The sequence below is a fragment of the Podarcis cretensis genome (genome assembly GCF_951804945.1).
Source record: "Podarcis cretensis genome assembly, chromosome: 5".
Classification (NCBI taxonomy): Eukaryota; Metazoa; Chordata; class Lepidosauria; order Squamata; family Lacertidae; genus Podarcis; species Podarcis cretensis.
Window position 1 is genome coordinate 24,051,805 of NC_137174.1, and position 117,820 is coordinate 24,169,624.

A 117,820-nucleotide genomic window follows, 5' to 3' on the forward strand; every position below is an offset into this window, starting at 1 on the left:
CTGTGTTGAAAAACAGGCAGTTGAGCACCATACCATGTGGCAAAGATGTCCTGGGCAAAGATGGTGGGACAGTACAGAGACCCTGAAATCTGTGAATTGAGGCAAGGAAATGCTTGATGAACCCCAATTTATGTTGCCACACCCAAAGGCTTTTCTTTTGCAAAAAAACTCCACTAGGCACACACATCTGGCTCAAGGATTATTTAGAAGTGTGCTTGTTTTTAAGTTGCGAGTGAGGGGAAATATATGACTCACGCTGCTTGTTCTGGATCGTCTGTTTTGTTTTAATCCTTGGCTCCACCCAAGAGCTACTGAGCAAATCACATCAAATCAACTGTGAGTGGTCCCTGTTAAGAGATGAACACTGCCCTGGCTCTGCTCTTGCTGATTTGCAAAGGGAAGAAACATTTTGCAGAAGCCTCTTCCAGGAACATGGCGACTTGTGTTTATCTTAGGGATGCAACTAAAAGACGATGGATCCAAACGACAGCTTTGCATCCTCTTTGAAGTTTAGCTTCTATATTCTACCTGCACAGATAGCTTCCTGGATGCCACTGGAAATCCCTTCCCTGCCAGTCGGAGGATTGCAAAATATATGAAAGAGACCCTCCCCACTTCCTCAGCTGTATCACAAGCAAGGCCAGCCAGTGTTTGTGTGTGCAGGAGGGCCCTTTGGCCTGGACCTCAAGTTCAAAGGGGGCTTAAACTCAGACAGTTGTTAGTTGTTTGGCAAGCTCAGCATAATTATTATATTTGTATGCACCAGACCACAATCTGATACACTTGTCTTACAGCTGCAAATTTAAGCAAATCTGAGATGCGATTTGGAGGAAGGCACACTGATATAGATTTTGTCATATTCAAGAGTTTAAAGTGTTTGTAGATATTAATGAAAAGGGATCAGCTCTGATGGCACAAGATTAGACTGTGATGAGTGTGTCCTCTGATCAGCTGATAATATAAACCAACCACTCACTCATCCCCCCCCCTCTAATTTTTTAATGCTGGTGTGGTATGCCTTTTACAAAGGCAAAACTACTATAACCAACAAGACTCACAGTCAAAATGATGAATAAACTGAGAAGGTGCAAACAAAGACTTAGTTGAAACAAGTTGTTTTATTTTGTCTCTCTTTTTTTCTTAAAAAAAAAAAGTCCACCGTTTTTAGGGATCTCAAGTGCTGATGCTAATGGGCAGAAGACATTAACCAGCAATTCCAACCACGACTGTGCTATATCACGGCTACCAAACCACACGCTCAGAAGGCTTTGAAGATGGGGAAGGAAGGAAGCCACAAAGGAGATGGGGGGGACGGGGACAGACAGAGCTCTGCTGCACACAGTTTCCCTAAAACAGATGGTCAAGAGTCTGCTAGACATCTATGATATGTCGGTATGAGGCAAGTGAAAGACTGTAGTGCTGAATGAAGTTAGCCTAGGGGATGAGTGATTTCCCTGCTCTGGTGGCAGCTAACATTTCTGCATTTACTCCTGGGATTCCCACTTTTCACACTAGGAGGGTTAATTTCCTTCATTTTCGCCCTGGGAAGAAGAAAAACAAGAAAACAGGTTAATTTGCCCCCCACCAAAATCCAAGTCGACTCCGAAGCCAGAGGGGAAAGCAAGATCTCTAGACACATGCAGAAAGTTTTGAAAAGGAGCAGTAAACATGCCTCTGAATGAGCTGTCATCAAATGTAATGAGTAAGTAGACTGTAGGAGGGGTTCCCCACTCTGCCAGGCAACATACATGTTGATATTCATGATCAGGCATGTAAGTGGTTATTTTAGTGGCACCATAGGAATAAACAAATAATAAAGTGTAAATGGAATGGGTGGGGTCAGGGGAAGGGCATGTTGTCCTTTGCCTCAGGCAGCGGAATGTCTTAGGTCTGCCCTGATGTTGACTCACGGGATGCGTCAGTCGGGAGTCGGGGCCAACAGTGGGTGGGACAGAGTAAGCCTATTACACAGCATTGTATAACTTTCTTTCTCTGGAAATCTGGCGTTGAATTTGGAGGCTCCTGCTTAGGCAGAATGTGTTTCTAAATGAATGATCAGTGAAGAATCACAGACCCATTCAGCAACCATTCAGAGGATGCAATTCCCTTGTAAACAATTCAAGTTGCAAATTAACTCTGTTTGAGGGTTCTGTACATGTAGACTGGCTTTGCATCGCTACCAGCAGCTAGTCCCTGGTCTGCAGCAGCTGGTTGTCTCATGCTCTGCTACTCACTTGCTCAGAACTATAGCAGTGAGTGGAGGACAGCTGCTGGAATCTCCTCTGATGATTGGCTGGCAGACAAGGCACCTACCCACATTCCTGGTTTATTTCTCTTCTTTTCTTTTTGTATTTATGGGATTCTCCACTGTCTTTCTTCCTATTGGGTTGGGGTGTCAAATGGAAATCAACTTCATCTGTCTCTCCAACCTGGAAGGACACCATGGCACCATCGGTGGGGTCCCCATCTAAGGACTAACATGCGGACTTGGTGTGCTATCACTAAGCAAGCTCTTGGGAAGGTCACACACCCAAAAAAGCCACCTTAATTGGTGGCACAGGAGAAGAAGAAGGAGAGAGTTTGGATTTGATATCCCGCTTTATCACTACCCTAAGGAGTCTCAAAGTGGCTAACAACCTCCTTTTCCCTTCCTCCCCGCAACAAACACTCTGTGAGGTGAGTGGGACTGAGAGACTTCAGAGAAGTGTGACTAGCCCAAGGTCACCCAGCAGCTGCATGTAGAGGAGCAGGGAAGCGAACCCGGTTCACCAGATTACGTGTCTACCACTCGTAACCACTACACCACATTGGCGGCACTACCTGATCAAGAAATGGTGTGGCAAAACAATGGGGACAAGGTGCAGTAAGCACCCCAGATACCCGAGTTCATTTGCTTTATTCATTCATGGAAGGGGAAAAGCTGGCAGTTAAGATATTGTTGGACTCCAACTCCCATCGTTTCTGACCATCAGCCATGATGACTGGGACGGATGGGAACTGGAGTCCAACAAATCCAAAGAACACCACACTAACTTCTCCTGAGATATACCATTCCCCAAAATGCGCTGAATGTACCTTCTGAGCTTTGTATCAGCTGAAGTTCTTGGCTTGTACTAGGGATCCTATGAGCTAGCCATTTTCCCTCCGGCTAATCCTCTAGGTTGTGTTGTCCTGGAACTTAGGTCCACCAGAATGTGGCACAGTTAATTTTTTAGGCTATAATGAACCTGAATTATAAATTTTCCTTCCGTGCAAAGTATTTCTTCTAACACCCTTTTTGGTTAAAGTGATAGCTTTGGTATATTCATATAGTGATAGTATATTTGGTATATTCATAAAGTGATAGCTTTGGCATATCCATATAGGATTGGAATGGAGTTAGGAATTATAGCTGGATGAATGACTGATATTGTGTGTGATTGTTGTTCAAAAAAAAGTTGCACTTGAAACTTAATTTTTAAAAATGGTTTTAAAAAATGAAATACAGTAGTAAAAAAATTGATATATACTAAGATTTAATATATGCACAAACAAATACGCCCAGTGCATTATCAAGGGGTCACTTGGTACAGAAAAATGCTCCATCAAAGTCGGCTCTTAAGCTACAAACTACTTATTCTAGAATCATCTCAGTAAGTAGTTTGAGGTTAGTAAGCAAAGACTGGAAACAGATAGTCGTTCTTTTTTGAACCCACCCCAAGCTGCAGGCAGTTTGCGCTACGTACACTGTTCTACTCTGAAATTTGATAGAAAAGTTATCTAGGGTTTTGCATCATTTGAGAAATCTGTAAAACCCATTTGCCGAGATGCAGCACTGGGGCTGCATACACACCATACATTTAAAGCATGTGAGTTTCCCACAAAGGATCCTGGGAACTGTAGTTTGATAAGAATGATGGGAATGGTTGCAGTGTGAGGAATATACTACAGTTCCCACGAATTATTTTTTTTTGGGGGGGTATGTTTTCAAAGTATGGTGTGTACACAGCCTGGGACAAAGTAAATGTGCATGTATGCAATGGGGAGAAAATCTGACCCACTTCCAACTACTGGGCAGGGTATTATTTTTATTTTATTTTATTTTGACGACGACTGTCTGCTTCCAGCCAGACAGGCCAGGAATGGGCTTGTAGCTGGAAAGACAAACAAAAGGGGAGTATTTTTGGCATTATGATCAGCAGAGAAAAGATCTGAAATCACCTGTATGCAGAAAAGAAATGGAAACCAGCTCAGCACAGAGAAAGTAAGGAAAGAGCAATAGATGGCGAGAAAAAACCCAGACCAGCCAAGGATTCTGGGGTTAGCTGGGCTGTGGCTGTGCTTTACCTCTGCACTGATTTCTGTGGCTTCCACTGGGGCGTCATCTTCAGCAGTGGCAGCAGGTGGCTCTTCAAATTCCACTGGGTGCTCTAAGTCCTCCTGTGGGATGTAAACCACAAGGCAGAGCATTAGGAGGACAAAAGCAGCCCCTCCAACATTTCTCCGGTGAAAATAGGGACATAATAATCCATAATAATGATAATTTATACCCCATCCATCTGACTGGGTTGCCCCAGCCACTCTGGGCAGCTTCCAACATATATAAAAACACAATAAAACATTAAACATTTAAAAAAACCTTCCCTATACAGGGCTGCCTTCAGATGTCTTCTAAAGGTTGTATAGTTACTTATTTCATTGGCTTGGTGGGTCACATAACTCTATACCCTCCAACATTTATCCAGTGAAAATAAGGATGTCCTAAGGAAAAGCAGAACCTTCCGGGATCAAATCAGAAACCGGGACGGCTTCTGTAAACCCAAGACTATCCCTGGAAAATAGGAACATACTGCAGAAGCATATTGAGGAACTATTGCAGAGTTGTTTGTTTTTTTATCATCAGGGGAAAAAAGGCTGAAGTGAGACTTCTCTGGATCCAGATCTGAAAAGATCTCTGCCCACTTGGCCTCACTGCCTCTCCTTAGCAGGGTTATTGCTGAAACCCTTTCAAGGTTATGCAACGTTCTTGCGACAAAAATGAAACCTGGCAGCCGGTGGCGTAGCGTGGGGGTGCAGGGGGGGCCGGCCGCACCGGGCGCAACATCTGGGGGGCGCACGCTCGCACTCGCAGCTCTCTGCCCCCTGCTAAAATCCACGGGTTAGGGGGCGCAAATTACTTGCCTTGCCCTGGGTGCTGACAACCCACGCTACGCCACTGCTGGCAGCTTTCCAAGCAGCTTCCGCCAGCTTGCTGTGCAGACATCAGCCAGGCAAACTATGTTTACCTCCCCACAGTGTCACCTGCTGATTTCTGAATGCCAAGCTGTTCAGTGTTCAAGAGCAAGCCAGTTTATTATGGCGGCGGGGGGGGGGGAGCAGGGGGGAGTTGGCAACCTCAAAGGAAAATCAGGCTGGCAACAGAAGGCATTGAACCAGCTCCCCATGACCAGACCCCCGGGCAGCAGCAGACCTGGCTGGCTGGGCTCACATACCCATTTCCTCTTCCTGGTTGGATGCATATTCATTGTTTTACCTCAGGCGAAGGGGCACTTTAGTGTCCGGCAAGAACAGATGCTCTGTTCAGCTTGGTCAGAGAGATGACATAATAACTACAGGGGTCTGGACTGTTGTAGAAGGTTTCTGATGGCACTCAAGTGGGGTGTTAGGGGCAGGGGAACGGATACAGTGGTACCTCAGGTTACATACACTTCAGGGTACATACTCCGCTAACCCAGAAATAGTGCTTCAGGTTAAGAACTTTGCTTCAGGATGAGAACAGAAATCGGGCTCCGGCAGCGCAGCGGCAGCAGGAGGCCCCATTAGCTAAAGTGGTGCTTCAGGTTAAGAGCAGTTTCAGGTTAAGAACGGACCTCTGGAACGGATTAAGTACTTAACCCAAGGTACCACTGTATTTGCTAAACAGAAACCTTACCATCACGGCTGCTAGATCCTATGTTACAATGCTAGATTAGTTCCATCTAGTTCTCACAGCCCCTATAAATAATGGTCACTGTCCCCATGGTGTTTTCCCCTTCCTCAAGCCAGTAGGTCAGTATATTTAATGTTTTGAGAGTAGGTCATCGCCAGTCGCTGAGCCACGAGGGGGAAGCTTGGCTATTGTGCCTGCTTCCTCCTTCCTCCCCTGCTGCTCCTTCCTAGCACTTCCTCCTCATCCTGTTCCTCGTCCTGTTCTGTTACAGCTCCTATATCTCTATATATACATAGGTAGATCTGAGACACAGGCAGACTAACACACCACAGGGAGGGTCAATGGAACCACTCACAATTGCACTGACATTCCTCTTTGGCTCCTGAGACATGTGTGTGGGGTGTGTGGGGTTTATTATTATTATTATTATTATTATTATTATTATTATTATAGTGGTACCTCAGGTTACATACGCTTCAGGTTACATGCTCTGCTAACCCAGAAATAGTGCTTCAGGTTAAGAACTTTGCTTCAGGTTGAGAACAGAAATCGTGCTCCAGCAGCGTGGCGGCAGCAGGAGGCCCCATTAGCTAAAGTGGTGCTTCAGGTTAAGAACAGTTTCAGGTTAAGAACGGACCTCCGGAACGAATTAAGTACTTAACCTGAGGTACCACTGTATATGCATTTTGTTCCTTTATGTTGTAACCACACACACCCCGGTGATGTTTGGGTGAAGGGCAGTATATTTATTGATTGCTCAAATACTATAAAGCCTATGTATCAGGGATGGGGAAATTGTGGCCCTCCAAATGTCGCTGGGCTACAATTCCCATCAACCTTGTCCACTGGTCATGCTGGCTGGGGCTCATGGCAACTGGAGTTCCGCTGGAGGGCCACAGCTTTCCCATTCCTGCAATGGAACTTTAGTTTTCAAAACTGGGGTTTATCGAGAAGCCAAGTCCCAGTATCCCATTCTGTGCTTTTTCTGGCGGTTGCCTACAATTGTGTAATGCATACATAATTTCCCTCTAACTGGACCTTGTATTCTTGAAATTGCTGAATTCTTGAAATGTATGGTTTGTGGTGGGTTTGTGGTGGTGATAATATGTATTCAAGTAAAGAACTAGATGATAGATATAGATAGATAGATAGATTAGATAGATAGATACCGAAATATTCAGGTTCAGAAATGAAACATGCACACTGATAAATTGCCTCATTTGGATTTCAAATTTGAATCTGAACACAAATTTGAAGGCTGGTGAGGACTAGACTGAGGACACTGTGGCTGAGGATCAGTAAGAAATGACACTCACTGTCAGGGCTAAGCTGGGTACGTTGGACAACTGTGCGTATTTTAAGCATTCATTCCTCTGTAAAGCCAAGGGGGTTTGAAACACATTCGAAAAGAAGGAGCAAGTACGGGTGGAAGAAGAGGAGCAAAACCCATCCTATGTCTCCTTAATGTGCTTTTAAGCTGTTTCCCCCAGCCCAGATAGTACAAGAGAGGGAATTGCTTAAATCTATGGAGCACGGCAGGGACGCGGGTGGCACTGTGGGTAAAACCTCAGTGCCTAGGACTTGCTGATCGTAAGGTCGGCGGTTCGAATCCCCGCGGCGGGGTGAGCTCCCGTCGTTCGGTCCCAGCTCCTGCCCACCTAGCAGTTCGAAAGCACCCCTAAGTGCAAGTAGATAAATAGGTACCGCTTTATAGCGGGAAGGTAAACGGCATTTCCGTGTGCAGCACTGGTGCTGGCTCACCAGCTGCAGCTTCGTCACGCTGGCCACGTGACCCGGAAGTGTCTTCGGTCGGCGCCAGCTCACGGCCTCTAGAGCGAGATGAGTCGGACACGACTGGCCCGTACGGGCAGGGGTACCTTTACCTTTACCTTTATGGAGCATGGCAAGGTAAGGAAAGGTTTTACACTCTTCTCTTACATGCTGCTTTTGGGGAAATCTCTCTCTCTCTCTCTCTCTCTCTCTCTCTCTCACACACACACACACACACACACAACCCCTGCTTCATACAGGAACAGGGCAAGTGTGTGTTTAAGATGTCCCGTTGCTGGGTGAAACCCATAATGCAATGACACAAGTTAGAGCCTCCTCTGTAGTGGCCCCTCTTTTATGGAACCCCCTTCCTTTGGATGTGCGGCTGACACGATTTCCATCAGGCTTTTGATTCAATAAGGCCAGTGAAATTAGCCGATGTCCATCTACGGTTCTTGATTTTTTCAAATGCGTTTTACACAAGTTGGGGCATTTTGTTGTTTCAGTTCATCAACCTTTGGTATGGTAAACCACCCTTGAGAACAGGGTTCATAGAGAACGGCTTAAAAATCAAATTAACATATAACTAATTAATCAGATGCCTGCAATTGCCCAGCATGCTCGGCTCGTATCTAATGATGAGTGACGTGCTTGAGAATCTTCTTCTGTTTGCTTCTCAGGCTTCATTCCGAACACCATGATTTTACTTCTCTGACTCACCAATCTATTTTTAACCAGGCAGGGACAAGCCTCTTGAGATTTTTTCTTTCTCTGAACTGGAACAGTAGCATCCAACACATTTCCAGGATGAAGGAGTGTCAGCTTGCATAATATATATTTAATTTAATTCCTCTCTCTTCTCTTATAACTTCACAAGTTTTGCCTGGTTAGAAACACAAACTCCGGACATGACGGGGCAGCGCTTATGGTTGTATCAAACAGGAGCCTTTCCATCATTCCTTTATCTTCACATGCCCTCCCAATATTTTGCACTGGCTGTCTGCAGACTGTCACTATTTTGCAAGAGGGATTCAGGCACATACCAAAAGCTTAGGTCTGTAGAAGTGTGGCTGCCGAAAGTGGATTTGCTGCATCCTGTGTGGACATGCTTTTCATGTTGTCCTCATCCAAGTGGCAGCCAGTTGTATCTCAGAAATAAAATACAAAATTGGCCACATCCACAGGTAAAAAGGATATCTGAATGTGCGCCCATGATGGACCTCAGTTTTCTGAGACTTGGGGAGGCCACATGTGTAATTTTAAATATTAACCCACTGTTTTGTGCAAGTCTGGTTTGGTGGAAAACTTGTGTCTCAAATATTGGCCACACACACTAATACCTGAGCTCATGCCCACAGTGGAACTTCCGGAAGTGTCAGAGGATGGGGGCAGCCACAACACACACACATTTTTAATCCACTGGGATTAATGAAGAGTGGCATTTCTGAAGATGGTGAGAATATGTTCCTTTGCCTCTGATGTTACTATCTTTACACAGGCAATAAGATAAGATAGTTGTCTTTGCTCTATGTCTGTCACTGCCTGCACCATGTGACTTTTAAATGCGATCCATAGCTTTCTATGCTCTGGAAGGAAAAACTCCAGCCAGATTTGTTTCAGGGCTATGTCACAGAGAATCTACTGAATTAATTGTTCTCACATTGTATTTTAGGATATATATGTGTTATCGCCGTGTGTGTTGTGATTTTATCCCCTTTTTTTTGACGTGTTCTGGTCTTTGGCTTGAACCTTAATAAAACTGTAATGGAACTGAAGCGATGCAGCAAAACAAGGCCAAGCATCTGCTGTCTGCCTAATTGGTCCAGCGTCCGCGGCTCACTTACAAATTGAGCAAGCATTGGCTGGTGAACGCGTGGTCGGTGCCTGGATTGCAGCAAGCAAGCTTTGTGCCGCATCATCTGAATGGAAAAGTTGGTCCCCGTTCCGAGACGAGAACGGTTAAACGGAGGTTGCTTGGCACTGAAATTCACACATGCCAGTGCAGGGGAAAAAAAGCTTTGTGTTTTCCCTGAAGCACAAGCATCTTCTCTGTTTGTCAAGAAGCTAGGCAGAAAGACTCTGTAAGAGGAGTGTGTAAGAACTCTGGAAAATGATGGTGCTATCCTGCCCCACCCCCCACCCCCCAAGAAGAAGCATGATATAGCCATCCTGGGACTGAGAACACCTGCTCTTTTTCCCCATGTCATCTAAAGCTGCTTACACACTAAACCTTCAAAGCACACCTGAAGGACTTTTTCTCCCTCAAAGAATTCTGGGTACTGTAGTTTGTTAAGGGTTGCCAGGAATTGTAACTCTGTGAAGGATAAACCACAGTGCCCAGAATTCCTTGAGAGGAAGAATGTGCTTTAAAGCTATAGTGTACATTTCCCAGAGTGCTAACCATCAATACCGACCTTCCTCAATCTGGTTTTTGACTACAACTCCCATCAGCTCCACCCAGACTGACCAGTGGTCAGGGACAATGGTAGATGTTGTGTGAAGTATCTGGAGTTCACCAGGTTTATTTGTCAGATGACTGGAGGATGAGAGAGGAGGTTGTCAGGGGTGAAGAGTTATTAATCCATCCGGCCTGCTTACTTTCCGCTACCCCACCATGGGCTTTACCTGCCAAGTCCAGTTTGGGGAACATGTGTTTGTGATGGTTAAGTTCTGGCCTACCTTTTGTACAACCCCAGTGGTGGTGACAATGGTCTCTGCTCCTTCTACGGTCTGCTTTGCCACAGTGTTGACACTGGCCACTACAGATTCCCCCACCAGGTTGGCTTGTTCTTTGGTCTTCTCAGCAACTAAACATAAAATAGAAATAGGCAGGTCTGATGAGCTACAGTGCAAACCATTCTCTCTTTTTTTGGGGGGGGGGGGGGAAACCTAATTATAAACTTTTGGTAAAAGTCTTGCCACTTCTACTGAAGCAAAAGTAAGTGGCTTGTTGATATGGTTGTTGGTGCTGCCTTTTTTCAAAATTGCGGCTTGCTCCAAAAGTGGCAATGTTTTCTGTCAGCTCTCACAGAATCTCATAGAATCATAGAGTTGGAAGGGACCCTGAGAATCATCTAGTCCAGCCCCCTGCAATGCAGGAATATGCAGCTGTCCCTTATGAGGATCGAACCTGCAACCTTGCCGTTGCCAGCACCATGCTCTAACCAATTGAGCCATTCTGTTGGGAACAAGTGTAGTCAAAGACTGTAAGTGTAGTCACAGGTATAAGAAAAAAACACCACTCATGGAAGTGAACCGAAGGCATAAAATGGAACCTGCTAATTCAATACATAACGTGGGAATTTGCAATGATCTTACCTGAAGTGACACTCTGCACTACGCCCTCTTTGGTTTTGGTCCCTGTAAAATGGAGGAAAAGGTATTTTCAGGCTTGTTTTCATTGATCCTTGTGCTTTTCTTTTTGTAAAAAACAACAACGGGGGTGGGGGAGCACCTTCAATTGACATTACGGTAGCATGACAGTATGTACAGCAAAGGCATACTTAGGCAAAGTGCAGATGAGTCATTCATCCCCACACAAAAGGATCAGAGATTCCTGAATCCAAGACAATAAGGCACTTCAGATAAGTGGCATGGTGAGAGTCCGTACAAATGTACAACACAAAAGCCTTTTAGAGGGCATCTTTTTTTCCCGTGTGGGGAGGTGGGAATAGAGAGGAGAAAGGTTTTTTTGGGAGGGGTTCTAGACAGTTGCTATTTTGCAGGGAGGATTCGATCACATTCCAGAAAATTGCGGTTGCACAATTAAAATGGATTTGGCCCACTTGCACAACAAACCCACCTCTACCCACCTCTTCCCCTAAGGTGGACATTTTGTTTTTTGGACTTGACTTTGGGTAGTTTTGCATAAGAGGTTGGCACCTCCTAAATCAGCTAAGGCTGCATCCACACTAGGGAAAGTGGAGAAGCTTGGTTCAGTTTGCATTTTGGGGCAAACTTACTTTGCACCTTCTGAAATAATACAAGAACTGAAACACAACCATCCATCAAAATGCACAGCTATTCTGAATTTTGCAGTGCACATAAGCCAAATAATGTTGACATACATGCACATGCTGAGGTAAAAGCATCCATAAAAATGCATCTATGTTAGTGAAGATAAGATACAAAAACACACTAATTTAGGGGAAATTGCTTTGTTAAAATGTGTGTATTAGGCAAAACAGCATATTAGGGGAAATTCACATTCAAATACTGGTGAATTTTCGTAAGGGCTTTTTAAAAAAAAATCACAGAAATGTGGAGAACTGAACTTAAGAATGGGAAAATGAGAAAAGGAGAGAAACTGAAACAGACAGATTCACCCACCTCTAGTTCACACTAGGGGATTCAATCAATCAATCTTGATTATGATTACGATCACAGATCAGTTGCTATCAAAGAATTCTGCATATCATGTTGCATATCAGTATGTATTGCAACAAACTAGGTCTGATGTAGCATGAACAAGTTGTTGTTGTTTTTAGCAAACAAACAACTACTGGGGGTGTGCCTCAAACAGCCAGCTCATTTGAAACTGATCCTCAAATCTTTGTTGTTGTTTTAAGATTTTCAAGTGACCTGTTTTGCCAGAATTCCAAATGTCACTTGATTTGATAGGTAGAGGCCAGTAAAACTTGAAAATAGGTATTTGTGAGAGAGGGTTGCTGTGTGTCTGTGTGGCGTAACTGAAAGCATTGACTTTCAAGTTTATCCACGTATTAAATAAAAGGAGTCTTTGGACTGTATGAAAGTGGTATAGTGTTAGTTTTTAAAATAATAATAATAATAATGGAGGGGAGTATGAATACTATCCACAGAGTGGTATGAAATCTTCCACCACAGATTTGCTTGGTTGTGTTAACACAAGCATAGTGTGATTTCTTCCCACCGCAACCACACATTTAAATGCAGAGGTAGCCCTTCAAACATTGGTCAGCTATAGATGAGCTCAAACTTAAGGTATACTGTTGTTGTTGTTTTTAAAAAAGAACTAATAATAATAATAATAATAATAATAATAATAATAATAAATTTATTATTTATACCCCACCCATCTGGCTGAGTTTCCCCAGCCACTCTGGGCGGCTCCCAATCGAGTGTTAAAACCAGTACAGCGTTAAATATTTAAAACTTCCCTGAACAGGGCTGCCTTAAGATGTCTTCTGAATGTAAGGTAGTTGTTTATCTCTTTGACATCTGATGGGAGGGCGTTCCACAGGTCGGGCGCCACTACCGAGAAGGCCCTCTGCCTGGTTCCCTGTAGCCTCACTTCTCGCAATGAGGGAACTGCCAGAAGGCCCTTGGCGCTGGATCTCAGTGCTGGGGATTTGAATTTGCTGCCAGTTGACTGCAAAGCCAAAAATCATCTGGCCAGGCAATTTTTTTCTCACAGCGCCCAGGGTGGGTATGTGTCTTTGCGCATGTGTGCCAGAAGTGAGGTGAGGAACGGAGGAAGCCCACAATGCCTGCCCAGCCCTTGATGCCTCTGGAGAGCTGTTGCACCCTCATGCCAGCCTCCCAGAGTGGCATTGTGAAGCTTGGATCTGAGGAGGGTGGCATGGAAAAGGGCAGAATAGCCATGTACCTCTTGATCCCAGCCTCGCCACCTTGTGTGGCCGGGGTCAAAGGGCGCATGGCTGTTGCGTCCTTCTCAGGCCGCCCTCCCTGAGGTACTTCGCCAAGCTGAGATCTAATCAGATCCCAGCTTCGCAAAGCAGCGAAAGGCTGGCTCAGGAAGGGCAGCCGGAGCAGTGGAAACGCCCCCCCCCCCCCAATGTGCCTAGGGCAATTGCTCCAGCAACCCTCCCCACACTGTGCCCCTGAGTTGACAACAAAGCTGCATCCGTGATTTCTCCTCCACGTTTCAACCTAATTCTGGGATTGTTAATTTAATGAAGGGCAGGCTAGAAATGGAAATGACAAATAAATAAAGTGGGAAGGGGTGGTGCGTGGATAAAGCTATTTCAGCCCTCAAGGAGAAGCAGATTACTCACCCCACCCCCTGTGGTTTTTTTTTTTTTTTGGTTTTTTTTTTTTGGTAAGCCTGGAAGGGAAACTAAGCCTGTAGGAATAACAAAGGAGCATAACAAGCCCTAGCCTGTCTGGTGAGGTGACTGAAAACGGCATTGTGAATCTGTGTGCATCATTTGATTCTCTTTGAAGGTTTTAAAGAGCATCTAAAGGTTAGCACAGCCACACATGGACGCCGCAGCCTCGATCCACTGCCATCCATAGGAATTTAAACCCTTGATGAATGCCACGGCCAAACGAGCGCTGTGCGTAGCCTTTTAAAGGGTCCAGCAGGGCTGGTCCGCCCATGAGGCAAGGTCAGGCAACCGCAGGGGCCGTGGATCTGGCCTCCAAGCAATGCCTTGCCCCATGCGTCGTGCATTTTGAAACAATGCACCAGAGCCAGAGTAAACGGTATTGTGTACATGTTTGATGCATTACAGTATTTTAATATTTTTTTGGAAGCCACCCAGAGTGGCTGGGGAAGCCCAGCCAGATGGGCAGGGTATAAATAATTTATTATTATTATTATTATTATTATTATTATTATTATTATTATTTATTATTATTTATTATTTATTACATGGCTTTACTGGCACCATCTTCTTCAGATTATCTGGGAGGGACTAGCAGCAGCAGTGAGTGAGGAGTCTCACACAGTTACCAAGTTGAAAGTCCCTGCAAAAGCCAGGAGAAGGCAGCTCTGGTGTTGCTAATCTGAGCTTGTCTGGTCTGCTCTGTGTTCTTTAAGGACCACACCCAGTGAGTCAGGCTTCACGCTCGCCTTATGCATGGCATGAAACCCGACCTGCCAGCGCAAAGCTTTGCCAGCCAAGTACAGCTGTTGCCAACCAAAGACAAAATGGGTGTTGTTCCAGCAGCTTAAACTTTTGCCTGCAGCTTGGGTGTATAAGGTTACAAAGTCAACCCATTCCCCGCCACAGCTGGCTGTCAGAAAGCATGTTCTCTCTTCTTTCTTTTTTTCATAAATGAACTTGTGTGTGTGTGTGTGTGTGTGTGTGCAAAACATCACACACGCAGAGTGGAGCCCTTTTTTGTGTGCTAGGCCCGGAAACCTTAGGCAGCTGACAGCCATTTTGATTTCCCATAATGCTACTGGTATAGCGCTGCTCTGGGGCATTGTGGGAAATTTTAATAGTAGGCCCAAGCCACCTGATGCCCATTGCAGCTTACATAAATGGATAAGCGCACAGGATCTCAGTGATACAGGAAGGCTCCCCCACAGAATGGTACTTGGCAGAGATCAGACTCAAACCTGGAGCCAGTCCTCAAAGAGATCCTCAGAATGGGTCGACACCAGGGCCTATTGATGAAGGAGAATGAAGGCTGTTCCCACATAACTTTACCCTGTGGTAGCATTTCTGCTCTCCTCTTCACCGTATTATTTCTCAGTGTGGAATTTCATAGTCCTTGCTAGCTCTCCTTTTCCAGAGATTCAGGCTGTATGCCCTGCCTTCTCTTCAAATTTGGCCCAGGCCAGAAATTCAGCTCCCAGCTCTCCCCATTGTGCAATCTGTCCATAAAACTTTGCTCTTCCATCTTCATATTTTTGTTATGATGAGTTTTGGTCTCTGTGAGTCCCTTGCTCTGCAATGGAGATGTCCTAAAATACAGCATGGGTGGAGAAGGGAGTCTCAAGAGCCTTAATGGTCCACAGGAGAGGCATCTCTTAATCCATGCTTTAAACTCCCCATTTCTGCTCACCAGCTAGGAACATCATTTGGCTGACTGGTCTCTGGTGGTTAAGAAACAGAGCATGACAACAGCAAGTACATGCTGCCACTGAGGGGAGATATCCTGGCTACATTATCTGAATTGCTCCTATTGGATATTAGAATCATAAAGTTGTAGAGCTGGAAGGGACCATGAGGGTCATGTAGTCCAACCCCATGCGATGCAGGAATCTTTTGCCCAATGTATGGCTTGAACCCACGACCCTGAGCCTCACATACTCTCCAACATTTCCCCGAGGAAAATAGGGGAAATATCTTCTTCTTCTTCTATTATTATTATCATCATCATCATTATCATTGTTATTATTATTTATTAACATTAAACATTAAAACACTCCCTATACAGGGCTGCCTTCAGATGGCTTGAGGGTCGGATAACTCCATACCCTCCAATATTTCTCCAATGAAAATAGAGACGTCCTACCATACCCTCCAACATTTTGAAAATAGGGATACCCTAGGAAGAAACTGGGCATTCTGGGATCAAATCGGAAACTGGAATGGCTTCTGTAAATACAGGACTGTCCCTGAAAATAGGGAGGCTCTGGTCTCAGGCTCTAACAACTTGCAGAGCCTATCAGGTGAGCCACTTACCACTTGGCAGAACGAAAAAGGCCAAGGCCTCGTAAACAGCGCCACAACTCAAGCTGCAGTGCAGTCAGATTTGTGTTAACCATGTGAAGCAAAAACAACTCAGCTTTGCGTGTGTGCCCTAGGGGCGGAGTATGCAAGTTAGGCAGAGAGATGCTGTGTCCTCCTGCAGCAGCGGCAGCAGCCTTTGCAAGACCAGCCGCTGCTCTTCTCCATCTCTGCAGTGACTCATCAGTATTGCTACTTGTGCATAGTCAATAGGGATCTTGAGAGATATGCCAGAAATCCCTTTCAGTGCAGCAAAAAACTGGCTGCTAATGAACGGCATGATTTGATGCCAAGACCAAGAATATCTCCAGGCAAGGGACTGGTTTGCTAAGATCCCGAGGGAAAGAAGGACTTTTCCCTCACATTGGATCAAAAAGCTTCTCCAGGTTAGTATGCAAACCCCACTCCCAGTTTGCAATTCTTCAGTGTCTCAATGGAAGTATGTTGTGCTAACATTTTCATATATGTGGCAACTTCCAAGGTCAGACTTAGCTAGTTAAGATTAAATCAGAAAGAAGCAGTATATTTTAAAAGCACTAGTTTTGCAGCTGTTAAAACATGCAGTTAAATGTTATCTGCACAGATTAAAGTCACCCTTTTTTTTTTAATGCAAAAGTATTTGCACCCTTTGGCTACTACATGGGCTCGTTTTTTTGGTTCACAGGAGCCACTGGTACAATTTCTCTCATTTACTTTAATGTTTGATGTTTTATTGTGTTTTTGTATTTGCAGCCACGTATTTGCCATGCTCATAACAGCAAATGAGGGGAGCCAGGCAGGAGAATTGGAGAGTTGACTTATTTCCTTCTTTAGTCGGAGATTTAAAAGTCTGTGGCCGGAATCCCTGAACCATCCACCTCCATTGTTAGAGGCAGGTTGCTCTCAAATGCTGGGAATCTCAAGTGAGGAGACGGCTCTTGCGCGCAGGTCTTGCTTGCTGGTTTCCCACAGGCCTCCGGTGGGCCACTGTGAGAACAGGATGCTGGACTAGATGGGCCCTTGGCCTGATCCAGCCAGCTCTTCTTATGTTCTTAACCCTACAGCCAGTGATATATAGCCTGAAACACAACAGGAGGCTTGTACTGCTTTCCTTAAAAGATGCTCCTGGCCTAAATGCAGGGCTTTGTCATGTTCATTTAAAAAAACCAAATCTAAGCATTGGATAGGCAGATGAATCTTTGTCATGTTGGGAAGTCAGCTAGATCCAGAAGCAGGCAGAGTTCATTCGTGCACCTTCAAAAGTTGTGCAGAAGCAGGAAATTTGTTAGGTCATGCAAGGCTGAGGAGAGCTGCCCCTGTTAAAAATACCCTTGTATAAAGTTGTGAAATATACAGGAAACTTTTTTGCCAGCATCTGAAGGCAGCCCTGCATTAGGGAGTTTTTTTTTAATGTTTGACGTTTTATTATGTTTTTATACGTGTTGGAAGCCGCCCAGAGTGGCTGGATGGGTGGGTTATAAATAATAAAAATATTATTAGAGGTTTGATAAAAGGCCATGCATTTGGGTTACCCCTCCCAGACACATAGCTAACAAGAAAGGCGATGCAGACAACAGTATGGTGACCACTGCAGTTCTGAAAGGATAGCCACTATTGCAGAATTGGAATCTTAACACATGCGTCTACGCCAGCCCTACCATTACATAGAGTGAGTCAGCTGCCTCTGGCAGCAGATTATGGGTGTCATGAAAGGGCAACGCATTGTTATTGTACTTTTCCTCCCGGGGGAGGTGCTTGTGGGGTTTTCTGCCTCAGGTGCCAAAATAACCTGGCTGGTTTTGAAGAATACTATGCATCTTGATGGGGTGTGTGAGTGTGGGTCTGTGGGTGTGGTGTGGGTTTGCTGCTCCATCTTAAGATGCAAAATGTCCTGGGCCAGCCCTTATTGAAACCAAACCACAGTAAGGATGCACCACCACTGATCAATTCTGATGCTTTTGCTTAGAAGGATGCAATTACCATGGCTGAGCAGGGAGGATACAGAGCGCCTGTAATCAGAAAAGGCAGCCTACTGTGCCCAAGAGGGCTGGAAAATGCTTGATAATCTACCGCTGACAATCTTGTTTTAAGCTTCCTGATGCAGCTTCAACATCTCTCGCAGCTCTTCGGTCTTTCTCCTCCAATAGCCCCTCTCTGGCACTTTTTAGTACTGAAAAGCTTCAGTTACAAATTACTGTTCTTTGTATTTAAAATGGACCATTTCCACCCGCAACAATGCATCACTCAGGAGCAGCTTTCAGAACTGGTGGCAGAGCTCTATCTCTAAAGGCCACGTCAGATCATTGCAGATCTGAAGGGCAGAGATGGCAAACTTCAGAAGCAAAGCTGTGAATGCAAGCCTTTTCGGTCCTCGTGAAATTTTCAGCCTGAATCTGCAGAGCTGAACGGAGAGGATTCTCCTGGGCATTGGTTTTCAGCTGTTGTTGCTTGACCTACAATGTGACCATCTCCCTCCCATTTCACATGACTGTAACAAAGCAAATGTGTTTGCCAAGGTGATGAATGGGCACTTCCACTCTAAGAGGATGAAGAGGGGAGACAAGAGGGGGGGACCCAAACAGAGAAAGGAAGATGGATGCCTGGGTGTCCAGAGAGGGGAGTTGAACCATAATATCTAGACTGTCAGCTTTCATTTAAACCAGCATTTGTACATCCTGAGATACAAAGCAAAATGCACACACACTATTCCTCTTGTTTTGTGTGTGAGAAACTAGCTTGCTCCCTCTTTTGGTGTTCAAAATTTTCCCTCCCCCGCTGGAAAAAATTCCTGTGGACACCCAAGGAAGAAGAATGGAGATGCCTCAAATATTAAAAAGTGGATCTTGGGAGCATGTGACTGAAGTGATTGAGGACTACAGTACTAGAGTAAAATCACCAGCAGCACTGAGAATTTGAGAGGAGCCTTTCATGTCATTTTTCAAAGTGTTCTGTGAAGTCTTTAAGGAGGATGTTGCAGCCGTAACATTTTGCTTTTGAGCTGGGTGAACTTATTTTCTATTTTGCTTTGAAATGGAAGGAGCCAGCTCTGATAAGTTACTGACTGCCTTTCCAACTCTGGCCATTGGAGATCCTGGCAAATCTGCTACTAACAGGATTACGAGTGGTTGCAGCTGAGTTTCAGAACACTGGTTTGTCGCAGTTTCTATGAGCTTTCAGACATGCTCATGGCTTTTGGAGGGTTAATGCTTCTATTATAGAGAATAGCAGCTTGCACCCTTCTGGGTGCAACAGTCTCCCTGTGGAATGGGAAACATCGAAGGAACTTACAGTGCAAAGTCATGCATGTCTAGTCAGAAGTCGATTCTGTTGAGGTCAACGTAGCTTACTCCCACAGTGATGAGGTTGCAGCCTTAAAAAAAAAGGCTACAAAAAAGGAAAACAAATCCCTCATCTAGTCTCAGACCGTGGCCATGTTCATAAATGCTTCTCCACTGTGTGCCTGGCTTCAAGGGCAACTTGGCTATCTTCCTTGCAGGGCAAATTGAAGCCAAATTCCATTGAGTTTCTAGAAAGAACAAGAACTTCTGCAGCCCTTAATTGATAACACAAGCTACTACTTTGTTGTCAGCCAATTAAATGCATCAGAGCAGCTCCTTTTGCTGGGAAAATGATACGCAACTAAATACAAAAACCAAGGCAAGGCTGAAAAGCACTTAAATATATATATATACAAAGCACCCACCACCCACCGTGGCAGCCACTTGACCCCCTTGCAAATCTTCCTAATTGCAAATTCAAGTGTATCCCTATCGTGTTTCATGACTTACTTGATATTGTATGTGGGCTGGAACTGGTCTGTGACCAAAATAATAAATTCATTCATTCATACCCTTTGCAAATCTTTGGGAAGACCGGTGCATCATGAAAGGGATGACCTATAATCACTTAAATGCTGAATCATAAATGATCTACCTCAGGTTTGCCACCCGTTTTCCTACCTCTGCTCCTAGAGCAGAGGAGTAGCAGGTGAAGCTTTCTCCTGGAGCGGAGCTTTGCTTGCCTTCTCCTCCATCCTTTGCAGAGGTACCCAGAAATAAGTCCTGCTCACTGAATGTATTCCAAAGGAAGTGCAAACAGAGAACCACAGCCTATACATCAGTGCATTTCAAACCGTTGCTAAAAGCACAAGTCTAGGGGAGGTTGGTATCCCTCTCACCATGCCATGTGCTTTGTATTTCCAAAACTAGTTCATCAAGGGACATGTTATGGGACACCTTCACTTTACCCCTTTGAAAATATGACTACCTGCCTCTGGGGTATGGAAAAGGTAGTATCATTCCCCAAGGTCACCCAGCAAAGGTGGATTTCTCCCCCCCTCCCCCGTTGCATTGCAGCAACAGCCACTCCTAATAGGAAGAGATCTCTTAGTAATAGGAAGAGACTCTTACCTACATACATCACCCCTTCTTTGGTCTTCTCTGCAGCTTCGGTCACTCCCTGCTTGGTCTTTTCGGCAGCCGCCACCACACCCTCTTTTGCAATGGAAAACCCTTTCTTAAAGACATCCATGCCGGGATGCTCTTGTGGTACCTGCTGAGAGGTTTCCCCGTAGAAAAGCTTTGGGAGATGGAGTGGTACTCTGCCGGCTCTCTGCAGTGCCACTCTCCTGCTCACTTTCTCTAGCTAGAGCCTCCTCCTGCTCTTATCCCTTTGCTAGACGAAAAGCAGTGCCTGGTGGACTGTATCGTCCTTGCCAGCTCTTATTGATGAGGTACGTTGCAGCGTAGCCAATGCCTGCGAAGTGGCTGGTGCTGAAATATTAATGATATGGATTTGCCTGGTAAGGTTTTAGAGTGGTGTTGGGGGTGGGGGGAAAGAAGGATGCCGAGATAAGTGAGAGACTTTTTGGAAAGCATCCAGATCATCGCCTTTAAAGATCTGCTGCAGTGCTCACTCAAGGACACTCTGTAGATGCTTTTCAGCTGGAGAGGGGGGCTTATTTATTTATTTATTTATTTCTGCAGCCATGCTCCCGGGAACTAGACTTTTTTTTTTAAAGCAAAGATCTCGAGGGGCTTAGTATGTGTAGCAAATAGGAGATGCAGAGAGTGCCTGGATTAACAGCAAGCAAGCAATCTGTCTCATCTTTCAAACAGGGTTGTCTCTGAGCCACGGATGACCAGGGCTTTTAGCTGCAGAATCTTATCATAGTGCCCAAAGCTTGGGAAGGCTCTACTGAAAGGCTCATAGCCTGCTATCAGCCCATCATACACTTCGGATTAGGGGTGAATGAGGATTTTCAGATCACAGATCAAGGCGTCCAGGCAGGGCTGGCCCACTTCTCAATTCAGAAACTGAATGCTGCTCTTATCACCTGACAGGTCCCCTTGCCTCTCTAGCCTCTTCCCTCCATGCTGGCCCCACATCCTTGGCTTTTGCGCATTGGGCAGATAAGTCTGGAGTCGTAGGAGGGGGCATTTTCATGCATTTGCTGAATGCACATAGAATCTTCTCAACAATCAGAAACTCTCGTTGCAGGGAGATTTACAAGTGCATTCAGTCCAACATGCAGAATAGTCTCCCTTTGGATCTTCGCCCCAATATGTGATGGTCTGGGGCTGCATGGATAAGGGCAAGGGAAGCAGGACACCACTCAGCTGATTGTGTTTGTGCGCCCCATTTGTGCAAAATTAGCACACTTGAATCAACATAATGGGCGTTAGGGATGAAGACAACGGGGATGGGAACAAGCAGACAAGATCTTCAGCTGGGCTCTTTTGGGGGAGGAAGGGAGGGATATTGATTGAAATAAACAACTAAACAGCAATTGCATGCATGTGTTGGCTAATGAGGTCAGCTTTAGATGGGGGAAATTTGTATTCCTTCTAGATCAGGCTTCCTCAGACTCGGCCTTCCAGATGTTTTTGGCTTACAACTCCCATGATCCCTAGCTAGCAAAACCAGTGGTCAGGGATGATGGGAATTGTAGTCTCAAAACATCTGGAGGGCTGAGTTTAAGGAAGCCTGTTCTAGATCCAAGCCCTTAGACCCGACAAAACTGTGGATAGCTCTGGTGTTTAAGTGACGTATTGATATGGGAGCCAAAATGGTCCAAGAGGAAGCTAAAATGGTTGGAGGAGAAAACTCATCCAGACTCCTCCTCTAGCCCAGAGCGCTCGCTCGCTCTCTCTCTCTCTCTCTCTCTATATATATATATATATATATATATAAAATATTTATTCCGATTTTAAAAATTACAAAAGAAAACACTAGATTAAGCAGGAAAAAACAAAACCATGAATACAGACAAGCAAAACTAAAAATAAAAAACCCAGAAAAATACAAGCAATTAAGAGGAAAAAAGAAAAAAGAAAATGAAAAAGAAAAACAAATCAAATCTTCCCATAACTTATTTTCCATTTGCTTATTTCCTTGACCTCCTCACACCTCCCTTTTTTGTATTCTAGTTCAATTAGATATTTCAGCAAATCCTTTCCCTCTTTGTTTTTATCCCAATACTTTATCTTAACATACTGTAATTTTACACTCTCTTCTTTCACCATAATTTATCTTAATATACTGTAATTTTACATTCTCTACTTTCACCAATTAACAAACCATTTTTACTTTGTTTAATCTTATTTCTCATTAAGATTAATATATTTAAGCTTAATCTCTTAAGAACATTTCCCCTAGGGTCATAAAAATTCATTCCATGATTTTTCCATCCCTCATTAAATTTTTAAAGTCTCGTTATAAACACTTTAAATTCCCAGTCTTCTTCCACCGTCTCCTCTCCCTGGTCTCGGCCCCTGCCTTCACTTCCATCAACCCCCAACAGTCCATCAACCTGGAGATCTTATGTCCGAGGCTCTTAACTCTTCTTCACGTCCCTTCTGCCAGTTTTCTTGATAATCTTTGATACTAACAAGCAGATCTCGGGGATGCTCCAACAAAACAATACTTTTATTCCTTCTTAATAAGTCAGCCAGGTCTCCATGGTTAAAACTAGAGCCCATAAAGCATTCCAAATCTTGTTTTGCAATTCCTCCAAATCCAAAGGCCCCAAAGGCTCCAATCTTCTCCTGGCCCAAATCCATATCCCAAAAGTCAATTGATCCCTGAATAAGGGAATCTCTCCAACTCTCTCTCTCTCTCTCTCTCTCTCTCTGTGTGTGTGTGTGTGTGTGTGTGTGTGTGTGAGAGAGAGAGAGAGAGAGAGAGAGAGAGAGAGAGAGACCTGGTTCATGCACAATGTTGAACCATTGTTGTTGTTTAGTCGTTTAGTCGTGTCCGACTCTTCGTGACCCCATGGACCAGAGCACGCTAGGCACTCTTGTCTTCTACTGCCTCCCACAGTTTGGTCAAACTCATGCTGGTAGCTTCGAGAACACTGTCCAACCATCTCGTCCTCTGTCGTCCCCTTCTCCTTGTGCCCTCCATCTTTCCCAACATCAGGGGCTTTTCCAGGGAGTCTTCTCTTCTCATGAGGTGGCCAAAGTATTGGAGCCTCAGCTTCAGGATCTGTCCTTCCAGTGAGCACTCAGGGCTGATTTCCTTCAGAACAGATAAGTTTGGTCTTCTTGCAGTCCATGGGACTCTCAAGAGTCTCCTCCAGCACCATAATTCAAAAGCATCAATTCTTCGGCGATCAGCCTTCTTTATGGTCCAGCTCTCACTTCCATACATCACTACTGGGAAAACCATAGCTTTAACTATACGGACCTTTGTTGGCAAGGTGCTGAACCGTAGTTTGCAATAAACTATGGTTTAATACGCACAAGTGCTTTGATGCTACCCAGCTGATGGCCACCCTTTAGCAGCGGTACTGCTGTCAATCACTCGCTGTAGTTGCTGCTGTTGGTGCACGCTCTGAGTGAGGAAGCAAGCAACAAGAGGAACAGAAACCTGAGCACATCTGGTCGTATCTCCAGAAGATGATCCAACTGGGAGAGAGAGAGCCAAGCAAGAAGGTAGCAGCAACTGTGTGAAAGAGGAGAAGGCCGCACTGTGAGTATCTTGATCAAGGGCCCACTCCCAAGGCAAATCTTAAAAAAAGGTAGTATAAGCACCGATAACTGGGAAACACTGGCCTGCGAGTGCTCCAACTGGAGAGCAGCCTTGACCAAAGGTGTCTTGGACTTTGAAGAAGCACGAACTCAGGACGAAAGGGAGAAACATGCTAAGAGGAAGGCATGCTTGGCAAACCTTCACCGTGATCAACTCCTGCCCAGAAACCTATGTCCCCACTGTGGAAGGATGTGTGGATCCAGAATTGGCCCCTATAGTCACGTATAGACTCACTGTTAAGACCAAGTTCATGGAAGACAATCTTACTCAGATACGAGTGATCGCCAATGAAGAAGAAGACAAGGACCCACTGGAACATGGAACTAGCGCTGCTTGAAAAACACTTCAAGTTTTAGTTCAGGTGAAATTCACTCTGTGTGCAGAATAACTCTGAGAAGCTTTATTTTGCGCCACCTTGAAATTCCTCAAACATTCTGCCTGAAAAGGAACACCCTCCCTCAAGCAATTGCCAGAGTCCCAGTGGTGCAGACCACAAATGCCTGCCCTCTGCCTCCCTTTTGAAAAAGTGACTGGGTACAGGAGCTGCCATTTAAATTTCCCATAATGCTCCAGAGTGGTGCTTCATAGGAATCATTGTGGGAAATTTAAAGGGTGGCTCCTGGTCCAAGTTTGGTGCTGCTACAAAGTAAGCCAGAGGAGACCCACTGTCACTGAAGCAGGGGTGCTTCTCAAGCTCTCTGTTCATTAGGGCTTCTGCGTGAAATAAAATTGAACAACAGGCAGTATAGCAATAACTACCGTACTTTTCCGTGTATAAGACTAGGTTTTTTTCTTTTAAAAATATGCTAAAAAGTGGGGGTTGTCTTATACATGGATAGTGCATAGGGTGGACGTTTGGTTGGTTGCTGCCGTGGCTGTCAGCGGCTATTGGGCGTGTTATTGGTTGCTGCGTCAGTGGCTGGTGTTGATTGGCTGACGCGGCGGCAATTGGGCGGGCAATTGGGTACAGATGAGAGGCGGATTTTTGGACGCATGTGGGTGAGCGATTTTCAGCAATCCACCCTAAAAAAAGCTCCAAAACTCTGGCAATCCTCCCCTAAAAAAGTTCGAAAACTCTGTGCCATCTCCCACCATTTTCTTGAAACGGAAAAGTACGGTAATCTCTTTTTTATTATTAGGCTTCCTTAGGTGCAGAATAAATAATTGGGTCCTTGAAAATGTGGCTTCTCAGAACTGGACAAAACTGGAAGCGTTAGCAGAGAGGCCTGCTAAGGAATAGAGAATATGCCGCAGTATCATGAAGAATAATGACCCATAAATCACTTGCGCAATAAACACATAATAGGAGTTTGACTTCCCGGATAGCTATGAATTCAATCTTTTGCTGCATCTCAACAGGAGTCTAAATGAAAAATGACACACAGAGAGAGACGACTCTCATGCCTATGCTGTATGAGCGACATTCCCCTCTCTCATATGAACAGGTTGAGCAGGGTAATATATTAATGGACAATGGCGTCTTTTACAGTGATGGAACTCTCTCCTTCTCTAGTGACCTTAAGGAATTTGAAAGCAGAAGTCCTGGAAGGAGAACTGTGGTGAGAGGCCCACTTCTAAAGGTCTGTCAGAAAGGCTGTGGCTCAGTGGAAGAGCTTCTGTTTTGCAGGTTCAATCTTCACCATCTCCAGTCAGGACTGGGAATATCCCCTGGCTGAAACCCTGGGCTAGATGGACCCATGATTTCATAGAATCATAGAATTGTAGAGTTGGAAGGGACCTTGAGGACCATCTTGTCCAACCCCTTGCAATGCAGGAAGATGAAGCTGTCCCATATTGGAATTGAACCTACAACCCTGGCATTATCAACGAAATGAGCTGGATGGAGAGCCCTACAGAAGCTTCTTTTGTTCCTTTTAAAGGAATCTTTTTGCAGAACTTAGGCCAGTTCGTTAACTCAACGGAACATAAGCTGAATTGACTTTGTCTGGATCCAAACCAAGTTTGTGGACACATTATTCCAACAGGTCAAATTCTGTGGTTTCCAACTACAAGATATAATTTGGAAGTTTGGTCCTGAATACGCATATGCATTTTTGCATTTGAAAATCCCTCCTCTTTCAAAACACTAAGGAGGAAATGAGCTGAACATTATATTCTGGACACCAGGCAAAGAGTCCTCTGTGATAAGCACAGAGAGAGATGAATAAATAAAATATTGATCCAAGTTGAGATTAGAGCTGCAGTCCACTAATCGACATATTGCTACTGACACAATTAGTTTAAAAGGGTTTTCCTTTCCTTAATAGTCTTTTCTCATTTTGACCTTCACTGGCTCAATATAAAAAGTCAGGAGCTAATAACCAAGAGCAAAATATGAGTGTATCAGCAAAGTAAAGATTTCAGAAAACATTTCTGAAAGCCACCCCTGAATTCTCATTCTCAATATTACAGCCAAAGCAGAGACTCACAGGGGAGTCTGTAGGAACCCAACTTCTGCCATGTTGGGTTTGCCCATTATGCAGTGACTTCTATAAATAGAGGCTGTGGAGGCAAGGTAGATTACCTGGTTTCTCCTTGCGTTGGTGCTGCTGGAAGAAGGGACAAAATACCAGATGGGTCACGTGAATCAGCCCAAAGATCTTACATGCAAGATCCATGTGCTTGGGGGGATCTTGGAGCACATGTTGACATCAAATGTTAGACATGTTGATTCAGAAAAACAAATGGACTTGCATGAGTTGGACATCCGAGTTGACACAGGTTAAATGACTTCTATGACATTTGCTGCCTGAGTACAATCAGCCTTGCACATGGAGGTTTAATAATAATGTTTAGCATTTGCGAGTGGGAACTGCAATGAAATGTTGCCGTGTGGAGTGCTTCTCTCCAGCGTTCTAGCAACTCCATTCCATTTTCCCCTTCACTTGTCCCAGACTGCCTCCAACAGTGGAGTTAGGACAAAACCATCGTGGCTAGTAGCCCTTGATAGACCCCATGAATCTATCTCATCCAAGTGGGTGGCCATCTCTCCCTCTTTGGGGAGTGGATTCGGTCATTTAACCATGCACTGTGTGAAGAACTTCCTTTCTCCTGTCTGAAATCTTCCATCTTCCATCTTTGTTCGGTGGCCACGATTTCTAGTATTATGAAAGGACAGAAAAAACTTCTCTCAATCCACTTACTCTAGACTAGGACTTTGCTTCTCATTTACACCTCTGTCTGCTGTTTACGTGGACCAAGCATAGGAGCCAACTCCTAGTGGATGAGGAGTCTTTGCCCCCCCCAAATAAAATATTTGTGGGGGCCGCCACCTCCCAAGTTGATGGGCATTGCCACTCAAATGGTGTGTGCGCACCACATCATGTGATCAGTTATGTGGGGTAGGGCTTACCTGCCCCCCCCATATTTTATTCAAGTTGGAAACCCTAGGACCAAACCTGAGATTATATGGCGATTCTGTAGACAGAAGTTGGGATTTTCTGCATGCAATGTATTGCTGTACCAATCAGCTATGTATCTAGTCCAGGTCATAAAAGGTAAAGGGACCCTGACTGTTAAGTCCAGTCGTGGACGACTCTGGGTTGCGGCGCTCATCTTGCTTTAGTGGCCGAGGGAGCCGGCGTTTGTCCGCAGACAGCTCATGTGGCCAGCATGACTAAGCTGCTTCTGGTGAACCAGAGCAGCACATTGAAATGTCGTTTACTTTCCCGCTGGAGTGATACCTGTTTATCTACTTGCACTTTGATGTGCTTACGAACTGCTAGGTTGGCAGGAGCAGGGACTGACAACAGGAGCTCATTCCATCGCAGGGATTCGAACCGCCGACCTTCTGATCGGCAAGCCCTAGGCTCTGTGGTTTAGACCACAGCGCCACCCGCGTCCAGGTCATACCCTTCACCAAAGGTGGAGACTTGTGGTCCTCCAGATGATTATTAGTCTTCAACTCCAGTCCTTCATTGGTCATGCTGGCTGGCGCTGACCATCTGCCCTGGACCATCCTTGGTCTGAAATGGATCCAGATCTGCAGACAACAAAATGGCATCCCTCGCAGACATCTTCCCTTCTTTGCCTGATTTCCTGGAAGCTTTGCAGAGAATTTTTATCCATGCGCTGATGGCTGCCACTGGGACTCCACACTCAGAGGCTCATGCACATGCACAATTGATTTTTGGAGATGGGTGAAGGAGGATTCTTGCTAATGCAACTTCCATTGGATTTGCGATAAAGGCTAATTACAGGTCTTCATGCTTGCATATTCCTATCATTTACTTGGTACATAAGAGAGCCAAGAGTTTTTAAAGAGAACTGACCTGCTGCACTTAGCACAGTTGTTGAGTTGAAGTCCTGGCCATCTAAATCAGTGGTAATGAAACAATGCTACTTAAGGAGGGGAAAGCAAACATGTTCTGCTCTGAAGAATATTAAAATTCTGCACCTAGGCAATCCAAATTCTGCCCCAAGAAAAGCTGGATTCTGTGAACAGTATAAAATATGCCTATTGAGCACATCTGCATAATTCTCCTTGGATAAGTTGGTTTTTTTTGCTGTTTGCTTTGTGAGGCATCATAGCTGCTGGGAAATGTTATAAGCCTCCAGCTTCTGAGATTTCTCAACACACTTTCAAGCTCATTTCCACACTAAAAGGACTAGAAACTTAAATTAATATTAAGCAATGGATGCCTAGTGGATGGTGTTTTGTGACTCCTTTCTTTGATGGATCCCTTTCTTAAAAAGTCTAGATTGCACTTTACAGGGCATACAAGCTGGAAAGTTAAAACAGCAATACCTATTGTTTATACAGGAGTTTCCCTAAGTGCTAGGGATCGTCACATAGACTTCCTGAACTATCTTTACAACAATTTTGTAAATTGTTGTAGCAGGTGTGGGGTCAGAGCTGAGAAAACGTGCTGTTTGAGGGTACCCAGACATGCCATATCCTGAGGTGAAATTTGGACCAATGACTTCAAAGCTCGTTCTTTCAACCATTAGACTACATGCAGCAAGTGGTTTGCTGTTGAGCAAGATCTCAGCCAGCAATCTTTCCCAGCCCTGCTACCTGAGACTATTTGAGTTCAAATTATCTACAGTATACATTTAAAGTACATTACCAGACCCTCCAAGTGTCCCTATTTTCCAGGGACATCCCTGATTTAGAGAAGCCATCCTGGTTTCTGATTTGATTCTGGAATGTCCCGCATTCCCTTAAGATGTCCCTGTTTTCATTGGAGAAATGTTGGGGGGTATGGAGTTATCCGACCCCCGAGCTGTCTGAAGACAATCGTGTATAGAGAAGTTTATTTAATGCTTAATGTTTTATTATGTTTTAATATATGTTGGAAGCTGCCCCAAGTGACTGGGGCAACCCAGTAAGATGTGTGGGGTATAAATAGTAAAATTATCATTATGGAATGGGATGTACCTATTTTCATCAGAGAAATATTGGAGGGTATGCCCTCCTTCAAAGAGTCCAATGAACTGTAGTTTGTTAAGGGTGCTGGGAATTGGGGGGGGGGGGCTCTGTGAGGGGAATTCCCTCAGGATTCTTTGAAGGAAGTCAGGTGATTTAAATATGCTTAGATGTGAGTGACTGAGTGAGAAGGAAGGAAGGAAGGAAGGAAGGAAGGAAGGAAGGAAGGAAGGAAGGAGAGAGAGGGGGGGGCAGGCAGGCAGGCAGGTGGAATGAGTCCACACTTTCTAAGTCGGGTGCGTAGGTGGTAAATCCACACAACATTCCTATATATTCACCGAGAACAGCCGAATCCTTGTTCCAGTTCTGTGAGCATAAAACTCCTTTAAATTAGTCAAACTATATGCAGAGAAATGGTGACCCTGAGGAATTGCCATAAAAAATACATCCTAAAAAGATTATGGCTGGTAGGGCTTTTTTTTTGTGTGTTTTTACATTTTTTTTCTCACTGACCTTATTATCAACAGCGATGTAATAACATCCTTTGTATATAAAGAACTTCCCATGCTTTAGCTTGTTATAATCCTTACATCATCAGCCCTGCATGGCAAATCGGTATCATTCCCCGCACCCATTTCACAGACAGAGGAGACTGAGGCTGAGAGAAAGACTTTCCTAAGGTTATTGAACTGATGTTCAAAATTGTATTTTTTATGTTGTTGTAACCTGCCCTGTGATCTTCTGGTGGGAAACTCTATAAACAAAAAGCAAGCAAAATTTAAATGGGGGGGGGGGGTTTACTAGCCACGATGCCGTACCTCCACTATCAAAGGCAGTACGCCTCTGCAGTGGCATAGCAAGGTCAGGTGGTACCCGGTGCAGAAAAATTATTGTCACCCCCCCCCACCAGATTGAAATTATTAAAATAAGGAAAAATAAGATACTTACAGTTGCAAGTGTTATTTTATGGTTTATTTACTTGTGAGCACAAGCACTTTAAACCTTTTTTTCACAATGGGAATTTCTTATTTTAAAAACACGTATTTTTGAAATTTTGTCACCCCTCCTCAGTGATGACACCCGGGGCGTCCCACACACCCCTTCCTACGTCACTGTCTGGTTGGCCACTGTGAAAACAGGATGCTGAACTAGATGGTTGAATCCTAGGTTGGAGAGCAATGAACCAGGGATGGTAGTGTCTGAGAGAGAGTTGTGACTGGGCTGGAAGCTGGAGACACAGACAGCCTTGACTTTGTCTGTGGACTGAATCCCAAAGCTATGGCTTTGGTGGCGGTGAGGTCTTCGCTGGAAACTTAATGCGGAAGCAAGATCTGTTGGAGTCTTAATGCTGGGAGCTCATCCATCCTGCACTCAGGTTGAATATATGTGCAAATAAAACCATGCACCCAAAAGACAACATAGGCTCCATGGACCTTCATTCCAAGGAACTGAACCCTGGAGTGGGGAGCATGCAACATGTCAGTTGGAGTTGCCCTGTTCCTGGTATCCACTCCCTCTCCCAGACAGGCCTCCAGAAATCCTGGAAGAAGGAGGATGCATTTCAGTTTCTAAGTGCGTTAAAAAATGCGGGCTCAGGGTGGCCACTAAGACATGACATAATGCACACAATGTGCCATTTCCCAAAGAACAGCTGATCAGGTTAGTGTTGAACAGTTGTCACGGAAGGAAACACTATTTAGGAAGCTAGATAAGAGCCTTAAAGTCTCTCTCTACAGACAGAAGAGCAACAGAAAACGCCTGACTCTAACCAGATACAACTAAGTCCAGCGCTGCCTAGTGGCCAAACTATGTAATGGCATCTACACTAGGATGGTGGCAATTTAAAAAAATAATTTTTATTTATTTTTATTGAACAGAAGGAACTTAGGCAGACTTATGGTGGTAAATGAGATGAAGCAAAATATCAAGCATGAGAAAGCAGCATCATCCATATAGAGAACTGTATAATAGTTGACAATGCAATGCAAATTGAGGGATGTAAAGTATAGCTTGCAATAAACAGAAGATGGTGGATTATTCCTGGAGAGATTCATTTGTCCCAAATGTCTTGTGAAACTGGGCGGGTGGCAATTTTATCCTAACAACTTCAAATCCCCAATCTTTCTAGCTTCTATATCAGTGTGAGCCAGACTACTTTAGAGTAAATGAACAGTGCAGCAGGTGAAAGAGAGTTTTGTCAATGTGATAGTATGGATGGGCAGCTCAGGGAATGATCTTTCCTGTGAGAATGGCATGTTTTAAATGTGCAAGAGTTTTCATCTTTGAAATACTGAAGGTTGTAAGATGGTCCTGCGATCAGCGCCAGATGTAGGGCAGTGTGGGTGGTTCCCCCATACAGGGCCCTTAGTTGAAGGAGCACAAATTATTAGTAAAAATAATAAAACCTACATTTATATGGGTACTTGCTCAAAGTTAGGGGGCGGATGCCAAATTTTGTCCTCTCTCAGGGCGCCAATTTGGTCTGTATTTGGCATCAAAATCTTGAAGCATTCAAGCCATAATGAGGCCACCATCTTGCTAAAGCTAAGCAGGTGTGGGTCTGGTCAGCCACCCTGGATGGGAGACAGCCTGAGAACTACATGTAGGTTGCCTTGGGTTGCATGATGAAAGAAATGTAGGATATATAAGGTAAGGAGATAAAGAAATAAATTGTGGTATTTGCTGTAACCAGCTTGTACTAGTCTTTAAACAAGGCTGTGTGTCCCCACTGGAGTTCAGAAAAGGAGCAGAGAATATGGAAATGGCCACAGAATTCAGTTTTCTGAAAATGTCAGCCTTCGCTTCTAAAAAAAAAAGCAAGTTACTAGACCTCATGACTACAAAGATATAGCAAAAAATATGTAAGCAATAGCAGCTGGATGATTTTGACTATTTGCTGTGGGATTTCAGTGCCCTGCATAGCTCCTTGCTCCTTCCCATGAATAGCAAAAACAGAAAGCATTCTGCAAAACCGTATTATGTATACAGGCTTCAGGATCTCGGACCCTGTTTTCTTGGTGCAGAATTTGGACATCCTGGGCACAGGATGTTAATATGGTTGAGTGCAAAGTAAATGTAGCCCTGCTTTTATGTCACAGCAATTTCCAGCCTGTTCTGTGGCTGCATCGGGCTGCTTAGTGTGTGGCATGCAGCTTGGGAAAACTGCTCCATCACTAAATATTTTCTTTTCCTTGCCTCCTCACGAAAGCTAACATCCTTTTCCTGCTCCCCAGCAAGAAGGCAGCTGATAAAAGACCAGTTCTTGTCTGTTGGTAATTTCAGAAGCTAGTAAGGGAAACACACCGAAGTCCCCATCCCCCCGCCCTTGAATCAACCACGACCACCCCCTGCCTCTCTCCTACACACAAACTCACACACCACCTCCCCGACTGAGGTCTTCGGGGCCCCCCACAGGAACCCACATTGTCTGATGACCTTTAACATTTCCACTGTAGCTGGGAGGGCCGATAGCGTTGCTTCCGTTCTTTGTTACGTGCCATTCCTTTTTCCAAGCTTGAGCTTAAGGAATGGTGCAAAGGGGATTGCAGGAGCAATTTGATTTGAAGTGCAGGGAAGTGTAAGAGCCCCAAGGAAGGAGCCCATGATGATAGCTAAGGTCTTCTTCCTCTGTGGCACCCTAGTGCTGGCGGAGTCAGAGCTGCATTCAAGACACCCTGGGCATCCAGATCACAAGCAGTGGCCCCAGGACCACAAGATGCTAACAGACCCACAGCCATCTTCTTGGCCAGAGGAATATTGGGGGAAGGAACACATCAGAGAAGAAGTCCTCCATCCGGCTGCCACCATTGTGACTGATGATGTGAAGGATTATGATGATGCCAGAGAACATCAACCTCGTCATGAGTAAGTATCGGCCAAAAAGACTTTCTGTGACATCTATGTTGCACCCCATTCATGAGTAGACACATAGAAGGTTGCCCTGAATATGTCAGCTTCACTCAGAATAAGTCACATTCACCAGGGTAAGTGTGTATAGGATTGTATTCATAAGGAAATGATTCTGGAATTAGAAGGATAGTTGGAGATTTTAGATATGCATTCTAGGAAGGGGTGCAGTTTATTCTAGAACGTCACTGGACCACACAGCCATAGATACGGAAGCATCCCATATTTTTAATTATTCTTTTCATCTTATAAGCCTATTAGCAACCAAAAGCAAACAAATGGGTATTAATGGTAGCAAGGGAACGAGATGGTTTGTTTCTGTTCAATGCTTAGACCTAACTTGTGCAAGCACATTAAGTTTTACAGCCATTCACCTACAGTTTAAACACACACACACACACACACACACACACACACACACACAACTGATGAAGAGCTAGCCTTGGCTATTATTTGTAATATTTAGTGAAACTGGAAATGTATTTGTTATAGTGATTTATATTTCACCTTTTACTCAAGGTGGCTCACCGTTTGAAAACAGAAGCAATCAAATTCGGAATAAAGCAAACAAGAAATTATTAAACAGTGTCAGTGTAAAACAGGGCAGAAGAGTTAAATCTTGGAACATTGTTCAGCTAGAATCAATTACTGATATGTCTTTCATGTTGACTTATTCATCAAAATCAATGGGATGTGCCGTGTAATCCTATACATGCCTACTCAGAAGTAAGCCCCTTGGAGTTCAATGGGATTTACTTCCAGACGGGGTTGGTCCACCCATAAAGTGAAATCCCATGGGGCTGCACCCCTATAAGTGCCCTGCCACTGCCACAGAAGGAGAAGCTGCTGTGGCAGCTCCTGGCAAGGTCTTGTGAAATCTCAGGGCTCCCCAGTACATTTCAGAGATGTCCAGGGCATGTAAAGAGGTCCTTAGCTGATGAGATATAAAAACCAATGTAGAAAGCTTAATGAATTTTTCATTGCAATACCTCTTAGTGCAGAGCTGTGCCTGCAGCAGCAGCAGCCGCAGCAACAACAACCCAACTCTTTATATTTACAACTCTGTGCTGCTAATGTTTGGTTCCTTTGCTTTGAAAGTCTCAGTTACCATAGGTAAGCACCCACCTTAGCTGAGAAATGTGGAAAGGGGTGTGTGTTTGTGTCTCTTACCATCTTAGCTTACTGGATCTCCAAAAAACGTGGTCTCCATATTGTGTTCATTGTGCTCCATTGTGCTCTCTTCCTTCTGAGGTATGTTCAACATGGTGCCCCTTCTGGGTTTGCTGAGGGTTTAAGGGTCCCCAGAACATGGGCTCATGGGAGAGGATAGAAAATGGGGCTCTTAATCTCAGGGTTGTGGGTTCCAGTCCCATGTTGGGTGAAAGATGCAGGAGGTGGGACTAGAGATGACTCTTGTGGTCCCGCCTGTTGAGATGTACGGCAGCCCCATATGAAGCACTTGGGAGTCAAGCTGCATTTTAAACAGGGCTTTACTCCAGTTGCAGTCTTGCATCATCATAAAGCAGTCTTCTTACATCCAGGAATCAGCATACACGGGTGGGATTACATACAGGGGAGAAGTCAACCATACCTTTTTATACTAGCTGGCTATAAACCAGTTAGGCAACACCCCGTGTCTCGTGAGGCTGACCCATCACACGATACGGAGTCAGCATTTCCACTTAGCACAGGGTGTTAACTCCTTGATATTCACAACACTCCAACTACGATTCTACCAAGAGGCACAATGCAGCCACTGGTGTGCAGAGAATAAGCGTGCCAAGTTCTGAAGGAGAAATTTAGCGCGTGTGCACACAATCCACACATAGGCTGTGTCCGCACATCATATTAAGCCATAAACTATCGCTTAGCGTGCATGAGTGAAGCGCACCTACTTCGTTCCTCCCCGCTCATTCTGAAAGGAAACAAACCAAGATTTCTGGCTTGGCAGAGATTGTGGTTTGCTTTGGGTCATCTCATGCCCTCGATGAAATGCTAGGGTGTTGGGAATAAAAGCCACAGAGTTTGTAGTTGTTTACCTGAACAGGGCTGGGTCTATAGACAGGCAACCTATTTTTCCTCCTGTTGATTCCTTCTTTGGTAGCTACTTGTTGGCATGTACAGTGGTACCTCAGGTTAAATACTTAATTCGTTCTGGAGGTCCGTTCTTAACCTGAAACTGTTCTTAACCTGAAGCACCACTTTAGCTAATGGGGCCTCCTGCTGCTGCCGCACCACCGGAACACAATTTCTGTTCTCATCCTGAAACAAAGTACTTAACCTGAAGCAACATTTCTGGGTTAACGGAGTCTGTAACCTGAAGCGTATGTAACCTGAAGCGTATGTAACCCGAGGTACCACTGTACATTACTTCTTTTCAGGCTAATACTTCCTCCTCCTTCTCTAGTCAGTCTTTCTTAGCTTGTCCTTGTGTTCCCTTAACCTCATGACTCCATAGTGGGCACCCATGAGCTTGTGCCCAGGATGACGTTTGCAGGAGTTAATAAAAGTTAACTTCCTTTTATTCGTTCAGGCAGCAGTCTTACCAGACTACTTTCTGCACACAGCTGCAGTATGTTTACCAAACTCCAACGAATGATACACACAATGTTTTTTTCAAGTTGGTTGGCCAGGGGTGCCTCAGGACTTAAAAGAAATCCAATTGGAAATCCATAACAATATAAAGCTACCTATTGGTCCATCCCACTGAGCACGGTCTACTCCAAATGGCAGAATAGATCTAAGCCTCCAAGGCACCAGGTAGATATTTCTGGTCCTACTACCTGATATATTTTTACCAGAGAAGCTGAGGGATGAAATGCAGAAGTCTGTGTGCAAAGCATGTACTCTATTGCTGACCAAAGCCCCTTCCTCAAGAACTGCAGCACCAACCTGACTTTCGTTTCCTCTGATGATGTAATGTATGTTACATGCTGCGGTTGTGTTGGTGCTGCAAACCAGAATTATTTTGATGACATTTTGCTTGTTCATGCATGTGATGAGTTGTGAATCATATTGGCTGCTGATCTTTGTTTATCTTCACGGCATGATGAACAGGGCAGTTAGCTGCATTGACATCTAAGTTACCCTGACGGAGCATTTGAGACACTCCCTTCTTAATGCGCCTGGAGTGGCTGACACCTGAGGACTGCAGGGCAGATTCCTTGTGGGGAGATCAGAATCAGTTAACCTCAACTGTAAGGACTCAGCTTCTTCCTTCAACCCATCCGCAACTACAACACAGAAGCCACTCTTTAAAGAGATGCTAGCACCCAGTGTCATGAAACTAGCGCAGACTCAACCCTGAAGGTGCAATTGTTTGTTGAGGCCAAATACTTGGTGACGTGTGACACATGGTTTGAGCTGTTTCTAATTGTTTTATGACAAGTTTCCTTGCACATGCCGGTGCACACACACTCCCTAATCAGAAATGCCCAGGGCATTCTTGGGTTGAAGACTGAAATCGAGAAGGCAGCCAAAGGGGGAAATGTCATAGTAATGAGTGATTTATGTAACCCTCACAGAAACTGGCTACATGCCTGTTCTGGTTACCTCTGGTAACATTTATATGCACTCCTAAATACTGTGCCCTGGAACAATTGGTCATGGAACCAATCAGAAGGGAGGCAGCCCTGGGCTAGATAACCCTCATTGTATCTTCCAGCTCTACAGTTCTATGAGTCTAACACTGGACTTAATCTTACCTGGTGGGACATGTAAGCATTGTTGAACTGGTTGGAAACAGTGAAAAGAGACCAAATTTCTAGACCTTACTCACAAACTAAAAATGAACAAATCACTGGGTCCAAGTGGTGTCTTACCCAAGAGTTCTTAAAAAACTCAAAAGCGAAATTCTCAACCTTCCAAGCAAACCGCACGACTTCTCCCTAAAATTGGCTTCTGCATCTGATGACTAGAAAGTGGACATCAGTTTTTGAAAAGGGATTTGAGAGGGGATCTGGAAAACTACAGACTGGATAGCTTAACGTCTGCTCTGAGAAAACTGGCTGTAAACACTGGACTCCAACTCCCATGAGCCACCATGGACCAAGGTCAAAGATGATGGGAGCTGTCCCAAACCTCTGGCCTGACCTGACGGCAAGTCCCCAGTCCAGAGTCAATCCACGTGTCCAAAGGAAGCACAGTCCCACAGAGATCCTGGAGCAGTTGAACAGACGCAGAACCTCAGCTCTGTTGCCCTTTTATACTTTGAATGCTGATTGCAGCATCTGGGCTTGACGAGGCATGTGGCCCTCACCTGCTCCAAGCCTACTCCAGCTGAGGAATCACAACCCAGAGCTAGCACGCCCCACCTGGCCAGCTAGGGAGCTGGGCTGTGGGCCCTGGCCTGCCTCAGCCCCCTAGAGTGCTGCTGCTCCCTATGCCTCAGAGTCCACTGTGTTAATGGAGACAGGCCCCTCTGGCTCTGGTGATGGGTGCTGCTGCTCTGGTTCCTGTGCACTGACCCCCATCCCCTGTAATCATCTGTCACCCTGTGAGTACTTCCTACATGAACCTCTCCTTCCCCATGAACAGCTTACCCCAGTGTGTCCCAGTCCTGACTACACAACTTGCTGGCATCCTCTTCCTCCTCTCTGTTGTGCTGCCAGTTCATGGCGGGAACTATCATCTAGCAATATCTGGAGGGCAACAGTTTCCAGTTCAGTAGGAAAGAGAGGGCTCTTGTGCCACTCTAAAAACTGGGACCACCAGACAGTGGTGTCTTTGAGGGCGATAGAGAATGGCCATCCTTCACTTCTATGGGGAGAAATTAAGTGCTGCTCTAGGAAATAGCACTGAATTGTGGGGGGAAACATGCCCTGTGTTCTGTAATGAACTTGCTTCTGTGATTACCATCTTTTCTGTTCTGGGATTGATTTTGTATTTCCCTGCCCCTCCTTGCTGTTCCAATTTAGTTCTACTAATTGGAATTCATTGCTTTGATAATTTGTCACAGAAGTGGGAGGCGGTATATAAATTCTCTAAATAAATAAAAGGTACGCACGCGTTCCCTCACGTACACATGCGGCGGTTGTGATGGTCTCTGTGTGGCTTTTGCACATTTTCTAAGTTGAAAGGGCTTTCCATGTTGGAAATGCGCCGTGTCTGAAAAGGCCTCAAGTGTAGGCGTGAGAGGAAACCATTTCAGTTGCCAGATGGAGACATCCGTCGGCTATATATAAATCTATCCCGGCCTTTGGATGTTTTCCCACACAAGGTCATATACAATGTTATACTGTCGGCTGTTGTCTCACAACAGGTGGTTGGTTCAATGTATGTCTGGAGGAGGAGAATCTGCTATTTCAATACATTTTCCGGTATTTTGCGATGGCTTTGTCTAGTTACAAAGAAGATATGGAAAGGAAGTTTGGTGATGTGACTGGATACAAGTTCTAAGATCAGGAAATTTTGGAACTCCCCCCCCCCCTTTTCCTCTAAATCAGAAGTGGCTGTGCAGGCCCCAGATGAGTGTCTAGACACAGTGGTGGGCTGGATGGGAACTAATAAACTGAGCCTGGATCCTGGTGAGGTGGCATCTCCGTGGGTGAGAGGGTCGCAGGTCTGGGAGGTCATGAAATTGCCTCTCTTGAATGGGGCCACACTCTTCCTGAAGGAACTGGTGTGGAGTCTGGGGGTGTTCCTAGATGCAGCACTATCACAGTGTGGCCAATGGTCAGGAATGATGGGAGCTGCAGTTCAACAGCATCTGAGAGGCCCCCAGTTCCCCATCTCTGGAGGTTGGCTCTTGCTCAAAAGAGCAAAATGCTAGAATTGTGTCTTACGATGGTGCATTCTGATGAATTCTGGTGTCATTCATTACTTGTATCTTGGGTCTTATCCAGATGATACATTTTTCAGTTGTGGAAGCTGCATACTTCCTGAAAGACAATGCATTTTGTCACTGGACCGTTGTGGTTTCCGGAATGAGCAATCCTGACATACTTTCACTCTGTTACCTTATTTGGCCCGACTCTTGTCATCAATAGAAACAGGGACTAGCAGGCAGAGGCTGGAACTGGGCAGTGAAAATTGGTGTATTAACCTGAGAATCACATCTAGAAGAAATTTTGCCTGTTCCTTAGAGCCACAGAAGGGGCTGTGCTGGGGGTGATAGCATTCTGAGAAACGGTGTGGTGTCAAGAGGAAACCATCTCTAAGCTTTTGTTCACAGTCTTCCCAGGTGTTTCAACAATGGGGAATAATGGGTTGTAATATGTGCGCTCGAAGGCTTTGGATAGCTGACAATGGAGCGCGCCTCTGGAGATGATTTCAAGTAACACCGAAGTGACCTCTCCGGGGTGCAAACTTGGGCAGTGTGGATGGAGATCCTGGGCTGCCCAGATGACAAGACTTCACTCTTGGCCTCTGTGGTGTGGTCCAAGGAAAAGCAGAGCAATACGTTTGGCACCAGCTTGGCTGCAGGAGTTGCCGGAAAGAGATGTACCAGGCACCATCCAACCGTTTTAGGGAATCCACTCTGAATTTGTGCGGGGTTTACTCCTCAGCCTTTTCTTCTCCCAAAGATGTCCTCCAAGCCAGAGGAGGTTTAGGATCAGTTTTCCTTCTCCTAGACAGGCTACCTTCCCAGGTTGATGAGCCCTGATGATTATGAGGTACCAGCATATCTCACCTGCTTGGGGGAGGGGAGATAAACAGCTGGGGAGTTGGCGCTGAGTCTGAATTTTTATAGCTGATGACATACTTGATGCCACTTTATAAACTAGCATTGGCAGGTTGGTAGCCTGACCCTACTGCAGCTGTGACAGGCCAGGGAGAACATGAACAAATGTGTTTTCATTTTCTCTCTTCTCTCCCCCAGTTCAGTAAAATTCCTTGGGAGGGGGGGTGGAAGATTACAATGCTATATGGGTTTTGAGGGACACAGGTGGCGCTGTGGTCTAAACCACAGAGCCTAGGGCTTGCCGATTGGAAGGTCGGTGGTTCAAATCCCCGCAACGGGGTGAGCTCCCATTATTCGGCCACAGCTCCTGCCCACCTAGCAGTTCGAAAGCACACCAAAAAGTGCAAGTAGATAAATAGGTACTGCTCCGGTGGGAAGGTAAATGGCGTTTCAATGTGCTGCTCTGGTTTGCCAGAAGTGGCTTAGTCATGCTGGCCACATGACCCGGAAGCTGTCTGCAGACAAACGTCAGCTCCCTCGGCCTATAGAGCGAGATGAGTGCCACAACCCCAGAGTTGTCTGTGACTGGACTTAACTGTCAGGGGTCCTTTACCTTTTTATAGGGGTTTTGACAGTGGGTTTTTCAGTTTTGTGTTTGTTGGCCTACACATTCTTGGGCTCGATTTGAATATTGAAAATTGCATAACTGCAGAGCTAGGCTAGGAATGGCTACAGGTCTCCAATAAAGTCACCTCATAGGAAATGGACCTTGGTGTGACCATGGCCTGGTGCTTGTCACTGAGGAGGGAAGTCAGAAGCCATGAAGCAAGATTTATTTCAGGTGCGGCGTTGTTATCACACACTTGCACACAGGCTTCCCTGCTTTCGATAGGCTGGCCAGATCTTTAATATAAGCAGCTTCTCATTTCCGACTGTCATGTTTGGGTGATAAATGGGGGCTGCAGGAACTCTCCTAAGTGCTGGAAGCAGATAAAAGCAGTGCGAAAATCCCCACTGCTCTCCTTCTAGGGAAGCCAGAACAATGCTCAGGCTTAATTGCTTGTTTGCTTTGCTTGGTTGTACCGGAAAACATTTGTAGTTCTAATCAGGCCCCTTTTTCAAACCGTCAAGTTTGCATCAAAAGTGCTAAAAAAACCCCAAACCAAACAAACCCCACCCCTGTCTCAGGTAGAAGAAGAAAAAAACACAGACACTGTGATCTATGTAATCTATCTGTCTGTTGTTATTTTTTCAAAATCTTGCAACATTTAGAGGAAGAAAATCCATCTGGCATTGAGTCCCTTGAACTTCAGCAGGGAATGACTACAAGTCAGAATAAGGCCCAATGCTGTGATGGGGTGAGGGGTGGGGTGCAATTCAGGCAGGGCTTTTTTCAGCCAGAACTCAGTTCCTGCACCTTTCAAGTGGGCTTCGCCATTACAGTAGTACCTCGGGTTAAGTACTTAATTCGTTCTGGAGGTCCGTACTTAACCTGAAACTGTTCTTAACCTGAAGCACCACTTTAGCTAATGGTGCCTCCCGCTGCCACCATGCTGCTGGAGCCCGATTTCTGTTCTTATCTGAAGCGAAGTTCGTAACCTGAAGCACTATTTTTGGGTTAGCGGAGTCTGTAACCTGAAGCGTATGTAACCTGAAGCGTATGTAACCTGAAGCGTATGTAACCTGAAGCGTATGTAACCCAAGGTACCACTGTATAAGAGAAAAAGGGTGGTGTTCATGGTGAGTTCTGGCACCTCTTTCTAGAAAAATAGCAGTGGGTTCAGGGAATGGTGGGCCACTTGAAATAGCTCTGTGGGCCTGATCCAGTTTATAGGCCGTGGGGTTCCTTGCTCCTGGAGTGGGCGGAAATCATCTCCACCTGGAGACAGACAAGGGAGAACTTGACAAGAAAAGCCAAACTGCTGCCATTCTATGGGGTATCGGCCGGTATAACATTGCATGAAACAGGGGTAGCCACACTAAAAGCCCAGCTCTGAGTTGCTGTGGAAATTTGGGGGACACTGAGGAGAAATTCTCTTGCAGAACATATGTAAGGGATAAGGTGGCCTCTCGAGCAACCTGGTCCTTATATGTTTGTTCTGAAACCTTGAACTTGGCTTGGTAACAGATTGTCTACAGGATCTGCCAAAGTGTTATATGCTGGTAGCAGTTTTTCTCCAGAAGTAGCCCCTGTGTTTTGGACGAAAACATATTTAAACAACTGAAGACCTCCTCCTCCTCCTCCTCCTCCTCCTCCTCCTCCTCCTCCTCCTCCTCCTTCTTCCTCTCCCTCTCCCTCTTCCTCTTCCTCGTCTTCACAACTGCCTTCCAAAGCTAAGATTATTTGGCCCTTTGAGATTTATGTTGATTTGGCAAAGGGGCATCGTTGATTGGTGTGATTCCTGAAGGGATGGTTTCAGCCAAGTCATAGAGAGAACAAGCTCTGATGACAGTTGTTTAGAAGGAAACATGGAGTTGTTCAATTATTCTAGACAATGGCTTTGGACTTGCCTGCACAGGGTAGCTAATGTAAGGGAAATCTGAAATCTAAGCTGCAGTTACTACAGCGGACGATCCCTTTGCGTAAAGACGAAACCAAAATGCAAACCACTTTCTGAATTGGCTGTACCTCTTCTGTTGTGGTGGCGATAATGTGAATTAAGTAGGAACAAAAGATGCTTTCAGAAGAGAGAAAACATTTTATCATTGCATTAATCTAGTGCAGGGAAAGTCTTGGAAACATCTCAGAGGATCAAAAATCCATTTTCAGCCTGCCATCTTGTGACCTCAGCTTCCCATAATGCTTCTGAATTGGCGCCTTTGGACTTTGGTCTAATGAGAACGTTTCCCGTTAGGAGACGGTGTCATAAAATGGGTGATCTCATCCAACTACGCTTTCGTAGTAGAGAAACCCCATGAAACCATCACCCCTAGGGCCAGCCAAACGAATGTTGCTGCCTGAGGCAAAGGACAAAATGGAGTCCACCGCCAATCCTGTATCTCACACGCATTTAAAGCCATAGAAAACCTCAAACTCAAGAACTTGAGAGAGCATCTTCTCCCCTATCTACCTCCCCATCTCCCTAGATCAGCAAAGGAAGACCTCATAATGGTCCACGTGTTGGATGAGATATGAGGTGTGGGTCCCTGGGAAAGGGACTTTTCTGTGGTGGCTCCATGTCTATGAAACACTCCTGGCCCAATTCATTCTTTTAGACAAAAGGAAAATATGTACCTCTTCCACCAAGTCATTGGAAGTGGAGCAAGGAGGGTGTGTGTGTGTTTGTGTGTGTGTGTGTGTGTGTATTTGGGTTTTCCATGTATACATCCTCTAACAGTATTTCTCTAACAATTTTCCATATTCCCCCCCCTCCTCCCCTGGACTTCCCTCATATTCCCATTTTGTTTTATTTCCATATTACCCTGTGTGTTTCCCCCCAAAATTTTCCCAATACATATAATCTTACTTTTTGTTATATACAACTGTGTTTGTTTATTCAAACCTGGAGGGTTTGGATCAATGTTATGAGTTTCCCCTTAATGTATTGTTGTTTTATAAGGTCTTAAAATCAATTTGGTATAGTTTTCCTTAAGTTTGTACTTCTTTTGCTTCTGTATACTGCCCTATGACTGTAGGATAAATCAGGACTCATATAAATCTGTGAACAAAAGGAGGTTTGCCTGACACCTTCATTATACACTTTCAGGTGCCAAGCTGAAATATTTCTCTTCAATCAGGCTTTGGGCTGACAAACATCCTATGTCCTTTTATGTTTGGGGAGGGGCATTGTTTTGCTTTGCTATTATTCTTGTTTTCATCATGTGTTTTGTGTTTTTACCTTGTGTTTTTATAATGTGAACCGCCCTGAGATCTACTGATGAAGGGCGCTGCACACATTTAATAACTAATAGTAAAATAATGAATAAAATAATGCAGGTGCCAGGCAAACCTTTCTGGGGAGCACATTCCACAACCAAAGTGCCACCACAAAGAAGACCCTTTCCTGTGTCACCACCGGCCTCTCTCTCTCTCTCTCTCTCTCTCTCTCTCTCTCTCTCTCTGTAATTTATTAAATTTATTAAATTTTCTATTTTACAGTTTAAAATACTCATTTTACATCCTTAAGATATCAGTGACTTCCCTTCTCTTTCCGTGGTTCATTTTACATATCATAAATCCCTGCATATTTTACCAAAACTATACCATTCAGTATTCCATTATTGCATCCATCAAAACTTATTTATACTGTTGAACTTATCTTAATGCCGGCAGCGTTTTCAGCTGTTCACAATTATTTCCCAAATATTCAATAAACATTTTCCAATTTTCTCTAAACATATGTTATTCTTGTTCTCTTATTCTATGTGTTAAGTCTGCAAGTTGTGCATATTCTGTCAACTTAAGTTGCCATTCTTCTTTGTCAGGACCTCACTCGTTTTCCATTTTGGGGCTAACAAAATACGGGCCACAGTTGTAGCATACATAAACAACCTTTTCTGACACCTGGGAATTTCAGTCTGAATTACCCCCAAAAGAAAGGACTCTGGGTTTTTTGGGAGGAAAGTACTTTTCAATGTGCTTAACTTTTGGGTGGATTGTGACCCTTGTTTTCAGGGCTTGCTTTCCTTGGTTTCCTGCCTCAGTGTACTGGTTGCTAAGTTCCTGCTCCTGCAAGAAGTGACCTCAGCCTCCTTTCTCCTGCCTTACGCACTTTCCCATTGTTTCTGCCACTCTGCCTTAAAGCAAAAACTTTCCCATGTATGGTGATTATCAGAGATCAGTTCCCACTGGAAGATATAAAACTGCAGCTAAGTCCAGCCATTCTTTCGTAGCTGCGAGCTCTCTCCACGCCGACAGAAAGCCGCCCAGTTTCAATGCAAATCTGACTACAACAGCTGAGTGAAAAGGTCTCTTGACCTTTCTGAATTGCCTGCATGGCGCTGGTGGCATTGTGTGGAAACATTACATTTTGTGTTGTTGTCTGTTGGCCTGCCTACTTCTCTGGAGAGAGAGGGATATTTATATCAGCAGAATGTCGTTTCTCAAGAGAGCTCATTCGCAACCTGCGTGCCAGCACAGTTCTATGTGCAACAAGATGGGAGGCCCCTCAGCAAACAGCATTTTGCATCATTGCACAGGCCAAGGGCAGCCTTTTCCATGTTTGCACAAATGCCAAAGCATAGAGTCTGCCAACTGTTTGTTTCAAGAAGGTGAGCTTTGGGACCAGTTCACAGCACAGTCTTTACCAACTCCAGGTGTTGTTGAACTACAGCTCCCATCATTCCTGACCATTAAACCATGCTGGCTGGGGCTGATGGGAGTTGGAGTCCAGAACATCTGAAGGGCACCAGGTTTTGAAAGGCTGACCTGTGGATAGAAGAGGAGAGGAGGAGTTTGGATTTGATATCCCGCTTTATCACTACCCTAAGGAGTCTCAAGGACGCAGGTGGCGCTGTGGGTTAAAGCCTCAGCGCCTAGGACTTGCCGATCGAAAGGTCAGCGGTTCGAATCCCTGCGGCGGGGTGCGCTCCCGCTGCTTGGTCCCAGCGCCTGCCAACCTAGCAGTTCGAAAGCACCTCCGGGTGCAAGTAGATAAATAGGGACCGCTTACCAGCGGGAAGGTAAACGGCGTTTCCGTGTGCGGCTCTGGCTTGCCAGAGCAGCGATGTCATGCTGGCCACGTGACCCGGAAGTGTCTCCGGACAGCGCTGGCCCCTGGCCTCTTAAGTGAGATGGGCGCACAACCCCAGAGTCTGTCAAGACTGGCCCGTACGGGCAGGGGTACCTTTACCTTTACCTTAAGGAGTCTCAAAGCATCTAACAATCTCCTTTCCCTTCCTCCCCCACAACACACACTCTGTGAGGTGAGTGGGGCTGAGAGACTTCAGAGAAGTGTGACTAGCCCAAGGTCACCCAGCAGCTGCATGTGGAGGAGCGGAGACGCGAACCCAGGTCCCCAGATCACGAGTCTACCACTCTTAACCACTACACCACACTGGCGCAGGGTAACCAGAAGCAAACCAGGACAGGGGTTTTGTGACTTTAACAGTGCCTTTGAAGAGAGGATTTTTTGCCACGACACACGGGAGAGTGAAACCAACAGAGCAAGCATTTCATTAGCAGCATGATGCACTGATTGGAAAAGCTCCCCCTGTGAAATTCTGCCTGCTGTGCACTCATGAAAGGCACATAGAGGAGGGAATGTGGACCACTAGTACCAAAATGTAGGAGAAACCGACCTACTAGAAATGATAACCAACACATTTAAACTAGCAAGGGGACAAGCAAAGGAGGATGCCTTCAGCCTGGTGTGGCTAGCCTTTATTACGAATACAGCACAACAACACAATGACCTACTCCCCCACCCCAGCATATGACTCAGTATGGTTAATCGGACTCAACAATCTCCCCTCACTCCACATTCAAGCAAACCACACTGCAATCAACCAGAGGCATCCAACCAAGCCAAATGGACCCTCCAATCTCTCACAATGCCAGTATATATACATACACACACACACACACACACACACACACACACACATATATATATATATATATATATATATATGAGACCAACCTTGTGATGCTGACACACAAACCCTGCACAAGCACTACGCAATAGAATGGCAGATCAATATCCCCCATCACTCTCCCCCCTCCTCTTCCCCCACCCCCAATTATATGACAACAGTGTCTCATACCAAATGTAAACAAACTGTGAACGAGACTCTATGAATTGAAAGTGAAGATGCTATATGTACAGTGGTACCTCTGGTTGCGAATGGGATCTGTTCCGGAGGCCCATTCACAACCTGAACAGAATGCAACCCGCATCTGCGGGTCACGATTCGGCGCTTTTGCGCATGTGCATGACGTCATTTTGCGCCTCTGCGCGAGCGGCGAAACCCGGAAGTAACCCTTTCTGGTACTTCCGGGTCGCCATGGGATGCAACCTGAAAATGCACAATCTGAAGCAAACGTAACATGAGGTATGGCTGTACTTTCCTTTGTTTGTTGCACAATACAATCTTTAATAAAAACTGTTATGTTTGCCTGATATAGAGGCCAATGGTAGCTGTTCTCACAATTCCTGCCTGCGTTTCCCTCTTCTCCCCTAGGAACTGGTGCTCGTCTCCGCAGTCCCGCCTGGTCACGTATATTGCTGTTTGCAAGACAGAGAAATATGTAATTAAGTCTCAGCAACCATGTCCAAATGGGACTCCAGATTGCCAGAAGATCATGTAAGGATGACAGCCTCTTTAATGGGGTTTTGTGATAACTTTCAGGCCTTGCCTGCACTATGAATATCCTGGAATTGGGAGACCCCTGTTCCCCTCGCATTGCTATAGTGCCCAGGTTATTTGTTTCTAGAGATGACTAGAGGGAAGAAAGGGCAGGTTGCAAGCTGGATGTGATTCTTAGCCCAAGTCACTTGCACTTCCCCTATATGTGCAGAGGCTGCTAGGATGCTCCTAGAAAAATATCCCAACACTCCTATGAGTCATAAAGAGATCGTTCGAGTTATCCAGAAAGAAGGATGGAAAGAGATCAGAAGTGGGACCTCTCCTCTTGCGTGCATTCCTGAATGCTATGCTTTGCTGCATGTCAGCTCCCTTGAGGATGAGGCATTTTCTACCAGGTTTCTCATGGAAGTCCCCTCCCCCCATAGGCTAGGTTGGTGTCATGGACTGGTTGGATGCAGAGGAATGGCAGGAGGAACCAGCTGGGGAACTACCAAAGGAAGGATCAGAGCCCTTGTGGGACAATGGTGAGGGGTCAGAGGGAGAAGACTGGGAAGAGGTGTCCGAAGCTGGAGGGGCAACAGGGCTTAGTGAGCTGGGAGAGACTGTGGCAGAGAGAAGTTGAGAATCGCAAGTAGAAGCTGATGCAGGTGAGGTGGAGGAGGGGAGGCCAAGAGGCAGTGATGAGTCACGGGTGTCTCCCCCTCCTGCTGTGACAAGCTCCCTTCCTCCCATCTCCCAGAACCAGAAGAGGGCTGAAATGGGCAGAGCAGCAACAGATTGCATGCAGGCACAGTCTCCAATTGCTTTGGGAAAGCCCTGGAGAGGAGGGGACTTAGATGGCTATGGGAAGGCAAGGCGTTTCAGTCTCAGCAACTGTTTACATGGAAGAAGACTGACAGGGACAGAATTGCAGTGCTCATTAAGTCAGTAGTGATCGCGTTTTTGCTAATAAAGCGTAAAATTCTGAATTGTGGGTGATTTACCAACTGGTACACTCTGTGACATGGGACGCAGGTGGCGCTGTGGGTTAAAGCCTCAGCGCCCAGGGCTTGCCGATCGAAAGGTCGGCGGTTCGAATCCCTGCGGCGGGGTGCGCTCCCGCTGCTCGGTCCCAGCGCCTGCCAACCTAGCAGTTCGAAAGCACCTCCGGGTGCAAGTAGATAAATAGGGACCGCTTACCAGCGGGAAGGTAAACGGCGTTTCCGTGTGCGGCTCTGGCTCGCCAGAGCAGCAATGTCACGCTGGCCACGTGACCCGGAAGTGTCTCCGGACAGCGCTGGCCCCTGGCCTCTTGAGTGAGATGGGCGCACAACCCCAGAGTCTGTCAAGACTGGCCCGTATGGGCAGGGGTACCTTTACCTTTACCTTACACTCTGTGACAGTTGGCATATTTCTCTATTAAAAAGCCAGGGTATCAGTATACCCAATTTCATCATCTGAAATTTTGTTTGCCTGCTATCTCTCAAGTGTTTGCTTTCCTACCTCTAGGTACAGAGCAGCTTTGAAGCCAGTTTACCAGATTAAACAAAAAGTCAAGAACATTTTGCATTGGAAATGCTGCCCGGGCTACTTTGGCAAGAACTGTGAACATCACGGTAAGCAAGGCCCTAAGGTGAATAAATGTTAAGGCTGGACACAGCTGTAGGGATATCCCATAAAATATACCGGGGCACTTTATGGGATGCATCTAGTTTGTGCTGGGCATGCACTAGGCTTGTTCAGTCGACCTGGGATGCGGGTGGCGCTGTGGTCTAAACCGCCGAGCCTCGGGCTTGCCGATCCGAAGGTCCGCAGTTCAAATCCCTGCAACAGGGTGAGCTCCCGTTGCTCTGCCCCAGCTCCTGCCAACCTAGCAATTCAAAAGCACACTAGTCCATGTAGACAATTAGGTACCACTGTGGCGGGAAGGTAAATGGTGTTTCCGTGTGCTCTGGCTTCCATCACGGTGTCCTGTTGCGCCAGAAGTGGTTTAGTCAAGTTGGCCACGTGACTCAGAAAAGCTGTCTGTGGACAAACGCTGGCTCCCTCGGCCTGAAAGTGAGATGAGCACCACAACCCCATAGTCGCCTTTGACTGGACTTAGGTGAAGGACCCCTGGATGGTTTTTACCTTTTTTATCCCAAGGCCCCTTGGGTCACCCCCCTTGCAATGTGGAAGTCACTGCAGTGCAGTCTGCTCCTTGCTACACTGCAAAGGTAACAGCAGTGAGTCTTGTTCAGATGGGAGAAGGAAAGGGATGGGCAGAGAATCATAAAATTGGAAGGTACCCCAAGGGTCATCTAGTCCAACCCCTTGCAATGCAGGAATCTCAACTAGATCATCCATGACAGGTGGCCATCCAGCCTCTGCTTAAAGACCTCCGAGGAAGGAGAGTCTACTACTTCCCAAAGGAGTCTGTTCCACTGTCAAACAGCTCTTACCAGCAAAAAGTTCTTCCTAATGTTTAGTCGTAATCTCCTTTCTTGTAACTCGAAGCCATTGGTTCGAGTCCTACCCTCCAGGGCAGGAGAAAGCGAGCTTGCTCCATGTTCCGTGTGGTAGCCCTTTAGATATTTGAAGATGGCTATCCTATCTCCTCTCAGTCTCCTCTTTACCAGGCTAGTATTACCCATTTTGGTTTTTCCCATTTCTCAAATTCAGTTTTGTTGGTGGTGTTATCAAGAAAAATCATACAAATTATCAGCATTTAGTGCAAATTTCTCCTAATAAACACATTTTATGCAGTGTTGACTAATATACATGTTTTCAAGCAGTTACCCCTAATATAATACATATTTTTATGTGATTTCCCCACAAAATATGTGCATTTTCATACACACTTTTCCTGGATACACATCTTTTTGCATTTTTGTCTTCTTCTGGGAGAGTAGGGGGATGAGATTGGCAGAGGTTGGAGAAGTTGGCAAAGTTCCTATTTTTATTTAATTTTTATTTTATTGCATTGACTTTAGCCTATGTGCTTTGGTCTCACTCTGCCCCAACTGCTGCAATATGGGGATAATATTGGCCAACCTTACAGGGCTGTCGTAAGGATTCTCAGAATGATTGTGAAGTGCTCTGAATACTCATAAAGTACTATACTGATGGTACTTATGTTTATTTATATATTAGGTGCTATAATTCTAATTCACCAGCATGTCTGGAAGCAAGAGATTAATGCTAGGGATGCTTTATGAATCCAGACTCTACCTAAATGAAAAGAGTACCCTCCCCCACAGTGCTGAACTGCAAAAAGAGAATCACTGACGTAGCAAACTTAATTTGCAGATCCTAATTTTCTTCCGGTGTCCACCAATCAGCCGGAAAGCTGGGAGGAAGAACAAGAAGAGTTCTCCAGCCAGAGTACGTTTTAATTCAATATATTGTTTCACCATTAGAATAATGCATCCCTTAAACCATTTATCCATCTGCATGACATTTCTTCATAGGATAGAATATTTTTGCAATGTATGGTGTTGGTCTATTCAAGCAAAGCATAGCTGCCTGAATATTATTATTATTATTATTATTATTATTACAGTGCAATCATGTGTGTCTTACTTAGAAGTTAACTTCACTGAGTTCAGTGAGACTTACTCCCAGGTAAGTAAGCATAGGGTTGCAGCCTAACAGAGCTTTGCAAATGGATGAGAAACTAATGGCCCAAATCTCCCTTAAGTTACAATCATACATCTTGTTATGTTAGGTTTAGGTTACATTCTTTCAGGATACGTACCGCGGCGACCTGGAAGTAGCGGAACAGATTATTTCCGGGTTTCGCCGCTCGCGCATGCGCACTCAAAATGACGTCACGTGCATGCGCAGAAGCGGTGAATTGCAATCCGCGCGCGCGCAGGCGCGGGTTGCATTCTGCTCAGGTTGCGAACGCGGCTCCGGAACGGATCCCGTTCGCAACCAGAGGTACCACTGTACTTGAACAATGGGTGTTGTAATGGTTCTCCCTGACATTTCTCCTGGGTCTATAGGGCTGGGGGTGGGGTGGGGGGCAGAGTGGAGCAGGCAACTGTTAGCTGTGTGCAAGGGTGCTCTGCAGTGTTTTCTAATGTTTTCCTCCAATGGTTTCATTTGTTCCTGCCCTTCGTTGTTGGGATCAGGAGATATCGCAGAAGCCCAAGAAAGCCACGAAGCCCTGCTGGAAGATCTGCAGAACGATATTCACCAGGCCACAAGCAACTTGGGAGTCTTACAGAAGGTGCTTCATTATAACGGCAGCAGCACAAGACGAGCAGCGAGCCACAACCAATCAGGTGAGAGCACAGCCACGAAAGGGGGGGCAGAGTTGGGTGCACAAGTCATTGACGGGCAGGACTCTTGACAAACTGGAGTGTGACTAAATGAGGGCACATTGGGAATCTGGAAGCCAAGCCCTATGCAGAATGGTTGGAAGTGTTGTGCGTTTAGCTTGGAGAAGTTTAAGAGGAGGCATTTGTATTTGCAAGTTTTGACATACCCCTTGCACTCATAGTCCTGGCTCCAGCCCAGAACCAGATAACGGGTGTGTTTACTTGTACGTAAAGAAGGATACTTTAAATAGAGCAGCCTAAATGTACGAACTCAGCAGCTGGAAAAAGAGCAGGATATAGTCAAGATGTTCTTACAAGGCAAAGGAGCTGCAACAATAAATCCGGTCTGAGAGCAAGCGCCAAGGTTCAGGAGTCTGAGAATAGCAGCAAGGGTTCAAAGACTGCACGGGAGCTGTGAAGTCGTTCCAGCAAGTTTTGCACCTTGCCACATAGTCTCTTCCTCCTCTTCTGAATCCTTGTCCTCAAGTGCCTTCCACTCCTGGTCTGAATCAAGGGCGCTCAGAGGGAACCATGACACAAAATTACTGGCCGTAAAAATCTGCTTCAAAATCTCCTTCCCCAGCATCAAGCTCACTGTACTGTCTGAGCTTGGATCAGCCTGTTTTTCATGGGTTACTGTGATGATAAAATGGGTGTGTGGATGTGTTGAGCACTTAAGTCACTCTGAGCTCCCTGAAGGAAGGGTGGCAATTAATTGTATTACATAATAATTTGTGAGCTGCTTGCTCTGCCCTTAGTATTACTATTTGCTGGGGGAGTGCTTGAGCTGGCCTGAGTGTTCAGGATTGGATGAGCTATGAGTCCATCATTGGCATCTAATGATTATTATTAATTGTATTTATTAGTCGTGTTTTTCACAAAAAAGCAGCCCAAGATGACGTACAAAATAGTATAAGCGTAAAAACCAATTATAAGAAACCAGAACAGAATAAAAACCTAGAATCACTTACGTCCCATCCAAGTAAGAGGCCACAGATATATAAAACCCTCCAACTTAGGGCTGCAGTTTCCAAATTGACGTCAAAGGCAGCCGCACAATTCTAAAGGAATAACTGCTCATGTTACCTTATATTGTTTTTATTTGTATTTCAGAAGTACAGGAGCAATTCCTCCAGCAAACACTCTTTCCCCATGTGCAGAGTTTCTTGAAGGAGAATTTCGACCCAGTCTGGGCAAGCTTCAATAAAAGTCTACAGGATCTTTCTGCTGCCGTGAAAAATCTCTCAAAGAACGTCGAGGCCAATCGGAAAAGTATAGAGAGGTTCCAAGAAAGCACCGTGCCCAAGAAAGATTTTCAGGAGTTGGGAACGAAGTTTGAATCCAAGGTTCAAGCCAACATTTTGAGAGTGGACCATGTGAAGAGAGAAATAGAGAATCATTTACACTCGCAGCACGCAGCCTTACACTACAATCTCACCATGATCAAAGCGGACACTGATCTGAAGCTCAAGAGACACCAAAAGACCCAACACTTCTATTTGTCAGCCTTAAACAGCAGCCTGACAGACATGAGACAGCAGCAAAACAAGCTTGAAGATGAGCTCAAGACTCTGAATAGAAATTTAGCAGTATACCCAATACAACTTGGCAGCCAAAACGAGGCATTTATTGAGAGGGACATTCAGATCCTCAATGAGACCCTGGCAGCGCATGCACAGCAGCTGACCAAAATTTTTGATGAGTCTGATGAAGACTACACAGAACTAACCGATTCCATTGCGAACTTGAAAGCCACCTTGAAGCACGACCTGGAGGAGTTCAGAGTTGATTTAATAGAGAAGAGTCTTATAATAGAGGAATACAGGGATGATCTGGAAAGGAAGATTCTTGCTCTCAACAACACTCTGTCCAATATTGAAGACAGCCACTGGGATCTAGAGATGTCTCTGAAAGCATGTCATTGCGAAACACCATCTTCACATGTTGTTACAGAAGATGTAGTGAACATCACTCAGGTCAACAGAGAAGAAATAAAGCAACTTGAGGCACACTTAAAGGATCTTAATGCAGCTTTCCCTATTATACACCAGGTTCTAGAAAGCCAACAGAAGCAGAGTCAAAAGCTGGAAGGTGGCATGTCCCTCCTCAATTCTCATACAGAAAAGCTGTCTGACAATATTGGCATCCTGGAAAAAAATGATGAGAAGATGCACGGGCATATCAAATATCTCAACAGCTCTTTTAACTCTTTGTTGTTTGATGCAATGAGACATGAGCTAGCACTAAAGGCCTTGCTTGGAGAAGAAAACATGGATATCTTGTTGGAAGAGGACTCAAGTCCTATAGAATTATCCATAGAGCAGCTTCAAAAGACTATCAGGCTAATCTCTGACGAACTCAAGGAGCAAAATTTTACACTGGAATATCTTATGAAGGCAATTCACTCTTTGGAGATAATGGATCATGGAGACAACCCCAATGTCCATATATCTCTTAAGCATCCTATGTTGGAAAGGAAAACAGAGGACACAGCGCAGGAGGTTACCACCCAACGCAGTGGAGTGGAACACATGGAGCCAAACCATGAAGCTGCCATGGAGGATGCTCTGGATAACCCAGCGTATCACGATATTATGACTCTGAAGAAAGAGATTGGGCACCTCAGCAGGGAGATGCATAAATACAAGTTGCAGAGGGATGGTGCCAATTTCTGCTGTAATTACACCATAGCCAGCCTAGTGGAACCACTCAGTGGCTCAGTGGAAAATTTGAGGGAAGACCTTGTGTCAGCCCAGCAAATCCTTGAAGAGCACCTGCAGATCTTTCAAAAGCTGTTTGGAAGCAACAAGGAATTAGCCGCTGCAAATGTAAGCTTGGATGTCACAAAGATTCAGTCGCTGGTGGGCAGGAGGATGAGGAAGCAGCTTCAAGAGGGGCAAAAAATGAGAGACAAGAAAGAAGCCAGCAGTCGTAGAGAAGGTACCTTAAACGGAAGAAACAAGATACATGCAGAGATCCTGGAGACAGGTACGTTTCTTCCATCAATCCCTTATAATAACCTCATCATGATTTACCCACCTGAGGCTCTCTAGATGTTTTGGACATCAGGCCCAGCCAGCTTGGGGAAGGTTATCATATTTCAAATATTTCTTAACCACCCTCCATCAAAATGTTCCAGGGAGATGCAAAACGAGTCTAAATATTTCACTGACAGTGGTACCTAGGTTGTCGAACGGCTTGGCTCCCAAACAAATTAGCTCCCAAACGCCGCAAACCCGGAAGGAAGTGTTCCGGTTTGCAAACATTTTTTCGAAGCCGAACTTCCAATTGAGTGCAGGAAGCTCCTGCAGCCAATCGGAAGCCCCGTCTTGGTTTTCGAATGGTTCTGGGAGTCGGACTCCCGGAATGGATTAAGTTTGACATCCAAGGTCCCACTGTACTTATAATAGTATTTATATACTGCCCTCTCGCAAAACATCAGGGTGGTGCACAACACCATAGAAATATCTAAAAGCAATTTGATGCAATTGTTGAAATGGTTGGGTACGCAAGGGGCAGCATAAAGGAAGTCTCCAAGAGATGCCTGCTGAGTCTCTGCTGGAAGGGTGTTCTACAGCATGGGAAGGCCTGGTTAGAAAAGAACTAGTTCACACCCATGAACAGCTGCTGCCAGTCAGATTAGGCAGTTGTGGGCTTGGCCAAGGGCAGGGAGCCCTGGGACCCTCCATGTGCTGCTGGACTCCAGCTCCTATCAGCCCCAGCCAGCATGGCCAATTGTCAGGAATGATGAGAGTTGGAGTCTAGCAACATACAATGGGCCAAAGATTCCCCCATCCCTGGCAGACAAATAACCTGACCTAGCATAAGGCAACTTCTTAAATTTCAATTGCATTAAAGCATATGATATTGTTGTTGATTATGATGATAATACCCCACCCATCTGGCTGAGTTGCCCCAGCCACTTTGGGCAGCTTCATGTCCACAGGAACTTCTAGATCTATTTCATATTTCTTCTCCACTCATATTCTGAACTATTGATCAGGAAGCTTCTGGACTCCATCAAGCCAGTCCTGTCAATAAGTACAGAAGAGAACATTTAGTCCGCTACGCTCTGAATTTTGACGGAACACGTCCTAACAAAAGCACAAGAGCCATTATAATGCCAGCACTTTCTGAAGCTTAGCATCAAATGAGTGTTTTCAATTTAAACCAGAGTTTGCTTGGAGTGTGGAAAGTAGGTAATCCATTGCACAGAAAGAAAACAAGTATTTAAAAGTTGTTGAAATTCCCTCTTCTATAGGAGTGCCACTTTTGCCATGCCACATGCTGACAAAACTCTGCCACAAAATTCAATGGGATTTATAAATGGCTTACAGGGGTGGGTTTGCATGGAACAAAAAGGCACATAAGATATTGTCAGTAAGTTTCACAAATGGGGGCAAGGATAATACTGAGTATTTTAAAGTCTTACCCTATCCAAATGAACCTGTTTCCACTTGAATTGTTTTGAACTACTGTATTTCCTGAAAGGGCGGCATGGGTGCCGTGAGACGGCCAATTATGTAAAACGGTGAAGAAAATAACTCGGGGAGTTTGTGCTAAAGAGGCACAGAACTCAACAGTGGTTTCTTGAATTAGTTTGCTCGTTGAATTACAGTGTAGCTCCATCTCCTGGCAGAACAGTGCTTTTGTTTTGTTTTCTCTGAGCTGTAGTCTAGAAAGGTGTGTTTCTCCCTTCTCTTTACCTAGTGGTAGCTATAACAAATGTACACTAAGAGCCCCCCCCCAAAAAAAAAACCATTATCCTGTCATAGTTGCCAACAGTGTGCCATGGAATATGTAGTTTTTCCCTTTACAGAAGCCCTTAGAGCAACTACCGCTCCCGTAAGCCCAAACACCTAGTCATGGAGGGAAAGAAAAATACCTCCACTCTTGCCTCCTCAAACATTCCCTTTTTGCCTCATCAGAGTACCTGGCAAAAGGGGGAATGTGGGGCAGGGGCGGCTTTGTAATGTTAGGAGGTGGCAGTGGCTAATCCAGGAATTATCCAGCTGTACTCAATATCCAAGCAGGGAATAGTTTGTGGAAATGGAAGACTTATCTCATTTTTGAGATGGAAGCTCACTTCAACACCCGGCCAGGGAGACACTTGAAAGCATCTTGCCTGGTAAATTGGAAATGTTCTGGGACTTTGGATAATTGTACCCACTGTATGTAAACTCTCCCTCTCCCCCATCTAGGTACATATGTGGCCTTTTATGTGAAGTATTCGGAAGCCAGAGGAGAGCTGAGCCTCAACGGAACATATCTCAATTATGGAGGGGGTTATTTCCCTGAACACGGCTACTTCAAGTCTCCTCATACTGGGGTTTACCTTGTTGCCATCAGCGTGGAGCTTGCACCAGGACCTGCCTTGGGGCAACTGGTCTTCAGCAACCGGCAAAGAATGACGCTCATCGACACCAAAAAGAGAAAGGCAAGTGGAGGCTCTCTGGCTACTTTTGCACTTGTGGAGCTCAAGAAGGGTGAGCTCATGTGGTTTGAACTGGTGCAGGGCACTGGAGCGAAGCAAAACCCAGCTGGATTAAGCATGGCTGGATTTCTGATATTCAAAACTTGAAAAATAAAAGGTCCCAAATTCATAAATTATACTTTGCTATACACACACGGCTAACCTGTACTAGCCCAAAGACGGCGAGTTTTGCTGTGTGCACTTTTAAATGTAGTCCCAGCCCTTGATTTGCCTCAGTGCTGCTTCCTAGAAATAGTTCAGTCGTTGCTTAGCGGTGTCACAAATGAAGAAATGGAGTTTGTATGTTGCAAAGGCTTTTTGAAAGATGTTGGGCAAGGATGGGTCACTTGTGGCCTTCAGCTGCTGCTGGACTCCCAACTTTTCTTGGCCCTAGCCATCATCAGTCAGGGATTATGGGAAATATCAGGAAGCCCCAGGTTTTCCCTGCTCCATCCCTTTGATAGTTTATCATGCATTTGATTCTATTCTTCCTCAGACTAAAAATACTCTCTTGTCTTATATCCAGCGGAGAATGAACATTCTTATAAACAAGTTTCCAGCGGAAAATCAATCATTTCAAGATTTATTTTTTTATTAAAAAATCCAGGACAGGGCAGGCCCTCCTACATAAAAAAAAATGGCATGACGCCATTTTGTTGTGCTATCGATATCAGAAATCACGCAGGAGGGACTTTCAGATAACAAAATGAGGCATTTCTATTCCTAAAATGTTATGAAATTATGGTGTCTATACTTACGAGAACTGTATCACTTTGCGTACATTCTCAATAAATACTCTTTGTTTTGTACACTTGGCTGTAGTTTTGCTTTGCACATTTTAATAGTTCAAGTGTAGGAATCATAAAACTTCCACTGATAAGCATTTAACCCAGTTTCAAGTAGATGTGCAAATACTGGACATCAAATGATTATTTCAAGGCCAAATTATTGTGAATAAAACTCCTCATAGGCATGATTCCAGCTAAGTTCCAGAACTGCAGAAAGATAAATGTGAATATACATTATCTGTATGTGCTTTGATGAAACTAAACTATGTGTGTGGTTTGTTTTATAAATGCTACAGAAAAAGGTTCAGCAGACAGGGGAATCCTAAGGTTTATGCGCGTATGTTATGTACAACTTGAGGTAAGCGGTCTCACATGCTACAGGGGAGATGGAAGAACAAAACAGAGGAAGGGGTAACATTTTTAACAGCAGCCTGATGCTGTGTATGAAGTATAATTCTGCACTGAGATTCAACAATTTTTTCTTGTAGAATGGTGGAGGGAAACTTTTCACAGGGTATTTTGGACTCTGGTTTGACCACATGGGAGTGCACATTGTTGCAATTATGAATGGCCTGTTTTACTTTAAAAATACACAGAACTAGTCAATGATCAATGCCTGGGACTCCACTTTTTGTGCATCTGAAAAGTTACCAGGAAAGACTGAAGTAAGGAAGCAATTGGAGCATTATTTTGTATAGCTGTACCTTGGATCCGAAACGCCTTGGTACTTGGACGTTTTGGCTCCCGAACGCCACAAACACGGAATTGAGTGTTCTGGTTTGCAAATGTTCTTTGGAGCCTGAACATCTGATGGAGCTTCCGTAGCTTCCGATTGGCTACAGGAGCTTCCTGCAACCAATCAGAAGCCGTGCTTTGGTTTTGAACATTTTGAAAGTCGAATGGACTCCGTTTGACTTCCAAGGTACGACTGTACTTCAGTACAAATTACTTGTGAGACATGATCTTCAGCACTGATTTTAAAGGCAAGGCATACAACCATGTGTGTGGATGTTTGATCACCAATATGCAACGGTTAACAAACAAATATATTACTAGTGTTTACTAAAATAAGGTTATTTACTTAAAAATGATACATTGACATAAATTTGTGTACAGAACAAAGCAATTCATGGTAAACTTAAGGCACCTTTTAAATCAGATGCTGTACAAAAAGACACTTAGCCTGTTACAATTAAAAAACATTCTAAACTTGTGGTATATATATAACAAAATGAGTATAATCATACTGCTTCTTTCACCCTCTCCTTTTTATTTACATCTTCTATAGGTTAGCTACATTATTCTTTCTGTATACAATATAGTACATTTTTATACTGGGCATGGGTAAGTCAGAGCACAAAACATGAATACAGTATGTGGGCATCTATATTGCATTCAGGGGTACTATACAACAAGGCAATTGTTCAATGAGATGATCATTTGAAGTATTGTTAATTCCACATTTGATACAAGAAATAAGTCTTTCATTTTGGGCACAATCCACCAGAAATTTTAACACCAGTTTAGAATGAGTGGGAGTTGTGAAAGAACATTCCTGTTTACACAACAATCTCCCTTTTATTTGTCTGGTGACCTGTCCCGTCTTTTTCTACAAACTTCTGCAATCCACCAAAATTGGTTTTGGAGACATGATATAAGAAGTGATGAAGATTCAATATGAATGACTAGGCCAACAATAGCTACCATCACAAGACGAGGCAAAAGGTACATAATTACTTTTCTAAAAGACCAGCCAAATTTGAGTCCTCTCACATTGAACCTGGGCAGAAGACTCAGTATTTAAATTAGTATGCTGCGTGAAAATAATAAATTTTGTTCTAGTATTTCAGATCACACCTTGACGTCAGACAGCATTACTGCAGAGAAGGCAACCTACAAATTTGTAGTGTGTCAGCTTACTCTATTTAAACAGAGAAGTTGTAGCGCTCACAAATGGGGGAAGCGGAAAAGTCTGTTTCCCATGCATTGGAAAGGTACAGATGCAATGACAGTAGTGTCATGAGGCCAGTGACAAATAATGTTTAGAGCCGAGCAGAGTATCAGGGAAAAGCATTTATCAAAATAGACATGGGAAACCGATGCTGTTAGTGACACAAACCGGTGTTATGGGTTCATAAAGAAGCTGATTCTTGGAATATGAAGGTGTTACATCAAGCAAAAAGGTGACAGCAGCCGCTCAAGAAATGTATTTATGGAGGTAGTAGGCATTTTTATGGCATAAGAAGCAAATAGGTTTGGGTTTTTTATGGCACTAGTTAGAACTTAGTGAAATGATGGCTTTTTGCTATTTTTAAAAAGAAGTGTGATACTCAAAATATATACCAATAGTCTTGGCTGATTGTTATTAGATAATTAGTAAGTTCTCTCAGATGACAATGGGAGAAAAATATTTTGCAGAGCTGAAAACGCCACCCAGTTTAATTACAATATTGGCTTTCAGGAATATTTTAGAAAACAAGCAAACGGAATTCCAAGGGGAGATTTCCATTGATTCTCGTTCCTCTAGTATTCCTTACTGCAAAATACATTCAGCATTTGGGTTAATTTCTTAACACTAACCAACCTTCCTCACAGGCTTAAATGGAGCTGCCCCTGCTGCTTTCAAATTCCCAAGGGTGGCACAGCTACCTTAAAAAAAGAGGGAGAGTTGAAAAGTATGCTTCATAAGGAACAAGGGAGCAATCAAACCATTATACTTTTCATTAATCTAACTATCATGATACTCTCAAAGCTTCAAGGTACACATTCATTTGCAAGTGGGAAATTATTTCAAAAGCATACTTCCAAGGCACAAATGCGCTGTTGATGAACTAGTGTGTATAGTACACAATGGAAGACATAAGCAAGTATGTGTTTTTAAAGAACTGACACACATACATACTACGTAGTCTAATAAAAGATAACATTAGCATGAAAAAGTCTGAAATGAGTCTGTTGGCGTTATGATAAGGTAAGGCAATAATGTTGAAAAACATACCAATTCTCTTGACGATGGTATAATTCAATTTTGCCACATTTAAGGTCACTTCTCACTCTTTGGCTGTGATGTCATGGCCACTTGAAAATGCCTCTGTGAGTGGCCACATCCTTCATGTTGTATTGGCTCACCAGGTGAATCAGATATAGGTCATGTGTCTACAAGCTGCCACCAGGAATATTTGGTGGTAGCCTGGAGATAAAACCACACTGCAGAAGCTCATATAATAATAATAATAATTTATTATTTATACCCCGCCCATCTGGCTGGGCCTCCCCAGCCACTCTGGGCGGCTTCCATAGAAACCAAAAATACACTAAAATATCACACGTTAAAAATCTTCCCTGAACAGGGCTGCCTTAAGATGTCTTCTGAATGTCAGGTAGTTGTTTATCACTTTGACATCTCATGGGAGGGCGTTCAACATGTGAGGCTGTTTGGCCACCAAGTAGTAAGAAGGATTCTACCACACATCAAGTGCAGCCATATAGCAGAATTGCTACTTGCATCTACTCCCAATTGAAAATTAATTTACAATTTTATTTTTGATCTCTTGCCCTCTCCACAATTTCTCCCCTTGCTCTTATGTAAAATTGCCAAGGGGTGGAGAGGGCAAGAGATCAAAAATAAAATTTACTTGAGATTTTGAATCTTACTTCCACGTGATGAAATCAAGTATTTTTTTTTTTAGCAAAGGTCACAGTTGAGCTACCTAAAGGAACAAAACTTTCATAAGCATTATGTTAATGGTACTAAATTTTGGAAGAAAATCATTTCAAAACTTGTTTAACAATCTCAAGTCTTTTTGAGGCAAATTTCATTTTTACTAATTGCATAGCTGGAAGGAATGTGGCAATTAGAAAGTGAAATGCCAGACATCTGTTGCTTCTACTACAAAATGCAGTGTGTTCAGAAAAATAATGGGCTATTCCCTTTGCTCTAGCTAAAATGTCTCCTAAGAAAGTATCAGGGACATGAAATAGCCCATAGATATGTCTGGACTCTAGGAATAATGGACTAAATCCAAACCATGTTAGTTAAACTTAGGTTCCACTGAATTCAATGTGAAAAGTTAGTCATTACTAGGTTAGTTCTCATTGGGAGAAAATGTGGCTTAAGTGCAAATAACAATTTGGATGTAACCCAGTGGCTCTGAAATAGTATTGGCATTTGCTTTATTTTAGATTCTCAAGTCAATATTAAAATTAAATGTCAGCATATAATGCACCACTAAAAAAGCTACCCAACTTACATGGCACTTAAAACAAGAAAACAAATATTCCATTTTGGATGATGGAAAATATACACCTCACCAACTATTCTGACAAAACTCGTAAACATATATTTGTTAACATTGTATTTTAATATAGCCTACATCAGTTTTCAATCTGCACTCCCAGGAATCCTGGGGTTCCTCAAGAGATTACGTCAGAGGTGCCTCAAGATGATCAGTAAAAGCAGACAGGCTTCCCGAGACCACTTGTCTACCACTACTGATCTTCCTCTGCTATTCAGAGCCATAGTGGACAGCTGAAAGTGTCCTAGAGTATATACTCGGCTTACGAGAATGTAATATTGAGGCCAAACAGGCCCAGCAAGTGGACTGAGTGTACCTACAAACAATTCTTGAATCTTCAAAATACTCTCTGACAAACAGCAATCCATGCAGAAGTTCTTAAACACGTCAGTTAACGGTAGAAAGCGTTCCCTGAAAGCAGTAGTCTAGTGTAATAATTTGATTTATGGCAAATATTTACCAGCTACCTGTGCAAAACAAAACAAAAAGACATTTTAGAACGTCAGCCCGATTGCTTTCCTGGTACTGGACGGAAAAGAAATGACACACCTTTGCTCAAGATCCGTGGCACAATATTGTCTGTGACTTGCTGCATTCAAAATAAATTAATTCATAGCTTATGTATCCTGTGAACTGTTCAGCTGATACTAATACTTTAAAGGCATCACTGAAAAAGCAATGATTTAAGGAAATGTTAAATAAGATTTGTACATCTATAAATTAAAAAAAAATACTGCAATCCTTTGCCTGACCATTTACTGTTTGCAACCTATAGAACAAAATTTTAACACATCCTCACATTTATTTGAATTCACTCTAATATTGCATTAAGGGTCTTAATGAATGCCTCTAAAAGGGAAATTTTTATATCTTTGTAGTATCCATGCACATACTTTGACAGACTATCCAACATTTCTGCAAGTCACATTCACCTTGAATATGATTATTAAGTTTCATTATTTTCAGATGTGAGTATGTTATGTTTACACATATACAAAAGAGCAGGTATGTAGCAAATAAAAGTACACTGAACACTATATAAATAACTTCCCTTTTTTAAAGCTAGCTAAGATACAGTTTACAGTTCAAGATTACAGGCACTTAAATTATCGGAGACGTTTAACTGTTCCATGTTGTGTGCTCAGTCTTTGGGGAATTCATAGCACTGGGAGTATGAATTGTATTCTGGTCTGTTCTTCACATCACACTTGACGGTGACTTACTGCATAGGTTTATAGTAGCCGTTTTGGTTTTTGGTCATGAAACGTATATAATTTTTCCATGCAGCACAGAGGAAGGCAGAAATTGATTTTCTTTGAAATCCAAATAGGTTCCATATGCTGAGCCAAGGCATTGCAAAAGAAAATAGTAGTTTTGCATGAAATTAAATGGCTTCTTAGGTACTCCAAATGGCATCAGAAAAATCCTGGCACGCCCACACAAAACCATAAAAGGCATAAGGAATTTTCAAATTATTTAGTACCCCAGACTGCAAGCTAATCCACCAAGACTTGATAAGGTATCAACAGGTAGGCAAAAAGCTTATTTCCCCCCCCCCCCTCCGCTGTTTAATTCATTTAACTTACGGCTTTCACAGAAAGCACTATCATCTGAATATGAAATTCAGAACTCAATGAGTTTTAGGGGAGTTTGAAAGTGTGAAGAAAATCTCAACGCAGCTCCAAACAAAAACAAAAAAAGTAAAATGAGGCTATCCACATGTATACCATATAGTGTACGTGGATACCATTTTCTACAAAGTACTGAAAGATTTAATATTAGCAGCCTGTAAAAGTGGTGAGGAAGGGGGCTGAAAATCAGACCCAGCCCCATCCCACCAGACCCTATACTTGCTTAAGTGAAGAGGCATAGCAGTCCAATGGCATTTCTTGGTCAAATCTTAACATCTTGAGATTCTACCATCTTGCCAAGTGTCTTCTTAATCCTCAAAGCTGTAAGTCTAGAGGCAGGATTGTGGGCCCAGCATTCACACATTAATTTCAATATTGCTCTTAAACACTGAAAATAGAAAAAGGAATTCTTGCATGAACAACTATGTATTTAACAGGATTTGTACACTGCTATACTAACAACTGTTGGCTTGCTTTTCTAAACCACTTATAGGCTTTTATAATTAAATCAAAGCTTTTAAGCGGTTTACAAAAATGAACCAACAAGCGAACTGCAATAGAAATAAAGTCAAATGTTAAAAACAATGACTTTAAAAATGCAAAAGATAACTAAAACCATCAATTTAAAAAAGATACATAATCAAATACAGTTATTTTTTAAAAAAACATCTCAAATTTACATTTCTGGGAAGGTTTGCTGAAACAAAAAAGTTTTCTGCAGGCACCAAAAACAATATAGTGAACATGTCTGCCTAATATCAAAGTGAAATACTGTTGCTGTTTGGAGTTAATTATTGTTAATGTGCACAGCAGATAAGTAAACCTTTTCTAATAAAAGAAGAATAAAATATTGGTAGTGTTCATGCATCATGATAAATAATAGTAAAAGGTTTTACTGGTAAAAGTGTGAAGACTGGGGGGTGGGGGGTGGGTTCCAATCAGCAAACAATGAAAACTTCTAAGTTAATGTTTCCCTTCAAATCTAAAATTTATTTCCGTAAGTGGGGCAAAAAGAATTGTCAACTAGATTCTCCTTCTTTCAGCATGCTTACCTCATCACTATTCCATCTATTAGATACTATAGGGCGCAGGTGCTTAACACATATGACCTCTCTCATGTCCTCGTATGAAGGATCATTCGGCACCATGTCATAATAGGGTAGTTGGTACTCTTCAACAATACCTGCAAATAAATGATATAAATTTAAGTATGCAATTCAAAATTATCCCATGTGCTGCAGACAAGACTAATACAGTGGTGCCCCGCAAGACGAATGCCTCGCAAGACGGAAAACTCGCTAGACGAAAGTTTTCCGTTTTGGAGGTGCTTCGCAAAATGAATTTCCTATGGGCTTGCTTCGCAAGACGAAAATGTCTTGCAAGTTCCTATAGGTTTTTTCCCCTTTCCCCCCCTTTTTCTAAGCCGCTAAGCCGCTTATCCGCTAAGCCGCTAAACCGCTAATAGCGCTAAGCCGTCAATGGGCTTGCTTCACAAGACGAAAAAACCACTAGACGAAGAGAATCGCGGAACGGATTCTTTTCGTCTTGCAAGGCACCACTGTATACCAAAACTGCTTCTGATTTTAGGCCATTACAAGACTTAAGAGAGGCTCTTATTTTTGCATTTCAAAAGGAAATATTCCACCCTACTTGCAAGCAGTTCAGGTGGGGGGCACACATAGAGGCTGAGACACCTACACATTCAAGGGAATAGGGAACAGCAAAGAAAGGAGAAACTAAAAGAGAACATTCAGGCTGGTCTCCACAGATGCTACGCTTGACAGAATGGGCAAAATAAAGAGACATGTTGCTTTGTCACAAAACCATATTGCCTTCCCCATTACCCATGCTACACTCCAAGCCCCACACAAGTTGGGTTGGTAGAAAAAGGGAATGCTGGGAGTAGCAGCACTTAATGTACAGAGCAACACTAACTTTATAAATAATCAGAGTCACCAATTTCAATTTCTGGAGGCCATGTTGCTGGCAAGAGAGATTGTGGGTGCAGCACATACACTTAGCAGTCAGGGGATTGCCTGGGGGAGGGGGGAGTGCTAGGGGATTCATGGAGAAAAGGAAGAGTTGGCGTTAGAGGCTTTAAGACAGCTCCAGAGCTGCTATTCACTCAAAAGGAGGCACAGGGATTTCTTACAGCCCTTTACAAGTCTCCCTCTGATCTCAGAGACTTAAAAGGGAAGCACAAAGAGACCTGGAAAAGGCTTGGTGAATCTTCTCTTGCTTCCCCTCTTAAGTCCCTGCGATTTAAGTGTAAGGGATTTTGACACCTATTAAATTTGGCCCATGATGCAGATCCTGATACGGCTTTGGCCCATGAAGCAAAAAAAAAGGTTCCCCACTCCTGACTTAGAACATACGCATTATCATATTTGAAGACTAGATGTAGGCTTTACCTCCTGTGACACAACGCCGAGCCATTTCCCAAATGATCAAGCCAAAACTGTAGATGTCAGCCATAATGTATGGCTGGAAATGATTTTTATTCAGACTTTCATCTAGGACTTCTGGAGCCATGTAACGCTTTGTTCCCACTCTGGTATTCAAAGGGACATCAACTTCATTTGTATCACTGAAATTAACATAAAATGTTGTATAGTTGAAATAATGTAAAACTAGCATGCAACAAGAAGCAGTAGCTACAATAATGAAGCTTTTTCCTTCAGTTGTTAAACTAGTGGGGTTTTTTTAACAGTGTAACACAGCCTTGGTACTAAGCCCCTAGAAAATATCAGCTTGCAAAAATGTTGGTTTTATGAGCAATAAGCAGACTAATAAAAAAAAAGGTGCCGGCTAGAAGCACTCCCCACTGCAAAAGACTGGCTCATGAGGCCCACAGGCACTCCTAGCAAAGGAAGCAGGTGGCAGTTGCAGAAAAGCTGATTCGGCTAGCAGAGTGCTTTGCTTCTACTTTGCCAGCCAGTTTGGCTTCCGTAGTGTCCACAGAGGAAGGGATGCCACGTACTCTGCAGGGAGCATAGAAGCTGACTGGGCTGGTGAGAAGAGTGCTGTGTTGCTGCTTCAGCAGCCCCAAACCTGGGTGGAATTCCATGCACTCACTTCCTGGCTGCCAACGGCTTCCAGATAGATGACTGACACACAGAATAGATGCTTTTTGGTGGTGGCCCCGCAGTTGCGGAACTCAATACAGTGGTACCTCTACTTATGTTCACCTCCAGTTACGTATCCTTCGGGATACATATGTGGCAAACCCAGGAGTATTTTTCCGGGTTTCGCTGCGTACGCATGCGCAGAAGTGCTAAACCACGCTGCAAGCATGCGCAAAGCGGCACCTCCAATTGCGAATTCCTCGGGATCTGACCAGAGCTCTGGAACGGATCCCATTCGCAACCAGAGGTACCACTGTACTACGTGATAGCAGCAAATCCCATCCATCAATACTTTCAAATGGGCCTTTAAGACCCACCTCTTTGCCATGGTCTTCAATGGCTAATTGTAAGTTGAGCCACAGATACGGTCTTTTTTGGTGCGCTTAAGTTACACTGGGTTATTTGTTATTTTTGTGATGGCTCTGAATAGTATTACTAGGAAGATGTTTGAAATCATTTATTGCATTATATTTTATTGGTTATTTTTGGATGTGTACTTTGCAAGCTGTCTTGTTCAGAAAATATCTTAAGTAGTAGGTTATAAATCTGCTAAATAAAGACTAGCATAACCAACCTGCCTGCTAATGTGAAGATCACAGGAGCAAGGAGTCTTTTAAACAGCCTGCATGGAGAATTTTTATGAAGTAAACTATTTGTAGACGAATGCATATTGGATGCAATTTATAGCTGTCAGTTCAATTTGTTTCAAACTGAGCATTAAAGGGAGTGAAGTGTCTGATACTGCCACGGAAGAAAAGAACGCTGAACAGTAACAACATCTGTCTCGCTCTTCTTTGAAAGCAGGGTAATTTATTTTTGTGTGCGTGACATTCCGAGATCTCTAGTCCAAGAACATTTTGTGGCTATACCTTGTCTCAATTATTCTTTCCCAAGTCCACTTTTGCAAAGAAAATATTTATTCTTTCGGGAACATTCCTGTTATGCACAAAGATTCTGCAGTTGTGAACCAGCCAAATGAATCCATCACACTTTTCAGATTTGTGCACAGATACCTCCATGAGTTTACAAAGGATAGGATTGGATTACCTACCTGTTGAATTTGACAGCTAGGCCCAAATCAGCAATACAGCAAGTCCCATTTCTCTTTATCAAGATATTTTTACTTTTCAGGTCTCTGTGTGCAATAGCAGGCTTGCCTTGCGTTCCATATATCTCTGTGTGCAAATGGCACAGGCCACAAGCGGCAGAGTAAGCCAGTTTGAGCAGAGATCTGTTGTCCAGAGTGGTACACTTCAGGAAGTCATACAATGACCCATTTTCATGATAATCAGTAATCAAGTAGAGTTGGGTCCAGGAGCCTGTGCCTTTAATATCTGCTGCTATAAAACCTGTGGAAGTTAGAAACATAGTTAGTGCTGAATGTTCCCACAAATAGTGAAATTAACACTGTGCCAGGGATGGATATTGAGCAGACGTTTCTGTGACATGGAGTGGGGCTTTTCCCACCATTCCAACCCATTTAAACATCTAACTCCCTGGCAACAAAACACAAGCCTAAAAGACTTGTGGTCTTTTAGGAAGAGAATTAAGACCTCTCAATCTGCCAAGTTGTTTTTTTAGTACAGTCTGACTTTGAAGAGACAATTTCATAATCTGCTGTTGATTTGTTTTTATTGTTTGATAATGCTTTTAGCATTTGTTCTGTTGCTTTATGTTTTCAATTACTAGGGCTCCAGCTTCATCAGGAAAGCAGGATATACATTTGAAAAATAAATAAATTACACATACTACAAATCTCGGATTCCTAACTTAGCAGTAGTTCCGCTGAGGATAAATGGAGTTTTGCCGTGGAAGTGACTGGAAAATACTACAGAGTTCAGTTTCCATAAAAAACAACCCTGAAAACACCCATCGTCATCCCTTTCAATTTAACAGGATTTCTACTTTGCAGATGAACTACATTATTAATAGATTTTAGCAGGTTTTGTCTTTCTTCTCAGAATGACACATCATCTTGATCCAAAAACAGTTTTCAATACTTACCGAGTATATTTTCATGGCGCATGAGAACTGTCTGGTAAATCTCAGTTTCTCGAAACCAGCTGGCTTCTTCAGTGGTGAAAAATACTTTCACTGCCACTTTTTCGCCCCGCCATTTACCCATCCAGACTTCACCATATCGCCCTTTTCCAACTTGCCGCACCATTTGAATTTGTTTGGCTATTGTCCGCTGGACCTGAAGAAGAAATCTGAACTCACTGAGTGATTCTACGGATGCTGACCAAGTGCTTGGAAGCTCTTATTCTGACATTGCTTTTTCACAGAAAATAGTGGATACTCAAACAATTCATTAAAAAGGAGCTGTTAAGTTAAACAAAAATCTGCCACTAATTTAACAAGCTAAATCGTAACTAGATCAAGAAATGAATTCTTTCTTATTGTTGCTCATGGAACCAATCCACATATTTGAAATATTTGGTCTTGGGTCAACACAACATGAAATGAATTTCACTGGAACTGTGGCAAGACTCGGTGGGCAGAAAAACCCTGTTCTGACATAAACAGGTCTTCAACAATCTAATGTTTATCTTTTAACCTAATATCAAACTGTGTGAGGTTTTTTGTTTGGGGGTGTGTGTTTTTTACCCCACAAAGAACTGGTTTACCCACTTGGCCAGAAGCTGTATTCTAATAACCTGGCTCCATTAACCCTGCTTAGGGTGAGTAAGGGACAGGAGACATTCACACTCACCTCGTTTCCATCTATAATTGTTCCAGTCAGTGTCATATGTGCTTCCCACACCCTGAGTACTTTGCCCTACTTATTTACTATTTCCACTTCTGCTCCCCTTTTCCCCAAACCGGGGAAAAAATAAAGCCCTTTTCTGTATAAAGATGTCAGCTGCTCCTTCCAGAAAGGAGGCGTTTACCTCCCATGATGTTTTGTGCATGCTTGTAGTTTAGGACCTACCCGAATTTTCCAAATGTACAGGAAAAACTAGCAGAAACTATTATTTAACTTTATAAACCTGTCTCTCTTGAATACCTTCTCTGCGTATCCCAAATGGTTTGACGATCTACTTTGACTGGTGAAACAGTTTCCCAGAAACCTTCCCCATTTTTCTCTCCTACACTGTGGGATTAAGCAGAAAGCAGGACAGACTAGCTGAAGACTTGCCCAGCAGGGACTGAGGAGATAGTGCAGGCTCCTTTCTCCCAGCCAAGGAGTCCATTTTCCACCTAATGTGGCTTCAACCTAGGGGACTGAAAGATCTGGGGACAGGGTCCACCTCTCCCTTATAGGTTCTTCAATTTCTTTTTAAACAAAAAATTGTGTATTTAAATTTCCACACATACCCCTCAAATAAAACTGCCTTCCTAATAAGTTGTGTGTTTTTTGTTGTTTTTTTAAACTAGCATGCTAGGAGACTAGTAGTGCCAGGCAAGCATGGAGGAGGGGAAGTACCGTCCTCTGAAGATAGCACAGAAATTCAGCAGGCTCAGAGAAGAAAGACTGAGCAATCTATCCCACCTTGCCAGCCTCCTCACTCAGCTTCAAAAAACTCCAGGCAAGTTGTTAACTACATGACTGCTGTAAAATAAAGAACTCTCAGCTGAAGAAGCACAGGTAAACCACAGGCTTACCAACAGAGGAAGTCCTGAACCACTGCCAGAGCTCTGTGATTGGTCAATAAGATCCTTAAGTGACTCGCCAGACGGAATAAAGGCTTCACCCTGCTCCAGATCACGATTATAACATCCTCTCTTTGCTACCCACTTGCAATAATGCCTGGGGGGAAAAACACATCTTGATATAACATGGTGTTATTTTAAGTAACTATGCATACAGTGCCATAATTCCAAAAATATTGCGCACTGGTGGGTTTTTTTTATCAATTTTTGCATCAGTGAGTAAATGTTGTCTATATAGTTTCATTTCTTGGTTTTCAATTTTGCCTGACAAATGCAAACTGCACATGGAAGTGAATACCTGAACTGAGGGGCCAATGTCATTTGAATTTGTGGTCTCCTTTATTATTATTGGCTCTGGATATTAAACCCACATATCAAATTGTTGGATCTCCCAGTTTAGTTCTCTGCATGCTAAGCAGAGTGGGAAGAAGAGCACAAGTTCAAGGTCCCCTTCTGATTTTACTGTGTACAGAGTTAAACTCAGATCAAACTGAACAATTCATAGCTAAATTAGGACGGTGGCACCCTAATCCTGAATATGTGTGACAATGAATAAGCTTGTGGTGCCACTGTAGCCTTTCTGCAATGCTGGCACTGAGGCAACGTTTCATGACGGGTGGGTGGGTGGGTTGCATAGCTGCTGCTATAAATCCATCCTAAGCTCTCAAGTGCTGATGCAGCAAGTGACTGAGCCAGATTGCAACTTTGCTTTAAAAAACAAAACCAAGATGAGTTACAAATGGCAAGTTTCAGAGGTAAGACACTAAGTATGATACAAAAATAGTATCATGCTAAGAGTTGCCTAATTATAGGGTTTAAAAAGGCCAATGTCACACACATACTGCTCACATTGCTATCTTTACTCTGTATTAGGCCAATAGTGCAATCCTCTATATGTCTACTAAAAAGTAGGCCCCAATGGGGCTTTATCTCAATTAAGCGTGTATAGGATTGTAGTCTAAGGATCAGTTCACAGAGTCCTCTGGTGCATGCACAGGATGGAGCACAATACCGAGTCTCCTCTGCTTTCCCCATTCTCCCACCTTGCATATGGAACATCAGATCATAAAATCAAAGAATCATAGAACTGTAGAGTTGGAAGAGACACCAAGGATCATCTAGTCCAACCCCCTGGTATGTATGTATGTGATATGGTATGTATGCAAACACAACCATAAATAGACTCTGACTGCCATAGAAAAGGGTATACCCCAGATCACACGCAGTGCTCTAAATCAGTTGTCCCCATCTTGGTGACATCCAGATGTTTCGAATCATTAACTATGTTAGCAAGGGCTGATGGGAGCTGTAGTCCAAAAATACCTAGAGGGTGCTTGATGCAGAGCAGGGACAAGGCCATATGCTTGAAACACACTCCTATATTCCAGTATATGTAGAGTGTACACAATAGTGAGCTGTCTGTGTCAAGTTTCACGTCAGATTGGTTTCCATACATATGACTATTTTCACAGTGATGCAAATCAAACCATGTTTGATTCTAGAATACCTCCAGACATTCTTAGTGATCTAACTAGTTAGCAACAAATCTGCAATACACTTGGCATGAAAAATAGGATATCACCCAACAAGATTTTTACCTGTAGCAGAAACAGCTAAATAAGATGATCATAACTATTATACAGACTGCCATAGAAATAAATGCAGCCATCCAACGTATGCTGCCATCAAAGATGCCACCTAAATAAAGGAACAAAATATTAATACAATTAAAATGAAAGCTAAATTTATCTCTGGGAAATATGAATCAAACTTAGGGAATATTGGAAAGCTATCCATCCCCACACTGCCCGTTGCAACTCTTACATAGCTAAAGGTAAAGGTAAAGGTACCCCTGCCCGTACGGGCCAGTCTTGACAGACTCTGGGGTTGTGCGCCCATCTCACTTAAGAGGCCAGGGGCCAGCGCTGTCCGGAGACACTTCCGGGTCACGCATATACAGCAATTGTGTGGAAGGCCTCCTTTTAATCAGTAGGCATGCGGGATCCCCAAGGATAGGGCTCCTGTACTCGTGTGCTAGAAACGTGAGTCGGATTTTGTTAATTCTGTGAACATCAAGTCATACAAAGTGATTTTCTGGTTCCATATTACAAAACTCCCCATTTTTATTTTTATTTTAAGATTTCACTCATTCTTTTTAATCAAATGCAGTAAGACTTTGGTGCGTGATTTACAGGACATTTTCCACAACCACTCCTCTGACAATCCAGCTTGGTTTAGCTTCCTCCGATGAAACACAATAACTATTGAAAAACAAGTTAGAGAAGCGGGGGGGGGGGGGAGTTAAGGTATAGGTTATGCTTACTACTTTCTTATTACTGGACCAGGAAATAAATACACGCTTTTCGGGGGGGAGGGTTAATTAAAGCAAAGTTGAGACTGGTGAAAAATCAGGAAAGTGGTGGGGAGACTGCTGAAGGCAGCAATGCTGATGACTGTGATGATAATGATCACGATAATTAACATTAGCACTTTCAAGTGGTCAAAGCACTTCCCATGCATTATCTGAAATCCTTACAACAAACTTGTAAGTCAAGTTAGTACTATTAATTTCCATGTTGCAGATGGGAGGGAAGATACCAAGAGTGAGTTGCTTGCCTAAGGCCACCTAGTGAGTTCATGACAGAGCTGAAATTTGAACCAGGGACTTCCTCATTCACAAATGAGCCCAAACAATGCTGATAGCTTGGGGGCAGGTCCTCACGCAGATCCATAAAAATGCTTTCCAAACAGCAAGCAGCATCCTAAATTTTTAATGATCCTCTGGAGCCCCTTGAGAGGGCTGGATAGTTTTTTGGTAGCCTAATGAGAATAGCGGTAGTGATCTCTTGACCGGCAACATGTCACTGTTTGCCTGTCAAGATGCTATAATCACTTTAAGGTCTCCAAGCTTCTCAATCTTGGTTGGGGTGATGAGCAAATATGATAGTCAATGCAAAGTATCAGCATGGGCAGAACAGCAAACACAGCTAATTTGGTTCTATCGCATCCAAAGGAAGAAAGGGCAACTTGGTCTGTACTGAAATCCTCATATGAAATGACTTGTATGTTTAGTTGTAGTAAATATAGTACATAAAATTACAGAGGGCTGATTCTAGAAGGTGGTACAGTGTGACTAATGTTTGACTCTGGCATTTATGCTATGGGGCTCCAAAGGGTTCCTTTCTGCCACCCCCTTTAACATCTACATCAGGAGTGGGAGGGAGAATTTACCCCAAGGGCAGCATTCCCTCATAACCAGCCTTCTGTCTGCCTGAGGCTATGCAGCTGGTAGTTGGGGAGAGGGATTTATTGGCTGTGACACCCTGTCTTTGGAATTCACCCAGTATCTATTCCAACATCTTTTTGGTGCCAAGCAAAGATAGTTCTATTTCCCAAGACTTTTTATCTCCCATTATGTTTATGCTGAAATAAACCAACTTTTTGATGCTGTATGCTGCTTTGGGTTTAGCTGCTGCAGTCAAGGGGGCTAGTGGGAAGGGTTTGTGACAGAAATGCTAGTGCCCATGAAAAAACCTGGTTCACATCCCTAAGGATCCTGCCTGTGGAATATTTATGCATTTTCTTCCATTTATGGTCCACATTTTTTTCTGCTGCAGAACCCAAGGTTGTGTGGCATGCATGTATTTCCCAGGTGGACACTCATCCAGGCACTAACCAGATCCAGCCTGATCATCTTCAGCAGGTGGTGGTCGCACATACCTTCAAACCATACTCTGGAAATACTAGGAAGAACCATACCTGGACTTATGGGAGGAGGTAATGTGGGCTGCAAATCTCGATTGCAGAAATCTGTCCGACAGCATTCAATTGTCCGTCGTGGTTGTGCTTTTGGAGAGTCCTATAGAGAAAAAGAAATGATGCATATTTTGTCACAAATATTCTCTGAACCACCCTCTATAGCTACATAAGTTATAACAAAGGGAAAGATTAAAGTTATGTAGATTTTTGCTAAGTAGATTAGATCAGAAGAAAACTGACGAGTGGGATCTGCAGCAAAATGTTCTGCCATGGAGTGCTGAGGTTTCCAGAAAGTCATGCCTTTTCACAGGATATTTCATTCTATTCTTATCCCCTGCACCCATTTTCTGTCCTGCCCATTCAAAAAACAAACACACACACACACACACAGCAGAGTGTTCCCCACTTAGTGCCCCACCTATTTTTTGTGCTTCTACAAACAAGTCAGGTTCATACAATCCGGTCAGGACCTTCTTCTTATGTCTGGCATTTTGGTATGCCACTCTGAATCAGTCTCCCGTGCACATTATGGGGACAATAATATTGAGCTTTACAGCTTTGCTGTAAGGGTTTTAAGACAAACTATTAATGTTAGAAATGATAAAATTGGCAAAGAAATAATCTCCCAATTTTAGGCTTTTGGAGCAAATTACTTGCATGAACAGCAAATATTGGAATTAAGTGTGGGGAGCTGCCTGGGTTCACATGCAACAGAAGACAGTTGGAATACCTTGCACTGGAAGTCTGAGCCTTCATACTTCATGCAGCCTGAAGCAAGTGTAATTTCGCCATTTTCTTCTTCTTCGATTATGGCAAAGCAATGTCCATTAGTTCTGGAACAGATGAATTGACTTCAATTCTCCGTGTACTGTTCTGCATTCAACCAACCTATTTATATCTATTAGATTATTGTCTTGTATTCTTCCTTCCAGTATAATGGACACATGGCACTCATGATACTGCACTCAAAGGAAACAAGGGACTTCAGAACAGATAAAACAGGGTTGGATTTAATTGATGGTGTGGGAAAGTCACGGTAGGTACTCCAGGGAGATGACTCCAGGGGGATGAACTATTCCTAAAGACTACATTCCAAGATTAATGCTAATTATGAAAAAACCTTTAAGACTCCTCCTATACGTTAGTCATGCCTATCATGTGACACTGAAAATATTGTACATACCCATGGAAAATCAATCCTCTATTGCCTGCAAAAATCAGCACTTAAAACAATTCTTATTCAAGGCCTAGTAATTAAGCAAACACCAATTCAATGTTTTCAAAATCTGGAAGCTTCTCTGACTGCATCTCATAATTTGAACTGTTTTTAAGAGAAGCCAACTGAAATACGGCTCTTCAATTACTCTCATGCACAAAATTAAGTAATGAAGTCTAGATTAATCTCCCTCAACATATGTGCCAAGATCCAAGTCTGTTCCACCAAATATATATCATTAAAATTTGGTGCTACAGAACTTTTCCCTATTTCCCTCTTTCTTTCTTTTTCTTTTTTCATTCTCATCCTATCCACACATAAACAGGTATCACTGATTTCAATAGACTTTGTTTCCCATTAGCTGTACTTGAGATTTCAGCCTTTGAATGCCTGGAGATTCAAGCAGAATGCCTGGAGATTAAAGGCAGCTAAAGGTAAAATGGCCCCTTCGGGTCAATAATAAAAAAGTAAGAAATCTTTCAATTCAGTATTAATAACATTTAATAGGACATTTATGACCAATCAAAACATATGCCTTCAAAATTATTTGATGGGTTTTCCATCTTAAAAATTATATCTACTAGATTTATCAACTACATGTATGGAATACTTGGCTATAGAAACTATATAAAAAACAAACACTAGAGGGCAATAAAAAGCAACAATTCTAATGTGACCAATGATTTGACCAAATCAGATCCCCTTATGCTATGCAAGAAGAACAGGTTGTTTAGCTGTACCTGTAGTTCTCTGAGTTGTTATTTGTGCAGACACACATGTGCAGACATGTAAGCTAGTCTAGAGATTTGGCAAGTGCCCTGCCCCCACCTTCCATGCTCACGCATTCAGGGACATAGCTCCTGCATTCTTGCTCAGTTCAAAAACCACAGCCCTATGGGAAGACTATGCAGGAGATAACAACCATACTTACGTCTACCGTGGGGAAAGGGGAGTGGGTTGTGTGTCTGCACAGATGACTGTTACAAGTAAGCAACCCGTTCTTCGTGGTCTCTGTGCTATTGCACACATACGGGTAGTAAAGCAAGCTAGCTTACTAGAGGCAGGAAAGATACGATGAGGTCAAGGACGCAAGTGCAGCCCTTCCAAAAGACATTGCTCAATTCCATTTCCCTTGTAATCAAGCAGATTACAGATGAAAACCAAACGTTGTGGCCAAGTAGCAGCATGGTGGAGGTCCAGCAGTAGACCTTGGAGGAATACCATGAAAGTCACTACAGCTCTGGCTTCACTTTGGAGTAGGGAACTTTGGAGGTCTGTAGGCATAGGCACAGGTGAACTATTGAAGATACTAGAGGGTGAAATGTTGGGTTTGGCACCCTCATAACAAATAAACAGATCCAGACTACTCAAGAAGCTTTCGGTTCTGGAAAAATAAGCATTCAAAACTCTGAAGCTAGGTTACGGAAGACAATGACCTCATTGTGGTGGAACGAAGAGGCAACCTTGGGAAAGAACAAATATCTGGTTTCAGTATGACTCTGATCTGGTGTATGGGAATCAAATATGGGAGCTCAACACTTGGAGCACACTTATAACTCACACTCATCATCACACTCCTCACCAATGTAATTGCCACTAAAAAGGTACCTTGGAAGACAAAAGGTTTCCTGAATGAAATTTTCTGCAGGTACAGAAACCATGTTTATGTCTCCTCAGAGGCCACAGAGAAGGTATAGCCAAATTCTAAGAAATATATTAAAAGCTTTTAACCAATCCTCAATTTAGAAAGTCATTTCACCTGACCATAATAGTACAGTGGTACCTCTAGATGCGAACGGGATCCATTCCGGAGCCCTGTTCGCATCTAGAAGCAAATGTAACCAGCGATGACACATCTGCGTGCGCATTGTTTTTCGCCACTTCTGCACATGCGCGCGACGTCATTTTGAGCGTCTGCACATGCGGCGAAACCCGGAAGTAACGCACTCCGTTACTTCCGGGTTGCTGCGGAGTGCAACTTGAACGCACTCGTCCCGAATCACATTCAACCTGAGGTATGACTGTATATGAACTGAAAAAGGATGGAACAAGGGAACTGAGAAACAAGAACAGACCATGAAAATATTTGAAACCTTACTATAATTTGTACATATTCTTAATTACCTAATGAGAAAACAGTCTGAATTCTGCCCACGACACTTACTTGCATGTATTGTTAATGGCATTTTCTGGACAGTGCCCTGAGCAGTAGCACTGCAAAAAGGGCAACGTGTCCTCTGGAGCTAGGGTGACTCCATCTTCCTGCTTTTTCTGATCAGGATCAGTCTTCATCCCTGTCCCATGGAGCATGCTGTCTAGATTCTGCCCTGTATAATGTAGATAAAACGTAATGGTTTGTTTCGCAAGGCAGGCTTACACTGGAGGTTTAGAACTCTTGGCTGCAGTAGCCTCTGTATAGTCCTTCTGTTTCGGCCCCAAAGCAAACTTGGAATGCTCATTTGCATACTGAAAACCTAACTTGAAAACTTATTTACCTGTAAGTGAACCACCACAGATTTCTTTTTAATTTTTTTTAAAATCTGACTTTCAAATTAACAAGCATAAACATAAATTAACGTAGGTAATTGAAATATCAATGTTAATATTCTGATATTGCAGGCAGCTAAGCATAATACAATAATTATGTTTTAATAACATAAATGTTGGTTAGTTCTGTCCTGATAATTATATGAAATTTAATGGAAGTGAATTCCAAATGCATTTCTCTTTTTTTGACATTATCTCAAAAAGTAAGGTGCTTAAAATTTTCATTTGGTTGTTGAGTTTTTATTCCTACTAAATTTGTACAAACTTCTACTTTGCTAGGGGTCATGCGTAGGAATACTTCTATAGCAGGGGTGAGGAACCTGTGGCATCATCCCTGGATATTGGATGCACTAGCTGAGGCTGATGAGAGTTGTAGTCCAAACATCTGGGGGGGCACGAGGTTGGGGAAGGCCACATCTCTCAGATTAAACTGAGTTTCCTCTAACACTTAAACATTCATAAAATCAGAATTTATTTCAATTACTATCCATAATGGGCACAGAATCTAAGTTAGCCTTTACCAACATGGTGCCCTCCAAGGACTGAGCATGCTCAACGGAGTCCAGGAGCCAAATAACGTTGTGGAAGGCGGAGAAGAAAAATGGAAAATGAGGGAAGTGAACTCAGTGCCTGAACCCCTTGTAGGTTACTAATATCCTGAGAAGGTCATAGCTGACTGACAGGCAGACTAGCACCCTGAACAGGAACACTGCGGGGTGGCTGGGTGTGATTTTCTTGCAGGTCCTTATTCCAATTTAATATCATGATCTCAACTATGTTTAACCTTTTAGAGAGACTGGAAATAAGAATATAATTCTATACAGCAAGTTTTTATACACGTTTGAGTGGGACACGGGTGGTGCTGTGGGTTAAACCACAGAGCCTAGGACTTGCCGATCAAAAGGTCGGCGGTTCGAATCCCCACGACGGGGTGAGCTCCCGTTGCTCGGTCCCTGCTCCTGTCCACCTAGCAGTTCGAAAGCATGTCAAAGTGCAAGTAGATAAATAGGTACCGCTCTGGCAGGAAGGTAAATGGCGTTTCCGTGCCCTGCTCTAGCTCGCCAGAAGCGGCTTAGTCATGCTGACCACATGACCCGGAAGCTGTACGCCAGCTCCCTCGGCCAATAAAGCGAGATGAGCGCCGCAACCCCAGAGTCGGCCACGACTGGACCTAATGGTCAGGGGTCCCTTTACTTTATTTTACTTTACTTTATATTTATACAGGCAATGAATATCACAACAGCCAAACACCTGCTGTCCTTCCAATTATCTTAATTTCCTGTTGAGGCTTCCCAGGTTTATAGCAATAGCAATGTGATAATACAGTAATATCAAATAAAAACAGCACTGAAGCAAAATCTGCAGTCTTAACAGTTATACAGTGGAACCCTGACTTATGTACAATTCCAGTTACGACTTTCAGTAGGTGCTTTGACTTATGAACTTTCCTCTAGATACGAACAGAGGCCTTGCCAGCAGCCCGGAGCTCGTCTGACTGGCTGCAGGGCAGCGCTGGGGACTCTGGCGCCGGGGAGAGGCCTTGCCAGCAGCCCAGAACTCACCTGGCTGGCTGCAGAGAAGCGCTGGAGCCTCCACCGCGAGGGAGAGGGCCCCCATCCCACCCCCAGCTGTGGAAGAGGTGCCACCTGCAAGAGGCACAGCAGGGCGCACTGCAGCCCCAAACCCCGAGGAACTATCCTGAGGAAGTCCAGAGAAGAACCTGGCCTGGCAAGAAAAAAAGGTGACCCCGGCTAAAGTGAATCAGCTCTTTATTGACCCTTGCCCCACCCCCAGCTTGTAGCCAGGTAAAGCCCACCCACCTTCAGTGCACGTAAGGGGGAAAAATTGTTAATTTTTCATCTACAATACTTTCTTATTTATTTCACAGTACAGTACATTGATTATTGCCTTCATTTTATGGATCTATGGTCTCGTTAGACAGCAAAATCCATGTTAAAGTGCTGTTTTAAGGGGTGTTTTTCATCGTCTAAACGGATCAATTCACTTTTCCATTACTTTCTATGGAAAAGCGTGCCTCTACTTATGTACGTTTCTAGTTATAACCGGACCTCCAGAAGGGATTATGGTTGTAAGTAGAGGTCCCACTGTAAATAATAGAGGCAATTAGCCAACATAATACATAATTTTCAGGAATTCTTCAAAATGATTTTAAAAACAAAAGGCTACGTAAACTTGTTCCATGAAAGAGCAGCAAGTCTATCCTATATCTGAGAGAAGTACCGAAGCTAAACAGTCTGATGAACTGTCACCATCCAGCTCCCAGTAGTAGCCCTTACCTCCCCAGGGGTTTCTGTGGGACCATCTTATCCTGAGGGAGCAGAGAAGAAGCAGTTACTGCTTCTTCTAAACAAACAGTTGCATTTCAATTTTACTGTAACTTTTAAAAATGATGCCTGTTGTGATATTCTTTTGTGAACCACTTAATGAGGTCGAACTGAGCAGCAGTATTTAAATACTTTAAATAAATAAAACAGGCAGGTATCTTTGGATATCTCTAACATCTTTGCTTTCTTGCTTAAATGAACCTTCTTCTATGCCTATAAATTTCAGTTGATTGACTTTTTCCATGACTCAGCTCACAGTTTACATAGTCTTCTGGGTGATTCAGAGAGCCCTATACCTGAATAATGACTTTGCAATTAGTCTCAAGTAATTAGTCTCATAAAAACAGCCATATCTACCCTGATTCCCTCCTTGTCAAAAGGAGGCTAGCAGACTCTTCTGACTAGCAGCGTGTGCATTCACTAGGTAATCTTCCCTGTGTGAGGAAAGAACTTGATAGCTTAGATTCCTTAAGTGCACTGTGCCCTTTTTCTTTTAGGGTCTTTCGTCTAAAAATATTATAGCCGCCACATTAACTCAGAAAAATCTGAAGCTTTCACTGAATAAGACTGTCCATAGAGATGGAAATTAGTCAACAGATGCAAATGCTGCACCATTTAAAATACAAAGGAATTTTATCATTGAGTTTAGTATGAACTGCATAAATAATAACTACTACTACTACTACTACTACTTATTATTATTATTATTTATATGCCACCCATCTAACTGGGTTGCTCCAGCCTGGGAGGCTTCCAACAAATTAAAACATCAAACAGAACCTGGAATATTTTTTTATAGCAAAATCTTAACATGTCAATGAAAGTCAATTAAGAAGCATGTACCAAATCAAAACATTTTCCAGCTTTCAGTACTAAGGTCTATTATAGTTAGCCAGCCCCCAGCCCCCAGTACTGGTTTTGAAATAGAAGACTAACCAAGAAAGCCTGCTTCTTGGTAACCAGCTCTTATATATTACCAATAAAGTGGGATCATAGTACTAAAAGGTAGGCAGCATGTCCTGTTAACAACAGACAGACTGTTTCATAGACTCTATGAAAGTTATGTTAGAAATCTCCCTTTCTGTAAAAATGTAACTGATGGTTTTTGTTTCAAAGCAGAGGGTTTGAGAGTTGCTGAAAAAGATGAAAACCATTTTCAGGTGTGCACAAAAAAGTATTCCATTTCAACAGCTTTCGTGTTGTTTCTACGTTTCAAAAACTACAGCAGCTTATCTGCTCTATTTCAGACTGCAGTTAAAACATAAAATGTTGGCTATGCACATGAACATTCCATACATCAAAAAGCTTTCTTTTTCAAACGTTTAACAAGTATGACTTTACCTTGAACTTGAGAAATGATGACTGCATAGAACCCCAGCAATCTGATGTAAACTTTCAGACAAATCATTGTTCGAATATAAATCCTTCCTGTGCACTGTCAACTTTGGCAAATTGCCCTGCTGCTTGACAAGTTCTAAGCCGGACTGTTTAGCAAAATCTGCTAGAAGACTTGGTGGCCAGTTGAAGCAAAGGTTTAATTATTCCAATTTGTTTTCTGGAAAAAAGAAACGAAACAAAATTGCATTTTTGAACAGATGAATAAAATTATGCAAATTCCCCAAACCCTGAAAACGGGAGGGGGGTATCAAATGGACAAGATACAGTAAAAGCTTGAAGTGATAAAATATGTACAAGTATATTTAAAAGACTAAAATATGACCTATTTGTATTTTAACCCACTGGATAACTATACAACATTTTAAAATTAATAGTTGACAACTATCTGATTGATAACACCTATGTAGCTAAAAATGTGAAATTGCTGTAGAACTTTAAAAGAATGATAATAATTCCATTCTAACACACCAGTGCACAAACATTTACTAGAAAAAAGATTTTTCTTTAAATACAAAGCTGTCTAGAAAACACTTTTCCAATGTTTGCTCAACTGCATAAAAAGGAAGGCAGTAAAACTTGCTCTACCATTTTAAAGTACACTTCAGGAACAAAGTGGGCAAACATGGTTATATTAAAATGTCGCAGCTTTTAGTAATCTCACAGTGATGTTTTTGAAATGATTAATAGGGCCTAACTAGGTCTCAGAGGAATAAACAGCAATTTGGACACCTAGGTAGTTAATATAGACAATACAGATTCTGTGTTAAGATGAACAGAACACTGATTTTGCCTTTCTTTGGCCTCTTGCTTGAGTGGGCTTGACCTCCTGACCCCTGTCAGCCTGGCGCTATTCTTGAATGAAAAAACTTGTATTTGTTCAAGGATGTGCTGCAATTACTGTTAGTGGCTGCTTCTACCATAAATAACTCAATCTGTCTGTTGGCAGGACCCAAGAACTTTTCATTTTAATTACTGCTTCATAGGCATTTAACATGGAGGCAAATTACTGGCAGAGCATAGAGGTGTCTGTCACTTTCAATTTGCGCATGCAGGGGGCATGCAGCCTTCGACCTGTGGCCTACTTTTCACACATCTGTGACTTCTTAGTAATGAAGAAACAAAGCAGCTTCCTCACTACAAGAAATAGAACCATTGCAATGGAATAGCCTATCTGTGGATACAGCAATTGATGTATATTCAATGTTGGGCTATGCCCAGAGTATAATAGTTGCCCAGAATATCTCCACCTAAAGCTTCTTTTAAAAGTCTCAATGAATATTTTAGCCTTTAGGTCTCGGATAGTGTTGCTGTTTCAAAAAGTCTTCAGCTTTTATTGTATTGATTTTACATTTGCTTTATGTCATTTCAGACTGTACACAGCCCTCAATATCACAGAATCACAGAATTGATTCTCAATTAGAAAACCTTTTTTAAAAGTGACCTAAAGTTTTTATATCCCTGAATCACGTTTCCATGACTGGCAGATTGTCTCCTTTCAGTTCCAGAATAATTTTCCCCAGTCAAAATTGTTGTGCATGTGTAATGGTCATGAATGCACAATGAACTCAGATAACAATTAAAAAGTTAATAAGTTGGGCTGTACACCCTGCCGTAACTTTTGAATCATCCCAAAATAAGCATTCAAATTTCTTTTATAAGATGGTATTTGCATCCAGCCCAACACTTTCCTTCAGTGCAAGTCAGTGTCAAAATATAGCATTCACATGCCAAATATAGTCCAAGAACGCAGGAATGACTAAGAAATTGTGTGTGTGACCCCAAAATGTTTTTGGGCACCATAAATCATACACCCACAGATCCAGAACAGTGTCCTCAACAAGGTGGCATTGAATCACATCCAGCCCAAAGCTTTCCTTGGGTGCAAGACACTGTAAAATGTGTGAACTCACACAAATCAGCACAAAAGACTGTCAAATATGGGGTCCCCACACCAGTAGCAGTCAACATTACTGGACTTTCTCCTAGATGTGTGAGCATTTGACTTCTGATGGCCCCAAAACGACAGGGCTAAAAGGACCCAAGTATCCAAAATTAAGCTGATTATATATAAGGGACAAGGAGTTTATCTAGGGCCAAGTGCAAGAACCTAAGACAATGACCATGCCTTTAAGATTATTTTATTTTATTTTTTACTTTCTTCCCCCCCTTGAAGAATCAGAGATTGCAGACAGGCAGGCAGGCAGGGCTGCAAATCCTGCTTTCATGACCCATATCCGGAGCCAGGTTGCAATTTTCCCTGGGGATCAACTGGCTGATGATCTGGTGTTTTTTCACCTTACCACATAACTTGTGGCACAGCTAACTTACATAAACCACTAGGATTTAGTTACACTAAGCTTATGCTTCTAGAGTGGCAGACCTTGGTCATTTGTACTTCCTGTATGTAGCATACTAACTTACTTGATTTTTACCTCACCCTATCAACAAGGGCTAACACATACCCCTAAAATAAACCCTTGCTTATCCTGGCCATTTAAAGCTTTTCTCTAATACATTCTGAAAGATGCTCAGACATTTGAGTTCTCTGAGAACCAGAGGAAAAAGTGTTTCAGAGTTGTTTCAATGCCATGTAATTGTTGTAATAAAAATGAAAATGAAGTAATTAAAAGTGCAAAAAATGAGGCTATGTTCAACAAATAAATGCTTTGATTAGGAGGGTTGCTGGGTGCAATTTAAAGAACAAAATGAACTGGGTTAATGTTTTAGGATCAGCTATGTAAGATTTACATGCACTTGTTTGATATTAATAAAATGCATTACAAATAATTTGCCTATAACAGATGACTGTGTATTTCAGAATATTTTAAAAGATTTTAAATTGCCATGTTTGTTCATAACTGGAGTGGCCAATGTGATACTCCATGTGACACGCAATAGTGTCCTATCCCTGGCTCACTACCCACTTACCACCCCTCTGAAAGTACTAGAACTTAAGAACAAAATTAGAATAGTAATGCTCCTTTTCACTTCCTCTTTCAGCTCTATATGATTTTCAATTATCAAATCAGAATTTGTGTAACTGGAAAGTGGAGTAACTGAATGAGGAGGGAAAGGGGAGGGGAAAATGAAGTAGAAATGAGTAATTATTATTATTATTATTATTATTATTATTATTATTATTTATTCCCCAGCCACTCTGGGCAGCTTCCAACTGAATATTAAAAACAATACAGCATCAAACATTAAAAACTTCCCTAAACAGGGCCGCTTTCAGTTGTCTTTTAAAAGTAAAATAGTTGCTTATTGCCTTGACATCTGCTGGAAGGGCGTTCCACAGGGCAGGTGCCACTGTGGGGAATATACTGTGCTACAAGCGTCAGGAGAGAGGGAAAAGGAAGAAAATCAAGAAAGAGAAAAAGAATGTGAGTGTAAGTGCGCATGCCAGATTCATTAGAATAGTCTGAATGCTACATACTTTTTTCATGGTTTCTTTCCCCACTCATCAAATCACAGATCCTTACAGGTGCTCCTAATTTTGACAAAGGATCCACTGAAAACCATCATCAATTTGTGACAGCTGCATATTCCTGCATTGCAGGGGGTTAGACTAGATGATCCTAAGGGTCCCTTTCCAACTCTAAAATTCTGTGATCTATTCATATGTCACTTCTATGTCTACAGACGTGATCTGTGATTTGTTGGTGGGTTTACTGTCATCCAATGTAGAAGTTGCTTAGATTGGAGGTTGCCATACCAGCACCGACGAAGGCGTTCCTTGGCATCCCCAAGGCAACCTGTCATCACTCAGCTGTTGTTGCCCACCAGCCACATGGAGTTAACACAGCTGGCACTCCTTTTGTCTCGAAGAGGATTTTTTTCCTTAGTGAGGAGGGTGGGTAGGAGGCAAGAACAAAGAAGATAGTGCTGTTCAATAAACGTGGCTGCCTGGCAGCCATGCAGAGCTGGAGAGGCACTTCCTTTACCCTGTGAAGGAGCTTTCCTCAGTGAAGTACAGTGGACGCTTGGGTTGCGAACGTGATCTGTGCGGGTCACGATCCAGCACTTCTGCGAAAAGCGTGATTTTGTGCTTCTGCACATGCGCCAAAACCCGAAAGTAACCCGTTCCGGTACTTCCGGGTTTGGCACAGTGCGCAACCCAAAAATGCAGAAAAATACAGAAGCGTCTGTAACACGAGGTATGACTGTAGTCAAGGAAAAGGTGGCAGAGAGAACTTCCATTCGCTCAGCGTTGTTGCCCACTGACAGATAACTTCTGAACTTCTTGACCAGAATCTGCAAAAGCCCCTCATTTCATAAAATGCAATACTGTGGTACCTTGGGTTACAGACGCTTCAGGTTACAGACTCCCCTAACCCGGAAATAGTACCTCAGGTTAAGAACCTTGCTTCAGGATGAGAACAGAAATCGTGCAGCGGTGGCGCGGCAGCAGCGGGAGGTCCCATTAGTTAAAGTGGTACCTCAGGTTAAGAACAGTTTCAGGTTAAGAACGGACCACCAGAAGTTCTTAACCCGAGGTACCACTGTGCATACTAAAAACTGAACACTTAAATAAAACCACCAAAATAATCGGCTGCAGGTTCATATTTATTTATGATGCTTATACCTCACCTATGAAATTTAAACAGCCCTCCCTTTAAAGTCTGGTGAATTGCCAACTGCCATTAATAAATGTTAGTATTATGTTGCAGAATGAGTTCACCAGGTGCCCACTTTATTGCCCCTTGTGCAGAGAAATCATAGCGTTCAAAAACGGATATTAATTTGCTATACAATTGGTATTTCTTTTAAGAATTCATCATCTCGCTTTTACTACCTAGTATTAGCATACTGAAAAGATAATAAGCCAAGAAGAAATGCTTGCTATCATTCTTCAGCAAGACATGCAAGCTGATAACTTTAGATTACAACATTCATTCCTTCAGGAATAGGTAAGCCACTTAAGTAGAACTCCAGCTGGATGGTATGCCTCATTTCGAACTGTATAGAGTGTGCAGATGAAGGTTTTGAAAGGTTGAGTATGAATAAATTAAATAAAACACTGCCAGAAGTTAAATATAAAGGCAATTAACAGAAATGGGCATTTTGCTGGTCAGTGATTTGTGTGATCGCATATTTTAACCATGTAAATCTAACAAAACCCTGTTCAAAGTCGGCATCTTCTCTTAAAATAAGCTTTTTGTAATATTTATAGTTTTATGTCAAAATCTTTTCAAGCTGAATTTGAGGTTTCAATTGCAGCCATACATTAAATAAAGCCAAAGCTAGGGTTTTAGTGTATGAGAACTGGAAAGCAGAATTCAGAAACTCCTTTCTCTCATCCCCCTCATCTTAATTCTCTCTGTCTACGTAGTAAGGTTCCTTTCTTTGGTCATCTGCCAATTCCATGAAATAACTTGGAGTAAAGCGCTCCCCTTTTCTTGGGCCCCTCCCCTTAAGCAGCCCTAGGCGCCCTGTCTCATATGCTTTTCAAGGCATGCTAGACTACACAGCAGACTTTCTGGCTCCACTTCCATTGTTTGCATGGCTGCATTGCTCCTTATCCACAGACTGGATTAGCATAAGAATACTGTCTTCTCCTTCAGTAAGCAATCTCCCCCTCCCGCCATCCCCTACAGACAAAACAGTGAAGGACTTTATTTAAGGATAAAATGTTAAAAGCAGTTGTTTTGCAGTTCAGTGTCGCTATATAAAATATTAAGTAATTCAGAAGAATGAGGCACACAAATTCTTGCATACCCACAGTGGAAGAAACACAGTGGTGTTACAACTTTCAGCCTTCTTGGTATGCCAGCGACATTCCAGACAATTAAACAAAGAACTATCAGAATATTTAAGGGAAACAAATATTTTGAATTAGATAGGGCTGGGTTTTGGAGGGGGTGTTTGGGATGAAGAGGAGAGAAATCAATTGATTGTCAACACATTTTGAAGGGTGCAAGATATTAAAAACATAGGGCATGACCCCATGTGCTCTGCAGATTTTAATCTGTGGAACTGGCTTCTAAGATTTTGAATGGGGTAGACGTGACATATCTGCTGGGGGAGGGGGAAACCCCAGCTATAGTTATGGGAAAGTGTTTGAAGAGTGAAAGTGTAGAATGATAAGTTAGACCATACAATTTGTTAAATCATGTCATCTCAGGACTTACGCAGGTGAACTTTGGGTCAGAAGATTTGCCCAACTCGTTAGTATCATTCATTAACATTTGTGAATCTAACACTAAGAATGTAGAGGGGCAACACCAACACTTCAGATTCAATGCTCCTGGTTGCTTCACAATAGTTAAGTAATCAGAATCAGACTGTAGAACTTCCTCCCTTCCTCTCTGCCATTAGAGGGGGGGGTGGGGGAGTCCAAGGAAGTGGGAGAAGCAATACACGCAGCTCACTCTATTATTCTTGCAGTACCAACTGCTAAGCTAAGAGTAGTATTACACAGAGCCCTAGCATTTATCAACACCAGGCTGTAACACACTTTTGTTTATAATTGTGATCTAATCCACAGCAACTCTTTCTCATTTATGCACAAGGTAATTAACGCACACATTTTATAGAGTGAGCACTGAGGAACTGATGATTCTAAATTGTACAGGATGGTCAAAACACAACACAATTGTGAAGAGCTCCAAAAGGATTTCTAAAAGTTGTGTGAATGGGCTGTAAAACTGTCAAAAAGCAATTCAATGTAAACAAGTATAAAAATGATGCAGGGGGAGACGACTTAATTTCACATAGAATACATGGTTTTGCTGTCTGAACCAGTGGTAACTGACAAGAGCAAAACCTTGGAATTGGGAGAGAATAGCTTGATGAAGATGCCGACCCAGTGTGTGTGGTAGCTGCAGAAAAGGCAGATTCCATGCTAGGGAACTTTTGGAAAGGAATTTAAAATGAAACTGCTGATATAATGCAATTATACAAATCTATGATGCAGCTACACTTTGAATACTAAGTACTGTTCCGGTGATCTCACTTCAAAAAGGACAGTGTAGAGCTGGAAAAGGCTCCAAAAAGAGCAACAAAAATGATCAATGGGATAGAATAGCTCCCCATGAGGAAAGGTTTTAAAAGTTTGGGATTTTCATAAAAGATCAATAAGAGGAAAAAATGATAGAATTGTACAAAATTATGCGTTGTGTAGAGAATGTGGATAGAGACAGGTTTGTCTCTGTCTTTCAACTTGAGGACATTCAATGAAGCTGAATGTTGGAAGATTCAGGACAGACAAAAGAAAATACTTCTGCACACAGTCCACAGTTAAACTATGAAATCTGCTCCCACAGGAGGCAGTAATGGCCACCAACTTCAATGGCTTTAAAATAGGATTCATGAAGATACGGCTACCAATGGCTACTAACCATGGTAGCTATGTTCTACCTCCACTTTGGGGTTTCTCAATATCAGTTGCTGGAAACCACAGGAGAGAGGCGGCTTCCCATAGGCAACTGTTTGGCCAGCGCGAGAAGAGGATGCTGGACCAGATGAGCCACTGGCTTGGTGCAACAGGCTCTTCTTATATTTTTATGTCGCACATTTATTAAATGTCCTTATGTTTGGAGATGCTATTTGCATCACATATTCTGTTTCCAAGGGAGCAGATTTCCCCCCGTTTGGTGAAAAGAGGGTAGTATCTCCATTTGTCTGGACAGGAAAGAGTACCCACAGCCATAGTGAGCAAACTACAATGGTACCTCCGGTTACAAACTTAATCTGTTCCAGAGATCCGTTCGTAACCGGAAACCGTTCATAACGAGGCGTGCTTTTGCTAACGGCGCCTCCTGCTGCTGCCGCGCCGCTGGAGCACGACTTCCGCTCGCATCCCAGGGCAAAGTTCGCAACAAGGGGCATCTACTTCCGAGTTAGCGGAGTGCAAAACCTGAAGCATTCTTAAGGGGGCCAGTATGTAACATGAGGTACCGCTGTGCTGTGGAAGAACAGAGTCACACAAGAGTGTGAGTTAGCAACAGTGGCATTCATGGATCTTTCCCTGCTGAAGAATGGAGTATAGTTAGGCATGGGCATAGCCCGGGGGGGTGCCAACAGATGTCTTTGGGGCAATATTTCTACCAGTGCTTTCCTCTCAGAAAGCTCAACAACTTTGGCTGATCCCCTAAAAAAATGCTTTGCCTGCCCCCCTCCCCCAACGAAAAACCTAGCTACACCCATGGAATGAGGGCAAAAGGATTGACAGAAACTACTTATTCAGTGAGTTAAGGACTACTGGAATGAAACTAATGGTCAAAGCAGATGCAACCTTTTAATGTGAGGTGAAAAATACTTTAACACACATTCCAGAATTTGTGTTCAAACGGTTCCTACTAAACACAAATTGCGCTCTCTCTCTCTCCACTCTAAATAGAAGTAGATGGAGGGGAACTCTGAACTGGCCCTTTCAGATGCACAGTTATCTTAGGATACCATTTAAACTGAAAAGATCTAAAGTCAATCCAACAATTCCCAACATCAGGTTTGTGCGCTGTTTTACTGCTGGACTGTTTCATTATTAGAAGTCTGAAGGAAACAACACACAGGAAAAGCCAGGATCAGAAACCATGGATTGATTCTAATTTGTTCCAATAAACCAAACTCTATAGAGTAACTGTAATGACAACCATGGTTATTTTAACCTGAAAGCAGATTCTTCCAATCTCATTTTCATGCCTGAACTAGAAAAGAGGGCAAACCCAAGGCTCCTGTCCAGATTCATTTATATAATTTTGAAACTATGGTTTAAGCATGATGTTCAAACTCAGCCAACGAAACCTACAGTGGTACCTCTAGTTGCGGACTTAACCCCGAAAAGTCCACAACTAGAGCGCCTCCTCCGCGCATGTGCGAGGTGCGATCAATCGCTTCTGCATATGCGCAAAGACTGCTTCTTCACATAGCGCGCAGATTGCTTCTGTGCATGCACGGGTGGCGAACCCAGAAGTAAATACTTCTGGGTTTGCCACGTTCGTAAGCTGAAACTCTGTAAGAAGAGCAGAACGCAACAGGAGGTATGACTGTATTTTGCACTGATTGGAATGAAAGGAGTGCATTGTGAGCAACTGTCCTTAGGAACTATGGCCAAAGGAGTTTCAATAACAGAAATACCAGTTTTCAGCGTTGCCCACAAAGGGTATCAGGAAACTATTAAGTTGAGCAGAACATTTGGCTGATAGTAGATGAAGTTGTGGAGTAACATTTAATACAAGTTTGTAAGGACTCCTGCTTTGTCTCTCTTATCATGTAAGTGGTTGATTTCAAGTTAGAGCAAGATAAACAGGCAACTATGTATTTTTAGGTATCATAAATGTGTTATGACTAAACAACTATGGACACATTCTTTCACAAAAATGTATTCCCTGAAGCTCAAAACAAGGTAGTTCTAAAAACAGTTTCAAAACAGACTCTAAAACCAATCTTAAAATTTCAGTAGATTAACAAAACAGAGTACAAAGATAATGTTCACACTTCAATAGCAACAGACTTGTATTTTCCTTTAGTTTTTTAAAGTGTTAAAATAAGGTTGTTTCATGGTACCCCCCAATATATGAAAATCAATGCTAAGCAGTGTTGATATTGGGGGGGACGGGGATGGGACTGGGACTTTTTATGAGGAATCCCAAAGTTGCTTAGGGTAAAATTATAATGTGCTTGAAAAGGAAAGCAAGTGGTTCATTTCTGTGGAAGATGAGTGCAAATTTTAAAGGGACACATATTTTAAGGAAATGATGTTGCTTGGGATCATTATATATTTTGCCATGTACACAATATTTACCTAAATTCCCCTATGATGCATTTTTATGAATCTTTTGTTATGTTTCTCCACAAATTCAGCATTTGCAACATAAATACACACAATTTAAAACTGAATGCGAAATAAAACTAGATATTGGATCAAGAACTTCTCACAAAAGTAAGTACAATTAAAGCTATCTGAACAGAAACAGAAACAGAATCATAATTTTAATTTTAATTATTAAATTGTCTCATTTTAATAGCAAGTGAAAATTACAGTAATACCAAGCTAAATGTTTTATGAGAATGGGTTTATTCTACTTGACACTCACCATTATGTCCCAAATTTCAATATCATAGATGATTTTTTTCATATCTTTCCTTTAAGTTGCCCTGAACTTTTCCTGCTATTTGTTCCCTTGGACTTTGGTTACTATTACTCATCAGTATCTTCAGCAAATTCCCTCTTGTGCCAATGAGAGCATTCTGAAGGGAATAAATGTATCCAAGCCTACCTTTCAAACTAGAGAGTGAACAGGACCGTTCTCTTTAAAAAATACTCAGAAGTATAACTTTGCCAATAAGATTTCATTACCATTCATTTAAAACAGTGGTTCTCAGAGGGTGTGGTGTACCACACAAGTGTGGCAGGAGAGGCTGGAAAGTGTGCTGCAAAGATTCAAGGACAATGAAAGAAACATTTTAGTGTAGTATAATGTCAAAATATTTTTCTATTTTCAAAATATGAATAACTAGCTTTTCAAAATGAGACTAGGAGCATCAAGTGATACTGCAAGCTCACACCTCTCATTGAGTTTGTATACATATTTAACATACATGTGTAAGAGGCTCATTTAGAATTATATTTTGGAAATGAGTCATGTTCTTATGTAGCTGCATTGTTTCACACTTTCTGGATGTCCCATGATCATGTTATGAAGTAGTTGTTTTCTGTATGATAAATCAAGCACTGCTAGTAGTTGTTTCTTCTTGTTTTGCAATGTACTTCTTATCAGTAAAATAATGTGGTGTGGTGTGGCCCAGAGGAAAAAGCTTGAGAACCACTGCTTTAAACAATGACATACTAATGTCCATATATCTGGGCCAGTTTCTGCTGAGACTCATTATTATGTGTCCAACCATGAACAAACTTCTGCATGTAATGATAGATCAGATATTGGACCAATTTTACCCAATAAACGGAACAGCAATCAAAAACATCTGAACTGAGGTAGACTATTTTTAAATATCATGCGCTAAACCAGGCTTCCTTCACCTCGGCCCTCCAGATGTTTTGAGACTACAATTCCCATCATCCCTGACTACTAGTCCTGCTAGCTAGGGATCATGGGAGTTGTAGGCCAGAAACATCTGGGGGGCCAAGGCTGAGGAAGCCTGTGCTAAACTATTATTTTTCTGCCAAGGGTTAAGGCACCATCCCTTTTGATCTCAGCCACTCTGACCAGTAGGATTGGTTGATAGTTTGCCTAGAAGTTTACAAAGTGTCTGAAAAGGGATTTAATCAGCCTCTCCAACAAGGAAAGCCAACAGGCATTTTATATGATATTTTCAAATATGAAATACAATGGACGCTGATTGTCAATTATGTTTCAAGTGCCTGTAATGAAACTCATACCCTCCTGCTACAGTGAGGACTAAAAAACCAGCACAGCAAGGAAGGCTGGTTCTTGTTTTTTGTTTTGTTTTGTTTATTTGCAGCTTTGACTCTGACCATGAGATATATTATAGACCCCCCCCTCCCCCAGAATTTTGCTAGCCACCTTGAACTTTTAAGATAGGCAGGATATTGGTGCTTTAAATAAAAGTTAACATTTCTAATCCAACAGCCCATAAGAATGTTATATTTGAATTGAGCCCATTTTTGAATGGATGTTTGTTACCTTTTGCTGATGAGTGGGGTGAAATGGTGCTGTAGAGTTGATATTCTGCAAACTTGTTTCATCTGTATTTCCACTTCATCAATTCCAAAATAAAATTGTAACAATGCATATTTCTTTAAAGCTGTAAGACAGGAAAAGAGTTGGAATTTAATTTCAAGCAGGCTTTTTCAGAACTAAAAAGATGTGTATGTGTTTCATCCTACCAGCTATAGAGTATTTGTTTGCATAAATGTTAGTCTGCAAATAACACAAATTAACACTACACAGCCTCTCTGTACTGTGTAGCAAAGTACTTTGAAGGGGTTTTCAAATGCAGTCTGTGATAACACCATGAAGGGATCAAAAATCCCACTAGGCATGCCTGAGTTGTTGGATATGCCTAAAGTAGTTATTTGGATGCTCGCCATCATCTGTAATGATGCACAACAACACAATTCTTCAAAGTGTTACATACATACAGGATCAATTTTCATATTCAATTAACTGTATATAATTCAGGATGACAACCAACAGACTTCTATAGTCTTGGCATAGTCAAAAACAAAAACAATTGAAGTGGGGATATAAAACTTGGTGTAGTAACTATGTTAACTTAGGGAAGGACTGGAAGAATCTTAGCCTTCTGGTTGCTGAGGCTTCTAAAAACGGTATCACTCAGGAATTTAAATATTCTCTCAGTTTCCTATGTGATCTAGTGCCTTAATGAACCTGTAATAGTTCCTAGCTTGGCCCTCAGTTTTAAATAAATTGTTGCCATAAATAAGATCTATTTTGACAATTCACTCCCCAAAATTGCATTCCCATCTCTTTTTTAAAAAAAAATAAAAAAGCAGTTCTATGGGGAAAGGCAAGTGATTAAAACGGTCAAAGTTGGCTTTAAGAGGAGAAATCTTGCATTGTGAATACATATTTTGGAAGGTGGGGTAGTATGCTGGCTCCTGGACTCTGTATAGCAGATATATGGCTGATAGGGTGTGGGAGAAGTGGAAGAGGTTGAGAAGTAGGTTTGTATAACTACAGCAAGCCACTCCTGAAAAGTAGGATAATTACGGTATGCTGTGCTGAATCTTTAGAGGAACACAATTCTCTGCACAGACTCTACCTACTGTAAACTTCCTCCCCACCCCAGCAAGATGGATAGGTTTGTCTGAAATACAGAAGGGTAAAATGGAAGGGCACTGCTCTGTTTTCTCAGCCCTTATTGTGTGGTTCATAACTCTTGTGTGGTTCAGATCTTTAAGAGTGTCCATGTACATGCTTCAATATTTTTGTGAAACTGTATGTAAATCTTATGACAGATTTCCATTTAGAATGGCTAGTATTCACAAGGTTGAGACCATGGCAAAATCACAAACATGTTCAGTGCCGGGAATAAATTTGAGGACCAACCATTCATTAAGATCTACAGGTCAGTATAAAAACAGCTTCCTTGTGCCTCCTTGCAGAAATATATGTGCGCGCGCACACACACACACACAGGAACATAACACTGATGAAGGCAGAAGCAGCTGAGAAAAATGTCTACACAAAGGCTAACACACAATCTGGGAACCACAGACTCTGTAGCTTGTTATGTGCCTACTTCAAAAACACTAAAGATGTTCACCCCACCTTCTGTTATGCCATCAAGTGAAAGAGCTGAAAAGTTATGAGCGTATTTTGACACCAATTGATGGTTGCTCTTCACCTCCAGTGGGAATGCAACATGGCCTGCAGCATACTCCTACCAGCTGCCAGAAAGGCTGCATGACTATGCAATAAATTATGCTACTTCAATACTATTAAAAAACATTACAAAAATAAAAATGATGCTGTTGCACTTGCATGTTGATATGTAGCTGGGCAAAAATAAGGGTTCTAAATCCTAAATCAGGAGTGGGACATATGGAGAACCACAGGTGCCCCATTAGTGCTTTAGGATTTTGAAGTCGATTTTTGTCCAACTACATTGTGTCAGCATGCAGAGTTCAAAATCCTTCAGAGGCTGTTGGTCTCAGCCCCCACTAATGTGGTCAATGGTCAGGTTGCTATGATTCTATTACGAAAACTGTAGTCCAAAAGCAATTGATGGGTCACAGGTTCCCCAGTCCTGTGCTAAAGAAAGACTTCCACATTGTTCATAATGTTCTGGTTAAGCTGAACACAGCAAGCTAATGAGCCTGACTCAAGCTAATTCCAAAGGTTAACACGTGCAGTTCTGCCTTTGGCGTGAGCAGACAATCAAGCACTCAGCCCTCAAAAAATTAAGTTTCAGGATTGCTACCTCAAAGCTTCATAATAACCTTTGTCATTACAAGAAGGTCATAATGCTTCTGCCTCCATGCACATTTGTAAGTATTCCTATCACTGGTTTAACAGGCCTTGGGAATCAATAATAAATTTGTGTAAAATGGAGCAACCCGAAACTAACTCAAATATCAGATAACACCAGTTCTTAAAGACTGCAGTCTTTGCTGAATAGACAGTCTGACATTAAACCTCATTATCAAACACTTTTTATATTTGGAAAATTCTTGTTTTTTCCACACACTATAGAATATAATTGTAAAGCCAAAATATAAAGTGTTTTTCCTAGGCATTTGCTGAAATCTCATTAATCTTGTTAATGTCTATTGGAACACATATAAACCACTGAAAATAGGAGTATGGTTCTGGCTGTACTGACACCAACAGAATATCTGCTATATCATTTTTCTGACAAACCTACATGTCCTATTTGAGACCTTAATAAATTTCCCACAGCCACAATGTGTGTGAAAACAAGCCCAAGGTTTAGCACAGATGGAATCCTGAGACGTTTTGTGGAAAACTGTGGGGCCAGTCAAAGCACCACCCCACCCCAATACCATCAAAGAGACTTCAGAAGTGATTCAATCAATCAAACTCCCTCTCCTGTTGCCACACCTTATAGCTAAAATCACTGACATGATCACTTTCTGCAAGAAGAAAATGCAGGCTTGTGGGCAGGGCTGCTTCAGAAATGCGGACCCATAGGCTTTCATGGTTTTGACCAAACTGAAGGAGGCAGTGGAAGACAGGAGTGCCTGGCATGCTCTGGTTCATGGGGTTACAAAGAGTCGGACACGACTAAATGACTAAACAACAACAACAAGGCTTTCATGGAAGAGCGGCACAAACTTCAATGAGCTGTAAGGAAGTTCAATGAACTTCACAACAGAACTGATGTAAAGCAGCCTGTGTTAGTTCAGAGGGCATGTAACACACAGTAACGTGAAGTTTCTTCCACTTGAGAAGTAATAGCAAACAAGATGGAGGAGCGCTCCAACAGTACCATGCCGCTCAATTTGTTAATAAGCAAGTTCAGTTCATCTATTCTTCCCTCCAAAATACAAAAAAGATTACCAATCCAAAATATTAAGAATTCCTCCCCATGTTTTAAAAATCTGCTTAAGACCTATTTCCATGATTGCATGATTTAGGCATGCAGAAAGAATCAAACCTCAATTCTACCTCTCCTGTATTAAGGGTAAACAAGGGAGAAAAATGCTTGCCTAGGAATTTCAATGCCTTAAGGCTGATCTTAGGAAGAGAAGCAACTATTTGTGTTGGCTTCATATAAGAAGCAGGTGTTATTGTAGTACTGCCAGGGTGGGGGAAATAGGGGAATAAAGTTTTTCAAATGTGAATCAGTTGTGGGATAAAAACTAGAGGCTAGATACTGCAACTGAACTGAACTGGCCACAATTATTCTCTTTCCCCAAATTATGGCAAGACATCTTGATCCCCACCATTTTTCCTGTGGTTATGTCTATGGATTACATATTCTGAGGGATGTTTCAGAAGCTGTTTACTAACTATACATGCCAATTTCTTTACTTCTGTAATTTTTCCAAACACAGAAACTAAATACTTTACAATAGTGTGTGTACATCCCATCATAGGGCTACAGTGGTACCTCAGGTTAAAGATGCTTCAGGTTACAGATGCTTCAGGTTACAGACTCCGCTAACCCAGAAATAGTACCTCGGGTTAAGAACTTTGCTTTAGGTTGAGAACAGAAATCGCACAATGGTGGCGCGGCGGCAGCAGGAGGTCCCATTAACTAAAGTGGTGCTTCAGGTTAAGAACAGTTAATCCGACCTCCGGAACGGATTAAGTTCTTAACCCGAGGTACCACTGTACTTCACAAAAATACTGTAGCCAACGACTTTAAAAGACTATAGAATTTTTGCATGACCACAAGCAGTTACAGTTGTCTGTGACAATACTTTGCTAAAAACTACGAGAGCCTTTTTTCCAACTCGCAACTTGAGAAAGAAATGGTCAGAGAAATCTAAGAAACAGGCATATTTCAATCTGGCTGAGACTTTTACACAGTGCTTCCTGTGTATATCCACACTTGAAGTATAATAAAAGCAGACTTTTCAGTCACTACATCTTTAACTAGTAATAAACTGATCAAAGGTATCATTCTTTTTTTCACAGTTCTGTTGCATGCATACAACTAAACTAACTGCACGAGTTAAAAATAGAAAGTCCATATTTTGCATGTCTGCAAACTAACATCACATCTTTGTGGAACTCAATGTACTAAATAGCCATGCAAAACATTATTTATTTCTGTTAAAGGCAGGTATTACTAGCTATAAGAATGATCAACCTACTATAAACACAAAAAGTTGAGAAAAAATATTAGCGATGTTCCATTAAAGTTAGACATATTTCTTACAAATGTATTCATGTAAGGCAACCTTTGATTTTTAAGTAGCTAACTGCATGGATAAAATTGTGCATCTGCTTATGTAGTCCCAAGATTAAAGGCAAGTGGTGCATCATACAAATAGTTTGAACTGGATTCCTCCTCCCCTTCCAACTAAACTGATTTAACCACCATCTGTGTGTTTCCAAATTCCAGGTGTATGGCAGACATCTTTCAATCACCAGCTTGTATAAACTTAGATTGATGTGCCTTCCCCATCCTTGCTTTCACAATCTGCCCCATATATATTAATCCTCATATGGTCACATCAATTTCATAAATGTGTCTGAAAATGTGTTTGACTTCTGTCAAAGATGTGTCAGTTATTGGCATAATGTGTAAAGTTATTGGCATAACTTTAGCCTCTTGAGAAACAAGAATCATAATTTGCCATTGCTCTTATTTTGTTCTACATCATAAGCTGTGCCCAAGACCAACTCTTTTCCTACCAATGTCCCTGATCAGCTATGGGAAACCAGCAATATTGTAATAAACGTAACCATCTGATCACCATGCCTGCCTCTCTAAATCGCCCTCCCAAATGCATGACCCTTGCTGATTAAGCTGTCGTCTCTCCTCCCACTCCACCCTCCTGCAGCCTCCTCTCCACCATTAAGAGGTATGTTCTTACAGGACGTGGCCAGGACAGGAGCATACTGTCCTGACTGCAATGAAAAATATTGAGGGAGAGAAGGAAGAGGTACAAGCCTTTCCTGCTTCATTTGATTACAACTGAGCTGAAGAGCTTGAGATGAGAAATAGTTAGGTTAGTTTTTGTTCACCCTGAACAAAAAGTAAAGGGACCAAACTTTCTTACGCATATAAAAGTAAAATTTGGCGAAGTAATAACTAAAAACATGACAACTGTGATTATATGATCAGCATAGTAGATGATATGGCAGCTGCACTTAAAAATCCTGGAGAAAAGAAAAATTGTTTTCCCTTTCCAGGCCCCCTTTAAAGAAAATCTCTTTTGGTCTTTCCCCTGAGTGGGGGCAGGGCTAAAGACGACTGGCAACTGTGTATTCTAGCCAGCATGTCTCCAGCCTTCAAGTGTAGTGGTAGGCTCTGGAATGAAGAATGAGTAACTTGATCTTTTCCCTTCCCTTCTGCTTCACAGCAACATTTAGAAAGTAATTTAACCTCTTAAAATGGCATCTCAGCACTGGTTCATAAGAGTTATTCTGCTGAAAGTGGGAAATATTAGGAGTTTTAAGCTTTTTTCTTTTCTTTTCCTAAAGAGGAATTTTAGAAACATTTTTTGAAGCATATCTATTGATGTATGTCTGTTTTCAGGAATTAAGGCATCTTGGTTTCACAATAAACTTATAGCACAATGCTAAAAATGTTTACTCAGAAATGTTATTGATTTCAGTGGAACCTGTTTACGATTAAAGTCTGTGATCCACAGCACTTGATAGTGTAGCTCATATCTTGAATTATCTGCAGTGCTCTCTACATGTGTTACTTTTTTGCTTAAGCTGAACAATTGTCATTAAAGTCACATATTCTGAAGATTTTCTCTGCTCTGCTTTCTAGGGAGGCTGCTGTCTTCTTTGATGCAATGGATATTTTACCAATTACAGGGGAATAACCAAGATGCAAAGAGTAAAATGGATTTGCTATTGGTTATACTGTGTATATATAAATGGCATGCACCCAATACAAATAAGCAAACTGTGCAAATGATTCCTGGACACGGCTGCAATTACATAACAATTTCCGCTCTTTACAGTCCATTAGTACATTAGCCATTATAAGAGCCACAGCAAACTCCATTTAAGTTCTGTACAGATACTTGGTTCAGATATTATATGGTTTGGCTATTGAGAATGTACCTCAGGTTTGTGTACTTTTATTCTCTCCCATCCAGGTTCAGGGTAACTACAGCGTGCTGTTAAATCTAATCAGTTTGCCTGCAAACCAGCATTACAAGCTCAGTTCAAACAATGGTTTCTCATTTTGGTTTGAAAGTAAACAATGGCTCACAGTGACCATAGCTTGCCTCATTCAGACATAAAGGTAAATTATAGTTACCATGAACATAGAACTGAAAGGGGGAACTGGGAGTGCAAAAGGAGAGAAGAGAGTATCTTATTTTATGGTATGGTCAATGTGTCTCAAAGAAACGTGAAGTGGAGAGTCACTTATGTTTGTTATACACCAGCTGGGTTCACATGTAACACTAAACTATGGTTCAGTGCTGTATATGTTAGCTGGAATTAACCCAAGCAAAGCTTACTCCTCCCATACAACAGCAAGTTCGTTGTCAGTGTTTACTTCCAGTTTCCCCTAATCTTGCCTTATCATGAACTAGAGAATCACAGAATCATAGAGTTGTAGAGTTGGGAGGGAGGGGAAACAAGTTAGCTTGATTTGAAACCGATTTGATTTGAAACTGATTATTTTTTGATAAATCATGATCCCTAATTTGCTTACAAGAACAAGTTGAGTGGGGCAAACATAAAAGTAAATACTGGCAAAGTCCTTCTCATTCCTACACTTGGAACTTCAAGTTAAACAAACCATAGTTTAGAATTATGTGCTAGTGAAGCCAATGTAAAGCACAGGCAAATACAAAATTCATTTCAGTAACATAGAGCTGTATCTTACATGTACATTTTATTGTTCATCCACGACTTCCTAAGTCAAGGAAGGCTGATTCACACTGTGACAGGCTGGGGGGGGGGGAACCTTACTCTGGCAATGTTCTGATGAGCCAGCATTTCTCTATAGGACAATAAGCTTTAAGGGCGGGGATACAGAAATACTTACTAACCCCCCCCAGGGAAATCTCCTACTGTTGAACACTAAATTAATATGGAAGATATGTTAAACTGAAAAAAATGTAGCATCAGAAGACTAACGTCAAAATTATTCGGCATCCTAATCAGCATTTGATTTTCACCAAAGAATGAAGCAATACAAAGCCCTAGCTATAGTCTCAGCTCACTTTTCCACTATGAAAAAGCAACAGTACAGCATCCTTTATGCACTTTCATAATGTCTCTGCTTTATTAGACAAAATAGTCTCCATGCACTCATTCTGGCATCTTTGAAAATAAATTAAGAGAAAACAGATGCATTGGCAGAGATGCATGGAAAGCACTCAAACTTCAACCATGTCAGGGATCTATTGTGCTATAAATATAACAACATGCAACCTAAGGAGGTTTCTCTACTGATACACTTGTCTTTTCCATAGCAGCAGTAAGCAAATATGGATTAAACGCTTCATGAAAAAATGAGAATGCCCTTTGTTACTTCTGTAACACGGTCAATGACAACAGGTTTAGCTGACAGAACCACAGCTATATAAAACAACACAAGAGTGACCAGTACAGTAATAAAAATGTATTAAGCAAGCAGTAAGCTTCTCTAGTATAGCAACTAATAAAAGAGGGAACAATCGATCCCAAGCTAAGCTCCTTTAGTTATTCTGATTCCAACATGATTTAAGCTTCAATGCTACAGTCCCCTTATCTGGGAGTGCTTTGGGAGGCAGAGGTGGCCTCTGTTGCATGGATTTGGTACCAGCTTAAGTGAAATTTAAGGGACGCAGGTGGTGCTGTGGGTTAAAGCCTCAGCGCCTAGGACTTGCCGATCGAAAGGTCGGCGGTTCGAATCCCTGCGGCGGGGTGCGCTCCCGCTGCTCGGTCCCAGCGCCTGCCAACCTAGCAGTTCGAAAGCACCTCAAGGTGCAAGTAGATAAATAGGGACCGCTTACCAGCGGGAAGGTAAACGGCGTTTCCGTGTGCGGCTCTGGCTCGCCAGAGCAGCGATGTCACGCTGGCCACGTGACCCGGAAGTGTCTCCGGACAGCGCTGGCCCCTGGCCTCTTAAGTGAGATGGGCGCACAACCCCAGAGTCTGTCAAGACTGGCCTGTACGGGCAGGGGTACCTTTACCTTTACTTTAAGTGAAATTTGGAGGGTCGCAATGAGAGAGGGGGCTCTCTCAGTGGTCACATCCATCCATAGGAACTATCTACGCCAGGATGCTTGCCTAAGGTATACATTATAATCCTTTTAACCAATGTAGACTTGCAACTGAGTACAGTACACATGCATAGGATTGCACTGTTTAAACAGCTAAACTTGGTTTGATTGCGCTCAAAGAAGGTTCATGCAGAGCAGCCCAATTCAGATTACCAAGTGTAAAGAGTAGTTTAAACACTATGGACTGTATCCAATGTTACTACTCCATTTGTGCAATGTAACTTCTCCCTTCTCTCCCCTGCACTTCAAAATTTGCTCCAGACCATTGTAGTACTTCTGATATAGATTTGAGGGTTGCATGGGCAGAGGAGAAGACCTTGTTGTGTGACTGGAGGTTGTTCATGCAGCATTGAATACATTCCTTAATTGGGAAACGTTTTCTTTAAAAAGTGTGTTTTACTGCCTTTCCTTTCCTTTATATCTTTATCTGATCTGAGAAGGAAGTGAGGGTAGTTACCTCAGCTTGAACAACACATGAATCATGACAGAGCTGTATCTTGGGGTAGAGGATATAATATGCACCTGCAAATGTCCTTCTTTTCTCCTATGACAGCCATACTTGGAATCCTTTGGAAGCAGGAATGGGTAAGACTGATTAAAACTACTATATAGGATAAAATGATCTAGAAGAATCTATCATTAACACTACTAAAATGAATCAATTTAAACCTAGGTCAAACAAACGTTTATTTCTGTATTACATTTATATCCCACTTTTCATCCAAGGAAGTCAAGATGTCATACAAACTTTTTCCCCTCCTTGTTTTATCCTCACAACAACGCTGCAGGGTAGGTTAGACTGAGAGACTGTGATTGGTCCAAGGTCACTCCATGAGCTTCCTGACTGAGTGGAATTTCAAGCCATGGTCTCCCAGGTTATAGATCAACACACTACTACTAGATCACACTGGCTCCCATGAGGTATTTCAGGTATCTCTTCTATAAACATGCCGATTGATTTTATAACCATGAATGAGGTCCATCATATCATGAGCAGATACCCACTTACACAACAGGCCTTCATCTTTTCTTCCCCACAACTCCAAAATCTGCTCTTGAGTCTTGGGGGATCATCTGGAGCAGATTTTGGGTGTGTGCAGGGAGCTGGATGAGAAAGAAGAGAAACCAGAAATCCAGTTGCAAAAGTGCATTTCCATTGCCAAGTGGCTGGACATCATTCAGTATCACTCCATTGAAGCCCTTCTCACTCTCTCACAACAGACAGAGGTAGAGATGGGATGTTTGTGCAGATTTTATTTCCCCTAATGTCCGAACACACTGCCAGGACACATATGTGAGCTTGGGCATGTGCAGGTGGGAGGTAAACAGAGTTCAGGTGGGCCCTCTCAGAATTCTTGATGAGCATGTGCTGCATGATCACACTCACTTATTTACCACTCTATAAAACCACAGGACGCAGGTGGCGCTGTGGGTTAAAGCCTCAGCGCCTAGGGCTTGCCGATCGAAAGGTTGGCGGTTCGAATCCCTGCGGCGGGGTGCGCTCCCGCTGCTCGGTCCCAGCGCCTGCCAACCTAGCAGTTCGAAAGCACCTCCGGGTGCAAGTAGATAAATAGGGACCGCTTACCAGCGGGAAGGTAAACGGCGTTTCCATGTGCGGCTCTGGCTCTGGCTCTGGCCAGAGCAGCGATGTCACGCTGGCCACGTGATCCGGAAGTGTCTCCGGACAGCGCTGGCCCCTGGCCTCTTAAGTGAGATGGGCGCACAACCCCAGAGTCTGTCAAGACTGGCCCGTACGGGCAGGGGTACCTTTACCTTTACCTTTAAAACCACAGGTATCTGACAGCACACTTTAGAAGTAGACCTTGCGCACTTACAGGAGCAAGGGCACTCAGGGTCCTTTACTTGAAGTCTCAGTCCCCAGAATTTTTCCAGATCAATAGCTGGTAGTGAGCATCCACCCCTGCCTGGATGGGAAGTAGATGCTCAGGTCCGGGTTTCAATCTAAAACTGAATTGGCTGGTATAAAATTGGAGTATAATCACTAGCCAGCAGTGTTAGAAACTGGGATAGAAAAGCTAGGAGCCTGTGGGCACCAAAACAGAATGTCTAGTTGCCATGGGGGGAGGCAGCAACACTTTTTATTTATTATTTTGATAAGCACAAACTAATACACAATTCACATAAATGAGACATTGTTAATATCACATTTTAGTAGAAATTGTGTTTACAGTTTTCAAAACACTCTACTCTTTATTGTTAAACTCCTTAACATATTGTCTATCCTTAACATATACTTTGAGGCTTCAAAGCACATGCATTTCAGTAATCCTTGAGTGTCAGCCAGGCACAAAGAAATGGTACCCAGCCTTTTTGAGGTGCTCACAAATGAAGAATCTTTAGTCTTTAGGCACAAATCTTTAGGCCTGGCACCGTGCTAATTTCGAACCCTGCCACCCAGATTGACACAGTAGATGACCCAATGAAACAGGATGGCAATGATACAACAGCTTTCTGTAAAGCTGATTCCTCTCATCCCTTTTTGCTCACTCATGTATAACATTTCAGCAACGTATTTTTAGTTTATTTCTTTCACAGTTGTACCTCTCTGCAGGCCTCATGTGCAACACAGGCAAACCTACTATCTGTTGGAATTCCTGCTCCATGATTGCAGTCATGGGATTGTTGTCTTTCACATGACGGTGTATGTTTTAACTCCACAGTGTGGGAAGTGACGGAGACAGGATGTTTGTGTTACTGTGTTCCGTGAAGTGGGACTATTGTCCTTTGTTCTTTCTTTTTGCTGTTTGATGCTAGAGAGAGAGGGAGCCATGTTGATTAGCCAAAATACTGAGTTGCTGAGTTCTGTTACACAAACTGCGAACACTCTGCAGATCCCTAAGTGTGCCGATGTCTGCTGGCATCGGTCGCTGTGATGTTCGGGCAGAAGAAAGCTTTTGACGCTTCCAAACAATCGACCAGGAGGGAGAGAACATGCCAATCAGGCATGTGTCTCTACCAGAGTTCTACTCAAGTGTAGGACAAGCTCCTGACACTATCTACTGAGCCAGTATTTCCTTGATAAAAGTTATTTTACAGTGCAATCCTATGCCTAACTCAGAAGCAAAATCCATTGAACTGAATACTGAACAGTGCTTATTCCCAGTTAAGTGGTTATAGGACTCTAACCTTAATGTGGGGAAAAATCATGTTAGTGTTAAATTCCCCCCTCCCATGCCATTCTTATACACTGCAAATACCGAGTAGATTTTAGCCTTCACAAATAAACACACACACACATACGCATTTCAGGAAGCACATTTGGATTTTAGAACAGAAGATAGACTGCAAGTCAAATCATATGAACAATGAAGTTTTCTAGTATATCAGGACATTTGGTTAGATGTCAAATTCTCAAGGGAAGGCAAAGCACTATAGCAAAATAATTTTAATCTACAGTCTGACATGCTAGAAACATCTCTCATAACAACCCAATTGATGGGCCACTGGCCTGGGTCACAGCAATGGCTGGAACTTGCTTTTTTTAAAAAAATCAGTATAACATATTGATCAACTAAAAGGATGCCCCTAATCAAACTGGACAGCAGGATTTTTTTTTAATTTCCAATGCTTATAAAAACCTCAGGTGCCAACCAACTTATTCAGAGGCATTCTCCCTTCTCTCAAGCACAGGAGGAATGCCTTTACCAAGATTATGCCTACAAGGACGAATGTGTGCATCTCTAAAAATTAAGTAAACATGTTTCATGCTTCAGAAATAATGTTTTTCCCATACACAAATTTAACTGATTCATCAGTTATTTAATTCAAAACTGATATGAGTAATCCATTAGAAGTGGTTGAGGGCTGTAATCCTAAAAATATTTGAAATTTTGAAATATTTGGAATGCCAGTATAGAAGTGTCCAGGCAAAAATGGTTTTTCTTTCTCTGCTCTAATCTGTGGTCACTGCACTGCCAATGAGCGCCAGTCCCAGACTAAGGTAGTATAGCCATAGCTGCTGCTTAAACACCCAGCAGTGCACAACTGCCTTGCAAAATCATATTCATAATATGTGATTCAGGCCAGCTATAGTTCAGCTTTCCAGCTGCAACTCAGGAAGGAGCAAAAGGTATAATCTATTGGCCCCTCCCAATCAGCTGCCCCTGTTCTTTTTCCTTGAATTGTGGGGGCGGGGGGGGGGGGCAGAAAACAAAGCAATCCCTTTTATTTCTGCTTGTCTGCTTCTGTCTCTACCTACTTTGCTCCTGAGCCACAGAGGCAGACAGGTACATGCAAGTGAGTGGGTGAGAAAGCAAAACCTGTCTCTCAGCTCTCACTTTCTCCTTTATTTCTTTGCTTCCTGCTTCTTTAATAGCACCCTGATTGTCAACTTCTAGCTCAACTTTACTCAACTTAAACTTAAGTCACTTGGGAGTAGGGGTGATGTGGCACATTTATTTCTGTTTGGTAAACAAACCTTAATCAAAAGTATTCAATGCTTATTTTACATGCTGCATAAATACTAAATATTTTACAAAAACCCCAAAAGCCAAAATTTTACAAAAAACCCAAAACCCAAATTTATCTGAGTGGGGGCGGGGATCAATAAAGCACACTTGGGTAACAATTTGTTTGGAATTTGTTTTTATTAGGATATGTTAGTTAAAGTTTAAGAAAAAATTAAGGTACTGAAATTGTATGTAGGCCTGTGTGCAAGTACTTCCTAGGGACAATCATCTGGAAAAATTAATTACAACATTACAACTAACAGCTATTTGATTCATTATGTTAATGATTAATTTTGTGGGGAAAATGTATTTTTAGGAATGGAAAATATTGCACAGAAAAATATAACAGTGGAATTTTTTCCACTCAAAGTCACTGTGGGTGGGTGGAAAATAGGGCTAGGAATAAGATTTTTTAAAAGAGAATTTTATCATTTTCATTAAACATTACAAACAGCACACAGACTTATTTCAGTTACAAACCTGCACAAAGCAAAGTAACCTCGGCCCAGTATACCTGAAGGAGTGTCTCCACCCCATCATTCTGGTCCTCCTCCAGAGGGTTTTCTGGCAGTTTCCTCACTGCGAGAAGTGAAGCTAGAGGGAACCAGGCAGAGGGCATTCTCAGCAGTGGCATCCTCCCTGTAGAACACCCACCCATCAGATGTTAAGGAAATGAACAACTACCTGACTTTTAGAAAACATCTGAAGGCAGCCCTGTATCAGGAGGTTTTTAATGTTTGAGGTTTTACTATGTTTTTATATGCACTGTAAGCCACCCAGAGTGAGGTATAAATATTATTTTATTTATTTAAATTTCTTCTTCTTCTTCTTCTACTACTACTACTACTACTACTGAAGCAAGGAAAGTATCAGTAAATGTAATATTACTCATGTAATATCCCTGTGGGGCATTTAGGTAGCTACCCTCAGGGGGCTGGGTTTGATGAGGGAAAGATCAGGCTACATGGTTAAGAGACAGGAAGTGTTGGTGATAGTAGATATACATTTATTGGGAGCTGGGTTTCTTGTACAGTGCTACCTCTAGTTACGGACGCTTCTGGTTACGAACATTTCAGGTTACAAGCTCCGCTAACCCGGAAGTAGCTGCTCCTGGTTGCGAACTTTGCCCCAGGATGCGAACTGAAATCGCGCACCAGAGCCGCGCACGCAACAGGAGACCCTATTAGCGAAAGCGCGTCTCAAGATAAGAAGGGTTTCAGGTTAAGAACAGACCTCCAAAACGAATTAAGTTTGTAACCAGAGGTACCACTGGTTACAGACGCTTCAGGTTACAGATGCTTCAGTTACAGACTCCGCTAATCCAGAAATAGGACCTCAGGTTAAGAACTTTGCTTCAGGATGAGAACAGAAATCGCATGGCGGTGGCGCGAGGCCCCATTAGCTAAAGTGGTACCTCAGGTTAAGAACAGTTTCAGGTTAAGAACGGACCTCCGGAACAAATTAAGTTCTTAACCCGAGGTACCACTGTATTGAGTATCACAGAAGCTTTGGAATGAGAATGGGAAAGGACACTGGTACTGGCAGGGCTCATAATGGTTGGGTTGGCTGCATTGCAAAAGGTGAAAGAAACAATGGAGACAGTTAAATGGAGATTTATAGTTTGATTGTAAACCTTCAAAATAGGATGAAATATAAATGTAAAGAAATAGAAGGTGCAATGTGCCACATCTTAGAATTTAAGACAGACAGATATCCACAGCTGCCAAGCAGATGTTTAATTCCACATTTTGATTCCCTTTCTTCTAGTTTATTTTTATTGGACAATCTCAGACTTCAAAGCTGACATCTGTTGTTTGACTTTCCACAATTTAATTTACACTCTCTCTTCTAATTCCTTATGCCAGAAAAAATTTCAGCATAATAGTTTCACATTAAAAAAAGTTGTGACCCGGAAAAGCAGTATTAAGAGTGTGGAAGTCAAGAAGTAACCTGATTAATACTGCTTTAAAATTCATTAACAGAGCATTAAAAACCCACACTGAGATCCATAGTTTCTGCAGAATACAGCTCTAGGGGCTTAACATATCCACCCCAGTTTACAAAATGTAAATTAGGGGTTTATTTGGAGTAATAAGGCTATGCATATTATCAAACAGTTTGTATCTGACAGCAAACTGTATTTTAATAAGTAAAATTATCAAATTTTAATGCATCTAAAGAAATTAAAAAGCTATATTGGAACAATTTATCTATATCTATATTGCTACTCATTTTTTAAAAATCAGAATCGTTTACAACAGTCACCCATAAAACCATACAATAAAAACTATGCAAAATTTTAAAATCAGAAATCAGCTAACTATTATGAAAAGATGCAGAACTCTCTAACACAGGTGCCAGGAGCCCTGAAACTAAGGATGGAACCAGTGTAATACAATGCCTTGGATAACCATCCAATTGAGTCAGTCCAGGAGGATACCATGGTCAACAGTATCAAAAGCCACTATCAAAAGCCACTGAGAGACTGAGCAGAAATAACAGGGTCACACTCCTTCCCATGTTTCTCTCATGATAAAAGTCACCCATTAGGGTGACCAAGTCTGATTCAGTTCCAAGGCCAGGTCTGAACCAGCTTGACATTATAGTACGCTTAGCAACAATACCGTTGCTTTCACAGCAGCTACTTGTCCATTTTATTTTTGGTTACTGTCTAGGTTTCTAAGGCAAAGTTGTTGCTTCAATGCATGCCACCTTGTAGAGAGAGCTTTACCTCTGGCAAACATAACATTTGTATGAGGCAGTCCACTTCATTCTAGGATTCATCTCAATCCAATGCACATCCCTAACATTTACAGTGCAATCCTATACATTTGCACTCAGATGTAAGTTCTATCGAGTTCAATTGACTTTATTCCCAACTGGTTAAGAGATTACAGGTTTATACGGTCAGTCAAAGGCCCTAGATACAGACTTCCCATTTTTTGAAGAAGTGCTGTTCTATTAACTACCAACCCTTGCTTCTGAATAGTTCTTAGCATGCTGTCTTCAAGTTAAGTGCTCTTGCTTACTGTCCTTATTAATAAAGTCAAATAAAACCATTAGCAACTGTGAAGGCTTTCTGTCTTTAAACACATACAAATTCTGTAGTGCAAAAGGCATGTGGGCTGCATAGTGCTTAGTATAGCTAGGCCACTTTATTACATTGCAAAAAACAAACACAGAAAACATTTTGTTTTAGCAGCCAAATGGTATGCGTGCTTGTTCAAGAAATAGATGTATTAACATGGAAAATGTGATTCACAATCTGTTTTTTCAGTGATTAAAATCAATCTAGTCTCAGAAATCTCTGTTAGATTGACACTTTTTGCAGAAAGCATTTCACAGTTCTATTCAGTCAATTATAGTTTGGCTGAAAGATTCAGCTGGCACGTTGTGAGAGAGATTACAAATCACAGTCTAGACTTCAGAGGAGATGTGCTGCTGCTTTTATTATATGCCACATTAATGATCAAATGCATATTGCTTTAAGTTATGCAATACTGGAGCACTTCTGGGGAGTCTTACATTTCTACTTGAAGCTCAATACACTTTGCTCTGAATTAAACATATCTACCACCAGGTCCATTAGTAGAAGTGTGCAGTCATACAACTATCTGTGGTTGAGGAAACAAAGTTTTTCACATTTAATAAATCCTTTTTAAAACAGCAGCTTCTTAATACTGTATTGCGGGAACGGTTGTGGAACTGATCACTTGCTGGTAATGTAGTAGTATGTAAATGAGTCTTATTTTTGGAGCAAAGATTCTAGAGCAGTGCTGTATGCAGCAGAATATTTTCCTATTTCTGGAACACCAGTATAATCCTAGAATATCACAATACACACTATCATGACCATGCAAAAACAACAAACCAACCTAGGCTTGCCCAGCTGCAAATAAGAATTGTCTCTAAGCAACTAAATAGGGAATCTTTACAAAGACTGCTTCTTTTAATTTTTATTTTAGGCCAGATACAGGTATATGTAGGCAGGTGGGTTAGTAATTGCTTTGTGAGCTAGTAACTTCAGTAGGCTTGTTAGGTTAAACAGATGTGACTCACACAAGATTCAAGAATAATCTAGAATAATCAAGCCAGATATCTACATTTTGCACCTACAAAACTATTTTTTTAAATCAAGTATTCAACCTTGTCTTTGACCCGTTTGCCACTCACTATTAACACTTCAGTTTGCTTTCTTAGTGATTACTAATTTTCAAACTGGTTTGTGCTCACCCTGGTTTCCTAGGTTTTAGATAATCTAATTTCAGTACTGTGAACAACAGTAAATGTGAAGTTCAAACAAGTATGCATTCCCAGATATGTATCCCAGAATCCCTAGTGCACACTGTAGACATCACTTTGGAATTTTTCCAGGCCATCTGTTTATAACGCAACAACTGTTCAGTTGTTGCTCATGTGCTGCAAGGAAGCCAAATGTTTTCCCTCAGGGAAGTGCTTGTATCTCAGGTATAATGCAATTACTATATACTGTGGCTGGTAAAAATGTGATTCTTTAGCAACCTCGCAGCACCCTTCCAATGAGAAGTTCTGTCTGGAACATACTGTCTAAGTGTCCAGGGCATCTAACTGACAGCCAGGTCTTGTTTGCAGCTGGAACTCACCGGAACTCAGTTCTGGCACCTCTCAGGTGGGTGGCATTGCCATTATAAGAGAACAAGGGAGGCATTCATGGTGAGTTCTGGCACCTCTTTTCTAGAAAATAGCACCACTGACAGCATCCATGGCATACAGGTGGTAAATAACTTCCTCCCCCTCATACTTGGCTCGTAGGTGACAACACACTACAACAGTCTACTTCAGGCATGTCCAAAGTCTGTTTCGGGGGTCTAATACCTCCACAACTTCAATCCTAAAAAAAGCTCAACAACTTTGATCAGCCCTCACGGCCCTTCACTTCATCAAATCCGGCCCCCTTTGAAAAAAGTTTGGACATCTCTGGTCTACTTGCAAAAGAAAAAAGGAAAAAGAAAACAAAACACAGGAGCTGAAAATGAGCTATCACAAGGAAATATGAAGTTATGTCCAATGCCAGTTCTCTACACTACCTGGAAACAAATCTTCACACTTAGTGCAGGGGCACACCATACCAATACCTCGGTGAGCCACTTGTTATTTTAACTCAGTGTTTTCTTTTTAGCCTATTCTATTAGTCCCTTTTTGCTCTGTTCTACCACTTCTCTGAATACTTCTCCAATAGCTTTCCCTCCTTTTCTTTCCACATACCATTCACGCTCTCTTCTCTCTCTGTAGTATAGTGCATCTGTCATCCCTACCAACACAGCTCTTTTTCTCAATTATCCATTCTTTTTGTTCCTGCAACCCATAGAGCAGGTGAGGGCAAACTTTTCAGGATTAAGAGGCACAATCAACAGGGGGAAATCGTTGGGAGCCAAATTTTGATGGTGGGTGGAGTCACCTCTTTTCTGCCATCCATATCATGGCGGTACAATAGCTCAGAACAAATGGGCCGCAATAATACCTCAACACAGAGCCCAGGAACCACAAGTTGAATTAAATATCCATTATCGTAAATTAAAGTGTTCACAATATAGTTAATAATATTTAATATACACAATGCTTGTTCACAGACACATACCCACCCCATCAACTGGTGCATCCCAAAGCTCAAACTTCTCTGCACTATGGTATCTTGTAGGCTACTAACAGAAGCCGGGACTAGGAGGAAGGGAAGAGGTGATATTATTCTTCGAAGCTACAAACATGAAGAGTACAGAATCCAATATATGCACATACACAAAAATCAGGAGCACCAAGTCCTTCTGCGAAACCTTTCTCATTTGGGTGGGATCTGCAAGGCAACAACAAGGGGAAATGAAAGAGGTGGGCTAGCCCAGCTTGCAGTGTGGCTCTGAACTATGAGCAAGGCTACGAAAAAAGGAGAGCCTTAGCTTGCTTGCAAAAACCCTCTCCCAAATTGTGCAGCTACTTAGCCCAGGGCCTTTCAGAAGACAGTATGAGAGAAGCACAATACTGATGGGTAGGGCAGCATGCATATGCCTAACTCTCTATGCACGTCACACTCACCTCAATGAATGTGAGTAATGAAATGCAGTGATGAGGAATGTGGGATTTTAGTGGCATCTTGGGACACCCATGGGTACTGCACAGAAGGCCTCTGAGGGTCATACGTACCTCATAGGTTACTCACATGTGGCATAAAGGTAATGTTTCAAGACTGCCAGTAATGACTGGAGTATCTGTGCTTTCTCTCATGGCTTTAAACAGCAAAGATAGGTACCTAGATTGTATGGGGGGGTGTTGCCTGCATGGAGTATCCCCAAGAGAAATTTACTTACCTGAGGACCCTTGCTATCTGCCTAAGGTAAAAAAAGTGGCAGGCTGTAATAGATTTTAATGGATCAACTTTCATTACCTTCAAATTTAAGAACATCAGTGGGCAAATATTTATACAGTGGTACTTCGGGTTACAGACGCCTCAGGTTACAGACTCCACTATCCCAGAAATAGTACCTCGGGTTAAGAACTTTGCTTCAGGATGAGAACAGAAATCGTGCTCCAGCGGCACGGCGGCAGGCCGAATTAGCTAAAGTGGTGCCTCAGGTTAAGAACAGTTTCAGCTTAAAAACGGACCTCCAAAACGAATTAAGTTCTTAACCCGAGGTACCACTGTATACACTGCTAATTAATATACATATTACATGAGAGAAGTAACAGCACAATCCTACACATGTCTATGTGAAAATTAGGTTCTCAAAGTTCAATGACAGTTATTATCTGGGATGTGTGTTAGCTAGACATATTTACTAGGGAGTAAGCTCTATTAAGCACGTTGGGACTTTCTTCTGAGTAAATATGTGTAGGAATGAACTATAAACAACATTTCTTACTCATGAAGTACAGTATTCCAAGTAGCCCAACTGAAATCATGGAACTTTAAAAAACAAAAAACACCAAGTTCAGTGAATTTGTTTAGAATAAAGTTACATTGCTGGAACATAAAGTTACATTGCAGCAGGCAACTTGCTCCAAAGCTTACGAAGTTTTACCAATTATATATTGAATATATCTTTCTTCTACTTAAAACCCATTGACCTGCAAACTAAATAGTATTGATGGCCTTCAAAAACATACCCCCTTAATCTTCTTTTTGTTATGATGAAAATACCTTTAATCTCTCTCACACAAACTTTCAGCCTAACTTTTATCCTGCTTCAGAGGAAGCTTTATCAGAAGGAGTTGCAACTTCAGAACACACAATTTAAGCCCAAAACAATGCTAGTCAGAACATTCCATCAGAAAACATGTTTAGCCTTTAAGATCTCATTCCACTGCTTCTTCAGAACTTTCAATAACTATACCTTAAAAAACTTTGTGCACTTGAAAGTTATTGTCAAGAAGCAAACATTCTGCAGTAAGAAAGCTTCGTTTTCTACACTATATTTTTAATGTAAGAACACTAGTTTTGTGATCGTAAGATGACAGAAAGACTGAAACTAAGGACCTGCAGCAAAATGTTTCAGCATAGGGGTACTCCTGTTAAGGATTTGAGCCGAACAACAATTCTCCCAGAATGCTCCATTTCATTTCTTCATCACCACCCCTGTTAGCCAGCACTGAATATCCACTGACCATGCTCAGTCCTCATTGGGCTATTTCGGGGGTTTCTTCCCAGGCCCATTTGAGCTAATGGAATAATGCCTCACCAAACCTTGGCTCCTCTCCACCCCTGGAAGCCTGCGGATACCTTCCTCTTGTAAACAGATGGGTTCTGTTTGGCCTACCTAAAGGATCCACACTTAAGAGAACTGAGTTTATTATTAGTATTTGGGATTCACAGTGGTTCTCAGGAACTGATTCACAAAACTGCCGTTCAGAAATTAATGATATGCATTGGCCATCTGAACAACATGCCTTCACATACAAGAAACAACATGTATCAAAACCAAGCCTTAGGCAAAGGCAACTACAGTAGGTGCACTTTTACATATCAGATCAATACAAAGACTCTCATGCTTCTTAAAACAAAGGAAAAGATACACAGATGTGATGTAGTATTTACACAGTTCAAATAATTGAACATAGTTGCTAAATGCATGAAAGGTAGAACAATAACCCTCAACACCTTATTTAATTTCAAGGAACCAAGCTGCAGTCTTTAAACTATTAGGCATATATAACCTACTAATTCACTTACTTGGAGGAAACTACATTCAAATTAACTGGGCACATCCAAGTCTAGTGTGAAGGAGTGTAATTGATATGAATGCTTTTCATGGATTTGTGCATTACAGTCTAAATATGAAAAAATCACAAAATATATTGATCTAGCATTCAAACAACTGAATCCACTGTGTGGATTTAGTTTGGGGTTTTTTGCACCAATATGTTTTGAGTTTGGAGGAGTATATTTCAAGAACTGCAGGACCCAAACTTAATAAATTCAATTGTCTTCTCTGTTAACTTCACATTGATTTTTAAATCCTATATAAGAGAGAACTAGGATCAGGACTTCTGGTGTGGTGCCAGTTCAAGGCATCTGCAAGTCAAGTCATGTATTTGGAATAGAAAATACACCTGTTAAACTCTCATAAACATAACTAACTGGAGAGTTCTAATTCACATGATTTGTTATGACAAAAAGGTAAAAAGAAAACGCTACAGTGAACTTAACACAATGGTGACCAACCAACAAACAAGTTCACTTGGTGGACTTTCCACCTCATCTAAAGAGTGAGTGCTAGGCAGGGAGGCAGAAGTGAACAGAAATGCTAAAACTGGGCAAAAGGACCCAAGTACATCTTAACATCCCACTTCCTGAACCACTTTTGGAACCCATGTTGCAGATTGGCTATCCAATGATTTAGACCATACTTGTGAAACATTTAGCTACAATAGCTGTCTATTGTAAGCTATTTTCTTTCTTTGTATCATACAACTTTCATTTTATAGAACTGTAGTGGAAGACAGGAGTGCCTGGCGTGCTCTGGTCCATGGGGTCACGAAGAGTCGGTCATGACTAAACATTACCAACCCATTTCTTTTCCTTTTATTACCTTTTACAAAACCAATGAATACCACATCATACTGGATTTATCAAACCAGATGTATAAATTTTCACCAAAGAAAGAAACAAAAAACAGCTAGTCACAAATGAATTGCCTCATTAAAGCTAATTTATTCCTGGATATGCGACTGAACAAAACAGGTGCTCCAACCACCACATTCAAACACCAAAACCTAAAACGTCCAGAGACCCTGAGGTTGCAATCCTGCAAGTAAGCCCCATTGAATTCAAAAGGGCTTCTGAGTAGACATAGCCACGACTTCACTGCTGCACTCATTTTACTAGGAGATTTATACTTTACATTTTATAAAATTTCATTTTTCAAAAACTGGCAGTCCACTGCTTGGAACCAAGGCCCACTGATCTTATTTCCAACCAAGTCAAATGTGCCAAGAAGTAACTGCAACTGCTACTGGGTTACCTAGTCACTATAATACTGAATACACTGCAGAAAAGTAGCACACACTGCACTACTGGAGCTTGATTAACACTTCTAATTATGACGGCTATCAACTCCTTTAATATTTATTGCTTATTTTGGTGGCTGCAGTGGAAAGGATATTAAGTAATTCTGTTAATTAAAAAGCAACACTACAAATGAAGGGCCTCTCCCCTACATAAGTAGCACCACTCACTCCCGGAAGACAACCAAGTGCAAAAACTTACACCAGGATCGGAAACGGAAAGGTGAGAAAGGGCAACTTAAAAGTGCCAAAAGGCTCCTAGCGAACGACCAATCCCAGGACCCTCAAAAAAGAAAAAATGACCCCCTTCTCCAAATGATTGCAGGCAAAGAAGAGAAGAGGAGCAGCAATGGAAACGACCTATTGTTAACTGGCCATTTCCACGGCTAGCAAACAACTCAGGCCGAGTTATTTAATTCGTTAAACCTGCGACTTATTTTTTTAAAAAGTTATGTAGTGAGACACAGCGGGTCACTTTGGGGGGGGGGTGGAATTGGAGGCGTCGATTCTCCGTCGACACCAAGAACTCCGGGACCGGCCGACTTCGCTTCTCTTCAGCAGCCCGATCCTATACTTAATCCGGAGTGAATTCCACCGAGCTGAACGGGGCTCACTCCCGAAGGAGCGTGCGCACCACCCGCTTTAAGGACGCCTTTCTTAAGTTTTAACCTTTTGTTGTGCGAGTGGCTGGGGCAACCCAGTCAGATGGGTGGGGGTACAAATAAAAATGTAGCATTATTAAATTCCAGACGGGGAGGGCAGCCTTTCCCTCAGGGCCACCGGCCAGGCCTCCTCTGCACCGGTTGCGAGGGGGAAGCAAACGCACTCTCGTCCACACGTCTCCCCTTTCAGACGAGGAGGCGGGAGGGCGAAACCCGAGGGAGGCCTGCCTGCGGACTCCACACCTTCCCCCGCCGCCATTTAGTCGCCTCCCTCACCTATCTCCCCTCCTTCCCCGCCGCCACACACCGCGCCCCACTCACCCGCGTCGGGGGCCCGTCATCCTCCTGGCCAAGGGGTTTCCTTTCTGGCCCCCACCGGAGCGGTCCGAGCTGGAGAGGCGGGTCAAGAGGGTCGTCGTTTGGGGAGGGGAGAAGAATGCGCCCTCCGCCTCCCCACCGCCGCTTCGGCCTTGCGACGCGGCTCTGGGCTAGACGGCGGGAGGCGGGGAGCCGAGAGGGTGGCTGGGCTGCCCCACAACACACAGGCGCGCAGGCCTCTCTCTCTCTCTCTCTCTCTCTCTCGCCTCCCGCTCACTCGACGCCCGGGCTCGCCGTTCCCCTCAGATCCGCGCGCGTGCGCATGAGAGTGCCCTAGGCGCGCGCGATATATATATGGTCAGAGGGGTGAGCGAAGACGACGAAGGGGCTTCTCGGGAGCGAGCGAGCACCCGGATTATTCCAATCACGGCCGCTGCCTCTGAAAGCAGCTCCAGCAGCAGCAGCAGCCGCCACGGAACGGGAGGCGGGGAGAAGAGAAGAGAGGCGGCAGGGCGTCCAATAGGAGGCCGAGGAGGGGGCGCGCGCTCGCTCGCTCGCGCGCAGGGGAATTAAAAAAAAAAGGGGGGGAGAGGAGACGGACGCCGCCGCGCGCTCTTTCTCCTCGCTGGCAGGCACCGTCGAGGTGTCTGTCTGTTTGTCTGTCCGGCTCCGGCTCCGGCTCCCGTTCTCTCCTCGCGTTTCCTCGACGGAAACTCGCCGAATAAGACCGGCCTTAGTTCGACGCCGCCCGCCGCCGTGTTGCTCC

The 117,820-nt window shown here is 42.8% G+C and overlaps 3 protein-coding genes and 1 long non-coding RNA gene across 4 annotated transcripts; 1 reads left to right on the forward strand and 3 right to left on the reverse strand.

Moving 5' to 3' along the window:
- Positions 1-1,099: 1,099 nt before the first annotated feature.
- SNCG (synuclein gamma) lies at positions 1,100-20,829 on the reverse strand. Its single transcript, XM_079975770.1, has 5 exons — positions 20,472-20,829; positions 10,997-11,038; positions 10,358-10,485; positions 4,327-4,419; positions 1,100-1,541 (listed from the first exon to the last, which is right to left on the reverse strand). Exons 1-5 carry the CDS (start codon positions 20,590-20,592, stop codon positions 1,521-1,523), a joined length of 405 nt encoding a protein of 134 aa, XP_079831896.1. The 5' UTR covers positions 20,593-20,829; the 3' UTR covers positions 1,100-1,520.
- Positions 20,830-32,860: 12,031 nt separating this feature from the next.
- MMRN2 (multimerin 2) lies at positions 32,861-57,802 on the forward strand. Its single transcript, XM_079975608.1, has 7 exons — positions 32,861-33,325; positions 47,112-47,234; positions 48,726-48,832; positions 50,505-50,579; positions 51,332-51,484; positions 52,634-54,508; positions 56,722-57,802. The coding sequence occupies exons 1-7, from the start codon at positions 33,063-33,065 to the stop codon at positions 57,099-57,101; spliced, it is 2,976 nt and encodes a 991-aa protein (XP_079831734.1). The 5' UTR covers positions 32,861-33,062; the 3' UTR covers positions 57,102-57,802.
- Positions 57,803-58,392: 590 nt separating this feature from the next.
- On the reverse strand, positions 58,393-60,999 carry LOC307216007. Its single transcript, XR_013838874.1, has 2 exons — positions 58,532-60,999; positions 58,393-58,479 (listed from the first exon to the last, which is right to left on the reverse strand). It is a non-coding gene; the product is annotated as an uncharacterized lncRNA (long non-coding RNA).
- Positions 61,000-61,338: 339 nt separating this feature from the next.
- On the reverse strand, positions 61,339-117,550 carry BMPR1A (bone morphogenetic protein receptor type 1A). The gene is made up of 13 exons (XM_079975697.1): positions 117,058-117,550; positions 93,358-93,478; positions 81,695-81,908; positions 77,626-77,788; positions 74,976-75,078; positions 74,246-74,345; positions 72,085-72,184; positions 70,439-70,583; positions 68,837-69,029; positions 67,884-68,181; positions 66,119-66,294; positions 64,760-64,890; positions 61,339-64,095 (listed from the first exon to the last, which is right to left on the reverse strand). The coding sequence occupies exons 3-13, from the start codon at positions 81,759-81,761 to the stop codon at positions 63,970-63,972; spliced, it is 1,602 nt and encodes a 533-aa protein (XP_079831823.1). The 5' UTR covers positions 81,762-81,908; positions 93,358-93,478; positions 117,058-117,550; the 3' UTR covers positions 61,339-63,969.
- Between the last annotated feature and the right edge of the window lie 270 nt (positions 117,551-117,820).

Excerpts from the sequence above, each read along its gene's own strand:
- BMPR1A (XM_079975697.1), bottom strand. The coding sequence starts at position 81,761 with ATGATTTGTCTGAAAGTTTACATCAGATTGCTGGGGTTCTATGCAGTC. Across the intron at positions 70,584-72,084 it reads TTTAGCTGTTTCTGCTACAG|GCATTATTGCAAGTGGGTAG; the intron begins GTAAAAATCTTG and ends TTTTCCCCCCAG. Across the intron at positions 64,891-66,118 it reads TCGGCGTTGTGTCACAGGAG|GTATTGTTGAAGAGTACCAA; the intron begins GTAAAGCCTACA and ends ATTTATTTGCAG.
- MMRN2 (XM_079975608.1), top strand. The coding sequence starts at position 33,063 with ATGATGATAGCTAAGGTCTTCTTCCTCTGTGGCACCCTAGTGCTGGCG. Across the intron at positions 50,580-51,331 it reads AGAAGAGTTCTCCAGCCAGA|GAGATATCGCAGAAGCCCAA; the intron begins GTACGTTTTAAT and ends TGTTGGGATCAG. Across the intron at positions 51,485-52,633 it reads AGCGAGCCACAACCAATCAG|AAGTACAGGAGCAATTCCTC; the intron begins GTGAGAGCACAG and ends TTTGTATTTCAG.
- SNCG (XM_079975770.1), bottom strand. The coding sequence starts at position 20,592 with ATGGATGTCTTTAAGAAAGGGTTTTCCATTGCAAAAGAGGGTGTGGTG. Across the intron at positions 11,039-20,471 it reads AGAAGGGGTGATGTATGTAG|GGACCAAAACCAAAGAGGGC; the intron begins GTAAGAGTCTCT and ends TCCATTTTACAG. Across the intron at positions 10,486-10,996 it reads AGTGCAGAGTGTCACTTCAG|TTGCTGAGAAGACCAAAGAA; the intron begins GTAAGATCATTG and ends TTTTATGTTTAG.